Source organism: Bicyclus anynana, chromosome 15, assembly GCF_947172395.1.
Source record: "Bicyclus anynana chromosome 15, ilBicAnyn1.1, whole genome shotgun sequence".
NCBI lineage: Eukaryota > Metazoa > Arthropoda > Insecta > Lepidoptera > Nymphalidae > Bicyclus > Bicyclus anynana.
In genome coordinates, this window is record NC_069097.1 from 6,596,364 (window position 1) to 6,698,280 (window position 101,917).

Below are 101,917 nucleotides of genomic sequence, written 5' to 3' on the forward strand. Positions count from 1 at the left end.
TAGTTTTGATTCGAGAAGTTTTGTTTGGTGTTTTCACCAAATTCAAAATTCATTTATTTCAAGTAGGCTCAGTTTACAAGCACTTTTGATACGTCAGTTGACTATTTGTAAAGATTCTGCCACAGGTTCGGAAGGCAGATTCTGCTGAGAAGAAACCGGCAAGAAACTCAACAATTGCTTTTTTAAAATCATACAATAATATTTTAGTTTACAATTGATGACAACATTACAATTTCTTATAATTTTACTTCCGGTGTGAAGGTGGAAGCTGATCCAACGGTCTCCAAGCATCTTTATCATTAAGGAACTCATCAATGGTATAGTAACCTCGGCTAAGCAAATGTTTTTTAACACATTGCTTAAAGCTATGCATTAGCAGGTACATCACATCGTATTAATATCATCATCATCCTCGTCATCCTATCGTCAGCAGGTCTATGCTCTGTCGTTTCTCTTATAGGAGAGAGCAAACCTTTAGTAGAAGACAGTAAAAATAGGTTCATTGTGAAAATTTCGTCAAAAACAAAGAGATATTTTTCTGACCTAACTTTAAAGTAAGTTTACAACATTTATATTCTACCTTAAAAACTTTGGACAACTTGAATTGTTACTATAATGGGTGAAGAGCACAAAACAAAGCTACCCAACCAATGTTTTAATAATTCATGACTCTTGACCCCGATACTGTAAGTTCCCCGAAATTTCGAACGAATTTTATTATGTATGAAGTAAAACAGTTTAGTTTGAGAATTTCCATTTCGGTACGCAAGGAAAACATTGAAGTTTCCAAATTGCTCTCTCTTAGTTACGAGAAGTAGTGAAGCTCTTTAAGAAAACACAGGGATTGTATTTATATTGATATTAATTAACTTATTAAAATAGTTATCTAATTAATAATCCGTTCATGAATTTTACTTTACTGGGGTCTGAAACAATTGACAAAGTTTCATTTTGTAGAGTTTTTAGACGACTTTACTTATCGATGCTTTGAATATCGCACTTTATATATGCTTCAATATATGTATACAATCTTATAGTACATAATACTATGTACCTAATTATTAGATCTGTCTTTGTAAAAATACATTAAACACTATATACTTACTTTAAAAGCCCTAATATTGGTGGGATATTAGTATGATTGTGGCATTTAAGATAAAGAACCTCAAAGCAAAAAATTCTGACTCTTTTCAGGAATGCGTAGGCGTATGAACTATAGAAATAAATACTCAGGCTAACTTTTTTTACTGCTACTCGTAACAAAGTCGTGATCATCACGCTTCATCTTCTACGCTGCGTCATTTGGTATTCTACAAGATATATATTTCGAAGAGTGTATTTACTTTGTCTTACTATAAGGTACTCAAGAAGTGATTCAGCTCATTGAAATATTTGAGCTCATTTCTCCTTCACCGTTTTATAATAGAACTGCCAGGAATGGCTGTAATCTTCTACGTTGTAGATATTCCTTGGAGGCGTACTAAGCGGTTTGGTTTCACATTACTTAGATTGCAAAGCCGGAATGCATACCATAAAGTCAAAGTCAAAGTTCATTTATTTCAATAAGACTTAGTTTACAAGCACTTTCAAATCGTCTGGTAATAATATTATTAGTTAATGGTGATAATAATTTCCAAATTTAAGAGCCGTGATAGCACTGTGGATTCCTCTGCCTCTGCCTCCGATTCCGGAGGGTATGGGTTCGAATTCAGTCCGGGGCATGCACCTCCAACTTTTCAGTTGTGTGCATTTTAAGAAATTAAATATCACGTGTCTCAAACGGTGAAACCTGCATACCAGAGAATTTTCTTATTATCTGCGTGTGTAAAGTCTGCCAATCTGCATTGACTTAACGTTCATTCCCAAGCAAGGAGGTGTATCTCTAACAATTGCCCAAATCCAAGGTTGAGAACTTTAACTGATAATTTCTAACAAAGAAAACTCAGCCCGACCCAGGATTCGAACCCAGGATCTCATGATCCGAAACCACAAAGGCTAACCGCAGGACCAACTAGGTAGTTCAGAAATTTATGTAATTTATGTTTAATTTGACTTTAAAAAATGTACTAAAGACCATTTATGGGCACAAAGCAAGATAATTGCTTGTGAAGTAGGTAATAAAACAACACATTAAAAAACCATTTTATTTAAAAAAAAACAAACGTACTTATTAAGTACAATAGAATTTTTCAACGTAATATTTGAATAAAAGTAACAAAACAACACATCGTTAGGCAAACATTCTCAATAATATTATGAAAACACTAAATTTGATATGAGTAACATACTAGAAGAGACATTGGAATGCACGTTCAATAAATAAAATTTAAAAAAAATACGCTGTGTATGTACACATAAATATCTTAAGGAGTACACAAAAGATATTCCCCAAATACTTCTTTAATATTTCTGCCTCCTTAGCCCATTGTAGATGCTATATATAGCCCTATAAATTAACAAAGATTAATAAATAACTTTCTCTCCGTTTTACAGCCTGGTAGGACAAAAACTTCTTCTTGAAGGCAAAAACTAGTTAATCCAATATCTTGATACACTTTTTATTTGTACAGCTTTAAAAACTTAAATGTGGGTTGATGTTTTAACTTAGTATACATTTTGGAATTTAGAAAAGTGTAGTAAAATATAAAAAAAAAATACAGCGCTAAAGTTTACCCAATGTCTATTCTTGTATACAACAGAATTTCCATTCGTCCATAAAAAGCATTCACAATACACTCATAATATATTATAATTAATTGAACAGTAAAACCTCTTATTAACATTCAATCACCGTATTTTGTATGCTTTCAACCTTATCACAGTAATTAATATTTATAAAACATTTTATTTATAAAATTAAATTAAAATTAATAAATAACATTTGTCGGCATAGATATATTATAATTTTCCTGAAACCTCTAACAACTAGGCCGTATGCGTTGTTCAGATTAATAGTTAACAAAAAGATAGAGATATCTGCAATCTGCATTCTATAAAACCATACTCAACATCGTTTCGAAAATCCATCTGAATTGGGGTACTTCTTTCTATTTAAAAAAAAAATTATCTCATCAAACCTGAAAAAAAAATATATATATATATGTGTAATCATACATGATATTGATATACTATTACGTAATAGATAATCGAATAGAGTATATTATACTCGTAGATATGTTAATATATTCATCCTCCTCCTCACCTCTTCACCTGTTCTCACAGTAAATATAAAAAAAAACATCAATATCATCCAGCCCTTAAGTGGGCTATAGATTTTTGTACTTGATTTTGTTGTTTTATCTTTGTGTTTCAATGTTTTAGGAAAAGATCTTTAAATTCCTGTATGAAATATATTATATTGCGGTCCACTGCCGTATTTTGGATTGTTTTATACAATTGCAATTCATTGTAGGTGATAAAGACACACTCAAATAAATACAGATGGATTTCCAGTCGATGTCGATGCGTACACATTAAAATCCGTAACTTTTAAAATTCTTTAAAAATATTGTGAAATGATAATAAATATTTTATATCCAGCAATATCCAGGTTGCGATTTTTCGGAAAAATAAATTTAATTATTAAAATTTATGTAAATGAAGAAGTCACAAAACAATAATAAGAATACAAACCGATAACAGCTCTGTAGACAAATATTATTGATCAAGCACATTCCTACCTAGGAAGGTAATAAAATGTTCAACAGTGGTATTTTTTTTATTCTTTACAAGTTAGCCCTTGACTACAATCTCACCTAATGGTAAGTGATGATGCAATCTAAGACGGAAGCGGGCTAACTTGTTAGGAGGAGGATGAAAATCCACACCCCTAAAGGTAGAAATAACAGAACACTACCTTTCAGGTTAAGTAAACTAGAACCAGTAATAATAGACGTTCAAATCGAACTTGAAGTTCAAGCAACTTCAGATCATAATTGTGACGTTTATTTATACGAATAGGAGCTCACCACTACAATGTGTTTTTGAGTAAAGTCCATTAAGGCACCAGGAACAATAATCTCTTACAATGCATTGATCTTTCTACCTCAGATATAGGTGTTAAGCCTTTAAATTATATTAATACTAGCGGACGCCCGCTACTTCGTCCGCGTGGAATTTAGTTTTTCACAAATCCCTCGGGAACCATGGATTTTTCCGGGATATAAAGTAACCTATGTGTTAATCCAGGTCATAATATATCTTAATACTAAATTTCAGCTAATTTGATTTAGTAGTCGAGGCGTGAAAGAGTAACAAACATTATTGTCATCAAAATCATCAGTTTTCGCAAATCTCGGGAAACCATGGATTTTTTCGGGATAAAAAGAAACCTATGTGTTAATCCAGAGTAAAATCTATTTCCATTCCAAATTTTAGCCAAATCGTTTCAGTAGTAGCGACGCTAAAGAGTAACAAACATCCAAATATCCAAACATCCATACAAACTTTCGCGTTTATAATATTAGTAGTAAGTAGGATTTAAACCAGCAAATTGTGTTATTATATTATGTTCTACTATACTCAGAAAGAAAGAAAAATGGTTCAATAAATCTTTAACATTTTTACACATTCAAATTCTCAGCTTAACTCTTCAAATAATTTAGACCTTTGCCAAATATTTTCGTTTTTAAATTTACTTTGGAATGGCTGCATAACTGCCGTGTTCCGTATGCTATGTCTGCCTTTAATCTGTGTGTAAAACTTAATTTTATAATCTTTTACCAGATAAACAGTAACATGACTGCAAAAGGTTACAGATTATGTAAGATTTTTAGGGTATTTTTATATCATTTTCCACGACGTATTTTAGGGAAATTATACATTAAGGAGTTTGTATTTTAAATAACCGGCAATTCCAAATAATCTCAACCTGAATTATACTTGGAAAATATAAACAGTTATATCAAAGTTTAAATACTAAAAACAAATGAACTACTGAAAATGGCAGTAGTCTTTAAAACATTATAATAATTATTATTTAAATTTATTTAACAGGAATATATTTACATCCACGTACGAGTTACATTTCACTATCTATACAGCAGTTGTTGTTTCTTTATAATAATATTTTTTAATACTTTAGAAAATTTTTAAAAGCCATCTATATTTACAAAACGACTATAATTCGAAAAATGGCTGACTTAAATAGGACACGGTTTCCAACCAACCGATTAAAATGTCTTATAATGTAACGACTATGCAAAATAATACTATAAACTTTTCAACTACGAATCGTTAAAATTAAAAAAGAAATTGAAAGTGTTAAAAATTAGAAAAAACTATACACACAGAGAACGGAAAAAAGTCTGTTATTCATCGTAGATTAGTTAAATTTAAAGATAACAACATAAAATCTGTAAATTTATTCTGTGCAAGTGTAATTTACATAACTTCGCATTACAGTCCTCCTTGGAGATAAAATTACGAGTAAGTTCTAACCCTTGTTCTAAGCCGTAAGTTTAAACAAAGTTTTAGGGTCTAACTTAATACGGGTTACTTGGAATTAAACCACTTTACTTATATATTATTCTGATTTACGACATAAGTAGATTTTAAACTTTTGCAATTTGTTCTCATTATTAAGAACTCAGAACGGTTTTAAACAGAGTGAATTGTTTTTGTCACGTATCCATTGTGAGAAATCCTAATAAGAAACAACCTTTACCCGTCCCTATATTGGGTGAAAAATGTTTTATATCGAATTATGTATGTTGAAAAAATATATTGCCCAGTAGGTTACCTAAAACTCCTGACTAAATTACTTACCATTAGCAGTAGACGGTTAATAATAGTTCGGCCAGAAGTTTTTAGGTAACCTACTCGCAGCAGGTATACTGTTAAGTTATGACAGACCAAGTAACATAATTAATATCGTACGCCGTCTATTTTTGATAGACTGATTTTTATAATATTGCGTCTTAGTTAAGTTTTTGAGACGATGATAAACACAGATTTTTTTAACGAAATTTTTCAATTCAATTTTGAAATTCTGAAATTATTTATTAATTCATACTCTGGGATATTAAACAAATAATATTAGGTAATTGTGACCAAACTCAAATTTATTAAAAAAAATTGGTATCAAAATTAACCAAAAAATTTCCTACATGTAGTCGGAGGATTAATTCTAAAAATGACAAGTGCAACTGTCACTGAAATGTTATTTTACTAACAGTCAGCAAAATGACAAGTGCATCTGTCACTGAAATGTTTTTTCACTACCAGACAGCAAAATGACAAGTGCAACTGTCACTGCAATGTTATTTTACTACCAGTCAGCAAATTGACAAGTGCAACTGTCACTGAAATGATATTTTACTAACAGTCAGCAAAATAACAAGTGCAACTGTCACTGAAATGTTATTTTACTACCAGACAGCAAAATGACAAGTGCAACTATCACTGAAATGTTATTTTACTACCAGTCAGCAAAATGACAAGTGCATCTGTCACTGAAATGTTATTTTACTATTAGTCAGCAAAATGACAAGTGCACCTGTCACTGAAATGTTATTTTACTACCAGTCAGCAAAAAGACAAGTGCAACTTACACTGAAATGTTATTTTACTACCAGTCAGCAAAATGAGAAGTGCAACTGTCACTGAAATGTTATTTTACTACCAGTCAGCAAAATGACAAGTGCATCTGTCACTGAAATGTTATTTTACTACCAGTCAGCAAAATTTCATTAACTAATAATCGTAGGTTCTAGGTGGTTGGAAACCGCACATATAAACATTTTTTTTTTTGTAAATGAAATCATACAATATAGTAATCTTTGCATATCTGATAAGGTGAAACATTGTACTACCAACTTATGTAATAACCTACTGCAAAAATGTTTCTGTAATAACAAAAAAGTGAATTTTTTTAATGATTTTATATTGTCGTTATGCTCCACCAGGATTTGTTTTAGAAACTTCATTACCTACATACAAATTATTATATTTACAGTCTTCACAATATGCTTATTACTAACCCTTGAATGCTATGATGGGCATAGGAACGACCATCCATAGTTAATATTTCAATATGCAGTTTATAACAGGCAAAAAGACTTTTTAATTTAACTTGTCTCAAACTCTTGTTTACATTTTAAGTTACATAGAGTAGTAGCTTTAAAAAAGTCATTATTTTTAAATTTAAATAAAACGCACATTAAGTGAAAAATCCACAAAATGTACATTTGGATGTCATTTTTGATATTGTGCTTCTGTTGCGCTGCCAGCAAAACCTCAATTATAAATTGTAATTTATTTCGATGTGCATTGATACTCAAAAACATGTATTTTACTGAAGAGGGATTTATTGTAATTAAACTTGTTCCAGTTTTGTATTTATGAATAATGTTTCATTTTGAATTAATTGGGGACATTTTAAATGGTAAGAGTTACAAATAACAAAGTAATAATTCGTTTAATGAAAACTTTTTGGTGGTAATATAAATAAATTATTGTTTTTTTTTCCTTTTCATTTGTGTTTAATCGTTCTTGATTTTTTGGTAAACTTTATGTACAATACCCACAATAGCACTAAATGGTTATTAATTTGATTTAATTGTCTATAAATTATGTGTTGTTTCGTTTCGTTCTTCGATGTCTTCCAGAAAGTGTTTTTTGTCTGATTTAGGATACCTGCTAAAGAACACATGTATGTTAGTCATATTTTGTCGTTGTTTTTTTTTTAATTTAGAATTTTCCTATTTAGTAAATTGAAACGCGAATATTGGCGTCCTTACGTGGTTGATTTCCAGTTGATCTGTATCAAATGTATCTACTGACACGTGCTAATGAGTACCGTTTATGCAGAATTTGTGACAAACAAACCAAATACCCGGCCAGTTTCAATGGGTCCTAAATGCAAAAGGCGCATTGATGATTCAATGGTCGTTTTTTGCTCGAGGACTTAAACTCAAATGATGTTTCAGCTATGTCTTAGAATGTCTGACTGTTCTGACATCAATATTCTCTCCCAATTATTATTAGTTATCTTTCAAAGCAAGAGTGAATAGGCATTGTCTAGGTAATCTAGCTTCCCAAGTAAGAATTCATTGCTGTTAATTATATCAGCAATGACCTCTAACTTGAGAATTCGTCAGGCATGATTTTAATCAAGCACAAATTTATCCAGCATAAGACAAGTGACAAACGTCTTGTATTTAATTGATGTTGAACAAAAATTAAAAATCATTGTCAATGTCAATGCATTTTTAGCTTAAAGTTAGGTATTTAAATTCATTTTACGTATGTAAAAGTAAGACATAGGCCAGCAGTAGCGAAAAATGGAATTCAGATGAAGGTAAGCCGTCCCAAAGAAAAGGAAATTCATACAGTGTGAACAAACTCCGTTTTCTCAATTACAACAATGAATATGCATGGATTTTTAAAGGTAACCCGGCGGGAATCGGCTTGCATGAACTCTTCGCCGCTGTAGACCAAAAAATTGTTTACTTACTGCAGTGGTGCTTTTATTTTCAAAGTGATCACTGAAGTGGCTTCAAAACATAGCACCACCAGCCGAGTACTGCATGGGTACCTGAGCAGTAAAGCACCATTTAATACAATTATGTACATTGTACAATGTGCAGGTATTAATTAAGATTACTAATACGTGATAGCATACACACTTGACTGCAATATCAATGTTATCATATCTTATTATGACGAAGCTCCAACAACAATGCAATGATAATACAATTGATTTAAATTGAGAGCTACTCACGATAGTGATTTAGAAAGGATAGATTTTTGAGATCACAATCAAAGTGTATATGTCAAAAATTGTAAATACCGTTAGATTATAATCTACCTCGTTAGATTGTAAACTGTCGGAAGATTGTAAACCACAACATACTTCTTACAATTTAACGTCTACAATTCGGTAGATTGTAGCGTACAAATAAAACAATACCTAACCTTATACTAACCATTGGTTTCTGAACCACTCAAGTACCAGTTCTTAAAAGTATGTATGAACTTCACAATCTTTCGACAATTCACAATCTCGCGATATAGATTATAATCTAACAGTATTTATAACTTTATGTGTCACATATACTAGAAAATAACAACGTTGTAAATGTAACGTGATTTGAATCCTGTTGAATTGGAGGTATTATTTCATATCTATCCAAATTCAAAAGACACAGCGACAAGTATGACTTTACTTGAGCCATTCAAAGGCGCTTTTGTCTCCTTAATAACTTAAAATCAATAGGTATACGAGTAACATAAAATGCACTCGTATAACTCATGCGCATTAACTTGAGATCTGGCTACCAAACACAACCAAACGAACACAATACAAAAATCATTCGAGCCCAGTGTCAAGGAAATCCGCACGAGCTGTAAGTGCATGGACGGGACGGTAATGTGGTGTGCGTTGCTGGTTGATGGCAGTACTAACTATGACTTTACATACTTACATGCCGATCTTAGTAATAGATATCCTCTAACAGTGAAATTCATAGATGTTGTGGGGGTGCCCCCAGGGGATCGTTCACCCGCTGAGGGTCGAATTTAAACTCCATGCGTTTGAGAATTCGACACTCAGCGGGTAATTGGTGTCCCTGCAACGTCTATGAAATCTACTGTAATACTACTCGCTGAATATCAAAATACTTAATACAGAAAACTTAGTAAAAAAGAAATAAGAAAAAATGTTCAGATCAAAAATTTGCGAATATCAGACGACCCAAATACGCTTGGGGTCGCAGAAGCGTCGCTGGGTATTTTTCTGTTACATAAGTCTAGTTAATAAAGCCTTATGGCTGATCGCTGGAGTACATTTCAAAGATGAGTGCGGCACTGTCCCAATTGCAATCGAAGTTATAACTTTTATAGATATTTCCAAAGGAACTTCAGCAACTTGGCTCGCATCCAATTCTCAATTACGTGTATAAAGCCAACAGGTTCATTCAATTTTCGTAGGTAGGATTTTTTTTTCTTTTATTATGCGAGTTGAATATAATTAGCAAACTTACATTGTGATATTACTTATAGTACAGGAAATCTAGACCGGTTTCTAATTCTTAAGATTTAATTGCTTTTTTCAGTTTGTCGATCTTTGGAATGTGAAGGCGTCTAATTTTCACCACCTACCTTCCGTATTTAAAGTCGTATAATAGTACCTCAATGATATGACTTGTAGATGAGAATGTCTTCTACATTTTTTGTCAAATAAACTTGATTGTAAAATTCATAGTTTAGGAGAAAAACGCAATCCAAAAACTTATTGAGTTCTTTTCGATGTACTCAAATTAAGCTTGTTGGGTTGCTCCCTACCGATGGTTAAACATCTCGAGTCATGTAATTCTTTTACAATTTTTTTCTGGATTTCTGGATTTCCTGTACAATAGATGAAAAGCGCATGAAAAACAATTTTCTAAAAAATCTGACCCATTTTGTAAACAAAAGTTATACGAAAAATTGAATTCCACGCGGCCAAAGTTGCGGACGTCCGGTAGATGAAAAAAAAGTAACGTTTGACTCATGTCATATTCTGGGAATAGGTCAGTCTAACAGTCTTTTTAACAAACTGTTGTATCAATTTATTTTCATGTTTTGTCAGAGTTTTGTGTCAATGTGTACAGATCGTGCAGATTAACTTGACACCTGACTCGAATGATGTTTGTACTGTGTTTGTTTGTGTTTAGTAGACAGGTGTCAACTTAATACGCACGAGTTATACATCAATATCATAGTCACCAATACATATAAAAAAATTGGAGTGTATGCCTGTGATTTCAAGATGTGTTTTCTCAAGTGCTTAAAGTTATTTACACGATACTAAAAACACAATCGACCTATTTTAAAACTTGGTCGCTAACTGTGGCTCTCATAAGAAGGCTCAAAGTCACTCAGCGGGCGATGGAGCGAGCTATGCTTGGAGTTTCTCTGCGAGATCGATTCAGATATTAGGAGATCCGCAGAAGAACCAAAGTCACTGATATAACTCAGCGAGTCGCGAAGATGGAGTGACAATGAGAAGAGCACATGGTTCGAAGAGCCGATGGGATCCCAAGGAGCTGGAATGGCAACCCCGTACCGGAAAGCGCAATATTAGTCAACCCCCCACTAAATGGACTGAGGACAACAAGCGGGTTGCAGGGAGCCACTGGATGCTGGGGGCTCGCGACCGTTCTGTTTCGAAGTCCATGCAAGAGGCCTATGTCCAGCAGAGGACGTCCATCGGCTGCTAATGATGATGAAGATAAGATATTCGCTAAAAACGACCGACAGGGCCGGATTAAGGAGGTCTAAAAGCGGACGAAGTCACGGGCTATTTATAGTCCGCTAGTTATATATATAAAAAGTAACTTACGTCTCCTGATCGAGCAGTTTGTTCGATCTCAGCGAGGAAGCGAGCCCGAACATGGTGTGACTGTTGCTATGCCACGAGTCGCAGTACACGTCTTGAGATGGTTCGTAGCTCTGACTTGTTCCGTGCCATACCGCCTTTGTAGGCCTTTATATTTAATAAGTCAAGGTTTAGTAATACATAGAAAACCAAAATAATGAACCTACTAGGACTTACGTTAAAAATGCTAAGAATATGTGTGTCTTGAAGTCTTTATAATTTTATGTTTTGTTTTATTCTTTACAAGTTAGCCTTTGAGTACAATCTTACCTGGTAAGTGATGATGCAATCTAAGATGGAAGCGGGCTAACTTGTAAGGAGGAGGATGAAAATCCACATCCCTTTCGGTTTCTACACGACCTCGTGCCGTGCTTGGCGGTACGTTTTAGTCGGTATTGTGGTAATTAGCCATGGCCGAAGCCTCCCACCAGCCAGACCTGAACCAATTAAGAAAACCTCAATTTGCCCAGCCGGAGATCGAACAGAGGACCTCCAGGTATAATAAATTTTCTTGAAAAAGATAGAGAATACTATTTTTAATCATCGAAAAGGGAATTTGCAATCTTAACAATCTGAGGTACATTAATCATTATCATATTATCATCGTAAACTAGATGCCTTATTTTGACCTTTAAGTATGGACGTTATTTTTTGTTAACACTACTGTGCAGTCTCACAGGCTCCTATATGCAGACACCTTTTTTGAGAAAATTGATATAAGATCGCTTTAAAACTGATTGAATATTAAAGTAACGTGCTTAAAAATTAAGTATAGAAAAATAATCAAAAATAATGGTACTTTTCAGACTAAAAATCTACTTTTTCAGGTGTTATAAACAGTCAAACTTATTCCTGTAACAAAATGAGTCTTTTTTTCTCAAAATATATTATTTATGTATCCATAAACGTAAAATACCTATTTCTGGTAACAAAATATATAAATTTTGACAATAGTTTAATAACATAAATTTACTGGCAGTCAGTCCACAAAGGTTTAGTTTATAGTTTTTACTTACTGGATATTCACTCTTCCCTTTTCCCTGTTGGTAGTTTTACAACTAAAACAAAAGCTACTGAGCCGCTCAATCACGGGAAGTAGGGAGAATTAGGTAAAAAAAAGTAAACGAAAACATCGAGTAGCCTGTGACTCCGCGTCAAAACTAAAAAGTCCACTTTGTTTATATTTCAACTGTCTATAGTCGGGACAAATAATCAACTACGCACTACATATAGTAAAAATGGAGGTGTGCTAGGAAGATTTTGTTTTCAATAAACGAATTTGAACATTTTGTTAGTTTTTTTGATTATTAGACCTCTTAATATACCTCAATAATTAAATCTTCTAACATCGAAAATGTTGATTAGCCCTGGCACGTTTGGTATAGTTTTCATACTGTTGTGGTGTCCTTTACTGTCAACTTACCACGTCAGATCCATCATAACATTCTTGCCGTCGAAGCTGTATATTTCGGGCGAGTTTGTGAACAAAGCGCCTGAACCGTCGAACATCTCGTCCCACGAGTTGAACAGGATATCGCCGCGAGTGTTCACAACTATCATCTCTCGGTTGCCCCATCTCACAAAGTTGTCAATGTATTGTTCGCTATAACAACAAAGTTTAGTTGGTATATAATATTTTGCTACTTTCCTAGTCTCCGACCTATGATTTTTACGTTCCTCCCTCGGTGAACGACACTGACAGACTGCCCGATTGACTGACTCAACCCGGGTGTAGTGTTTGTAGGGATGCCTGTTTGTACATGGGCAATTTAGCCGCAAAAACTTTTGATCTAATTTTGAAGGAGCTTTTGTTATATAAATGCAGCTTTTAGTAATTAACTGAAAAACAATTAGCTTAACTTCAATAAAAAAATGTCTAACAGTGTTACTAGTAACTACCTGAATCTGGATTTGATAGGTCTATAACATCAGTTTACATGACAATTGTTACGTTCATTTTAAAGTATAACTTATCTTCCTGTCTTTTCTCTGTAGATTTTTCAGTCCGGACAAATAAGTAACTACGCACTACAAATAGTAAAAGTGGAAGATGTTGTTATAAACAAAAAAAATTAGAACATTTTGTTATTTTTTTTTTAAATTATTATACCTATTAATATACATTAATATACCTCAATAATTAAATCTTCAAACATCGAAAATGTTGATTAGCCCTGGCACGTTTCAATTTCCAATACCACCTCAAAAACACCTTTGAAACTTGATAATGAGGCGCAATAAGTTTACGCTTTGATGTGAGATAATGTTTGAAGATTTTAACAATATTATAATCTCAGCTTTGGCGCAGTAATATCTTAGTTATAAGATTAAGCTCTTTCAAAAGTAACTGAAGCATTTAAGTTTATGTTAAAATACATTTTGCCTATTATATTTAGGGGTGGTTATGGGGTTTATAAATTCAAATGGTAAATCTTGAAAAATACACACAAAATTACCACATTCAGTCGCAGATTCTGTGCACAGAATCTAGAGCACCAAAGTTGTCCTGACAAATGCTGTGAATCATAACCTTAGTTCGACATTGGTTTTCTTATTTTTATAATCCACTTCTGAGTCCGCTAAAAGTACATAATACATATTTTATCTAAAAAGAATATAAAATGTCAAAACCTTTTTTTACGTACCTTGACGATATAAACGCTCTAAAATTCGAGCCATAGCCTGATTTGACTGCATCCTTGTAACAGTTATAGTTGGCACCGTTCACTCCGTGTAGATCCCCATTGTAAGGAACATTCAGAGCCGCCAAGCGTAACTGTTGAAACAAATGAATACAACAGAACCGAACAAAAGAAATATTTTTTTTATAAGCCCTTGGATTATCATAATAATATGTAAATTATTTTACCTGGTTTCACAACTGTGCTGTAAATGCACGACGGATGTGAAGCAAAAAAGTTGTCATATGGAAATGGAATGGAAAGCTAGTCTTTTAAATGCGTCCATACGATGCAATAGTGATATTACTTAAAAGAACGTATTGATATGAAACACAAAAAAAATAATTTATATACAATATAAAGGTATACCTACGGTTGAATTGAGAAACCTCTTCTTCTTTTTGAAGTCTGTTAGTGTACAGCTCGTGCGGATTGACTTGACACCTGGCTCGAATGATGTTTGTACTGTGTTTGTAGCCGGGTGTCAAGTTATTGCGCACGGGTAACAAGGGGGAAGGAGCTTATTTGCTGACATTTCAAAAGTGCTCGTAAATTAAACGTAATCGAATTAAATGAATTTTGACGTTGATTTTAATAATACAAAGTCAATTAAAACTCAGATGAAATAAATTAACACGTTCGCTGCGCTACGAGGTCAATTGACCTCGTATGTTTAACGTGTTCAAGAGTTACGAGGTTGATAAACCTCGTACCGCACTAGAGGAAAGTACAGAAAAATCAGTGGGGTAGCGAAAGTATTAATTTTACCTTCTAATTTAAAAACGAGGGATTAATGAGGTGTATCCATATATTTCTATTTATTCACATTTCTTTTATAATATAATTACACGTTTAATCAAAGTTATACATGATGTATGTACTTACAACGGGCTTATTTTCAGATAGGTCTGCTTGATTTCCTGAACTGGACGTCTCCACCATACTCTGCGGTGTCAAAGTTGGACCACCTGGTGTGAACTGAACCTTCAGAAATGATCCCAGCTGCACAAGAAATGGAAAATATTACCTATAAATAGGCTCTGTGCATTTAGATATTCTTATACCATACTCTGCTAACTTAATAAATATGGCGGCCTCTCCAATTACTTGTAACTATGTAAGAAAATACTTCCCACCCTTACCCACTTTCCGGCCTTCAATTAGGATGAAATTTTGCACACGCTCTAAGTTCTGATAACAATACATGACTAGCTAAGAAACGTCATTCCAATATGGCGGCCTCCCCAAGATGGCGGACTGGCTGTTTGAAATCCACCCCTATGATATGGATTACACGACACGGACACGTTAATTAAATCCAATATTTGTAATTTTTTGTGCATGCTAAAAGCGTGTTTTTTAGTTTCTAAAACTATTTAAAGTTATTATTTAACAATAATAACTTTAAATATCCCATCTATATGCATCTAAGAAATACGCACCACTTATAGTGGGGCGCATTTCTTAGATGACACAAATTGAAAATAGAAACAAAATACAGGTTCGTAATGAGTCCTCAGTAGGTAGACTGAGGACTCATTACGAACCTGTATTTTGTTTCTATTTTCAATTTGTGTGTAAAGTGCCTAGGCTAGTTAAAAATGATAACTTCTCAAGGGAGGGTAAACGGCTACGTCTGTAACGCGTTACGTGGAAGCGTCAAGTTTAAGTTGTTACTTGTCTCTGCTTGTGTCGAGAGTGTCGAGACGCACACTTTTCTTTTTTTTTCTCTTCAGTTGATTTATATTTTATTGGGTATACCAAAGTTTCTTGTATTAATGATAGAGAAAACTTTGATGAATTTTATATTTGTACGGAACCCTCTTAATGCGAGACCGAATACGTTCCGTCCGTTTTTAGAAAAGAAAACGCTGAGTAATACGTTCAAATTAAAAATTTATGGCGACCAAATCAGTGTCTTTGAGAAAAATCAAGCAACCTCAGGACCGCCAAAGGAAAATTCTTCAGAAGATAAGCAATATTTTCCTGACAACCTAAAGTCGCGTCGGAGCTATCACATTTTCGTTGATATCGTATCCTTGGAGGCGAAAGCGGAATTTTAAATTTAAGATTTCCTTTCTGCGTCACACTCGGATCCCCAAGATGAATTTTCTGAAACCGAAAGCCGTAAAATAAAGAATAAAAAGCTTTGCGGCGGAAGAATGACAAAGTAAACGAATGTTTAATTATGAAAATCAAATTGTTTTCCCCGACGTATACATTTAATTTACCGCCGTTGCCATTATGAACCGGTATTCCAATTATCCGTCCACAAATGCGTATTAATTACATATTAAAAGCTGTGTAGCTTTCGCGGAAGATATTATATTATGAAATATATTATATATGAACTAAAATATCGACCAAACGGCAAACCGCAGGTTGGCAATTAAATGTAGTTTCACGCAGCTGCCGGTTTATGAAACTTCTTATTAATCTTCGATTAAATTAATTTCGTTCTCGAATTAATTTGCTAAAAGGAAAACTATTTAAGATTTATCTTTTAGCTTTTAAGTGTTATAGCTATACAATTTCATAATAAAACGATTATAATATTTCTATAGAAAAAATATTAAATCATCGATCCATGACAGTAACTATAATTATGACAATTTGCGTAGTTGCATGTAAGAAAAACTAATCATTTGTACATTTGTAGGTACTACGCTTTCGGAAACTGGATATGCTTACAAATCTTGACCTAAACTTTGCTTTATTTTGTTGATTGTAAAAAAATGTGCTTTTAACAAAATTACATAAAATATTTTTTACAAAAAAAAATATGTTTATCGAACTTTATAAATATATCAGTTTGCATCACACATTCAGAAACTGAGCACTAATATAAAAATTGACTTTTTAAAATTTGATTAATTATAAAATATAATTGTGCTTTTAACAAAATAATACAACATTCTTTAATGAATTTCGTTAATTTAGCAATTTTTGTAAGTTCTAGCAATGTATGATCTCTAAGGAACTTATTTTGTTCGTGTCTTTCTTAACTAACTTAATTAATTTAACTTACTAAAACATACTGCCAGCCAGTGTTGATTCTGATCAACAATATCTGCTCTTCTAGAACATATGCCAGTGTTCCACGAGGGATATTTGTTCCAAGCTGTACAAAAATAAAAGGCTTAAGTTTCAATTGGGATTAAGATGGCGTAATCACATAATTATAAATTGGCACTTATCATAAATCTCAATTTTTTTGCTCATAAATATAGTTTACCACAACATATGGTCACAGTACCACAATATATGGTCTCCCTATCACTTATTGGATAACTAAGGCTACGCCCAAACTGGGTTTCCATAACTTGCATCATTATAATAAAATGTAACTATAGCTTTTTTTTTTATTCTTTACAAGTTAGCCCTTGACTACAGTCTCACCTGATGGTAAGTGATGATGCAGTCTAAGATGGAAGCGGGCTAACTTGTTAGGAGGAGGATGAAAATCCACACCCCTTTCGGTTTCTACACGGCATCGTACCGGAACGCTAAATCGCTTGGCGGTACGTCTTTGCCGATAGCTTGGCAAGTTCGTTGATGATACTCCCATGATTTGCGGGCGACGGGAGGGGAAGAACTGCGTGGGTATGAAGTCGTGCGCGCGGAGCATCGGTACCCCCTCCCGGCCCCCGCGGACCATCGGGAGTGTTACGAATGAATTCGCCAAGCTATAGTAAGTATAATTGTTATATTGTTTAATGTTAGATGTATGGTATTGCTTGAATTTGAAATAATTAAATACACTCGATTGGTTTATTTTTAGTTTTAAGAGCCACTATTATTGTATTGTTTCATAATAATCAGTAGAGACTTACCCGCATTAATGAATCCGTTGATTTGAATAAAACCGTTCCGACCATAGTTCTGCCGTCTTCGTCGTCTAAGCCTACGTTCCCGTTGAGTGAATCTTGAGGATTTCGGAAACCTGAGTCTTTCCAATTACAAAAGAAAATACACAATATTATTATATATTTGAAATAATTGGGAAATACAGAACATCTTCGTTTGTGTTGTCTTTAATCTTGAGTTAAATTTTCATGCTGAATCAATTATGCATTTTATATGGGTCATAGCCTCAGACCAATTATTGTATAGGACCTGCCTCGCGAGACATTACATTTCTGTCAAAGTATATGATCAACGATCTAAAGCGTTTTTAAAAACTGTCTCTATAGAATCGATGTTAATTAGTTGTAATCGTGTTCGTCGGTTAAAGAGCTCCGTACAAATACCTTTTTGTGTAATTGAATTGTGTGAAAAACGGGCAAAAACTTCTAGTTTAGTATAAGATATATACCAAATCTAAGCTCGTTTTCCAGAAAATGACAGACAATTTTGTTCGTGACTATGAGTGCGATACAGGTCCTTCTATAATTGGTCTGAGGTCATAGCACAATGCTCGTTACTGAGGAATACAGAAAGCTATTCATTATTAAGAGTACCTACCATGTTGGAGTGTAAAATCAACATTATGAAATAAAAAAAAAATCGATTACCCCTAAGGAATAGACAACCCAAGTATTGTTATTTTATAATGAGCACATAGAAACTAAGTAATATATGAGCTCACCAAACTGTTCTTGTTTATACTGCATCAAGTTAAAGTTCCTCAGGATTTGCAGCGGATCTTGAGGTTTGTCTGTTAGAAGAGAGATGAAGTCTTAGAAGTTTCAAATATTTTAAAATAATAGTCTATACTAATATTATAAAGCTGAAGGTTTTTTGTTTGTTTGATTGAACCCGCTAATTTCAGGAACTGGTCCTATTTGAATTTTTTTTTCTGTGTTAGACAGCTCAATTATTGAGGAAGGCTATAGGATATATATTATTTTCGTATTCCTACGGAAACAAGAACCACGCGGGTAAAACCGCGCGGCGTCAGCTAGTTATCTATATTAATATTAAAAAGCTGAAGAGTTTCTTTGTTTAAACACGCTAATCTCAGGAACTGCTGGTCCGATTTGAAAAATTCTTTCAGAGTTAGATAGCCCATTTATCGAGAAAGGCTATAGATTATATATTATCTCCGTGCTCCAACGGGAACAGGAACCACGCGAGTGAAACCGCGCGGCGTCAGCTAGTATTATTATGAAATATTAATCTAAATCTAAGAAATCATACCTTCTAATATATTATTTACGTAAATGTAGGTAATGATATTAAAATACAATTAAATAGTAACGAATATATGTATTGTTTATATACTTATTACTCTTTATACTAATGAAGATTGTAGTAAGTTTTCACGATTTGGTAAGTATATTAAAATCTATTATAATATTTATTATATAAATAATAATATTTATTCATATAATAATAATAAACACCAGCAAAACAAATTTTCTAAAAATATACATTAAGAAACTATAGTACTATCACGGAGATAAAAATAAATAATGAAAATCGTAAAACAGAAGTCCTCGAAGTAATTCCAAATTGTACGAAGTAAGATTAAAAATTTAATTTAAATTTGGTTACCTGTGCCAGGTACGCGTCGATTAATCCCAGGATTATCAGTCAATGTGTCGATTGTGGCTTCGGTAACAACGCCGGGTGGGCCGGGTTTCCCCGGGGGGCCTGGCGGTCCTGGGACGGGGACATACTGCACGCTAGCAGACGGCGGGCCGGATGGACCCGGGGGTCCCCTGGCCCCGTCTTTCCCCGGTGAGCCCGGTGTTCCGTCGTACCCCCGGTCACCCTTCTCACCTTTTAGCTTCAATAAAATTAATGTGGTTTTACATATTTGATACCGTGTAAAGGTGTTTTCAAAAGTAAATTGGAATAATTAGGTGTGAGATAATTCTTAGACTTATTTTTATAAACATTTTGTTGCATAAAAACAACACGCCATTAACTTGCAAGGGATAGCCATATTTTAGTTAAATAAATAAGGTAAGTTTTTCTAGATAAGTACATACATATACCAAGCTAATTCACTATCTTTGACGTATGCTAGTTAGTAGTAGTAACTTAAACGAAATTGAGATTTTATGTAACAAATGTTATTCGGTGCCTACCAGTGGATATCATACAGTAGGTTCGTTTTAATAGGTTGATAATAAAGACCAAACGAAAAGGCAACTGATGATAATTTTTCTATTAGGCATGATTGTTGTCATCAGCAACATTTACTAAATTATAATCACAAAAATACAAAATAACCGACTTTTCTGAAACTATACCTAAGCTCTCATTCGCACGAGAATTTTTTTAACGGACTTTAAAAAACGTTAGATATAGTATGAATTTAAGTTAAGTTTTTTTACGTCCGTTAAAAAAGCTCTAGTGCGAATGAGGGCTTAAGATCGGTGCATACGAGTATGTGACTTGTTTCGACTTGGACGAGATGGGACGTGGAATTCAGGAAAATCCAGGAAATCACATAAAATACACACGAAAGTGTATATACACATCCATCCCCTTCTATCCATGCTCCCGTTATACACAGACGAAACTTAGACATGGTGTTTAGATATGTATAACACATAGCGAGTTTTAGTTTCTAAATGAGTATTTGTTTGGGGTTTTACAAAAAAAAAACTAAGTGTCAAATTTTTGTCGTAAGCCGCGTCGTTAGTGAGCTACTTACCTTTTCAAGAGTCGCTGGCAGGATGCCAGAATCTCCTTTTTCGCCTTTAGAACCAGGTGGGCCGGGTTGACCCGGTGCGCCCGGCGGACCCTATTAAAGGCGAATATTGAACGCTTTAGGAATTTACAAATAATGCATCAATATTATATCTGGCAGCCAAGATAGCTCAGTGGATATGACCTCTGCCTCCGATTCTGGAAAGGAGTTGTTTCGAATCCGGCCCGGGTATGCACAACGTTTCACTTGTGTGCATTTTAAGAAATTAAATATCACGTGTCTTAAACGGTGAAAGAAAAACATCGTGAGAAAAGGTTTCCTCACGATTTCTCTAGTATGCAGGTGCATACTAGAGAATTTTCTTAATTCTCTGCGTGTGTGAAGTCTGGCAATCCGCATTGGGCCAGCGTGGCTTAAACCCCTCTCATTCTGAGAGGAGACTCGAGCTCAGCAGTGAGCCGAATATGGGTTGATAAAGATGATTATATCTGAGGCGACTACCATATTAGTTTGTAATATTACACTGAAACAACAAATTCATACCTACATAAAAGAACCAGTTTCAATAAGTAAGGTTTCTAGTTTCTGCTCTCGATATTTGGATGAGCGGCGTGCAGTGTCCTATCAATATGTTACATCATCATCATCATTATTATCAGCCGATGGACGTCCACTGCGGGTCTCTTGCATGGACAGCATCCAGCGCCAGGATCCACCTAGTGGGGGGTCGACCAACACTGAGCTTCCAGGTGCGCGGTCACCATTCCAGCACCTTGGGACCCCACGTGCATGATTCGATTACGCAGAGAAAATACAAAAATAACTCGCTGCATCGCCTGTTAGCAACCAAGTCTCAGGTTCGTAGGTAAACACTAGCAACTGGCACTGTTTGAACGCGAGGAATTTTAGACGAATTTGAATATGTAACATATTCTTAATATAAATAATAATGTATTATATTTGTTACAGACTAACTTACCGTCCAACCTGGCAACCCAATGTCGCCCGAAGGCCCGTTCGTGCCAGGAACGCCCGGAGGCCCTGGCAAGCCTGGTGGCCCTCTTGGACCCGGTGCTCCTGGATGACCGCGTTTTCCTCTTGGACCAGTATCTCCTGGATCACCCTTTATAGAAATAAATAGTCTATTAAAGTCGTTTGATTATAGAACTTTCTTATTGTCAAAGATGATTGAGTAGCTGAAGCGCTGATATAATAAAGACACTACAATTGTGTTATGGAATAGTTTTTACTTCTCTTTTTTTTTTAGAAGTCAAAGGCTATTGAGGGTTAGATAAAGAGCGTACGAATATTACATGTTATGTACGAAATAAGTTTAGTGAACAAGTGTCGAGAAATTCCTATAATACTCGTAGCTAGATTAACTTTGGCAGATTTGATTTTCTAAAACCCCTAATTCTCCTTGAAACTTGATAATAAGCCAGGCTAAGTTTACGCTTTGAAGTACGAGTTTGTTATGTATTATAATCTCAACACGAGATTATTAAGATTTTAGATGAGAGACGAAATTTTCCTTTGAGGTAAAAAAAATGTTCTAATTTGGATTATTCGAATATAAAAAGCTTACATAAATGAAATGCCTAAAAAAGAGTACCTACCTACGTTTCTCATAAATGGTTGTGTATTTTTATTTAGATTATTTATATAAATTAGATTATCATAGATAATAGAAATGCGTGCAAAAAAGTAATTAACTTTTCCTCTTGATTTGACCTGTCCCTCAATTCCTGAACTTGATATCAAAAGCTAAACTAGCTAAGTCAAAGACGAAATAAAATAATAATAAACTTTTTCCAACATTATTTACTATTTCAAGCTGTCCAAGGTAACTGTATTGAAAAGGAAAAGCTCCAGATGTTTCAAGATAAATTTATTGTACTACTCTATTAGAGATTGTTGGAGAAGCAATATTTTAGAATTTCTCGGGAGATACGAAGGTTCAGAGAAAAACGTGGGATGAATTCATAATACGAAACAATCCATTTTGGCGTGCCTTATTATGTAGGCTCAACAGAGAAAGTAGAATATTTGCTGTAGATTTGCGATTGGGATCACAGCAGGATAGAGGATTTAGACAAACTCTATGTCAAAGTCCAGTTTGACGGTAAGAATGTAGCTAACTCCGCGCGGTTTTACCCACGTGGTTCCCGTTCCCGTAGGAGTAACATGTATAGCGATAAATGGGCTGTGTAACACTGAAAGTATTTTTTAAATCGGAGCAGTAGTTCCTGAGATAAGTGCGTTCAAGCGAACAAAGAAATATACAAACTCGTCAAAATTCAAAATTCATTTATTTCAATTAGGCTTAGTTTACAAGCACTTTTGAAAGGTCAAGATTATGTCATAATTTAATTTAATCTAATGGTTGTATTAATAGTCGAAAACTTAAAACTAAAGTTACGAGGGTTCCAAACGCGCCTTGGTCTGTGAAGAGCCCACAACAAACTCAGCCAAGGTTTTTTTTGTTTACCACCATTTTACAAACTTATTTAACACAGTCGTATATTAGAATTTAACACCAAGCTTTTTATCATTACTATAATCATTAACACTATAATAAGCCTTTCCCAAAAGCTTGCGTTTAATAAACACTTTGAACTTTTTGAATTTTTTTTTTCAGTCAGCTTTATAACATTAGTAGGTATTGATTATGACAAAACACCTCTGTATTTCGATGGTTAAAAAGTAAACATTTGAATCTGGACAGGAAATCCATTACGTTGATACGGATGAATAGCTAACCTTAATTCGTACGTCATTACTCATTAGTAATCCTACTTTCACGACAGAATTAGTATTAAATATTCTTTTACTGTCGCCAGATTTGTGCCTGCTTGTTTTTTACTATACTAATTCTACAAAAAAAGAAATGAACAAGGAATTTTTATTAGTGAAGCTAATGAATATAAATACGAGTACTCAGGGAATCGAATCATGAAATCTCGAAAACCGATATACAAAGCTGAAATTTGGCAGGGAAGTAGTTTATAGTTATCCACTAAGAACGGATTTTGCGATAGGGCCGGATTAAAGAGGTCTAAGGGCGGACGAAGTGACGGGCGTCCGCTTGTATATTATAAGCTATTACAAAAACCTAAAACATACCTACATTTAACTTTGACTTCTTAAGCTCTACAAAAATCAACTTCTTCACCTTTCGGTTCGTTAGTCGCAAAAGAAATTACTTTTTATACAAAAAAAGGCTTTTACTTGTTCTCGGAAAAATTACGTAGCTGCTAAGATGTAAAAAGTGTGATATTTTTGTGACTCAGCTTAGCTCCAATTTATGATATAATTATATTTTTCAAGATCTTTCGTTTTCTTTCGAGATACGAGCAAGTATTTAAGGTTTGTTTCAATATTTTGTTTAATGGCAGGCGCGCCACAAAACACCCTTTTTGTATGAGTAATTAAACTAACTATATATATTATTATAGTGAACAGTTCGTTCTCGAACAAAATATAATAATTAATATCATTTTCTCATTAATATGAACGTTATTTACGAAACATCTTTACCTGAACAACTATTTTTGCTAAAATTAGTTACAGCTTACACTGTTTAATTAGACATAAAATTAAAAATTTTGAAAACCTCCGAATGTCATGAAATTATTAATTACTCTCTCGATCGAGTCATCAATATTCTCTTTCAGTGGATATTCATTTGAGACCACATTCGAGTATATTTGCAGACATTCGGTTGTTCTTCCCAACTTTCACCTCCCACAACTTTTAAACGGCTCAACCGATTTTCATCAAATATGTCTAAGCACACTCGCCCGTAAGTCAACTTTGATAGAAAAAAACTAAATTGAAATCGCTTCATCCGATCGGGAGATATGGTGCCATAGACAGACAGACAGACAGACACGTCAAACTTATAACACCCCTCTTTTTGCGTTAATAATAATTTATCAAAAATCTTGCTTAAACATATTAGAATATAAGTTACCTTGGTCATTACTATAGCTTCTTCTCGTGATATCGCGACTGGTCCCGGCGGCCCAGCTTCACCCTTATCCCCTTTAGGGCCAGTGATCCCTGGTTCTCCTTGAGTACCAGGTAGCCCTGATGGCCCAATGTCACCCCTTTCACCAGGCTTGCCGTCAGTGCCAGGAAAGCCTTGTGGACCTTCCATACCTCTGCTGCCTTTCTCACCCTGGTTAGAAAAAATGTTTTCAATGGTTATAATAATGAAAAAAATATTATCAAAGATTCTAGTTAAGGCTGTTAATCAAAATTCTAGATAGTATTTTTAGGTAAGTACATATTTTTTTCTTTGTTGATATATTATTGCATATCTGAGGTTCTAAGAACACTTTTGATGGTAGGTAGCAAAAGTCTACCAACCTGATTCATCTGTAATTTGGATTGTATTTCATAGATACTTGTCTATAAGGCTTGCCTTAACAATTTAAAAATAATAATATCAAATAACACGAATTTTAAATATCTCTAAACAAAATGTTCTTGATACCGAGTTCTAAATCTTTTACAATATTAAATAACGTTACCTTCTCTCATAGATTTGTTAGACGGAAGATGAAATTAAGCTGCTAATTCAAGTCGCCCGCCTCATTATTATGTATGAAAATTACTGTTTTGTTTCCATCTCGTCTCATAAAGCCGCCAGGGAATTGAGCAACTTGTTGACGGAAAAGAAACTTGCGGGGAAAAAATGTAGCCTGGCTTGGCACTGATATGAAAATTAAAGACACCTTATTTGCGAAGCGAATTTTCTATAGTCGGAAAAGGTTGATTAAACAAAAATTCTACTTTTATTATACGAGTATTTACGGTCGTATTTAATTACTTATCAGATATCACTTTACTTAACATTAAATATTTTTTGTAAATGTATTTAATTCTAAGCAGTAAGAACGTACTTAAAATGTGATTGAGTTTAGACAGACCGACTTAAAATACAACTAATATACATATCTAGAAACCTATTGTTTAAAATATATTCATTTTGATTATTTTTGTGTGACTATCCTGACCATCATCATCATCACCACTTTTACTATCGAAATTTTTAAAATGTACTGATTGTGCCTACAAGCCAAGTATAATTGGGCGTCTTTTCTGAAAGTGTAGCAGTCTGTTTACGAGTAGAAAACATTCAGTAGAAGAAGACAGAAAAAAGGCGAATGATCGTCGTGTAGTATCGAAATTGTGACATTCTTACAGTCAAAATTTGTTTGTTCTATGTCAACATCATCATCATTATCAGCTGGTGGACGTCCACAGCTGGACATAGGCCTCTTGCATGGACTTTCAAACAAAACGGTCTCGAGCCGCCAGCATCCAGCGGCACCCTGCAACACGTTTGGTGTCTTCGGTCCACCTAGTGGGGGGTCGACCAACACTGCGCTTTCCAGTGCGGGGTCGCCATTCCAGCACCTTGGGACCCCAACGTCCTTCGGCTTTTCGAACTTTGTGGCCTGCCCATTGCCACTTCAACTTCGCGATAAGTCACTGATATAGCTCAGCGAATCGCGAAGCTGAAATGTTCTATGTGTGTTGAAGAAATTATATCATTTTTGTTTTTTATACTGTATTTTATCTTTGTTTTGTATATCAATGGTCATCGGCTTTCTTATTTACGTCTCGGGTAGGTAATTACCTTTTCACCCCTTTCTCCTTTATCGCCTTTCAGCTTGACGACTTCACGTAGCTCTGAAAACACGCGTCATTTAATATCCATGGTATTACTTACATTATCTAAAATAAATGAACTAAACAGATGGCCTAGTGGCAGTTTGACACTGTGACGATCGCGTAAACGTAAACGCGTATTTTTAAGTAATTGAAACAGTGCCATCTAGTGGCGCTACTGCACAACTGTTTAAATTCCATATAAATTCGCGTTTACGTTAACGCGATAGTAACAGTATGAAAATATTGAAACTCTCAGTAGGCACACAGGTAAGTACTTTACTAATATTTGTTTATTATAAGAAAAAGTCTTTATATATAATGCTAAACAAGAATTTCCCCACAAACAACCATGTGTAAATACGGTATCTTTGGACGATTCAAAGGTCAATACAATGATCTTTAATTATACATGCAAATATAAAATCTTATTTTTTATATTTTCTATCATGAAAAAATCATGTTTCCAGTCGTCAGACGCTTAGCTTAGGAAGCCCTCGCTAGATACCCTTAAACTTAATTTAAAAAAATAACCATATGTCAAACTCCATGATTGGCTACAATAATTACTTATGGTAGGAGCATAGGTTGACAAATAGCTGTCCTAAGAAACTAAAGCCTTCGTATAAGGGACTTTTACAGGCTCTTCGTCCAACACTCGTAGCAATAAGCTCTTCTTAATAAATTTATTGGTACATAAATAAATCTATACTAATATTATAAGGTTGAAGAGTTTGTTTGTTTGATTGATTGAACGCGCTAATCTCAGGAACTAATAGTCCGATTTGAAAAATTCTTTCTGTGATAGATAGCCAATTTATCGAGGAAGGCTATAAGCTATATATTATCCCCGTATTCCTACGGGAACGGGAACCACGCGAGCGAAACCGCGCAGCGTCAGCTAGTAGTTAATATTTTATCTATTACATTATTACTACTAAAAATACGCTTCCTGATATTCATAAATAATAAACATATGCTTTGAATAGGTACATCGAAATTACTATTTGGAACTCGATGTCTGCCCTGAGGATGTTATACAAAATTATTCAGCTCATATCATTCATATTATTCAGTTCATATTATTCAGTTTTGATGGAAGAGTCATAAAACAATGTAATATTACAGTGAGCCGGGGCATACCGGCAATATGTGTATTACGTAAGTTATGAGTTCTTGCGGTGCTTAAATCGCTGCGGCTGAAGTTTGATGCTTATGAATAATTATTGAATGAATAATTGCTGGGGAAAGTTGAACCTTGTAATGAATAGGTATAGATCTGTCTGTGTACTGAATAAATTAATGGATTCAAGTTTATGTTATAACTAATATGTGTGCCTTTTAAAAACTAAAATTTCAATCAAATATATTATTTTAAATTTTGGAATTGTAACTCTTATATAGAATCAGAAATCTGAACCCTGTTTAACTTAGTTGTGGGAACATGTTACTAACTGACTTTAATTTTAGATTAGATTAGTTATTTATTTTGTCATTTCCACAGAGTAATATTTTTTTATTCCTCAGACTAGATGAAACGGAATTTCAATTAAAATGATCAAAATATAATATACTGATACTGATAATATTTATCGATGTGTTGTGAATTCATTGACACCACAGATAAAAGAAGTAACCATTAGTTGTCTGGTCTGTGATCGACACAAACGGCTTTTTTTTATTTTGTACAAGTTAGCCCTTGACTACAATCACACCTGATGGTAAGTTGATGATGCAATATAAGACAGAATCAGGCTAACTTACTATGAGGAGGATGAAAATCCACACCTCTTTCGGTTTGTACACGACATCGTACCGGAACGCTGAATTGCTTGGCGGTGTGTTTTTGACGAAAGGGTGGTAAGCCGAAGCCACCTACCAGCCAGATCTGGACCAACTTAGAAAACCTCAATCGGCCCAGCCGGGGTCGAACACAGGACCTCCGTCTCGTAAATCCACTGGACACCACTACGTCACGGAGGCCGTCAAAAATAGAGAAAAGGAGGCTTATACTGTAGTTTCTTACCTGATTGTGCGACGTAGCTTAATACCGAGTTGTTGGTGATTGCAGTCATTGGTGCTGGCAGACCAGGAGGTCCTCGTGAACCTTTTGAACAAATATTAAAAATACTAATTACCACACCACAGATTAAAGAATACTAGGCAGATAGAGCGCACGGAACGCGGCAGTGAAGCAGCCATTCCAAATACATTCTTGACTCAGTAGGTACGACACAAAGCGTCGTATAAGTAATTTTCAATATTATTCAAGAAAAATGGCGTCTTATGTTTTTAAATATTTTAAATACTGTTTACAAAAACTAAAAAATAAGATGGATTATTAGTATATTATGGTAATTATCAATTTAAGTGATAAATATTAAAATACAAATTATGAAAAAAGTTTGTATATACGGATGTCAACCAGATGCGTGACGTTTTTTTATGGGTTTCACCGACCTCACCACTGCACTGCTTGTAAAGACTCATTATTTTTCTTTTTTCATTCTGTATCATTCTTTATTCTGTGCCAATAACTATAAAATTATCAGATTTTGATACATCTTACATACATAAAAATAAATAACGTGTGTGTTTTACTAAAACTCGAAAAAAATCAGTGTAAATCAAATTTTTTGTATGTTCTATAGCAAGTTAAATTAAGCAAACTAAATTATGCAAAAACTAAAATTTATTTGACAATTGCTTTTCAAGTACTTTTGTTTGCTGTAAATTTAGCTTCAATTAATTGTCTTCATAAAACAAAACATTCTACATTGAAGATAGATATAAGATATTGATTACGTAGTGTGGCAATGCATAACAATAACTTGATAGTGAGAATTTCACGTTCGCTGCGGCCGTTCGCTGTGTGCTCTGGTACGAGGTTTTTTGACCTCATACTAGAACTTTATGTGGTCCGGTACGAGGTCCATCGACCTCCTAACTCTTGAAGACGCTAGACGTACGAGGTCAATTGACCTCGTACCGCAGCGAATGTATTAAATAAAATTATGGCACAGCAACGATCTATCCGATCAGGTAAGTAAAAGTATATTAAAAATAAAAATCACCATTTGTGAACTAGCCCTTAAATAATAACTGTTATTACAAGCAACCCTGAAGTACATGTGTTCGAAATTTAAAAAAGAATTGCACATAAATTTAAAAATGCAATAATATCGTCGTCTCGATGAAATAATTCGTTCCGGAATCCGTTAAAAGGCACCGGACGAACGATTTTTCCGAATCGTTTTTTCCGGACGACCCAAATACCTCCGTGTTCTTCGCAAATAAATTCAATAAAGGATACCGTTAAACATAAAATTTCGTGGCAGAGTTAGCCTGTTACGTTCGATCGACAAATGCGACGAAATGAAACGTGAAGTACCTACGAGGAATTAAATATGAAATATTTATTTAACACCCTAATAGGTACTATAAAAGATTCTTAACTTAAATTTTTCATTATTTGAGAGTGTTAGGGAATTACTTTCATGATAATAATTATATCAAATGGATGTATTAGTTAATTCAAAAATTTCTTACTTATGAAATCAAACGCAAACAGTACGGGTTGCATTCAGCAGTGAATTATTCGATTACAATTTTCGATAAATATAGTAGATAAGAAAAGACAGGAAGTAGGTATACGTGCTTAGCTGAAAACAACATTCATAGATAAGTAGAATGGCTGTATTTATTGATACAACCAGCCAGTTTTAAAAAATAACAAAGATACGAAATGATTTTTTTTTAATTTTATCATTGTCGCATTTTCTTCCCTGTAGTAGAAAATGTCCCAGTGGTGATTTTACAATTCGATGTAATGAAATGTTACTGGCTTAAGATGGTGGAGTCAGTCAATCATCAGGTTTGACGACATTTCAAAAATGCTTGTAAGCTAAGCTTGAATATATTGTTCGTGTAATGTATACCTTTTTCTCCTTTTTCAGCAGGACGTCCATGTGCGCCGGGAAGGCCGGGTGTACCATCTTTTCCTGGTTGTCCACGTTCCCCTTTTAAACCATGTGTCCCTCTCGGCCCAGCATACCCCTATTACAAGATAAAAATATAAGTAATATGAAAAGTTTCGATGAATGAAATGGAGCAGCCCCCCTAGCCAAGTGGCACGTCGATTCTCTTTCTATACGATCGCTAACACTTCGAAAACTGGAAAGATGTATGGGAATGACATTTGCTATCGACAGGTCACGTGATCAAGATCTGTCATTCCTATACATCTTTCTAGTTTTCGAAGCGCTAGCGATCGTAGAAAGAGATTCGACGTGCCACTTGGCTAGGGGGGCAGTTCTTTGCTCTGTGTTATTGAGACGGAATATCTTGAAAATTTTCATAATCTCAATTTATTTTTTTCTATCCTAACCTTCGGGCATTTTACATGAACACTGTTAAACTTACAAACCTGTGATGGTCAGACCTTTGTCATCTTCTATATAATTTATAAAAGTGAAAGATCACTCATTACGGAATATCGATTAGCGCTGTACACACAAAGATGAAATTTGGTAGGGAGATAGTTTATAATTGGTAAAGGTCTGCTAAAAAAGGATTTTGCAAGAAGAATTATGGAGGTTGTAGGCGTCAGCTTGTTTATATAAGCTGAAAGTTTGTTAATAGAGGTCGTTCACCTCATGATTATACGTATTTTCGAAGTATCCTAAGCCTAAAATTGCAGTCTCATCAGAAGTCATGTGTTAGACACAGAGCGTATTCTAAAAGCAACATTGTAACAGAACCTATAAAACAAGTGGGACGGCGTAGTTTTGAGGCTCGGTGCCCTTTTGCTAATGAGAGAGGCCTTCACAAGAGCCTCTGTAAAAAGCTGTTACGGTTTTTTTAATGACTTATCATTGAGACAGGCACTAGTAGACGAGTATAGATGTTTCTTTGTCTTTAAAATGCAAAAATTTTGAATGATTTCAAAATACTTTACTGTTGTTTTTCCAAGCATTTATTCCACGTATTCATTTATCACGGCTTTAAATTATTACCAACGATTATAATACGCGTATTTTAAACATATAAATTACACTCAGAGGCACAATTACCCGCCCACTTTAATATACTCGCGTCATATTAAAGTGGGCGGATAATTGTGCCTCTTAAGTTACACTTTTATACATATTTCAGTGTTTACACAACGATGGCAGAATGCGAAATTGTAGTCATTCACAAAAACGAAAGTGTTCACCAGAGCCAAAAAACGTTTTTAGTTTATTTCAAAAAATCATAACCAGCATATTTGTTAACTTACACTCATGATTTTTGGATATTAGTCTTGTTATTTTTTTTCTAAATATCATTCTAGCACTGAAATCTCATTCTAAAAATTATTTATCAAAATTTTGTTTTGCGACATTTTGAACTATTTGTACAGAATGTTAAAACGCTGTAATTAAACTATAGTTGTATGGAGCTGGTTCAAAGGCATTTTTTTTAAGGAAAACAAAAACGTTGTAAGCTGCAATATTTGAACTAGGGCTGTCCGACTATACGTTGTAAACAATTGGTTATATAATGAAACTTCTCTCCTACTTATATTTTTGTTGTTGTAATCGACATAGAAGTTATTTCTGTTTTTTTTTTGTAACTTACAGCATTTTTAAATGCAGGCAATACGGTTAAAACCTATTTTTTTAAATGTAAATTTTATCGCAGAGTTACGTGACCCAGACCACTTTGAAGCAGTTTTTTTTTCAGATTCGAACAGTTTTGTTTTTTTTTAATTTTATCATAGTTTGGGCTACAACGTTTTCGCTTTCCGCCATCGAACCATAGATAGTAGTTATAATTTTTTCATTTCCATGATTTATAATATTTTTTTTCTGTTTGATCCACCTAAAAAATAAAAAATAGTAAATTTTTAATTTTATAGCTACTAAAGTAACCAAGGTAAAGTTTCGTCAAATAGTCCAACCATACTAATTTTATGCAAAATGAAGCCTGTTTTTATAAAATTTAAATAATAGATAAATGTGATCATAGAACGATATAGGCTATTTTGTCACGAGAATTTTTAATTTAGATTTTTTTTTGTTTTTTATATTTGAAAATAATTGTAAAGCTTTAATATCAAAGCTTCTGAGAATAGGTAAAAGTATGTTTTTAAATAGGTATAATTTTATTTTTAAGTGATAGATAGTTCATGGGGTCAGCTCAACTTTGATATTAAACACCCTAACAATTAGCGCTTAAATATTGAATTTTAATTACTACTTTTCATAGTTTGATGGTTTATAATGACAAAGAAGTTTTCTTTTACTTATAATTATTCGTTCTACACTAATTTCAACTAATAATTATGTGATGTCTGGCATGGTTAATTAAAGGCTTTATTTTTCAGTTTTCCTATTAATAAATAGATCGTAAGCTTATTATTCAGGAATAGCTACAATATTTTCATGTTTTTTTTCACTAACACAGAATAATTTAGAATAACTTCGGCTTGGCTTTCGCTATTATTATTTTGCTCTTTATGTTCCAGTTATTGTAGTATATCAGTATGTCTGAGCTGCATTGTAGTAAATCAGTTTTCTAAAATTACGGACTTACCCGGTCACCTTTATCGCCTTTGGCTCCGTGTAATCCTCTGTCACCTTTAATTCCCTGGTAGCCTCTCTCTCCTTGGGGACCTGGGAGGCCCATCGGGCCCCTTTCACCTGGGGGCCCCTGAATTGCGCGATCGTTCCCATATAATCCTGATGATTCCTGTGACAATATTAATAATTAAATTCTTTGGAATATTTTGTTGACAGAGAACCAAAGGACAGATGAATATTTGCGAAGTTTATTATTATTAGGAATATCTTTAGGTTAGGTAGTCTTGTTGTCTGATAAAATTATACTGACTTACTATGCGCAAAAGTGGTATCTCAGTGACAGCAAGATTCGAGATAATAAATTACGTAAAAGTAGGTTTAACGTAAAAGTGAGACAGAAAAACTTTCCTTTGGAGTTTTCTATACTTTTAAAATAAAATACCGCTATAAGGTTTAGTTCATAAGATGCATATTTTTCTAAACTATCAAATAAATGTATTTTTTTGGACTTTTGCGCTTATCACGACAGTACTATTATTTATTTTTTTTGAGCTTTTGCGCTTATCACGACACTTGATTATTATTTTTTTATGTGATTACATCACATTTATTTAGATATGAGAAATAACGAATTTAGATATCATCAAACGCAAAATACGCAGGAAAAACAATTCTTGTCTTGAAATAAGCGTATTTAACCAAACAAACAAACTCATCACATTTATTACATTTATACATTATGTTCGTATAAAACATGTAAAAAAAAAACAACTTGCTTAGCAGAGTGTCTACTTTGCCAACACGGAAATGTATTAAAGTCTTACAAAATTTCTTCAATGGGAAGTGATTATTTAAAAAGCTGCGTAGCTTGAGACCGTTTTTCCTTGTAGAAAAAAAAATTAAGCACCTTTTTTATTCCAATACGGATGCTGTCGATGGGGCAAAAGGAATAAATTCGATTTAATCTCGTAAAATCTAAGAGAATCATTAATATGGAGTGGTGCTTAGTTTTGTATTTATCCGAGTTAAATATAACTACTATGCTCTTTATTTGTAACATTTAATTCAGTATGAGTATAGGGAAGAAGTTCATACATACACTGGTTAACATGTGCTCTTTAGTACAAATCTCCGTCTTCTATAAAAATAAATAAATAAATAAATAAATAAATATACTTTATTTGCACACCACAAAGACAAACACAAGTGAAATAAAAAACAAATTAGGAAGAGATCAGCATACAAAAGGCTGCCTTATCGCTAAGTAGTAAAAATGTAAATGTAAAAAAAAAAATGTCGGTGGGTATTAAAAAAATTGGTTGCCTGTAAAGTCGGTATACGGGCGAAAGTTTTACGTGACAACGACTTTGAGTGGTAAAATAATTTTAATGTGAATATTCATTCGTATAGTAGGAAGAAGGATGAAATAATAGTAACAATTTAAAACATTTATTTATACAAAGAATTATATTTAAAACATTAATTTATACAAAGAATCTCGCACTGAATTTCATATTAACAAAATTTTATTCACTCGCTCTCATTGTGAGCGCATAACGTGAGCGGAGCGTAACGCAGTTTCTTGAAGTGTCACCCGGCAAACCAATTTATAAGACGTTGTCACGTCAAAAAAAATAGTGTGCACATATTGGAACAACTCAGAATATTTTTTATACACAATATACGTTTTTTAACAAACATTATTAGCTTTTTTTTTAATTTGCCGTACGATTTCAGTATCTACTTTTATTAGCCAAACTCAAATCATAATACACAGGTTTTATCTGAACGAGAAATACTTGTTAATATACTCGTACTCCATGGGACTACGATTAATGTATTCGTATATATATATTTTTAATGGGGATGATGACTAGGTTTGAATATATCAATGTTAACAATGTTAACTAATTTATACATAAAAAGCAAAGGTTATCTGGATATTTGCAAAATAAATAAGATTATAAAAATCTTTTATCGTAATTAGATGAAAGTTCATACAGTTTTAGCTTCCTTACCTTAAATGTGACATTTTTTAATATATTATGAACTATAAACATAAACGCACAAATAACAATGATATTAGTAATTTTGTTTGAATGACCATACAAATCTAACGATCTTTATGTACCCACGACGTCATTAGTTTATGCCATTTTGTATGGGGCTTTTTCAAGAATCCGCGGCAGCGCCGCAAATCTGACCCTTTAAATCTCTATAGCTCCGAAAGTAATGATCGCAGATGAAGAAGAACGACGATGCTTTCCGAGGCACGAGGATGTAAACATCACCAATCTCCCATTTCCGAGTTGAAATGGAGATGGTCCAAAATTGTATGGAGCCCAGGATGGCGGAAATAAAAGAAAATATTTTTTTTAACAATTTTTGATTATTCAAATCTACGAATTTACTTTAATTCTTTCGAAATAATATTCATTATCTCCCATGAAATGCAGCACTACTAAGGGTAATAATGGCGGATTGATGACGTTTTCAATGCAGTAGTCGATTTGAAGTTTGCTGTAAATTGTCATGTCATAGTTGGTTGCTTTAAGTGCGTCATCTTGATTTTACTCAAAAACTTGGGTTTTAATTCTATTTATTTCTTTTTATTTACTTAGATTTATTCACTTTAATAAATTTTAATTAAACCCTTGTAGGTATTTTGTAAATTTTAATGATACGGGGTACACGAGTGGACCTAAAATGGGCCATCTCCTTTACACGGAATATTTCTAAAAAAAAAGAAAACCTCAGTATTTCACCATCCGTAGCTATATAAAGTAACTACTGGACCTGGACTTAAAAAAAATGAGGCATAAAAGCGAGTATTATTAAAAAGGTAGTAATTTAAAAGCTTAATCGAAATTGCCACCGACAAAGCTTTTATAGTGTGGTAGCGGGTTGCGGCGGCAAACCAAAATCATCCATCAAAATTTTCCGTCGCACTTTATCGCTCGTGAGATTGTTCTTTTAACATAACATCGCACTCTATGCAGTGTTGTTACACATAAAATAACGAATGTAAAAATAAAAATAAATAGTTCTGAGCCTTGACCGGCCTAAATAAGTTCGGTTGTCAAAATTCGCTCAACGGGAAACATTCGCTTATTCAGATTTTAAAATTCAATTATTAATAGTCCGGTCGTTTTAGACATTCAAAGTTACATAAATTTCCAACAAGCTGAAAATCAGTAAGATTGTTTAGAATATAATAAAAAATATTATATTTGAAAGTTCCCCATATTTCCCTTGTAAGGAAAATTTATTATTCAAGGTCAAAGGCCAAAAATATGAGTTTTTCGCGCTTTTCAGCAAAACAGTTATGGATTTAATCATAAATATACCAAAGGTTTTTTTTTCCGGTTCCGGTTTCACAGTGTAAACACAAGTTTTTCAGTGCTCCCGAATAATTAAAGTTAAATTACGTGTTAAACTCACTAAATCAACAAAAAAACAGTGACTTACAGTAATACGGAACAGTGCCACGCTTTTACAGTGATTTTACGTTGAATCTATAACAATCTTCTAGTTAAATTAGTGACGAAAACTTTGTGACTTTTTTCAACGCGAACCGTTAACTAAACAAACGTGTTTAAATAACTATAAATTGGTAATTATCGACTTAAACGCCGACCGACACAAACAATAACAAAACAGCTGATTGGTCCTGTCAACTGTCAAAAGTCAGAGGTCAGAACAAGAAAGTATTGCCAACTTACAAATATTATAACTAGTCCATAGACAATTTCGGACTTGGATTCCTGTCTTTTGGTATAAGGCTGGTTATACACACTGTATTTATACTTGACTTCATACTTACAAGTTATAAATAAAAATGGAAGAACAATTTCAATTATTATTTGATAAAATGAACGAAATGCAAAATCAAACGGTGGAATTAACTAACAAAATCATGGATAAAATTGATGAAAAATTAAAACCTGTCCTGGAAGAAAATAAAAATTTAAAACTTAAAATTGAGAACTTGGAAAAAAAAGTGGAGTATCTGGAGAGAGAAAAGAAAAGCAATAATATTATAATTCATGGGTTACGAGAAGAAGAGAAGTCTACATTGGATTTATTTCAAAGTGTGAAAAAGTGTTTTTTGACGAACTGCAAATAACCTTAGAGGAATTTGAAATAAATAAAATCCATCGCATTGGCAACAATATTAATGGTGAGAGACCAAGACCTACGCTTATTTCCCTAGTAAGCGGGTGGAAAAAGAGTGACATTATGAAAAATAAAAAAAAACTCAAAGAATTATATATAACCGAAGACTTCTCAAAGGAGACCTTAGAGAAGAGGAAGGCTCTACAACCTAAATTAATTGAAGAAAGGAAAAAAGGAAATTTTGCCTACATAAAATATGATAAGCTTGTTGTGAAGGAAAAAACAGTTGCGAAAGATAGGAGGAAGAGAGAAATATCTACATCCCCGCAAACAGATTTACATCCAAAAAAGCAACAGACATTTCACTCCTCTAAGAATAGCCGAACAAATGCATTTGATCTAATGAGAGTTCGATCAAACTCTCTCTCAACCAGCCCTCTAACAAAAAAACAATAGCAACGAAATACCGACGACCGGAATCAAAAAACAAATATAAAGAATAATAACAACCAAACAATAAAACATCCTCCCCCAAGCCGATTGGTCATCGTGGGGGAAAATGACCAAGACCCCCTAAGTATAAAAAAATGTACCACAGATATATTTATAGCTACCTTTAATGCAAGATCGTTACGAACTGCTGAAAAACTTCTAGAACTGGATCTAGCCATTGCTGAAATTAAATGGGACATAATAGGCATCAGTGAAATGAGAAAATTTGGAGAAGGTATAGAAGACCACGGTAACTACATATTGCAATATAAAGGCGAGACACCAGGTTTGTATGGTGTAGGATTTCTAGTCAAAAAGAGACTTGCACATAATATTGAAGAATTTAAAGGGATCTCCGAAAGAATAGCTGTTCTGAATATAACGTTACCCTTGAACAAAGCAGAAAAATGGACCATCATTCAAGCGTACTCACCAACTGAAGCAGAAAAGATAGATAATGTTGAGAAAATTGAAAAATTCTATGAAGACTTAAGAATAGCTGTACAATATTCACATAAGAATCTTATAGTAATGGGTGATTTTAATGGACAGATTGGGAAATGTAATAATAGTGGAGAAGAATATACAATTGGAAAATACGGACAAGGTAAAAGAACAAAAAACGGAGACAGATTGATAACATTTGCAATGGAAAACAAACTTAGAATTCTCAATAGTTTCTTCAAGAAAAAGAAATCAAGGAGGTGGACTTGGATTTCACCAAATGGATTACATAAAAACGAAATTGATTTTATTATGTCCAATAAATTTAAGACTTTTCAGGATATATCAATCATTCACAATTTAAATTTTTATTCTGACCATAGAATGGTACGTGCAAAATTAACAGGCACACCTATAAAGACAGCTAGAAGATTGCATAATGATAAATCTGCCATTGTTTGCACCGGAAACAACAATCAACTTAGTACTAACTTACAGAAACTAATTGACGAAAGTAACTTTACAACGATGCCTCTTCAAGCTAAGTACGAACATGTTATAAATTTATTAAAAACAGAAACAAAGAAAGTAAATGCAAAATGTAAAACGGAAATTTCTAACAAAACACTACAGCTGTTACAAGAACGAAAAGAACTTTTTAGTAAAAAAGATAAAAAATCAAATCGGTCTAAAATAACTGAAATCAGTAAAAAGATAAATGAAAGCATTAGGAAAGATAAGAAACTAAAGAGGCAAAACACATTGAAGAAACATATTGAACGAACTGGTGGTATCAAAAAGGCGATTAAAGAACTAAATCATAAAAAAGATTGGATGCTAAAGATGAAGACTAAAAATGGGAACCATACAAATAAAAGACCAGAAATACTTAAATTAGCTACAGACTTCTACCGGAAGCTATACCAAAGCAGAAACCAAACAGTTGAGATAAACGAAAGATCCTTGGAACCTGAGCCAATACCTAAAATTCTAACGGAAGAAACTATAAAAGCAATTAATACTCAGAAGAGAGATAAGGCAACTGGAACTGATCAAATAACAAATGAACTTCTAAAATCTACCATACAGGTAATTGCTCCTCTATTAACCAATATATTCAATGAAATTATTGAAACTGAAAATATTCCTACAGACTGGACTAAGTCGATAATTACATTGTTGCATAAGAAAGGCGATAAGGGAGAAATTGGAAACTACCGACCAATTAGTTTGATGTCGAATGTATATAAGGTTTTTTCAAAAATAATTTTGTCCCGAATTACACTTACACTTGACGAAAACCAGCCAAAAGAGCAGGCAGGTTTCCGTACCAAATATTCAACTATAGATCATATACATGTTCTGAGACAAACATTACAAAAATATAATGAATACAATAAAATTTATTACCTAGGATTTGTTGATTATAATAAAGCCTTTGATTCCTTGGAACATGAATATATATGGGAGGCAATGCGTAGCCAGGGTATTGAACAAAAATATATTCGACTATTAAAGAAGATATACTCGAAAAGTACAGCTCAAGTCAGGCTGGAAACAACGGGGGAAGCGTTTCCTATACAGAGAGGCGTTCGACAGGGAGACCCGATCTCACCCAAGTTGTTTTCAGCAGCCCTGGAAATGATATTCAGGAACCTGGACTGGGACAAAAATGGACTCAACATAAACGGAGAAAATCTAAACCATCTACGTTTCGCAGACGATCTAATTATATTTTCTGAATGTCCCATAAAGTTACAGCAAATGCTACAACAATTATCAATCCAGAGTGCGATAGCAGGGCTCTCAATGAACACAACTAAGACAAAAATTATGACTAATGGCCCAAAGACATATAATATAGAAGTAAACATGGAAAACATTGAATATGTAGAAGAGTACGTTTATCTTGGACAACTAATATCCATAAACGATACAATGAAAAAAGAAATTGACAGAAGAGTATCTAACACGTGGAAAAGATACTGGTCCCTTAGTGAAATAATGAAAAATATAGATATGCCAATTAAGGAGAAAAGGAAAATATACAACACATGCATTTTGCCATGTTTAACGTATGGCTGCCAAACATGGGCATTAACAGAAAAATTAATAAATAAAATAAATATATGTCAAAACGGAATAGAAAGAAGTGTAACTGGAGTTAGGAGAAAAGATAGAGTAAAGTTAACAAAAATTAAAAAGACTACTAAATTTAAGAATGTGGAAAAAGTATACAAAACACTAAAATGGCAGTGGACAGGACACATGATACGGGAAAAGGGCGAGAAATGGACAAAAACAATTTCAGAATGGTATCCAAGGGATGGTAAGAGGAATAAAGGAAGACAGGTGAAACGTTGGGAGGATGATTTTAAAAAGGTCGCCGGTCCTGAATGGATGAGAATGGCGAAGGACAGAGAAAAGTGGAGATCGTTAGGGGAGGCCTATGTCGAAGGACAAGCTGCTAATTAATAAGAATTATGTATATACTTTAAAATGTAAATCTTAAATACCGGCAGTAATAAAGGCTTATTTTATTTTATTTTATTTTATTTTATTTATACCAAAGGTAAAAGTATGGTATACCACATAACTATCTACAAATAAATTTTCAACACTTTTTTCCTACGACTTACAGTCGTTTTCCTCGTAGCGCTCCACGGTTAAGCGTGGTCACGTGATCATGGACTCACGCTTGACACACACGTGCGTGTTGGAAAAACGGATTGACATCAGAAGCCGATTTAAATCGAAATTTAATGACGTAATATACAAAAAATATGAGAACGTTGTGAAAATCTATTAGTAGCCAAGCATTCATTTACTTTATTAATGTATATAATTACAAGCATAGACTTAATGTATTAGCAGTTAAAAAAAGCCTCTTTAAAAAAAGAAAACACAATTATGGAATGGGATAGGTTCCCAGATCTAACGATCCCCAATAATGTTACCAATAAACCTTCGAGTGGCAGAGAATAACCTTGAGTTAAGTCCCGGACTTGTGACCGTTGTATGTAGGGTTAAATTGTGTTTTCTTTATTTATTTTTAAACTAGTTAACACTCCCCTTCTCTACTCAAGTCATTCTCCCCGCCTATGTCCATGAAGCATTATTAAACAAAATGTGTGAACATCACGACAAAAATGAGCTAGGCATATAAAGCCAGCACTCGGTCTCCCACTACTCCCTACCTAACTCACGGAACACTTCGTACTATCCCGGTTCATGATGACATGAGCCGCAGCGCTAGAGAGGCTAGGGCAATAGGGCATTCATTGAATCTGTAGCAAAGTTTAACTAAACAAAAATGAAGAGAAAATGTGAAGTATTATTCAATGTACTCTAAATAATATCATTCTTTTGTATCGTCACTTAACATCAAATGTCACAAACACGTTGTGAAGAACCCTAATTGGAATGTCTAGGTTTTTCTCTTTTTAAACAAAAGGGATGGTAAATTTTAGAATGTCAGCACTAAAAAGTACGGTAAATCAAAAGGCACGTTATGTATACGCTAATATAAAAGGGAATAAATTACTTTTAATATACTTAAATGTCGCAAAGCGAGCAAAGGCTCTTTCGTTTATTGCTTTTTTATATTTACCCACATTCGGTTGTAAAAGAAGCGGGGATGTTTTAAGTAAGAGGGTCAGGTTATATCTATAGATGTTTAAGTAAACGGATATATTTGTTACAAGTAAAACAAATCATTAGTAAGGGGAAATAGTCCTAAATTATTATTATGAAAGCGAAAGTTTGTGTGTGTATGTGTGTGTAAGTATGTTTGAAGTGATTTGGCTGAACTTTGGAATAAAGATAGATTTTACTCTGGATTAACATATCCCGGAAAAAATCATGGTTTCCGCGGTATATTATGTACTTAACTGAATTCAATGCGGTCGAAGTTGCGGGCGTCTACTAGTGATAATATATCTTCATGAATAGCTAGCACGTACAAACTATTACTTTATTATTATTAAATATTTATGTACTTTTTTAATATCATCTATACTAATATTATAAAGTTGAAAAGTTCGTTTGTTTGTTTGTTTGGTTGAACGCGCTAATCTCGGGAACTACTGGTCCGATTAGAAAAATTATTTCAGTGTTAGATACCTCGTATAACGAGGAAGGTTATAGGCTATATATTATCCCCGTATTTCTACGAGAACAAGAACCACGCGGGTGAAACGGCGCGGCGTCAGCTAGTTAATTATATAATACTGGTATATTAATACTTAAAAGAAAGCGGTTATATTATTTTTACCTTTGACGCAAAATATGACGACACACAGCATGATTTATTTTATGATAAAAAATGTCTTATGCACTTGTCGATGATATAATATTTAAATCTTTGAAAATATACTTCTTAAGGATACACACGCTGAAAGCTTGAGCTTGAAAGCGATTTTTCAAACGTTATGCAATGAAATTGCGTTTGCTTGAGTACTGTGCAGCTCTTGTTAACCGAACAAAATAAGGTTATTTATAATGCTCAGCTTTTACGAGCCGTGTAGCAAGATATGCCGTGCGCAGCCAATTTCTACGAGCTAACACAAACGAGGCGTTTTCATGACGCGATTTTATAATAATTACTAGCAGACCCGTTCAAGCTTCCATTTGACTTATATGCACTTACTTCTTCCCTACCCTACCCTGCAACTTCCCCTATCTTATCCCTACACTACCCTACCCATACCCTACCCCTACCCTAACTTGAAAGATAGGATAGGGACATGATAAATCTGCACACAAGTGTTCACATTTTATTAAAATTGGTAATAGCAGCCCATAGAGGACAAACGACGGGACACGTAATTTATTATATTACATGTGTTTTACAATATAAGATGGTACATACTTTTATAAATATATTTTTAAAAACTCAGTTCAAAACTATATTAGACACGAACATAAGAGCAGACGAATAAAAACAGTAATAAAAAAGTATTGCTATTAAATATAAATGTATTACATACTATTAAGGCTGATGCGGCTGGTCCAGGTGGTCCTGCGGGTCCAGGATGACCCTGTAGGCCCGGTACACCATCAGCACCTGGTTCTCCCTTAGGACCAGGTTGACCTTCAGCCCCTGGAGTGCCAGGTTCGCCTCTCTCTCCTTGATCACCTTTGGCACCTTGAGGCCCTGTTGCACCGGGTTCTCCCATTTGTCCCTGTGATGCAAAAAATAAAGTAAACTTCGATTTTGCTACGTTCATAACAACTTGGTTGCCAAGGTAGATAACAACTATCATGAATGTTGGTAGGTAACAACTATTGCAATCGAAGATTTGCGAGTGTTTGGTACAACAAGTCAATAATTAAAAAAATTAAAAAATCCGACTGCCTAACCTGCGTGCATCTAGTCATCCGCCTCGGATATTTTGTATAGCGATTAATAAATAACGTTTTTATTATTGTGGGTTTTTTAACCATGATATACCATTTTGTAATCCTCTTGATGAGCCTTTTACTTTGATACCCTGTATGTATGTATATCTAACAATATCTTAATTACGTAAATCTGTTCAGCGGTTTGGAAGATATGAGGTAACAAAGAATATTACATACATACATACAAGATACGTGCGTCGTATTCCTACTTATATAAAGCGTTATTTCGCTTGTATTCCTTCAGTCAGGATCTCTTCTTTCTTACATTAAGTAGAAAATTTACAATGGAATCTAGGTCTTTGTTCTATTTCACTGTTACGTTTATGTTTATATCACAAGCGTGAAAACAATGACTTAAGATTGTTAAACTTAAAATGTTTTTGGTAAATAATTGAAGGGCCAGAACAAACAATGTAAAAACACTTGACCCCTTCTTTCTGGCTATAATCATTAAACATAGAAAACGGTAAGTGATACAAAAAGAAACACAAGATATTTCCCGATCTTCAAGTTTAAAAATTTCCAAGATTTTTAAAACGCTTTGAAATCAGATCATTTGCAGAAAGGCTGTTTTCGTGACCTTTATTATCTAACGACGTGGGCAAGGAGTTCTATTAAAAGACTTTTGATCCAACCTTTAGAATGGCAAAACAAAGGCTTATGCAAAATTCAGCTTTTTATCTCTCTTTCAGCGTTTTGCCCTTTTTCTGTCTTATTGTGTTGATGAATTTTATGTAGTGAATTAGGAATTCAGAAAAAGCTGAAACTGTTAAGTGGCACAAGTAAGCCGCTCTGACCGAGAGTTACATATTTGATGCTTTTTCCGTGGAGACCATTGAAGATTGAAGTCCCAGACGAAAATCGGCGCTGCAAGCTGTATGCTCTTTGCTAATGGAGCGCTTAAAGCAACATGCTGAGCTGGGAACTTTTTCAAGGTTAAGCCACATATCGCAGGGTATTATTCTGAAATAATTGTGATTTGTGGCAAGGAAGAAATTTTCTTTTCTTTTTCTTTCAGTGCCAAAAAAAATCTCCAAATTATTACATCACAGCGGCTAGTTGCCTCGACTGGTGACTAGAGAACAGGCTAATTTCAAATAAGCCTGACTGTCCATCGCGAAAATGCAACCAGTATTCTTTGCACCACTCCACGTGGATGATTTGAAGTTGATATTTTCTTTGATTTTAAAAACTTACCGTTTTACCAGGTGCACCAGTAGTTCCGTCAGTACCAGTTGGACCCTGGGGTCCGGGAGGCCCCGTCAGCTCTGGCATTACTTCCAGCATTAGCGAGATGTCGTTGACACTGCACTGACATTGGCTTGACATGGTTACCTATTCAAAAGAAAGGAAAATAATTAACAGTGTGCTTAGTGCGAGTTTTCAATGTTTTCATACTGTTACTATCGCGATAACGTAAACGCGAATTTATATGGAATTGAAACAGTTGTGCAGTAGTGCCACTAGATGGCGCTGTTTCAATTCCATACAAATTTGCGTTTACGTTGACGCGATAGTAACAGTATTGAACTGCTACTGAACTAGGCCCTCTGATAACGGATTTTAGTGACCATTTTATTATGTTTGACCGGCGTCGGTGTGGTCTTGGTCTATCATCTTACTAATTAGATTATAGGAAACTTCTTGTTGAACTATATTAGTAGAAATTCTTATTAGTATTTTTAACAATTTAGCTAGCTCGAAATTTGACTGCTTTACTTTCGATGACTAGTTCTAAACTTTAAGTTTAGAACTAGTCATCGAAAGCTATCGTCCATAGCATCTTAATCAGCATTTGGCGTGAAAAGTAAAATTTACTATCGAAATAGAATTTTCTTAAGAATTAGGATAAACAATATTAGAAAAATAACTAAGAAGAGTATGTTTAATAATACAGTGCAAAGTCAGGCATAATCATAAAAATTTGTTTCATGACAGATTCTTATTTTGATAATATTTTATGAAAACGAAAATATATTTTTATTAGCATTAATACGAGTGTACTATACCTAGAAATGTAGAAACAACTTAAGCACTAGTATTCATAAAATAAAAAGAAAGCAAATTAAATTATAACTCCCAAGATGTTTTAATAAGATAATTGCTTGAAACCGCTTATTTAATTAGTTCGTTAAAAAGTTCCGAGACTGTTAAAGGCTGTAAAACTCAATTTTCCTTCAACGTACTAGAAAGTTTCAGGCTTTTATATGCATTTTCTGTTTACCAAAGCATTGAAATACTAGACATACATACTAGAACCGTAACAGCCCAGTGGATATATGCCTTCGATTCGGAAAGCATATATCCGGCTCCTTTTCAGCTATGTGTGATAATGTGGTCACATTATCTCGCAAATTTTCATTTAATTTCTTAAATTTAGTGTAATTTAAGACGAATCACTATCTCGAACGTTGATTGTATATATATATTAAAGTAATTTGATCTCCACAGACGTATTTCTGTTCTGATTGAATTGAATAACTTGGTAGTATTAATTGCCTATTATAGCTCGAATATTGTTTCAATTGACACAAGTGTATCTTCTGTCAAGTGTAATTGGAAAATCTTTTCAGCCAATATGACACAAATAATATTTTTTATACAAATATTTTATGTTCAACAGTAAAAATAAACTTAAATATATTAATTAAAATATCTTACAAATAAGAAAAAAACTGGTATGTACCAAAATATTCATAAACCGAAATATAAATAGGCACTCATCGTGAAATACCAGTCAGACGTTGGTGCTTTTCTCTTTATAGTTCCAGTATGTTTTGGCAAATAAATTTGAACACTCTAGCAGTGGCGTAGCGTGCCTTGGAGGCCGTGTATCAAAAATAGTGGGTGCCTAAATGAAGGGTCAAGATTTCTCAATCAGGGAACAAAAATGCTTAACCTATTATGCTCACTATTTCCAACTTTTGGCCGCCTTTGGATCTACATTTTACTAATTTTTGCTTTCACACGTAAAGGGCCCCTGTAGTGCGGAGACCCCGTATCATTGATACGGCTGATACGGCGGTATGCTTTAGTCTCTCTTTATAGATGAGCCACTTTATATTACCTACGCATAATAAAGTGGCTCATGTTTCAAGCATGTTTACGTAATCGATTACTTTTGTTTTTCCCATCACTAAATTATAAGGCAAAACCAAATGTGTATGTTTTGACGGCCTCCGTAGAGCAATAGTATGCGCGGTGTTTTTACATTATGGAGATCTGGGTTCTATCTCCAGCTGGGCCGATTGAGGTTTTATTAATTGGTCCAGATCTGGCTGGTTCAGTCAAGGCAAGTTACCACCCTACCGGTAAAGACGTACCGTCAAGCGATTTTGCGTTCCGGTACGATGTCGTGTAAAACCCCAAATGGGTGTGGATTTTCACCCTCCTCTTAACAAGTTTCATCTTAGATTGCATCATTACTTACCATCAAGTGAGATTGTAATTTGGCGGCCTCCGTAGCGCAATGGCATGCGCGGTGTTTTTACAAGACATAAGTCCTAGGTTCGATTAGATAGAGAGGCCCCAGCTGGGCCGATTGAGGTTTTCTTAAGTAGTCCAGGTCTGGCTGGTGGGAGGAATCAGCTGAGGCTAGTTACCACCCTACCGGTAAAGACGTACCGCAAAGTGATTTAGCGTTCCGGTACGATGTCGTGTAAAACCCCAAATGGGTGTAGATTTTCATCCTTCTCTTAACAAGTTAGCCCGCTTCCATCTTAGATTGCATCATTACTTACCAAGTGAGATTGTAGTCAAGGGCTAACTTGTAAATAATAAAAAAAACTGTTCACAAGCAAGTCCCCTTTCCAAGAGAAAGGTATTTTAAGGGAATGTTCTGATCTTATATATTATGTACAACCGTGTAAGTAAGCCGAGAGATTTAATGTGTTCTGTATCTCATACAATAATAAAACCATATCCAGCTCCTAGTGGGATAAATTTATAAGCCAAATGAGCAAATAAAATTATAAACAGACATTAAAACCGTTTTTGGTTACCGCTTATAAATAAAATGTTTATTATCTTACTTACTGAATTATCCTTTTCTCCTTTGTGTGTATCTGTAAAATAATTATGTTTATAGATAATATCTTCAGTCCAATGTACTATTAGCGTCATTAATGAGCATTTCACATTGGTATATACTCTTAAAGCCGTGATAGCCCAGTGGATATGACCTTTGCCTTCGATTCGGCAGGCGTAGGTTTGAATCCGGTCCGGGGCATGCACCTCCAAATTTTGCAGCTAAGTGCATTCTAAGAAATTAAATATCACGTGTCTCAAACGGTGAAGGAAAAACATCGTGAGGAAACTTATTAAGTGAATATTCTTGATTATTCTCTACGTGTGTGAAGTCTGCCCATTGGGCCAGCGTGGTAGACTAACCCGTCTTATTCTGAGAGGAGACTCGTGCTCAATAGTGAGCCCAATATGGGTTGTTAAAGAAGAAAAGATGTGTTTTCAGTTCACGAAGTTTCGAGTCCTCTGCCGGGCTCAAACCCTTTTCCCTTTTCTTCAAACCTAAGTTTTCTCCTATATGAGGGATGTTTTAAAGCTACATCTGCATTGAAATCCTATGTGGGCTATCAGTGTAGTTGCTGGTTTAGAGGAAACTAAAGCTGAAGAGTTTGTTTATTTGTTTATTTGTTTGTTTGATTTAACGCGCTAATCTCAGGAACTACTAGTCCGATTTGAAAAATTCTTTCAGTGTTAGATAGCCCATTTATCGATGAAGGAACCACGCGGCATCTACTAGTATAAACATAAAATTATGTTCTACTTACATGGTGATGAATGTGATACGACTGGTAGCCTGTTCTCATCCGGATTTACCTGGAAAAGATATAATTTGTTTGAACAAAGACAAAAAGCTGTATTTTTTGTATTCTAGATAATGCCCTTAGCTCATTCAGGTAAGTAAAGTTTCATAACTAACCCAAATGTGTTTTGCTTGAAGTTAACTTTAAGGTTCAGTCACACAAGGAGTATATGGCAAGGAGATTGTTGCCTGGAAACTGTTGCTCGCATTCGAGAAATTCTCCTTGTATAACTTCGCCTTAATCTACCAGTAACGAATCGTTTGATGTCTTCCTTCCACCTATAACAGAGAAATTTTGGACGAAACAATCTTACGAAGTTTCGACGTTGTTCGACTTAACTCAGTTGGTTCGCCTACTTTTCGAGGTTTAACCTACTTAAAAGGACAATATGTCGTACGTACTTATGTAGAATTAATATGATTGTATTGTTCTGCTTGTGGCGAACGAACTCTTTCGTTCGCCCACTTTAGGTTAGGCCATCTACATTCACTTTCCAGATTCATTTCATATTTAGAATTCCCTCGACCGCGCATGCGTGGATATATTGTTTCGCCCATCCATTACATCTTTACCACTTCATCATTCCACACTGCTTCATCTATTTGTTAACCTTTTATTTTATATCCTTTTACAATTGTTACAATCAGTGAAATAATAAATATACCTACTAATCAACATCGTCTTCTTCATATCTATATACTAACATTCAAACCTCCATGGCGATATGCTTTTCAAAAATGTAGAATTCTATATAGGTAAATGGCGAAAATTAAATTCAGATTTACATAACCATTGATAACATAATGAAACCTGAATTAAGTGTCTTTGTTCAAACACACCAGTTCGGCTTGGAGCACAACAAAACACTGCATCAATACACTTTCTTCTATCATCCCAGTTTCTTCTCTCATATTCTTTAGATATAATTTCCATAAGCCGAGAAAACACATACGTTTAAAGACTTGTAGTAGATACAAAGAATAGTCATCAATGACCGATATCTCCATTCAAAACGCTACGGAAACTCCACAATTTTTCAGAAGAGCCCCAGTACGATAGGAATGGCGAAGAATTGTTAGGCTCATCACCACTCATTGTTATTAGTAGCGGGGTACCCAGATCAAAGATCCAATGGACGTTGAGGTCTTAACGTATATTGAACCCTCATGCAGCGATCGCAAAAACTAGTTGGACTGAATTACTGAAAACATCAGGAAGACAATAGATACAGTTGGCTAAAGACCTAAGTGTTTGGAAGTCTTTACAATAGGTCATCCATTGTTGAACATTCCAATAGTGGACTTCTGTCGGCTGATAATGATGATCAAGAGTTCAAAATTTTACACAACGTATCACATCACACTAATATTATAAAGGCGAAATTTTGTGTGTAAGTGTGAAAGTGTGTAAGTATGTTTGTTCCTCTTTTACGCTGCGGCTATAAATGCGATTTGGCTAAAATTTGGAATGGAAATAGATTTTACTCTGGATTAATACATAGGCTAACTTTCATCCCGAGAAAATCTATGCTTCCCGCGGGATTTGTGAAAAAAGAAAAAAGTCGCAGGGGTCCGCTAGTTTAAAAATAAAAATACATGCACCTCATGCGGATTAAAATGACACCTGGCTCGAATGATGTTTCTTCTGTGTTTGGTAGCCAGGTGTCAAGAGAATGCGCACGAGTTATAACTATTATAAACACTAAATATTTTCTACATATCCACACTTTATGTCAGTGTATTTATCATCAATGGAACATTACGAACAAATTATTAAATAATAAATCATAATCGTGTGTCCGGCCATCATCGAATTATCATGGATAGTGACCTAATGACGGATTCTCGTGTCAAGGAACAGTAAATTTTACGTGAACAATTTGTTTTATGGACAAAGATAAGTTGGACGGAATTTGTCTTGCATTATTAATTAGTTTTTCGTAATCTATCGCCTTTGACAAAACAAACAAACGTAAAAGGATCTCAATATCACTTATAATTATATAGATATTTTTTTAATAACAATGATTATTAGCCGAAACCGAGAGTCTTATTTGTGCAATTATGGACGAAATTATAATGGACGAGAAACTAAAAAAAACATATTATTAAAGATCTAGACATCTGTCGAGCGTGTCTTCGTCCTAGGGGTCCCACAAGGCATATTATGTCCAGGTGTTCTCATCTTGCGAATACTTGCATTGATATAATCAAGATAGTTCACCAACAGCTTGCTCTTTAGTTTGGGCTTATCGATTCTGAGATGCCTGCTATAGGTATGACCCAGCGTCAGGTCTTGAAAATAGCAATGCATTGCTCTACTGGGACCGAACGATTATCACTGACAAGTATATTGTTGCCAATAGACCTGCTATAGTGCTAGTCGATCGGTCAGTGCACCGTGCAATAATTGTCGACAGTTCTGTTCAACATGACGATAATCTGGTTAAAACTGAAAAGAAAATCAAAGTACTTTTTTTTTTTTAATTTTTTTAATTTTACTCTAAGTGCGTTACTTCAGTGGTCAGCCTTTGTGACTTCGGATCACGTCGTTCTGCAGGGTTATTATGTATCTCAGTGTACTATTCAAATAATGAATCACTACATCGTAGAATGAATCAGTACTATCATCGGAGTGACACTAGATCACTCCGATGATAGATCGTTACAGAATGTTAATGACCGATATCTCTCTGTAGAACAGAGGTATATCACCACCAGCTTTCCAACTCCGAACTGAGGATATTTGCGCCTCTTTTCGTACAACGAGAAAGGTTGTAAATGATGATGTAAAAAGGTATCAAAATACTTGGGATTTGTTCACGAGAATACTTCAATGTAGAATGTTGAGTCAATTATCATTTTGTCAATGATCTTATAGCGACCAACACCTTAGGAATCTTTCGCGAAACTGATGGATTCGATTCAAAGGTCGGATATAGTCTAAGATGGAAGCGGGCTAACTCGTTAGGAGGAGGATGAAAATCCACATCCCTTTCGGTTTCTACACGGCATCGTATCGCTTGGCGGTACGTCTTTGCCGGTTGGGTGGTAACTAGCCACGGCCGAAGCCTCCCACCAACCGAAAAGCCTCACTCTAGAACCCTGACCACAGGTTTCTTGGCACTCAAATGTTCCGAAAAATTTAAATAAAATAAACGTTTTAAAAACCTCTGAAATTACGTTACCTACTGGGAATTTTCGGCTCCTTGAATCAAAATGTTGCTGACTCCTGCTCTGTGGTATTCTATCTCAGAAAAAAATGCAATCAATTTAATAAAATTAAAATATACGCCGACAATGTTAAAATCACCTTGAACGTTAATTGGTTACGCAATTCCAAATAACATTAAGCAATACAGCACTGGTTAATTTGTTAAATTAATACACTCCACATTGCCTACGTCACGATTAATCAAAACACGGTATTTGCATCTCGGATTAATGTCAAAGGAGATTTACATCCGGGTTATCATCGCGTTAAATTTTAATATCGCCCTGAAACGTTGACTACCTGTCAATTAACCGGGGTTTTGCGGTTTTGATGCGTCGGAACAACCCTTTATCTCACCATCCCTTTCTCTCAACCACACTTCCGTATTAGATAAACGAGACGGAGAACACGGTGCGAAGTCTTTTTGCGTATGAAATATTTATGCTCATTAACATTTTTATGAAACGTTTGGAACATTTTTCAGAGAGTTTCATCATGTATTACCATTATTTTTGTAAGGGAAATATTATTACTTATTCTCTGTTCACGAAATTTGTTTTCCTTTATAATGTCTTGTCCCTTTTTAGGGTTCAGTAGTCCACAAAGAACCCTTATAGTTTCGCCATGTCCGTCTGTCTGTCCGTCCGTCCGTCCGTCTGTCCGCGGTTTAGCGCAGAGACTATTACTACTAGAAAGCTGTAATTTAGCTTGAGTATGAACATTGAAAATGTCAATAAAGTCGTAAAATAAAATCTTGAAAAATATTTTTTAGGGTACCTTCACTACATATAAAATGGGGATGAATTTATTTTTAGTCGTCTATCCCATCGTGTGGGGTATTGTTATAGAGTAAATTTTGATGTGTTTCGGAAATGGCTTAACTGGTGGTTTAAAAAAAAAATAATAAAAAAAAAATAAAGGCCATTATAGTTAATATTAATACAACATTTCAAAATCGGTTGGTGGTGTTCTCTCTGGGCTTAATCTATACTAGTCTATACTAACATTATAAAGAGGAAAGATGTGATTGCTTGTTTACATTGAATAGGTTCCCAAACTACTGAAATGAAAATTTTCTTCACTATTGGGAAGCTACACTATCCATGAGTGCTATAGGCTATATTTTATCCCTGTATCCCTGCGGCAAAAGTAACTACACTGGTAAAACCGCGTGACGGCTGCTAGTATTATAATAAAGAGGTAAAGTTCTTGGTATTTTAGGGAGTAATCTTTGGAACTACTGAATCCATTTCGAATATTCTATTGCCACTAAAAAGTCACATTATTTGTGTATGTCATACGCTATTTTATCCCCGTATTCTCACGGGAACGAGAACTACGTGTGTAAAACCACGGAGTTTCGGCTAGTTATTAATAATGTACTTATGTTTCACCTTTTATTATATCTAAAGGCCTTTAAATATAGTCCAATATTCAATAAATATCAAATTCAGAGCAAATTCAGCCTCAAGTATTGAGTTTAAGGTTGAATTCGCAAATGCGACTACTTGAATTGAGTGCCAAGAAGTTGTGTTTGGCACTCATTGAGTGTGCATTTGAGTTTTTAATAGAAGATCGATGCTTTAAGGGCTTCAAAAATCAGTATTGATCTTTCGGACAGCTGTGAAAACGAACTATTACCTCGAACTAATACAAAAAATGGAACACTATGGAATGTTCTGTTAGCCTATTCTATAAAGAGGTCATTCACACCGACAATAAAAGATTGAATACCTTGATAGCCAGTTTGCGAAACAGAAATTATTTTAAGAACGTATACCCTGATATGTCCTTTTCCATTATTGGTGGCATCAGAATTCATGAAGAAGTATATTATGAAATAGGAAAGAAAGAAAAAGCACGATTATGTGACGTTACATTTACCTATACATATTAAGATAGTATGTTTTGCCATTGATACGACGCTTAATAAATTTAGTTTGTGTTTTAAGTATGGCCAATATTCCCCTATGGTCAGGAGTGGGTAGGTCAATATGTCATATACCCCTATTGTTTGGAGTGGGTATGTCAATAAGTCATATTCCCCTATTATAGGGAGTGGGTATGTTAATTGGTCATATTCCCCTATGGTCAAGAGTCGGTATGTCAATATGTCATATTCCCCTATTAATAGGAGTGGGTGTGTCAATATGTCATACTCCCCTATGGTTGAGAGTAGGTATGTCAATAAGTCATATTCCCCTATTGTTATGAGTGGATATGTTAATATGTCATATTCCCCTATGATTGAGAGTGGGTATGTCAATATGTCATATTCCCCTGTTGTTAAGAATTACTATGAAAATATGTCATTTGGTTCATTATGTCATATTCCTCTATGGTTAGGAGTGGGTATGTCGATATATCATATTCCCGTATTATTAATAGTGGGTATATCAATATGTCAACAGGCAGGAATCAAATCAATTCATCTTGGTTTTGAGTCCGACTCTGAACACTGGAGCTACTGTGGCTTGTATAATCCGTTAGAAACATCCGTACGGCGATCGGACAGATCCGGAAACTTTCAACGCCATTTTTTTTCTGGAATAAAAAGTTGTAACAACATCTGTGGGTTTCATGTCCTCCGGTTTTAGAGTGAAACGTAGGTACGTTGTAGAAATTTTTGTGAATTAAATTATAATCTGGTACCTAAACAATTTAAAAAAATCTGCATCGATTCTTAATTTTTCGCTGAAAATACCAATAATATTGTTAATGATTATATCAATGGCAATAGAAAATTTTCTCAATTTTTAAACTGGAGTATTTCTAAACTTAAGCTGAATTGTTTTCTAATTATTTTACTTTTTCAATATTTCTGTACCAGATAGAATTATAAATACATCAATCCGACTGCCTGTTACCTAATCACGCCTAAATCACTGAACCGATTTTGATGAATTTTGATACAGTTACAAATGGCTACTTCTTTCCAGAAAAATCAACGATTCTTGCGGGATATGTTAAAAACAAAATTTTATGCACTGGGTCACAGCCGTCTTCTAGTAGGTACTCATCTAACAATAATACTAAGTACAAAATATCAAATAACCCAAAATTACCGGTTCGTATCGCACTACAATTTTGACGAACAGGTAAATATTTCTACAATACGCCCATACTAGACTTATTTAATGTTTGACTATTATCAAAACGAGCTTAACGATTTCGGTCACGAATGTGTTTTCGAAACCATTTGTCAAACTGTCACTTAGTGATAAAATATTCATGAAATGAGATTTTCTGAGCACAAAAAATCGGTAATAGTTGTTAGCATAGCCTAACCATTGTTTTTCTATACTTATAGGTACACATTTTGTTAAACTCACCTTTCTGGGTGCACGGTAGTGGATCAGTCAAGTTCGGTATATTTTTCTGACCAGAGATAATCTTGCGATGAAATTGAAATTAGGATTAATGGTGTCTCTTTTAAAAAAATAAACTGATTTGAGTTTCTTGTTTGCTCTTCTCACTAGATTCAGCCTTCAGAACCTAGAGTGGAGTTACTACATAAAAATAAATTTGACTAATACTGTTACACATGTTCAAAATTAACAAAGTTGATTTTGTAAGTCTGTACCAGTATGTAACAAATATGCTAGAGGATGGCATCCACAATACTAAATAGGGTACATGTAGTAGATGACTATTATTACGTAAACTACAAGAAATCTTTCTATGGTGGGTAGGCAGATTACTCTAACGACTGGAAACCAATGCACACTACTTTGTATTATAGGATTCCCGGACGGAGAGTATTTCAGTTGAGCGACCTCGACGCTAGACGCTTTTCATACATTTCCATACAAAGCTGTTTGCGTCGGTCTCGGTGACGAAATCCCAATATGGTACAATATTCTAACACTGTAACCGCAGTACAAAATATGCTATGCGGTGAAATCAACACAGATTCTGATCATTTAAACATATGTTTGTACTAATACCGTGTTTGTCATTCCATTCCCAGTAAACTCGAATAGTTTAACTGTATCTAATAATTACAGAATATTTTCGCACAACGTGATATAATATTTACGAACTTTTCCTTTTTTTTCACTTTATCCAAATAGCAAAAATGAATGATCTTATTTTATTGTTAATAATAAATTGATCCAATTTTTTTTATAGGTATACTTACCAAAAATTATGTATAAAAAAATCTTAATTCTCTACGTGTGTGAAGTCTGCCAATTCGCATTTGGTAGACTAAAGCCTCTCATTGTGAGAGGAGACTCGTGCGTGTGATGATGATACAAAAAATATACCGCATCAAAGAAGCAAGGTGGGTCTAAACTCTTTATATCTTATCTTTTAAGGAGTCACGTATTGCTACTTCTGGTACTCAAAATAAAGGCTGAAACTTACTAATAACAACGATTTATTTTGTACTTACTTGCCTGATATTGATGATAATATATACGAAAATTTATCTCAGATTAATTAAACTTTACTTTAGCTGCTTTTTGTTTTAACATACAAGCACAAATTGAACTGTGAAGCTTTGAATATTTCAAGTCATATTCCCAGTGAACAATAAAAAGTTTCAATAAAGTTAATGTATGCGTCAAGGTCTGTGAGAAATAAAGTTAAAACTGGTACAAGTTTTATGTCACACTTTCAGGACTAAAGTGTCATAACCTAAAAAAATATGATTTGTTGTTTTATGGTGAGCGCACATAGCTGCCGCGTCGAGCCGCAGTGTGTCGCATTCTAAAATGTCATCCCATAGTTATTGTTGTTTGGCTTGCCCGCCCGTACTTAGTATTGACGTATTCTGATATGTTAACGTTTGCATGTGAACTTTTCCTTGTTTAAAAGTACCATTTTTAAATAATAATAAAAAAGCCTTTTATTTTAGTTATTTAAACGGGTACATACCACGATAAAAAGACGAGATTTTTAATGTCGATATTTCATTTTTGGCTGTTTAGGCAAACCACACTCACCACCGGGTGGTAGAATTGTGCAAACCAAGAAGGCGCCGCGATACGCATAATAACAAAAGCGATGTCGTGAGTGTTGTTTGCCTAAACAGTCAAAAACGCGAGGTTGTTGAAAAAAGAAAAAGAACAAGAATAGTAATAGGTAGATCGATTCTGCCCCTAACAGCTGACTTCACTTCTCATCTCGCAACCTCAGTCCCGTCGTGACCACGATCCATGCTGGTCGAAATATCGACATTAAAAATCTCATTTTTTTATCGTGGTATGTACCGTTTAAATAACATTCATATTAAACAAGCACGAAATAAGTTTAAAATCATTAATTCTTCAAATGTTTATTGTTATTCTTAGACCTTTTTATTTCTGTATTAACGACATAAAAAGCCAACAAAGCGGTTGTAAAGCTACTCCAATAACAATTTCAAAAAGGGCTAATATTTTATGCGTAGGTAATAAAGACTATTTATATATTTTTAAAACACTATTTTCATTAGTATAAAACGCTTTTATACAGCTGTTATTAAAAACTGTAATAAAACAAAGAAATAGGGTAAAAGCATGAATGAATAATTAAGTAAAGTATTAAGCTATTGTTTTCAGCAATGGATCAGTGCTCAAATATTTGGTCTTTTATGTTTTTATCCCATCTTTCTTAAAAGGTAGACTATTATTTAGTATTTTTTATTTATTTAAGAAATTAATAAAAAAAAATAAGGGTTATGTTTTATATAAAATTTTTGCTTCGCCATATTAAAAGTTTTAAAACAATGGGATAGTTTTTAAGTGAAAAAAAATACACTTACAGCTCTATGTGTGACGTACGACGTCCTTCCTTGTAGCCTCGCGCTGATCTTCGCTGGTGTATCTTCATCTTCCCTCTTAGGGTCAAACCACCCGAAGGCAGCCCCAACCACCAGCACAGCACCGAGTATCATCAACGCCAAGAGACCACCGATCGCTGCTTTTGTCGTCTGAGATATCACCATCGCCATTTTGCCGAGCACTTATCTTTTTCTGCACATCGTTTATCTTTTACACATCACTGACACCATTTTATCTTTTGGACCAAAGGTTTAAATGTCTCGTCAGAAAAACAGCCCTCAAAGGACAGTCTCGTTCGTATAAATAAAACATAAGGGACTGTTTACATAGTTCGTATATACCGATCACTATAAAAATTCGGTTTAAACAGTTTATTTGTTTTTTAATTGCACTCTAAATTTGTTTCTTGGTATCTCCTATTTGATTTATTAATTGTGATCACTAAATAATTCGTCATATACTGCCTTTTAAATAAAATAACAATTACAAGCTTTTTATTTCTGTATCAAATTAAAGTCCCTTCAACCTGGATAAAAGTAAGTATAATGTTGTCTATAAATAAACAAAATACACCGATTTCATAAATATTGACTGAATCTTGTGTAAGCTAAGAAAATCCGGTCAAACCGGACTTATCCGTTAACCGTGTTACGTAACATCCAGAGATTCAGAAGATAAGGGAAAACATAACGCAAATATATCTCTGAGGAATTTCACTACAAGAATGGAAACATACTTATAACCCTGGATGGGTGAAGAGAATGTTACGTCGTGTGTTTTAAATTCTGTAATTTCATTTTACTCATTGTGGATTAATTAGTGTTTTATAAATCTTGCCAGCCAGTACACATTATTATTTGGAGTAGGATAGGCGTCCACATTTCCGAATCGTAAGTATCGGACGCATTGCATTGAACGGATTTTTAATTTTAGGGTAGAATCGTGTGATCAGTGTGATCACCGATGCCGAGCCGATGTACTTTGGGGTCCCAAAGTGCTGGAATGGCGACCCCGCACTAGTAAGCGCAGTGTTGGCCGACCCCCCCACCAGGTGGACTGACGACATCAAGCGAGTCGCAGGGATTCGCTGGATGCAGGTGGCTCAGTATCGTGATGTTTGGAAGACCCTACAAAAGGCCTATGTCCTGCAGTGGACGTCCATCGGCTGATATGATAATGATGATGATTATGGTGAGTATGATCAGTTATATATGAATTTTCTATTTAGAGAATACTCCGATCCATTTGATGTGATGCCTCCGATACTTACGATGCGGATATGTGGACGCGTACCATTAGTATGATAATTTAGCGTCCGGAATGGACAACAACAAACGTTGGCGTGATAATACCGTCATCAATACTGACAAATGTATAGGATTCCGTGGTAGGTATAGGTAAATGCACAGAGAATTATGTCGTATGTTGAACTATTATGCCGTGATAGCCCAGTGGATATGACCTCTGCCTCCGATTCAGGAGGGGGTGGGGGTTCGAATCCGGTGTGCATTTTAAGAAATTAAATATCACGTGTCTTAAACGGTGAAGGAAAAACTCGCGAGGAAAGCTGCATACCTGAGAATTTACTTAATTATCTGCGTGTGTAAAGTCTGCCAATCCGCATTGGGACTAGTGGACTAAGGCCTAACCCCTCTTATTCTGAGAGGAGACTCGAGCTCAGCAGTGAGCCGAATATGGGTTGATAACAACGACGACGACAGAGAATTATGACCTACTATAGGGTTACCATGCATGGAAATCCTAATTCGAACGTAACTTTATGTTCCTCATCAAAACCTCTTAAAAAACCCATTTTTCTCATTTTTATTAAGCGACTTCAAAAAAAGGAGGAGTTTTTTCAATTCGACCGTATATCCCAGTAAAATTTGTCTCTTTCATACGACATACACCTTCACATTTTCAAAATATCCTGTTAAAATACTGAAGTATTTTCGCAAACACTTTTCGCATGTTAGAGAGGCGGGCTTAGTGATAGTCAAACATTCAATAGAATGTCGGGTTTAAAACCACATGCAGCGCAAAAGCCTGAAAATTTTGTGAAATGTTAAAAGTCTATCTAGAAAAAGCTGTTCGAAAACATATCAATTTAGTACGATAAAGTTTTTAGTTCACTGTTATCTATGTTGTGAAACTATTTAATTCCTAATCAATACAGATATTGTATACTTGATCTACAAATCATAATAATCATGAAAAATCAAATTTCTTTGATAAATGCTTTAAAATAAATAAAGAATATTCGCCATATCTTTTTTAATAAGACTAATATTCCCATTCCTCTCCAACTAGTCGGGAAAGACTGTATTAGGAGTGGGTACGACAATAGACCAACGGGGCGGGGATCGAACCACCACCCCTCGGTGAGGAGACCGACCGTTTAGCTATTGAGGTTATAATATATATTGTATATAGGCTTTACTTCTTTACGAATATTTTTCAGTTTTGAATTAGAAAATGATATTCCCCGTGCTTCGGAGAGCACGTTAAGCAGACCGACCAAAACTTTGTCATTATTAACTTCATCATTATCACCATTAACAACCGATGGACGTCCTCTACTGGACATTGGATTCTTGCATGGACTTCCAATCACAACGAAACCGCCAGCATCCAGCGGCTCTTTGCAACCCACTTGATGTCCTCGGTCCATCTATGGGTGGGTAGCCATTGGGACCTTGGGACCCCAACGTCCACCTAGTGGGGGGGTAGCGCTTCTAGCACCTTGGGACCCCAACGTCTATCGGGTTTTCGGAACGATATGGCCTGCTTATTGCCACTTCCTTCGCGAATCGCTGAGTTACATCAGTGATTTTGGTTATTCTGCGGATATCTTCTTTTGCAATTCGATAACGCAGATAAACTCCAAGCATAACTCTCTCCATTGTCCACTGTGACTTTGATCCTATTATTAGTTATTTATGACTAGCTGACGTCGCGCGATTTCAACCGCGTGGTTCCTGTTCCCGTAGGAATACGGGGTTAATATGTAGTCAATAGACTTCCTTGATAAATGGGCTATTTAACTGGAACAGTTTTTCAAATCGGACATGTAGTTCCTGAGATTAGCGCGTTCAATCAATCAAACAAACGAACAAACTCTTCAGCCTTATAAATTAGTATAGATTAGCAATAACAAAGGTCTAACCAACCACCACCACAAAACCAAGAAGACAGTTTAATGTCACAATTAACCCCAAGTTAATGTTCGAGTTCATTGAACTATTCTATAAAAAAAACTAAAGAATGAGAAACTTTCTGTATCACTAGTCTGCCTTACTAGGGTTAGAATATATTACGAAGATCCCGGAGAAGGGTCTATCCGGTCAACACTGAGCCAATAATTTAGTTTCCTATCGAAGCGACCGATCGCCTGAGTTAGATTTGATCGTACAAACTGTCTATCAAGTGGAATGCTATTTCTTAAGATGTATGCATCGAATGCTAAGTAAAGTTTGGAGATAAAGTATGGGACTTGTTTCTATCGGTTCAGGGTATATTACAAATTATAATAAATAAATATATATATATATATATATAGTTGAATAATACACACCTAGCTAATTTCATCATGTACATTTTATATACTACATAATAAACACTTATATAATGTAAAAACATACCCAAACACTGAAAAACACCCATGCTTATCACACCTAGGGTGGACCGATGATATCAATATTGTAGGAAACCATTGGACTTACATCCAAATCTCCCGGTCCAGCGTAGTGAGAACCCGGTCTAAGGAGGGATCGTGGCCAAATACATGAATCATCATCATCATTATTATCATATCAGCCGATGGACGTCCACTGCAGGACATATTCCTTTTGTAGGGACTTCCAAACATCACGATACTGAGCCACCTGCAGCCAGCGAATCCCTGCGACTCGCTTGATGTCGTCAGTCCACCGGGTGGTTGTTCGACCAACACTGCGCTTACTAGTGCGGGGTCGCCATTCCAGCACTTTGGGACCCCAACGTCTATCGGCTCTCATTGCCACTTCAGCTTCGCAACTCGTTGAGCTATGTCGGTGACTTTGGTACTTCTGCGGATCTCCTCATTTATGATTCGATCACGCAGAGATACTCCTAACATAGCTCGTTCCATCGCCCGCTGTGTGATTCTGAGCCTTCTTATGAGTTAGCGACCAAGTTTCGGAACTATAGGTCATCACTGGCAACACGCACTGTTCGAAGACTTTTGTCTTCAGGCACTGAGGAATTTCAGACGAAAAGATGACGCGAAGTTTCCCGAATGCAGCCCAGCCGAGCATGAATATATTATACTTATTAAAAATCTTGAAGCAGTTTTTTATAATATATATACATTTTAATTAGGAAGCTGAACAAGTTAACCTATCCGTCAAGTATAAAGCTTATTACCACACGTCTACTGTAAATATGCAGTCCGCAAACGTACGAGTGCTTGTAAGTACTGAACGGTGCACTTTTAGCTTTCGACTCAGTGGCTAAGTGGGAAACTGCATCACGCTCTGTTGTTCATGTGTTCTGGGGTAGAAGAAATTTTATAACTTCATATAAAACTATATTTAATAGAATTTATTTTAACTGCCTCGTACAGTGCGGCTTAGAACCACAGCATTCTGGCATGATATCTAGGTTGCAAGACTTCTTTGTCGCTGCGCACTTGATATAGTTACCGTAATAGCCCAGTGGAAACGACCTCTACCTCCGATTCCGGAGCGGGTCCGGGACATGCACCTCCAACTTTTCAGTTGTGTGCATTTTAAGAAATTAAATATCACGTGTCTCAAACGGTGAAGGAAACCTGCATACCTGAGAAGTCTGCCAATCCGCATTGGGCCAGCGTGGTGGACTATTGGCCTAACCCTTTTCATTCTGAGAGGAGACTCGAGCTCTGCAGTGAGCCGAATATGGGTTGACAATGATGACTTGATGTCATCATTATCATTATCGAAGTCGTGGTCTTTAGCACGTGTAATACTTCTCCCAATATAAGATTTCATAATATCCCAAAATAAGATGACCATCACTGGCTGTTTATTGGATGAAAGTGTTTGTATCTAATTAACTTTTAATACATAGAGCCGATGGACGTTGGGGGTGCTGGAATGGCGACCCTGCACCGGAAAGCGCAGTGCTGGTCTGAGGACATCAAGCGGGTTGCAGGGAGCTATTTGATGCTTGCTGCACGAGACCGTTGTTTTTGGAAATCGATGTAAGAGGCCTCGTCGTCATCAACCCATATTCGGCTGAGCCGAATGAGCTCGAGTCTCCTCTCAGAATGAGAGGGTTTAGGCCAATAGTCCACCACGCTGGCCCAATGCGGATTGGCAGACTTCACACACGCAGAGAATTGAGATAATTCTCTTGTATGCAGGTTTCCTCACGATGTTTTCCTTCACCGATTGAGACACGTGATATTTAATTTCTTAAAATGCACACAACTGAAAAGTTGGAGGTGCATGCCCCGGACCGGATTCGAACCCACACCCTCCGGAATCGGAAGCAGAGGTCATATCCACTGGGCTATCACAGCTCAGATGTAAGAGGCCTATAGGAGGTAAAAGTACATATTACATTTTACCTGTCATAGGTAACAGGTACTTATTAAAAGGTTTTTTTTTATTTATACATTTACCAAAATAAATAAATACTCTTTGTTGAATGTATCATCTTACGAGATAAAAAAAAAATGAAGGACGGCTCTCGGGTCTTGTAGGTACTATGTATGTAGTAAACGTGATTGTATGACAGAAGTGGAGCGGGTGGGAGGGGTCGCGGGACGGGTGACACGTAGCCTTTTCAATACGGAACTTGATAACCCAGATATTATTATGAAAAGCTGAATGAATGGAAATATCTAATGAAGATATTTCCAGATGACATTAATATTATTTATATTATATTAAATTAGCTAGTACGAGTATTTCATTGGGTTGGAAACTGAGATGATTTCAAAGACAAAATCAATGGGTTTATTTTGTTTAGTTTTGGGGTTCCTATGGCTGACCTCCCAATTCCATTTTTGGAACAGTTCCATGATAGGTACCCTAAATTGTTCCATTGTCAACGAAAATGCGTAATTACCACATTAGGGTAAATTTAACGAAATTTTATAATATATCTTTATATTTGAGTTGGTTGAAGGGTAATAACCAATTCAAATATAAAAATAAATTATATTACATCTTAGTGTACTAATACTTATTGGTACAAAAAAAGACAAGGAAATAAACAAGAAAAGGAAAATTCAAAAAACCTGCATTATTTTACTTAATCTAAATGAAACCTATTATCTTTGCCTACAGCATAATGACTGTAGCCTTGCATGGAAATTATTTTCAATAATATGCATAATATTATTGAAAATAATTTTTATATTATATTCATATTATTCAAAATATTTTCAATAATATTTTCATTTTATTGAAAACAATTTGCATGCAAGGACAGGAATTTTGCTGTAGGCAAAGATTAGTAGGTTTCATTTAGATTTAAGTCAAAAAATTAAGGTTTTTTGAATTTAATTCTAATAAAAATTCGATAAGGCAAGGCTGACTGAAACTTTTACATGATATTCTAGAGAAAATAAATCGTGTATGTTTAGTCTAAAATGTTATCCAACCTGTCTTTACAGCAAACAACCTACGTTGTTGAATAAACAAGAAAATGTTCGTAATTTTATATCTACCCGTATTTTCCTAGGTTGCTAAAAGTTGTTATGGTAATAAGATATTTTAATATATCCATTTGCGGACTCCTGCGACATATTATGACTTCCTCTATCTACATGTAAAATCATCGTTAAAATCGGTACAGAATAGCTAGGCAAAAATTTTGAAAACTCACTTTATAAAACGTACTTATTTTGATTTTTTTCATATGTAGATATAAAATTTATTGATTAAAACAAATACTTTATACCGCAGAACTAATATACGATTATATATAATAATATTATATAAATTAGTTCATAAGTTATTCAGTACTAAGTTAGAAATTGAATTATCTAGGTTTTGTTTTAGATATAGCAGCAGTTTAGAACAACTAAAGTAGTTCACAACAAGCAGTATACTAGTTATAAAACTTGAACTGTTGCTGTTATCAACACAAAATACAAATGAGGTAGTAGTAACTACTAACTATTAAAGATGAACAGACATTTTTTGTATCATACAACATCGTTAGCGGAACTGTGACTCAGCTTTTTCGAAATTAAGATAGTATGACAAAAATGAGTAAGTAGAAAGCGCAGTGTTTGTCAATCCCTCACCAGGTGGACTGACGACATCAAGCGAATCGCAGGGATTTGCTGGATGCAGGCGGCTTAGGATCGTGATGTTCGGAAGTCCCTACAAAAAGCCTATGTCATCATTATCAGCCAGTGGACGTCCACTGGCTGATAATGATGATGATGATGATTAATAATGGCTTTTGGTTGGTCTGCTTAACGTGCTCTCCGAGGCACGGGATGATGATGATGATGAATAAAACTTTTTCTAAGTAGTAGTCGATTGAGTTTTTTGACAAAGCTCATGTGAGAAAATACTGAACCTTACTTCTTTGTACTGGCAATAATTTATTACTTTAAAAATATCTTAAAAATGAGTATGGCTTCGGCCATAGCTAGTTACCACCCTACGGGCAAAGACGTACCGCCAAGCTATTTAGCGTTCCGTTACGATGTCGTGTAGAAACTGAAGGGAGTGTGGATTTTAATCCTCCTCCTAACAAGTTAGCCCACTTCCATCTTAGATTGCATCATGACTTACCTTAGGGTAAGATTGTAGTCAAGGGCTAACTTGTAAAGAATTTAAAAAAAAAATGCTCTATTTTCGAATATATGTTTTACAAACTCAAAAAACCTTGGATTATATAGGTACACAGTAGTAGCCTGTAGCGTCCGCAAACAATTGCCTGATTTCCCGCGGGAATGCGATGTTTCCGCTTTATTTTCTTTTATTTAGCCTAAATTTTTCCCGAATATTTAGGGTAATAATTTTATAGTTGTACAATATATTCTTTATTTATTTTATTTTTTCTTTAACATAGGCATGATATTCTTACATTCTATTTAATAAGCGCCACATAAAACTTATATAGACAAACTTTAAGTACAAAAAAGGCCTTTTGTAGTGACTTCCAAATATCACGATCCTGACCCGCCTGCACCTAGCGAGTCCCTGTGTCTCGCCTGATGTCGTCAATCCACCGTGTGGGGGGTCGACCAACACTGCGCTTTCTAGTGCGGGGTCGCCATTCAAGCACTGCTGGAATGGCAAATTCCATACCGCGTAATAATCTGTAATCTCGTCTGTATTTAGTTTGTAACTCCCGAGGTAAAAAAGAGGGTCGATAAAAGTCTGCATAATATGTAGTTGTTTATATCTGTGTGTGGCATCAGATCCTAACTAAACTTAATAGACCGATTGTGAAATAGTTTCTTTGTTGGAAAGCTGAATCTTTGACCTTTCGGATTTCAATCTAGCTTCTTAGAGTTATTGAGCTTCCATTGCTCTATTTGCTGCTCCTACCATATGCATTTCGTTTATCTGGATAGGAAAGGGAAATATCAATTACTGGGTGACCCGGCGACGTTCTTTGCCATACATAATTTCTTTCATAAAATTTCTGAAATCGAAATTTATATTTATATATTCAATACAAAGTTATTGTAGTCATCTCGGCCACATACGATTTTTATAATTTACTAGGAAAATCCCCGCGGTTTCACCCGTGTAGTTCCCGTTCCCATGAGAATCCTACTTCCTACTAATATTATAAACGTGATTTTACTCTGGATTAACACATAGGCTATTCTTTGTCTAGAAAAAATCTATGGTTTCCCGAGTTTTGCAAAAAACTGAATTTGAAAAAAAAAAAAAATTTTGATGGTATGAATGTTTGTTACTCTTTCACGCTGCAACTACTGAACCGAATCACCTAAACAAAACACATGGGCTACTTTTTATCCCGGAAAAATCTATGATTCCCGAGGGATTTTTGAAAACTAAATTCCACTTACTAGCGGATGCACGCGACGTAGTTGCTAACGTAGACGCTAGTAAGAAAATAAAATAGTCTATGACACTCACAAATAACTAGGCTTTCTAGTGGTAAGAAAATTTTCAAAATCAGTTTAGTAGATCTAGAACCCCCTGCATCACCTCAAACTTTAGGTACCTTTTTATAATATTAGTATGAAAGTATAGATATAGATTAGGCAGATGTAGCAAATCTATATCTATATATATTAATATTATAAAGCTGAAGAGTTTGTTTGTTTGTATGATTGAACACGCTAATCTCAGGAACTACTGGTCCGATTTGAAAAATTCTTTCAGTGTTAGATAGCCCATTTATTGAGAAAGTCTATATACTTAAATTATCCCCATATTTCTTCGGGAACAGGAACCACGCGGATGAAACCGCGCGGCGTCGGCTAGTTAATATTATAAAGATTAAGTGTTTGTTTGGACGCGCTAATTCCAGGAACTACTGGTCCGATTAAAAAAATTCTTACAGTGTTAGGTAGCCTATTTATCGAGGAAGGCTTTATGCTATTATATTATCTCCACATTCCTACGGAAACGGGAACCACGCGGGTGAAACCGCGCGGCGTTAGCTAGTGTACTTATAACCTTACTAATACTTACTACACATTATTTTACTCATATTGAGTGGGCTGTGCGGTAAAGTATGTATCTGAATACTCAAAGGCTGTGGCTGGCGTTATTAATTGCACATACAGTGATTAGGCGCTTTTTAAGTAGGCAGGCAACTTTATTAGTGAAGGTAGTGATGTAGCGATTTTGTATTTATTAGGACTTGAGCGAATTAATGAAACCGGGTCATAAGGAGACATAAATAAGTTCCGTTGTAGTATATTTATTTCGTTCTTTATTGACGTCATTCTTTGTTTTAAGTCATTTTTTGTTATTGTTTATTTTGAATAACTGTTGTTTGCCCCGTGATGTCACCCTTTTAAAAGGTTTCCCCTGAAAACCAGCGCTGCAGCTAGCTGCAGCATTACGCTGAGTGGGAGTCCTTTATTTGATCAGTGCGCTTCTCTTTTTCTATTTATTCAGAAATAATAAATAAATAAATAAATATACTTAAACAATACACATCACTATCTAGCCCCAAAGTAAGCATACACAGTAGCTTGTGTTATGGGTACTAAGATAGTTGATATTATAATATTCATATACATTTATATACTACATATAAATACTTATATAATGTATAAATACACACAGACACTGGAAAACACCCATGCTCATCACACAAATATTTTCCAGTTGTGGGAATCGAATCCACGACCGTGGATGCAGAAAGCAGGGTCACTACCCACTGCGCCACGCGGCCGTAGAAATAATATGAAAGCTTAGTTTTAAGTTTTTAATGACCAAATAAAAATATTTTTCTTTCTTTATATCCGACTAGCGAATGCCCATGACTTCGTCCGCCTTAGATTTCCTTAATCCGGCCCTGTCGCAAAATCCGTTCTTAGTGGACGTCTTCTACCTACGAACTACCTCCCTGCCAATTTTCAACTTTGTACGTCAAGCGGTTTTCGTGATATCGTAATGAATTGAAATCTTTCGCATTTATGTAACAACTAGCTGATGCCGCGCGGCTTCACCCGCGTGGTTCCCGTTCCCGTGGGAATACCAGGATAATACATAGCCTATAGCCTTCCTCGATAAATGGGCTATCTAACACTGAAAGAATTTTTCAAATCGGACCAGTAGTTCCTGAGATTAGCGCGTTCAATCAAACAAACAAACAAACAAACAAACAAACTCTTCAGCTTTATTATATTAATATAGATATAGATAGCTGTTTACAAAAGTAAATAACTATTAATAAAGCAATGTCTATTACAAGAACAATGTCAAAAATTACGTTTTTTTTACAATGTTGATAGATACAAAGCAGAAGCCAAACTTTACGAAAAGTAGGTTATGTGGGTCAAAGAGGAAAATGCTGCCAGTAACAAAAATGAAAATCGATTTACTTGCATTTCCAAGTGCAATCAAGCCAAATACCGATGTTATGGCGAGTTCCAAATGTTTTCTTTTTATTTGTGTTGTTTTATAGTAATTTATTGAGTAATCCAGACCAAAACTAGACCATTTTAGAGATTTGCATGACCGCAGAATATAAATAAAGTGCTTATGCTATTTGTATTCGTCGGCATAACTTAAGATTTATAATATTATCATGATCAGTAACTAAATTACACACACTTGATTTATTTACCCGACCGTCCGTGGTGTTTGGAGCCCATACACCAGGTTTTTTTTTTATTCTTTACAAGTTAGCCTGACTACAATCCCGCCTGGTGGTAAGTGATGATGCAATCTAAGATGGAAGCGGGTTAACTTGTTAGGAGTAGGATGACAATCCACACCTTCTTCGGTTTCTACACGACATCGTACCGGAACGCTAAATCGCTTGGTGGTACATCTTTGTTGGTAGAGTGGTAACTAGCCACGGCCATAGCCTGCCACCAGCCAGACCAGGACCAAATAAGAAAACCTCAATCGGTCCAGCCGGGGATCGCACCCAGGACCACCGTCTTGTAAGTAAAAATCCATTATGATTTATTTATTAACCAGCGGCAGTGCAGTTATTTAACACTTGAAGAAGTAACTGTTTGTAGTGCTGGGACTCACCAGGGAAGAATCAGATTTTCGTAATTACACTATTTAAAAAAAATATATACCTACTTAAACAATACACGCATCACTATCTAGCCCCAAAGTAAACGTATCTCTATGCTGTGTTTTGATTTATTAAAATTAAAATTAAGAAAAAATGCACAAAGATAGGTTATAGATAGTCTGAAAAGTACAAGTCATTTTTTAACCTCAACTCCCACAGGGTTCTATGAGGGTTTAACCACAGATTAGCTCGCAATAGTTAATACTAAAAGTGGAATATTGACGTAGCGTTTTGGTATTCGGGAATACAGGATCGAGCAAGTCTATTGGGAGCTGATAACTGGAGGTTGCTAGACAAATCCCATTAACTCGTGTATTGCCCGTGGCAGCCTCTGTGTGCTCTATAGATAGTATGGAGTCCCTTAATTGGAGCAAAATTGGATTAGCGAGACAGAGGCAAAGGTGTGGTTTTGTCTATATTTGTATACCGCTAAAATTATTAATTATTCATATTCTATTTGAGCTTGGTACATTAATAAGCTACTTTATGATATCTAAGCTATTTGAGCACACTTGGTAGATTTCAGGCTTTCTATAGACATGCTTATGTGTTATATAGATACCGTATTTTGAGCAACGCCAGGATATTTTTTTATTTATTAAGATGGATAAGTAAGTAATTTTTATCACCACCGTGGTTTGCTACGTTTATAATTTTGTTAAGATGAATAAGTAAGTAATGTTTTTTTACCACCACCATGGTTCGCTACGTTTATAATTATTTTGTATGAATATATAAGTTATAAGTAAATATTGCTCGACCCAGGAATTATCATGCACATGGTAATTAAAGCAATTATGGGTAAAAACATCGATCGTAGATCGTTAGATGGGCCTCAAAGCGTCGCGGAATTGTCATTGGTTTCGCACATTGAGTACGTCATCACTCGTAACACATTTCTCTTTATTCCTGTTGTGGCTTATGTTTTTACACTTCCTAAATGAACACGAAGGTATATTAAGGGAATAAAATGAGGAACAACAGTAAATATTTTTTTAAGTCCACGTCCGCTCACAGCATGCGCTTGTTACGCAGATAAGATAAGATGTGCGTGCACGTCTTTGGGTAATGACATAAAATTGTGCGTTCTTTAATAAGGAGGGGCTTATCTAACGATTTATATCGATGGGTAAACAGATATATAAATATACAGATCGAAAATTTAATAACCTCTTGGTCAAAAAAGTACTATTTCGTTTCAAAGTTTCAACTCTTGTTGTGCAGTTGGAAATGAAAAATATGTCTTGAGCTTTTAAATCAACATTTAATTTCAGTGTTCGCCAGCAAGATTTTTACTCATTGAAACAATGCAGCGCTTAAATCGCTGTTTTAAGAAAAAAAAAACAGATCGACTTCAACAATCAGAGCGGTAAAGTTGCTTAAAATGTTTTGAGTAGTTCTCGGAAATGTTTTTAATTCGTTATTGAAAACGTTAGTTGCAAGAATTCCGAGCTTTTATTAAACTGGGGCTACACAAAATCATTTTTTGTTAATGGGTATTAGTTGCCGAAACACATTATTATGGTCTTCCGTATTCGCCTAGTTCTAATTCGCTTCGCTACCTAACTATAATAGACTACAAGCCCTTGAACAAAAATTACGTGTGAAATGAACCAACATGAATTACGCTTAGAAGGCTGTTACTATATCAGAAAATAACTCTGAGCACTATGCCGTCATTTCTGAGCGGCACAGGTGAGTACGCAAGTAAAAAGTAAGGCTTGCGACTCTTAACTTTCATCTCCTGCGCTGGAAAAATGTACGGCGTTTACGGATAACGTATCTGTATCTATATGTGTACAAAACGAATTACACAAATGCCGTAGTAATAAATGATTTTTTGCTTCTGCAATTAAAAGTTTGTTCTGATTTCCGGTACCATTTTAGTACGGCACTAGGATTTTCGACATTTATTTTTAATCATCTTTAACACTATAACAAAGCTGTACAATTATAATTAGTCGTAATTCATCATTTGGACCTGAGAAATTCCATTCACTCGCGTACTCACCACTGCACCGCTCAGAAATGACGGCATTATAATATTTTTTTTTAACTGTGTATTTTCTTTAACCTTTAAGTACCGACTTGCATTATTTGTAACGTCAGTACCGATGTGCGGTCCGAGAGGTCGCGTATATAATAAATAATAAATAAAATGAAGAGTTAAATATTTGTTCTTGACTTACGATTAAAAGTAAAGGGTTTTGATAAAAAATACGTAAAGAAAAAAAATCAACTTTAATAATATTTTTAATAAAACATTATAATAACAATTGGCATGAATTTTGGAGTAAAATCAGACTATCAGAAAAGTTTAGACATCTAATAAAGTAAGTCTAAAACCGTGTAGTAATTAAAGATGAGCTTAATTTTTCATTTCTTTAACTCTTTTCTGGTCAATTTGTTTTACTTCCCAAATACTCGTAATATTGTTATCTAAGCGTATTCGGGCAGCTTAGAACAGTTTTTCCCAACCCTTGTCGGAGAGGGCTTAACATGTCTCGCGAACGTTGGCATGAGTTACTATCTAACAACGCCTGTTATGTAATCTGATTAACAGAGAGATAAATATAAGAATAGCCGTGATAGTCCAGTGACCTCTGCCTCCGATTTCGGAGGCTGTGGATTCGAATCCGGTCCGGGGCATGCACCTCCAACTTTTCAGTTGTGTGCATTTTAAGAAATTAAATATCACGTGTCTCAAACGGTGAAGGAAAACATCGTGAGGAAACCTGCGTACCAGAGAATTTTCTTAATTCTCTGCGTGTGTGAAGACTGCCAATCCGCGTTGGGCCAGCCTGGACTATTGGCCTAACCCCTCTCATTCTGAGAGGAGACTCGAGCTCAGCGGTGAGCTGAATATGGGTTAGTAATGATGATGATGATGATGATGATGAAATATAAGAAATATTTACAGACAAAAGTTGTTATTAATATGACTTAAATTGAAAAAATAAATTAACATAAAAGCCTCGTGCCAGTACTGGCGTAAGTACATTTCATATATGCAAACATGCAGAGCCTACTCTGAACCTTCATTACGAACCTGTATACATTGTATAAGGACTTTTTCGTTTCGCGCAATTTATACGTATGATGACGACCTCCGCAGTGGTATGCGCGGTGGATTTATAAGACGGAGGTCCTGGTTTCGATCCCCGGCTGGGCCGAATGAGGTTTTCTTAATTGGTCCAGATCTGGCTGGTGGGAGGGTTCGGCCGTGCCTAGTTATCACCCTACGATTTAGCGTTCCGGTACGATGTCGTGTAGAAACCGAAAGGGGTGTGAATTTTCATCCTCCTAACAAGTTAGTCCGCTTCCATCTTAGATTGCATCGTCACTTACAATCAGGTAAGATTGTAGTCAAGGGCTAACTTATGAATATGAGTTTCTATTGATGATGACGATTCCTAATGCTGGATGCCAACAAAACCGGGAAGCTCAGATTAGCTTATCATAACATTATAATTTATTATAAAAAAAAAGTTATCATGACATTCAAGATTATTTTATGGACATGGACATTTTCTATCTTATTAATTGTGACATTGTATTAATTTAGTTTTTATTTTCTTCGTTCAAATGTATTTAATTATAAAAGATAATGTATATGATATGTAATGTATGTGTATGATATGTACCATCATGTTAAACCTACATTTTCATGAATAAAATATCATTCATTATTCATTCATTCATATAGCAATTTCCATATCAATACAAAACAAAGTATCCTTACACTGCTTTTCTCGTTTCATTCACACCAGTTTATATCTATTCGGGCTTTGGATTAGCCGACAGACATCGTTAGAGATAGTAATTCCGAGCCGACGAACGAGTGACATGTTAACCCCGACACGACGAGGGTCGATGAAAATATTTTAAGCTGCAAATTTCATGAAAAAAACTAAATTTCCATCAAAATTTCATCGAGCTATCGGTTATTCGCCGTTGATATAACGACGTGTCATCGTTGACAGCTGACCAATTAGTCATCCAATCCTGGCCAAAATCCTCGGTGATATATTGCATATTTAACATCCTATAGGATTTTAAAAAATATGGAAAAAAATATTAAACTTAATTTAAAGTGAACAATCATGCTAGTTCATACACGTACTCGTACATGATAACATCCTTTTTAGGGTTCCGTAGTCTACAAAGAACCCATATACTGTCGCAATGTCTGCCTGTCCGCGGCTTAGCACAGAGACTATTGCTGCTAGAAAATGTCAACAAAGTCGTAAAATAAAATCTTGAAAAAAATTTTTTTTCGGTATCTCCTCTGTATGTAAAGTGGGGATGATTTTTTATTACTCGTTTATATCATCGACTTTGTCCGCGTAGAATTCAGTTTTTCACAAATCCCGGGGGAATTATGGATTTTTTCGGGATAAAAAGTAGAATATGTTTACCCAGAGTAAAATCTGAAAATTTCAGCCAAATCGCTTCAGTAGTAGCGGCGTTAAAAAACAAACATACGTGTACATCCATAGCGGGCTAACTTATTAGGAGTAGGATAAAAATCCACACTCCTTTCGTTTTCTACACGACATCTTTCTTGTGTTTCTGTTTTGCTTGTTTTCTTTTATTTTTGTGGTGTACAAATAAAGAGTATTAAATAAAATATTAAAATAAATCGTTGTGGAACGCTAAATCGCTTGGCGGTACGTCTTTGTAGTAACTAGCCACGGCTAAAGCCTCCTATCAGACACTTTTTTTTTTTTAAATGTTCCATTTTTAAAAAGTAATGCTTTTATCTAGTGATCCGTGATAGCCCAGTGGAAGAGCCGTGATAGCCCAGTAGATATGACCTCTGCCTCCGATACCGGAGGGTGTGGGTTCGAATCCGGTCCTGGGCGTACACCTCCAACTTTTCAGCTGAGTGCATCTTAAGAAATTAAATATCACGTGTCTCAAACGGTGAAGGAAAACATCGTGAGGAAACCGGCATACCAGAGAATTTTCTTAATTCTCTGCGTATGTGAAGTTTGCTAATCCGCATTGGGCCAGCGTGGTGGACTATTGGCCTAACCCCTAGAGTCGAGCTCGGCAGTGAGCCGAATATGGGTTGATAACGAATGCTTTTATCAAAATTGTTTATTTATTATTACAGACTAAGTTACTACACAAGAGGATTGCACAACAAGTTATTCCAAACAAACAAACTCCCGATAGCCAAGTAAATAAGGGGCAGCGAGATGCCGCCCCACAAAAAATGCGTACGGAATAAATTTAAATAATAACAGGCTAGCAAAATACGATCCACTTGACAAAGTTCCCGCGCCGCGAACTAAATTTAATAAAAAGATTAAAGAAGACGACAGCTTCGGATTTTTTGAAAAAGTAATCAAATTGACCTTCAATCAAAGATCAAGTAGTAACGTCGACCCAAATTGAATATCCTTTGAATATAAATATTAAACACTCCTGGATCGCTGACAGGGATTCATTCTGTTCTAATGGTTTTATTACACAACTTACTGACGCCGCGTGGTTTCACCCGCGTGGTTCCCGTTCCCGTAGGAATATGGGGATAATATATAGCCTATAGCCTTTCTCGATAAATGGGCTATCTAACACTGAAAGAATTTTTCAAATCGGACCAGTAGTTCCTGAGATTAGCGCGTTCAATAAACAAACAAACAAACAAACTCTTCAGCTTTATAATATTAGTATAGATAGATAACAGTAATAGTCGCACAAAACTGACCAAGCCAAATTCCACGTTATCATAACGCAACGTGTAAAGCACCTTTAACAAATAATTTTATTTACGAAGGGGTAATATTTTCCGTAAACATTTATAAGGCACATAAATTGAAATACAAACAAAGTGATGAGGAAAATCAAGGAATAATAACGAATTCATAGCTCGTCTCGAACATGTTGATTCGTGCGAAACATATTGGTGTGTTTATTTTACAAAATATAGGGACCTGAACATTGAGAGCGGTAATAAGAAATAATGAATAGGGGAATTCTCTTTTGTAAACAGAATATGAAATTTGAGGGAAACAATTTTCTTAGAACCTCATTACAAAGTGAGATAAGATATTTCGGAAATAGCACTAACTTAAACTATCTACATACATATAGAAAATATTCTACATTGATCTACGTATCATACTCACTTTTTTTTACAGGTCACCACAGACGGAAGGGTATTCAAATTTCTAATCCTTAATACCTATTTAAGAAATTAAATACCACGTGTCACAAACGGTGGAGGAAAACATCGTGAGGAAACCTGCATACCAGAGAATTTTCTTAGTTTTCTGCGTGTGTGAAGTCTGCCAATCCGCATTGGGCCAGCGTGGTGGACTATTGGCCTAACCCCTCTCATTCTGAGAGGAGACTCGAGCTCAGCAGTGAGCCGAATATGGGTTGATAACGAATACCTATTTATAAATACAAAAATGTGAGTTTGTTACGCTTTCACGCTTAAACAACTAAACCGATTACAAAATTTCTATCAAAATGAAAAGCTATAGCTTGGCAAATTCGTTGATGACTCCCATGATATGCGGGCGACGGGAGGGAAAGGACTGCGCGGGTCATCGCTAAAACCCTCCCAGCCCACGCGGACCACCGGGAGTTGTACGATCGAATTTTTTCACACAAACAATTAAAGTAAGTGATTAACTATTATCTTCAGTCTTAGACAATGGTTTGAAGAATTTTAATTTTTTTTCTTGCTTGACATTTTTTAAAAGATTTTAATTAAGCAGTGGCATTCTTAAACCATCCATTCGCAATTTTGGCAATAGGTATTTGCAAGTTAAAGTTTAAATTTGCAGATTTTACGTCAGTTTCGTCAGTTTTTTTATCCGCGAATTCAGCAATTTTTTTATCCGCGAATAGTAAAAACGTGAATAAAGGAAGGGTGAATATGGAGCTTTTACTGTATTAGGTATAAACATGAAAATTTGTATGGGTTAGTTTGTTGAGATGTTCGTTACTTTTTAACGCCGCATCTACTGAACCTGAGATTTTACTCTGGATTAGCACACCTATTTTTACATCCCGGAAAAAAATCCACGATTCCCGAGGGATTTGCGAAAACGTAAACGTAACGTAATTCGTAATTAAAAACAAAAATCAATTTTTGTTTTTAATTACGAATTTGTCAACAAATTATATTGTTATAAGTTTTTTTATACAAATGTATACACACTCAGACTTTTTTTCTCCCCCGATAGCTAGGACTTCATTACCCAACAAATAGAATGAAAGAAATAACTAAGAATAAAGAAAAAAGACTATTGTGTATGACCCTTTACAACGACTAGTCATTATATCGTTACTGTACTTCAGAACTGTGGCGAGCGTTTTAGTTCAGAAATTTTAAGCTAAAATAACATTCCGTGGGAAACTATGCAACGTGAAAAACTTTTCGCTTAAAGGCTTACAACATAGGGTGTAGTCCCGAACCAATTTAAAATTAGTTGAGGTGTTAAGTGACAGATAACAGAAGCGAATTTTAAGTTGTATTCGAATTTGTAGCGAATTGTAGGTACTTGAATTTATGTTTGAATCTCTGACAGCCATAAACCATTATACAACTTGGCAAGTTCGTTGATAACACTCCTATGATATGCGGGCGACGGGGGGAAAGGACTGTGCGGGTGTCAAGTCATGCGGACGGGGCAGAGGGAAGGACGGCGCGGGTATGAAGTCGAGCGCGCGGACAATCGGGAATGTTACGAACGAATATGCCAAGCTATTCGCCTTCGCCCAGCCTTCGGGTCACATCAGGCGATGCTTCTGCGCTCGCCCCACCCCCAGTGTCTTGAGCTATATTTTATCTCAGTATTTTCACGGGAACGTGAACTACGCGGGTTAAACCGCGGGATGTAGATAAATAATAAAGATAAATAGAAAAATAAACTATACTACAGCCTTTCTTGATGAGTACTGTTTACCAACAAACAAATTTAAAATGAGGGTCTAAATCACTAGTCATTTCACACATAATAATAATTATAATTAACTTGTTCTTATATTATTGAAAATAAATTTGACTAATAAGCTTAGAACAATTAGATATGGTTAATATATTTTATATAACATTTTATAAACAAACCATACAACATTTAAAATAAATAAGTTATGAAATGACATGCGTTTTCTACCCTCATTTCTAATTTCTTTGTTGTTAAACAGTACTCATCAAGAAAGGCTGTATCATACATCATTGTATATCATTGTAGAGTCTGCAGAAGTCCATATTATTAGCAATAATCGTCATTTATAGTGGCTTATCGAAATGCTGTGTTGTGTGACGTCCCGTGTATAGCGGCTGGTACACAGATCCGATAAGTGAGCAAATTTATTGCCTGCCTGGTTGTGACCGAACAATCCTTACTGAAATTTATTTCCCTTGTTTGTACCAACATGAAACGACACTAAAGAATTTTTAAATAATTAGTTTTCGTCCGCGCCTTCGCTCGTCATTGAATGGTTTGGTAATATAAAAAAGTATTTTCTAAACTTTTTTCTCAAAATTTTTTTTTGGGTCATAGGAACATTCTCACTTTGGAGTACAGAAGTCAATGGTTACATCTCCGTACCTTGGAAAGCTCGTTAAGCCGGATCTTGATTTAAAAGAAATTAACACTATCCCAAGACACGTGATAGCCCAGTGGATATGACCTCTGCCTCCGATTCCGGAGGATGTAGGTTCGAATCCGGTCCGGGGCATGCACCTCCAACTTTTCAGTTGTGTGCATGTTATAAAATTAAATATCACGTGTCTCAAACGGTGAAGGAAAACATCGTGAGGACACTGTGAAGTCTGCCAATCCGCATGGGCCAGCGTGGTGTACTATTGGCCTAACCCCTCTTATTCTGAGAGGACACTCGAGCTCAGCAGTGAGCCTAATATGGGTTGATAATGATGAAAGCGTCTGAATTGGAGCAGTGGTCGTAATGGTGGTAAAAGGAGGAAGGCCAGGCCCTTTATGGAGCCGTTAAAATAAGCTGATAAAGATAATAATTACGAAACTAAGGTATTCAACATACGGAACCCCGTTAAAGCGGGTGTAACTCGCATTTGACCAGTTTTGTTTCATATCGTGACCGTGATTTGAATACCGACTTAATTATGCTATTGTGACATATTTTTTTAACATAATAAAGAATGTTGTTAGGAAAACGTTATCATTGAGTGTAATAAATAAAAATTTTAAATACTGGTCACAATTTTCTAATACTTAACGGCCTAGGGGACTCGCTAAACAAGCGTTTAGCACGCACAAAGCACTGTCTGAAAGAGTGGTTAAGAGTAACTTATGTATAGTTAACACGATTTAAGTGGTTATATGAAAAATTCACGATTTATTTTTGGCTTATACTTACTTGAGTGTTGTATTTTATTAATGTTTGGAATAAATTTGTGAATGAAAATAAATATATGGCTGGCTTTTTTATGTTCTTATGCGGTAGAGGGGGGTGAATTTTTGGGGATTTATAGCGTTCCTAGAACCCGATTACAATGGCATCTGAAAGGTTTGAAGAAACTCAAACAAACAATAGTCTGAATTTAATCAACACTAGCGAACGACGGTGACTTCGTTTGAGTTTAGTTCTGTTCTTCATAAATTCTGGGACAACCAAGGAACTTTCTAGTAATGTTATTTAAACGGGTACATACCACGATAAAACGACGAGATTTTTATTGTCGATATTTCGACCCAGTTGCATGGATCGTGGTCACGACGGGACTGAAGTTGCGAGATGAGAAGTGAAGTCAGCTGTTAGGGGCAAAATCGATCTACCCTCTTTCTTGTTCTTTTTCTTTTTTCAACGACCTCGCGTTTTTGGCTGTTTAGGCAAACCACACTCACGACATCGCTTTTGTTATTATGCGTGTCGCGGCCCGCAAAACAACGACCCGCAAAAGTCTGCGATAGCTGATCACATTCTACAACCGGGAACTAAACATTGGATTGAGATCCATAATCCACACATTATTTCCACGGACCGCCACTATATACCCCGAGTAGTTCGAGAAGCCATTGAAATTCGAAAATACAAAAAATTTCAATCGGGAAGATGGCTTCAAACTAGCCAGCGAGTGGAACCCGGTGGTAGAATTGTGCAAACCAAGAGGGCGCCGCGACACGCATAATAACAAAAGCGATGTCGTGAGTGTGGTTTGCCTAAACAGCCAAAAACGCGAGGTCGTTGAAAAAAGAAAAAGAACAAGAAAGAGGGTAGATCGATTTTGCCCCTAACAGCTGACTTCACTTCTCATCTCGCAACTTCAGTCCCGTCGTGACCACGATCCATGCAACTGGGTCGAAATATCGACAATAAAAATCTCGTCGTTTTATCGTGGTATGTACCCGTTTAAATAACATTCATAATGAACAACCACGAAATAAGTTTAAAATCATTAACTTTCTAGTAAGTTATGTGCTTATTATATTTAAAGATCATGTGTTACGAGTTACTTATTTCATTCGGTAGTTGCGGCGTGAAATAGTAACAAACATGTCTGTCACTAAGGGTTCCGTAGGAAAAAATATGGGGGTTCACCCCGAAATCATCGGGATCTATCTATCATCCTATATAGATTCATTTTTTTCTTTTTAAGGTACGGAATCCTAAGTAGTTACTATTCAGTCAGCATTATGTTCACACACACAAAATTTGGATTTATAGTGTGACTAGCTGACACCGCGCGGTTTTACCCACATTGTTTCCGTTCCCGTAAAAATACGGGGATAATATACAGCCTATAGCCTTTCTCGGGAAATGGGCTATCTAACACAAAAAGAATTTATCAAATTGGAACAGTAGTTTCTAAGATTAGCGCGTTTAAACAAACAAACTCTTCAGCTTTATAATATTAATATAGATTCAACACGCACGTTTTGCTATTCCTACAGAAATTATCTTTATTTGTAAAAAAGAAGATTATTATTACAATATTTTTATATCTCGCTAGGTTAGTAAGGTTCTGCGTATCTGAAAATCCACGCGTAACGGCGTAGCGTAAAAAGTAATTCGAATTTAGAACGTGGGGAATTTTTGAATTGTTTTTCTTGCTTATAGATTTTCCCGCTGTAGTGAGATAAAAGTTGTGAGTTGCGCAATGCAGCATAATTATTTGCATCCCATGCCGTTATGTAAGAATCTTATTGAATCCTTCGCTAAGTTTAGAATTTTATTTTTGAATCTTGGATTCGTATTTGTGGCAAACAATAACTTTGCAACATATTTAATTAATTGTTTACTGCGTAATACCATAGACATCTGCAAAGAAATATTAACTTAATTAATTTATTGTGAGGCAACATTACAGTTATATGTCTCTTTTTTTTTATGTTCCAGATACTAATATTATAAATCTACTAATCCTGCTAATAATATAAACGCGAAAGTTTGTATAGATGTTCGAATGTTTGTTACTCTTTCACGCCTCGACTACTGAACCGAATTGGCTGAAATTTGGTATTAAGATATATTATAGTCTGAATTAACACATAGGCTACTTTTTATCCCGAAAAATTCAAGGTTCCCGAGGGATTTGTAAATTCCACGCGGACGAAGTCGCAGGCGTCCGCTTGTGAGTATATAAGGCTTTAATCGACACTGCATTTTATTTGAAATAATAAATAAAGCAGAAGGCTTATTATATAAAGCTTAAATAAATGAAAATATTATCCCGTAAATTAAATAATGCTATACAGCGACTGAATAAAGAGCCGAACTAGTTTGTATAGAGAATCGTGATTCAGTTCCGCACAGGGAGTATAAAAGACTTTATTCGCTGAATACGGTCTATTATGCTGCGAGGGTTATTCTCAATTCGCATGTGAATTTGGGCATTCGTTAAAACCAATTCTGCCTATTCAGTTTATATTAGGCCTACACATCCCAGTTCTACCCTTTTATTTGCTCCGCGCAAATGTGTGGGAGCCTTTTTCATAAAATGCTGATAAGAATACAAACTGTAGTAACAAGGGTCGGATTTGGTATAATTAATTTTGTATCGTATTATCTTTGGTGTGAATTTTAATTGGTCAATGTGTACAGAGTGAGGAGGGTGGGGCATAATGTTACGTTATGTTGAACGCTTTTAGTATATAGCAGACCACCCGCAGTTTAACCCATGTAGTTCCCATTACCATGAGAATACGGGGATAAAATACAACCTTTTTACTGAATTGTAATGTACCTTTCCATTGGGGTAGGAATTTTTAAAGTAGGTCAATATCAAATGTAACCATTTTAAAATATTAGTTTAGATTTAGATAACTTATACGAATTATAAAACAAAGTCTTCAGCCTTGTCTGTCTGTCCGTTTGCCATACACTTGATAACTACTGGGGTTTTATGCAGTTTCCGCCAATACATAAATAGTGACTCATCATGTATCTAAATGTATAATAAATGAAGGTTATGTGTAAATAGGTTGAAATTTGACGATAATTGCTGAAAATGTCGGAAAAGGTCAAGCATGATTTCATTAAAAACACTGCCACATTCCCTTGAGTCATAACCAAACGATACATGAATTGATAATTCTGCTTTTATAAAAGTGTTTTACCGGTTAATGTTGCGGTCATTTGTTACTGATAAAAAAACATTGTAGTTTTAACATAATTTTTAGATTCACTGGTTTGTTTATAAAATATTAAGATTTAAAATGCTCGTTTTTGTGAGAGTCGTGTTTATGTATCCCCTACCTCCTCTGCCAGATAAACGGTTGTTTTTGAATACATAAAAAAATTGACAGAATCATAGTTATGATGATGACATTAAAGGCAAACTATCACTGCTAAGTAATTAATACGGCTAAAATTTTCCTTTTCAAACCTGCATCTTGTTTATCCGAAGCGTATTTTAAAGTGAAATTTCACCTGCCTCGTGCATAATACCATGCATGCAGAGCGGGTACGGTAAACGACAGTGCACGTCGAATGGAAAAGTCGACAATGCAACTTTGACATGGAGGCAAGACTTTTTGTTAAACACAGCTTTTACAATATAAAGAGAGCTTGCAATAGTTAGACTTACGTTTTTTATGAAAAAGAAAGTCTATCAGCACATTTTCTTAATTTTTTTTTAATTCTTTACAAGTTAATCCTTTACTACAATCTCATCTGATAGTAGGTGATTGTGCAATCTCAGAACAGTTTCAGTTTCCGTAGGAATAACGGGATAAAAATTATAACCTTAATTATAGTGTAGCAATCGATCAGTAACATAATTTTTCAAATCGGTTCTGTAGTTTCATAGCCTGTTCAATGCAAACAAACAAACAATCAAATATAATATCAGTATAGACGACCGAGGAATTAGTCGCCATTTACTTCGCAGTGCCATTAGAGTCCATGATTGGCTAATGTATTTTTCTATGTTACGTATACCATGGACTGCCAAACGTACAATTGTATCAATTCTTTCACAAATTCAAATTAAAACACGTCTCTCAACTATCTGTTAACAGCGCATCCTCAGTAATTTAGGACATATCACACGTCGTGGTAACAACTAGGAAACAAATATTGTGGTGGGAAATGTTGAAGGCAAACGGCCACGAGGTAGATCTCCAACCCCGATGGTCGGATCTTCTCAAGGAAACAGGAGCCCGCACCTTTTACAGTGCCGTTCAAATGACCAGCGTACTCGATGGAGGAACATTGTATACCAACAGATGACTCGCCAAGGTAGTCACGATCCTCAGTCGTGAGGGACCGATTGGAGAGAGAGAAAATTTTCTATGGTTGGAGAATGAGCTAAGCCTTCATTAAATGAGGTATGTCTAACTGTAGCACGCTTTCTTTCTATTACCTATATACTTTTTGTTTGTGTTAACTACTGAGTTACTGACTAATGTTCGAGTATTTGTTTGACAGGGAAATGAAAATATCCTACTCTTACAATGGATGACGAAATGGGGAAGTGGCCTAGTTTTATTTAAAACATCTCTAATATTCCTGTTTGCTAGAAATAAGTTTAAAAGTTTGTTCTCGCCGTAGGTTACTATCATTGACATCATGTCTCGAGCCGCCAGCATCCAGCGGCTACCTGCAAGCCGCTTAATGTCCTAAGTTCACGTATACCTACAGTATACAGTACTCATCAAGACCTACGTACCTATACAGTACTCATCAATAAAGGCTGTAGTGCCTTTCTTGATGAGTACTGTTTACCAACAAACAAATTAAGAAAAAACAAAAAAAGATTCCGACGAATTGATAACATCCTTCTTTTTAAGAAAGGCTGTAGTATAGTGGGGGGTCGACCAGCTTTTTGAAACTCCACAACTTCCAACGGTTCTTCGATTTTTGTGATCCGCCCATTGCACAGCTTTGCATGTCTAACTTTGATTCTTCTGCGGATCTATTCTATTATTTACGAGTTAGCCCTTGACTACAACAATCTCATTTGATGGTAAGTGATAATGCAATCTAAAATGGAGGCTGAGGAGGCTTACGGGTATGATGAAAATTCACACCACTTTCGGCTTAGACACGACATAGTACTGGAACGCTTAATCGCTTGGCGGTCTTAGTAGGCACGCGACATATCTATAGTATAAAATATCATTGATTTTCAAACACTTTTCATCTCAAGCTTAATTAAGGTTCATTAGGAAGATGCGGGTAGAAACACTTTATAATTAAACCGTTAACCGTTGCGTGACAGGCAGCACGCAAGTAAAATCCGATGGGCTGATGTAATTAACGACCTAGAAAATCTAGGAATTCAATTCTGTACTTAGGCTAAAACACGAGAGGTTACGTAATCATGTTATATTTTTAAAAATATATTTTTAGCTCTGGCGTGAATAGGAGTTTACATGTTTTTAATAAATAGTGTTGGCTTCAGTGTGCTCGTGGCGTTCGAGCCGTCCACATCTCTTGTTGTGTAATTCTTTATGGGTTACTTGGGATAGGCGGGGAGAGTGACTTGAGTGGAAAAGGGGAGTGTTTGATATTAGTCAAAGGATCCTTTAATGCGTGACTCCACTCAAGGTCATTCTCTGCCAATCTAGGGTCTTATTTTGGTTACAGTGTGATTTGTTAATTAAATTGTCCTGACAAGTGTTGTGAAAACCTTTGTTCGACATTACTTTTCTTATATTTGTAATCACTTTTGAGTCCTACAATAAAAGTAAGCTCGTTTCCATCTTAGACTACAATGTCACTGCCTAATTAACATAACCTGAGATCGTAAGGATTTTCAAAATGTATTTTATTCGAATAATGATGTAATATATTCAAATGGATTTCAAATCGCCTATCAAATTATCATTACTGATCGGTTAACGATTAATATTCGTGCATAATTTAATATCACAGATTTATAGGCAGCCCCATATCTTCGATTCTAGGTCAAACCACGCACGAGCCGGACTAATTTGTCAAAGGAAATTGAACGCGAGAAACGTGTCTCACGTCGATGAAATTCATAAATCACATGATAATATTACGCCATTTTATATTCACGCCGGTTAAAGACTTTGTACCTATGGTACGAATTGATCATACATGAGAAAAAGTCACACAAAATATAAATTACGAACCACTATAATTCGTTCATTCGTTATCAACTCATATTCGGCTCACTGTTGAGCTCGACTCACCTCTCAGAATGAGAAGGGTTAGGTCAATAGTCCACCACGCAGGCCCAATGCGGATTGGCAGACTTCACACACGCAGAGAATTAAGAAAATTCTCTGGTATGCAGGTTTTCTCACGATGTTTTCCTTCACCGTTTAAGACACGTAATATTTAATTTCTTAAAATGCACACAACTGAAGAGTTGGAGGTGCATGCCCCGGACCGGATTCGAACCCACACCCTCCGGAATCGGAAGCAGAGGTCATATCCACTCACGGCTCACTATAAATATCACTTAGTAATTGTCTATGTATAAGAAAGTTCTTCGAATAGGACATATTACTTCCATACGAAAAAAGGTACTAAGCCAGATCATAGAAATAAATATTTGAAACGCGATAGAAGTTGCGTTAAACGGCAGAAGATCTTTAAATCGGGAAAGATGATCTTTAAATCGGGAAAGATGCTGCAGTCAATTGAAAGTTTTTTTTTTTTATATTTGCCATATCTTTTATATATATGACCAATATTCCAATACCATTCCCCTCCACTAATCGGGAAAAACTGTATTAGGTGTGGTACGACCAAATTCAAATTTAGTCAATTAGGTACATATACGAGTGTCTAACTTATTTCAGCATTTAAGGCGCGTTGTATATAATGGCTTGCATGTCTGAAGTGATAAGTCATGACAGCTTATGCTTTATTATGTTTATGCAGTCTTTAATGTTATTATACCATTTAATTATTGCATTAAACACTATTATACTATTAAACGGGCTAAACCGTACATTTAGGTATTATAAAATAAGGTTTGATGTTGTTAATAATTTTTCAGTAGATATTTGTAAATAGAGCCGTGATAGCCTAGCCTAGATAGATAGATATATTTCAGAGGGCGTGGGTTCGAATCCGGTCCGGGGCATGCACCTCCAACTTATCAGTTGTTTGAGGCGCTGGTGTTTAATTACACATAAATAAAAAGTTGGGGGTGCATGCCCCAGACCGGATTTGGACCTACGAACTAATCAATGAGGTTATATCCATTGGGCCATTGACAGATAATGATGATACGTAAATAATCAAATTACCTAGTTACAATAAAATAATCCTGTAAACAAATCTCTCTAGGTATTACACGAGTATTAAAGATAAGCGGATTATAGAAGAGGATCCCTTAAGATAATCTGTATTACCATTTCAACCCTTGTCTCAAAAGGCAAGCCTCCATTGCGAGGTCGCCGTGCTCGTTAGTCTGGGAAAAGTACCGACAAACATTGTTTACGTATATATATGTAAGTGATGTATTAAAGTTCAAAGCAATACTAGTATTTGCCCGTGACATCTTCCCCGCATGCGAGACAACGCTTGTGCTTTTATCGTGATCGGTGGAGTAGTTAAGGCGTGAAAGTGTAAGTAACAAATATGAAATTTACATTTATAATATTTGTTCAGATCTTTTCTGGTCCAGAGGTTAGCCGATTCCGTTTCGTATCACAATGATGTTTTGGTTCAAATACACAGCCAATCTATATATAAAAAAAGTCGAGTTTGTTACAACACTTATAACTCGAGATCTGCTGGACCAATTTTCATGGTAAAAACAATGAAAACTTGACAAAAAATTAATTATGAAAGATGAATAATTTTGCATAAATGTTACTTTGTTTAGTACATATCAAACAATTGTAGGTACAGGTATTGTGTTGTAGGGGTAGGAGTAGAGTAGTGTAGGGTAGGAAGGGGGAAGAAGTGCACATAAGTCAAAGCGAAGCTTGACGGGGTCCGCTAGTTTATAAAATATAAAAAGAATTTTGAGTTCGTTATATCCAAAATAAATCTAAAATTAATAAAATTACTACAATGTATAACTACTTTATTTCATAGAAAGTTTTGTATGTAACGTGTTTAGTGATAAGTTTAAAGTAGTTATAATCGATTCTATACTTTTACTATGGTATAAAATTTTCGTAAACTCAAAAGTAGCCGTTGGTATATATAGCCAATAAGAACATCATTAAAATTGTAATGTAAATTAATACTCTTAGGTGAGGTTTCAGTAATAATCGTGAATAAACGAATATAATGCAGAATTTCTCAGCTCCAGGATTACTAAGAAATTCTTGGAAGAAGCTTGAAATTAACAAATGCTCTAAGTAAATAATAATTTTATCGTATAAAATGTACTATCGCAGAATTTACAGGAGTTTATGAGTCTTTTTAATTGATAATAATTATTGGTACAATCTACGAGCTAGTAAAATAATATGCGGTTTTGAGTATGAGCTTATTAATATAAAATATAATTTAATGAATACATATAAATAAGTGTCCGTCTGTGACTTCAAGATAAGTGTGTTTTCTGAAGTGCTCATAGCTCACACGATAGCCTTCCACAAACAATGTTTTTTAAAAAGTTTATTTGTCTGTTTATCTGTCTGGGCTTATCTTAGGAACGGCTGAACCGATTTTAACAGGTTTTCACTGAAAGATAGAGGATTCAAGCCGAAATAAGTAATTATACTCACGGGATTTGTGCACAACTGATTTTATGTGGACTCGTTCGTTCGCTAGTATTATCTAAAATTAATGTTTCTTCATATTAGAATTTGGTATTTCAAACATATTTTCATACATACATACCTACCTACTTCCATGTTTTTAAATGTATATGTTTGTAGACTAGAAAACGGGAGATGGACCAAAAGAGCTACGGAGCGGGTGGAGCTGAAAAAAGAAAAAGGAGACGCCAGAAATCCTTTTCTGGCGTATCCTTATTCTTTTGAAAAGATAGAGACGACTTTTTACGTAATGAGTATAGATATAGCCCGAAACGGAAAGCTATGGAAAGATTTGGGGGAGGACTACGCCGTAGACGTGTCATAGACATAATAATTAAAATAAATTTGCAAAAATTTTAATTGCAGTAACTATACATTAAAAATCAACTGTTAACACTTATTTGATGAAAGGCTTTTTGTTCATTATTCAATTTCTTTAATATACTTATATTATACTTTCATGGAGAGATTTGAATCACTATCAATAAAATAAATCCAATTAATTGTACATTTAATGTATCGTAATCAATTTATTGTTTATTTTATTTAATTAAGCAAAATAAGTTAAATTTAAGACTACAAATCTCGCTGTCACAAGCCAACATAAAGTTGTTAAATATAATCGCAATGAAGATTGTGTAATTGCATAAGAGCAATATGTGGATTGCAGAAAAAATTAAAGATATTTACTGTGTATGTGTGTACATCCCTATATATATTTGAAATTGCATGATTTTTGAGAACTAACGACAGATTATTTCAAAGGCATAATTGTGAGCGTTGCAGAGATAGGTTTCGGTTTCCTCCCCACCACATTGCTTTTCTAAATAAGAGCATCTGCATAATGATTATTCGAATATATAATAAGTTACCAAAGCGTATAAGACAGGAGAACAATTTAACTAGTTTTAAATATAATCTGCGTAGGTTTCTCTTGGACAATGCGTTTTAAGACATAAATGATTTTTTAACTTTGACATTATAATATAAATTTATTCTTTTGACAATATGAGATAATTTGTTTTTTGATTCATTTATTTTTTTTCAAAAAATTAATATTGTTCTTCTATTCATTATTTAACTCTTTAAAATTGTGTTAAAAGTCATTTCTGGAGTGATTTAAATGTAGGTAACTTAATATTTTGCATGCCGATCGGGCGAGACACAATACAGAATTGTATCAGCAAATAAAGAATTTGATATTTGCAATATTTATTAAATATTAATAAATGAAGAATTCTTAACACCTTTAACATCAATTATTCTCTCACTGACTACCCAGTACACGTAAACCATTACGTAGCGACGTTTTAATGTTAACAGCTAACTAGAACCGCTCGAAGTAAAATAGCCTGACGTTATCTTAACGGACCATTAGACTCAAACGCTTACCGTCTACCGCTTGTCGAATAAAACGAAATAAAACTGTGAGTACTGTTTCCTAACCATTTGCGGAGCATTTTTTGCTTTCACATTTTTTTAATTTATTTACAAATAAAAATACAATTATTTATTACACTTATTGCGTTTTACACAGCACACTTCACTATGTTTTTTATAACACTACCCGGCCGCGTGTTCTCACGAAGCGTACAATTTATTTGTGTTTCGTAGCACACGTCCGGCTGGCTACGGAGTCGCGTCGGCACTGTCTACGCCAAGGTGCCGCTCAAGCGCTACGCTTTCATATCGTTCGTAGCACTGATTTTACACAAATTTTCTGTAATTTGCAATAAAATTTAACGGAAATTACAAACTATTTATTGTTATTTACATAAATGTAATATATTGTAATTAATGTCGAATGAAATTTAATATTTTGTTTCCGCACGCGCTATGATTTATGTGTAAATTGTTCGTTTTAATATGTTTTGCCATTAATATCGTTTCGCAGAATTTGACTGCCTATTCAATTATTATTCCAATTTTGGATTATGATATTGATCAAAAGCAAATAATATTCAGGGTGTTATCGTTAATTAAACAATTTTGTTTGCCTTTATTTATTGTTATTAAATATATTATAAACATAAGATTAGTCTATAATAACTTTACATTGCTTTTTATATATCATATACATTCAAATGTTCTCACCAAACATATTAATAAAATTTAAGTGTCTGTCTGTGATTTCAAAATACAAAGTGACTATTATAGTTATTTACACAATACATAAAACACAGACATTTTTTTTGAAATTTTTGGGCCTTTTTGTCTCTTTGACTGTTGGCCCGATTATAATGGGACACTGGAAAAAAGAGGAGGTTATTTCATGGTTAAATCATTATTCCCTCGGCATTTCTGATATGTTGAATTTTACGCGGACGAATTCGTGGGCATCTCCTAGTTTTAGGATTAGATTAGATTAAAGAAAGCTAAATTTCAAATTGTGCACAATATACATAATGCTACGGTTAAAACTCGCAGATGCTGCATGTTTAGGTTCGCTTTAAACTTTTAGTTGTAGCTTATTATGTAAACATAATTTTGTTATTATCCAACCTTTGCATATTACCACATAACACTGCAAATTTTAGTCGATATTGATAATCATTATGTAAATATTTCTATAAAGGCCCCATGAGTAAAATAGTAAAAACAGCATTTATTTTTCTTGGGACAGATAAAGTCGCTTCCCTCTTTCAAACTACGCGACGGGTTTTAACGGGCAAAGTCGCAGGCATCTGTTAGTAATATATATGAGTATAGATAAACTCATAACGATTCCCGTAGTCGATACAAAAAAGTTATAATAAGCGTCGAATTGAGAAATATTTCTTTTGAAATTTTGATTCGTATCTCTTTGATATTTGTTTTGATAAACATTTTTTTGGTAAGGAAAAACAATCAAAGAAGAAAAATTTATCCGAAGAGTATCGTTAAAAAAGTTACCAAAAAACGCCAGTTACAGTTATCAAGTCATCTAATCTATCCTAATATATAAATCTGAAGAGTGTGTTTGATTGAACGCGCTAATCTCAGGAACTACTAGTCCGATTTGAAAAATTCTTTCAGTGTTAGATAAGCCATTTATTGAGGAAGGCTATAGTCCATATATTATCCCCATTTTCCTACGGAAACGGAAACCACGCGGGTAAATCTGCGCGGCGTCAGCTACTAAATTATAACGTAATTCGAAACGCAAACACGGTCCAATATAAAACATAAAATTTGCCATGATTAAATTTGTTTCCCATTCGTCATTTACTAATGGTTCCGCTATACAATACTCAAATAGCCGCCCGTTTCGAAAACAATTAGCAGACTAACAAATGAGAATTGCTAGTGTATCAAACGTGGAACGCAGTATCGAATTTCTGCCGTAGCGAACGAATGTTTCCGTTTTATTCGAGCAACAAAAGTTGATACGTCTATATTATTATTAGAATTCAGTTTACTACATGTGCATGTCCACGCCCCTAGTGATGAATAAATCACTTCCGCTCCAACCGTGAACCGATCAAGAACCATGAACCTAAGAGTGTGAAGTCCCCAACATCTGTGAAGCACGAATCTCTGAAGATTAAGGACCAAGAACCACGAACCTTTGAAACCACAAGAACCTAGAATCCTGACCCTATGTGAACCATTGTAAATTGTAAGTGATCTTCGACTAAGAAATACAGTCTACGATAAATCGATGTAGGGTTTTTAATTTACCTACGATTAAACCTTGCCCTACAGTAACTTTAGTTAAGTTTTCTTTAAGGTTACAAATCGTGGAGCACGTCAACTTCCCCGCTAAGTTAAGCAAAAAAGCGGCACAGCTGTACCATACTTTTTCTCGAAGCAAATCAAGCCATTTTCGACCCTCTATAACTTCATTGTAGATGATGCCGATGGACGTAGGGGTCCCAAGGTGCTGGAATGGCGGACCGGAAAGCGCAGTGTTCGCCGACCCCCCACTAGGTGGACCGAGGATATCAAGCGGGCTGCAGGGAGCCGCTAGATGCTCGCGGCGGCTTGGAGGTCCATGCAAGAGGCCTATGTCCAGCAGTGGACGTCTATGGGCTGATAAGGTAAGGTAAGGGTAAGGATGATACCAGAAGCCTAAGTTTTTAGTACCAATGCAGGCATTGAAGGTATATCAATATTAAAAATCTTTTAAATTTTTAAATAAAATGGACTGACTTGGCAATCGGTCTAAACAATCTTAATATGTATTACTTGTCAGATACATTGTGTTTTCATGCGATGGCAAAGTCATTCTATGTTAATAAAAATATAAATCACTATAAGATGATGTTAGGTTAGCTAGTTACGTAATGACTTAAGACAGAAGATACCTTAACGGCGGGCTGAATGAAGAAACTGAATTGGTATTACATGGATCTCACAACTTTTTACGGTAGAAGAACTGAGCTACGATAATGAGTATATTAAAAAAACAAGTATTCTTATTATATCATAAACGACAGTACTTGCGTGTAAGACAGTATCTCCAGAAACGGGCGATAATACTGTAATACAGTGTTTCACTAAAGCAGTAGGTATTATCGAATTTATGTTAATGATTCACAATTGTTTTATGTGTTGTAGGAAATAGTAGTCTGAGACGGATATGACGTCGCTCGATCACGTATTGGCTCCGTACTTGTTTCCGTAATGAGTAGGGAGTTAGAGAGGGGTAGCGATCGGTTGGCGGTAACGACTCGCGGCATAAGTTGCTCGTCGTACGGTCATTTGGGTATGCTCGTGGCGTTCGAGCCATCCACATTTCTTGTTGTGTAATTCTTTTATAGGTTTCTTGGGATAGGTGGGGAAAGTGACTTGAGTGGAAAAGGGGAGTGTTAGATATATGTCAAGGGCGCCCTTAACCCTACACACAACGTTTACAAGTGCGTGACTCCACTCAAGGTCATTCTCTGTCATTCTAGGGTCTTTTTTTGGTTACAGTTTGATTTGTTAATTATGTTGCCCAGACAAATGTCGGGAATCACACACGCTTTGTTCGACATTGGTTTTCATATTTTTTAAATACACTTTTGAAGTTTCTGCTAAAAGCATGTATTTCTTGTGTTGTAATCAAATAAACTTATTTCATAATTCTATTCATTTTGCAAAGTAATGCCAGCTTCTATTCAATTAATCAATAAACACAAAAAGTAACTCACTTTCGAATTATAATTTTAGTTATCTTAAAGTGAAGATGGCGAACCAAGTTTTTTTTGTAAGCAATTTCTTAACACTTAGGTCAAGAAAAAAATTCTGTCAGCAAAAGTCCTGTCTGTGACCTGTAGTAGATTAAAATGTTCCTTTTGTTTTACACTTTAAACAAAACAATATGCTCCGTGCTCTCTGGAACATTCGTGTAGAAAAGGAGGTCAGTTTATTCTGAGAAAAAAATACCTATTAAGATTTCTTAATACAAGAAAAACATGAAAATAATTTTTATTAAGTACTCTTAAGATATTTTTGTATGCAAAATCTGAATAATGATGAAATTTTAAATAAATTAAAATTTTGAATTCGAACTATAATAAAGTTGTCTTTATCTATCTATATATATAAAAATGAATTGCTGTTCGTTAGTCTCGCTAAAACTCGAAAACGGCTGAACGGATTTATCTTATCTTGGTCTTCAAATGTTCGTGGAGGTATAGGGAAGGTTTAAAAGGTGAGAAAAATTAGAATAATTGCCGGGAAAACCATAGAAACAACCCTTTTCTATTTCCCATACAAACGTCAAGGGGTAGGGTATGGTAGGGGTAGAGTAGTGTAGAGTAGGGATAGGGAAAAAGTGCACATAAGTCAAAGCGAAGCTTGAACGGGTCCACTAGTATTATTATAAAAATAATATTAAATATATCCGTAAGAGGTTTTCCTAGCTTCTTGTTAATACAAAGTCAAATATCTATATTTTGCTTCAAAATTAGATTACAAAAAGGGATAGTGTATCTATCCGAAGTATAATATATTTTTTTTTAATTGTTTGTTTTCAGCCGTTCTCATAGCCTCAAGCATATTTTAAAAATGTTATTGAAACTACATTACACTTAATTTGTTTTATCTTTTTATAATAGTCTGCTCTTAATATTTAAGCACCAGCTGACGCCGCGCAGTTTCACTCGTGTGGTTTCCGTTCCCGTAAGAATACGGATAATAACCTTCCTCGATAAATGGGCTATCTAACACAGAATTTTTGTTTTTAAATCAGACCAGTAGTTCCTGAGATTAGCGCGTTCAATCAAACAAACAAACAAACTCTTCAGCTTTATAATATTAGTAAGATTAATACCGAGATAATAATTTTAAAGGTGAATTCCTACAGGCCATAACTGCGTCAGCCCCGGGAACGCAGATATACCCTCGTACAAAAGTATATGGAGATGATAATAATATGATGTATTAATATGGAGTTGCTTAAATAATAATTGGCTTAATAAAAGTATCTCTCTTGAAGCAAAAACATTTTTTTATCACTCTTGTTGCTCAAAAAGTTCGCCGCTGTAGGTACAAAAGAGGTGAAGTAACACTCAAAGTTTTATAGTTCTTTATATGATACTTTTTTCTGTTTAATTTTTGTATTTTTTATTTCTCTTAACAGACCAATCTTAAAAGTAAGTTTAAAAAAAAATGTCGTAAAACTGAGGCTGTATGATCAAAGATCTTAGCTTGTCCCTATTGGGGACAAACTGAGGATAAATTTAAAATGTCGTAAAACATTGTGGCAAACATTTTTGATAAAGTAATGATTTCACTATAAAAGTAGAATTATCATTATCAAGATATGGCCGTGGATGGATGGATTTTCATAATAATACCAACCAATAAGACTGGGCAAGAGTCGTGATCGCCTAGTGGATATGACCTCTGCCTCCGATTCCGAAGGGTGTTGGTTCAAATCCTCCATGGTGCAAGCACCTCCAACTTTTCAGTTGTGTGCATTTTAAGCAATTAAATATCACGTGTCCCAAACGGTGAAGAAAAACGTCGTGAGGAAACCTGCATACCAGACAATTTTCTTAATTCTCTGCGTGTGTACAGTCTGCCAATCCGCATTGGGCCACCGTGGTGGACTAACCCCTCTCATGCTGAGCGGAGACTCGGGTTTAGAAGTGAGCCGAATATGGATTGATATTGATGAAGAGTGGGCAAAAGGTTAAAAAGTTTAAATTAGTAAAAGAAGCAGGCGATTTGCGCCAGTTAGAATTGCGCAAAATTTAACATTCAAGGTAAGTTCAGTCTACATTTTACAATTCTTACATGTATTTTAAAGTTTATGTAACAAATGTTGCTGATTTATTCTTTGCGTGCTCTCTTTATACAAAGAGAACATCAATTTTATTCAAGCACTCGTTTTGCTTTCTGAGAATTTCACCTACATAGCGCATATTGAATTTCGCCTCGTTAGAAACTATACATAGCTTACGATAAGAATCATGAGGTAAGGCTTTTTATACCAGAAAAACCACCAGTACCTTTTATTTTACTGAGACTTCGATATAAACATCACCGAATTTATTATTTGTATACCCTTAAAACTGCTTTACGTAAAATGACGATAGTTAGTTAATTTTGTTGAAACCACAATATTACATTATTACAAAAACAAGAGCCGTGATAGCCTAGTGGATATAACCTCTGCCTCTGATTCCGGAGGGCGAAGGTTCGAATCCGGTCCGGGACATGCACCTACAACTTTTCAGTTGTGTGCATTTTAAGAAATTAAATACCACGTGTCTCAAACGGTGAAGCAAAACATCAAGAGGAAATCGGCACACCAGAGAATTTTGTGTATTCTCTGCGTGTGTGAAGTCAGCCAATCCGCATTAGGCTCATTATTTTAATCGGACACCGAGATACATCTCACCTGGAGGTAAGATTCCAGTCAAGGGTTAAATTGTCTATTCTAATATTTTAAAGATTTGATTGTTCGTTTATTTTCATCGAATAGGCTCTGAAACTACTGAACCGATTCAAAAAAACTCTTTCACTGTTTGGAAGATACACTATCACCGAGTATGATAATCTATATTTTATCCCCGTATTCCTACGGGAAGGAAACCACGCGAGTGAAACCGCGCGGCGTCTGCTAGTTTTAGAATAAAAAATGAGTTGAACAATAGGTGGGTAGTAACAAACCCGCTTTTTTTGGTTTGCACTGGCCTATTCAGTTTTTATACTAGCGAACGTGTCAGCAGTTTTAGTGTTACATCTGTCATCTTGATGGATGACATAACCTTTCACATTTATAATATTTAGGAGTTATATGTTGGAATACGAACAGCCTAACAATGCAAGAGCTTTTACAGCTTTTTTTGACCCACTACCATCTGAATGTACACCTGAATATAAATAAAATTTTAATTGATTTAGCTAAATCTTTAAACCAAAACTAAAGTTGATTAAATTAGGTTCAGGCTTTTGTTTTTTTTTTATTCTCTACAAGTTAGCCCTTGACAACAATCTCACCTGATGGTAAGTGATGATGCAATCTAAGCTGAAAGCGGGTTGACTTGTTAGGAGTAGGATGAAATCCACACCCCTTTCGGTTTCTACACGACATCGTACCGGAATGCTAAATCGCTTGGCGGTACGTCTTTGTCGGTAGGGTGGTAACTAGCCACGGCTGAAGCCTCCCACCAGCTAGACCTGGACCAATTAAAAAAACCAATCATTCGGCCCAGCCGGGGATCGAACCCAAGACCTCCGTCTTATAAATCCACCGCGCATACCACTGCGCCACGGAGGCCGTCAAAAATTTTTGTATGGCTAGTCGCCCCACATGGTTCCTGTTTCCGTAAGAATAGGGGTATAAAATTCAGCGTATGATACTCACAAATAACGTGGTTTTCTAGTTGTAAAAGAATTTTCAAAATCGGTTGTGTAGATCCAGAGGCCCTACAATAAATTCCACCTCTTGATATTAGTATAGAAAATCAAACGAACTTACAATTTGAATTACTAAGTGTATGTAAATAAATGTAAAATACCTAATAAGATTATAATGAAATTTTCAATAAATATCCTCCCCTTATTGAAAGTTGGTGGGAAATTTTTTTATAGGCACTGGATATTTATCCAGTGCCTGTAAAAAAATTAATAACTCAGATTTATGAGTTCTTTATAAAAATCCGCCAAATATGCAAATTTGTTACAAGTTTTAATCTTTTTTAGCATAATGAAATTTCAATTAATTCCTTTCAATAAATGAGGAAAAAGTTAATCAATTTAAATTACTGTATTTGAAAAGCAGTCTTTTCTCGTTTTAAATGATTATGAACTAATGAAATTTATTATTTCCAGGAACAAAGATGGCTTCTTCAATAAGTAAGAGATTTTTTCGTATTCATTCGTTTCGAATTGTGTAAGGGGAATAAATGTGTAATTACGATCAGTGACCATTTATGTATGCATAGACTGTTATGTTATTTGTGTTATGATCAAGAAAATGTTGGAAAAGTAGTAGAAGCGAGTGTGAGATTGTTTTAGTCTCTAAACGTCTAAACTATAAATAAATATAACTATGAAAAGAAAAAGGACGAGTTAAATCCAAAATTCACTAATAATGATTTATTAGAAATAATAACATTGGAACATAATTGCTAAGTTTTTAAGTGAAATTTTCTACATGATTGTGCCTCCTTTTTAACCGACTTCAAAAAAGGATGTTCTCAATTCGACTGTATGTTTTTTTTATATAATAAGAGGTCAATGCCCTTATGCCCAATGATAAATGATGAACATAGTAAACACATACTTGTTTACTATGTTTTCTTCTATTTTCATTACAATATTTGCTCGGTCAGCTAGTAGAATTATAAAGTGTAGTTCAACTGTTTGAGAGTTAAATCCAATCCAATTCTGAGATTAAATATCTGGTACGGATTTGAGAAGTTATTAAACTATCGAATGCAATTCAGAAGGCTGCAGGTATTATTGAATCTGAAGTGAAATCTAACCTTAGTTATTGGCAAGTTACTTGTAAACAACGTAAACAAAATTACCTTGTTATCAATGATGTTAAATACTGCTAGATGTGTTACTAGGTCATGAAAAATGAGGTGCTCAAAAGAGGAAATTTCTACATCTCAATGTGAGTTAGTTTGACGGCCGCGTGACGCAGTGGGTAGTGACCCTGCTTTCTGCATCCACGGCCGTGGGTTCGATTCCCACAACTGGAAAATATTTGTGTGATGAGCATGAGTGTATTCCAGTGTCTGTGTGTATTTTTACATTATATAAGTATTTATATGTAGTGTATAATTGTATACTATTATTATAATATCAACTATCTTAGCACCCATAACACAAGCTACTCTGTATGCTTACTTTGGGGCTAGATAGTGATGTGTATTGTTTAAGTATATTTATTTATTTATTTATTTATTTAATGTTAGTTGTGGTCAACAACGAACGTTATTTAAACAAATAATAACTAAATATCATCTACAATGTCGAGATGTGTGTTGTGTAAAAACTATATATACATAAATAAATAATGGAATTAAAAACAAAATTGTGCATGTGTGCGCTCAGTTTTGTAGCCTATTTTTTGGAAATAATGATTCGGACCAATTATTTACGGTGATTTTGTAAGGACGTCACCGATCTATAGTATAAAATTATCATTGCATGTTATGATATAAACAAAAAACTATACAGCTACTCATATAAGCTACTCATGTAAGGAGTACTTTGTATTTCACAACAGTAGTAACTGTTATTGAATTTCTTTTTATTAAAAAACTTGCGCTGAAATATGACGGAAATTTTAGTTGAGATACTTTTACAATTTATTTATATTATGATACGAGGAATTATGGAAATACTATGGTATATAACCATACAATATTAATATAAAATAATAGTAACAAAAGCCTTACCTACGTATTTAGTAGAAATTGAAGATATCAGTATTTATAGGCCATAAAGAGTTTAGATATTTTTAATTTTACCTGAAAAGACCTAAAATATTTACGGATTTTTACAACCATACATAATAATATAACGATTTTGACCTTATTGATCACAAATTTCATACTATAACCGATGACATAAACAAGAAAAAGCACTTACACCACACTCTCGCAATACGCTTATGAAATCGAGTACAATAAAGGAATCCCGCGCGTGAATACAGGTCTAATTAGCCAAGTTATCTAGGTCGGGCCGGACAAAGAGAATGGAAAATTTTAAAGGAGGAACTTTATTTTTTCAAGCATCTACAGAGTTGCATACAGGTCGTGTGTTTTTTAGCTAACAAGTTCACATCGGATGTAACGTATATTTTAATTAGTTACACTTTATTGGCGAAATAAGCAACTAGGTTTCTAGGAAGATTTTTGTACTTTTTTTTGGGATTTTATCGTGCTATCGGACAGTAGGATAATAACAAATCTGGCAGGGCAGGGAGAATTAGATGAGCAGCAAAGATACGTGCTGACGCGCGTCTCAAAGCTTTAAGCTTACGCCTAATGGTAGGCGTCCACAGATCTGTACGCACCGGACGTATCGCATCGGACTTTAATATTCATTGTATAGAAAGTCAAACAGCCCCTACGTTATCGCGGACACTTTAAATCTCATTTCGGGCAGCTTAAGGGCTCCTACGCATGGCCCACCGGTCATAACCACAAAACGCCGCTACCGGCATATTTTTCGAAGTTTTTAAGCATTTTGTATGGACTCGCCGCACACCGGTGGTCGCCACACGCTACAATCGTCGCTGGTCGCTTTTTGTGGCCCGTACCTGCCACTAAATGCCATCACAAAACGCCGCAACACGTCACTCGCACGATTCCGCGCCCCTCTCTGTTAAAATTGGTCCAATAACAACGGATTCGTCTTCTACGACGACGTTTTTTTATCAAAAGCAGCGCAATTAAACCTTCTTCGTTCGAGTCCATTATGATACTGTATGCTTGGGTTTAAAAAAGTTGCAGGTGACTGACCTGACCACAAGTGTCGACCACTGGCCACAAGTGTCTGTCGCGCGCTTCAGCTACTTTTGTGGTCCCTTCTTGCTTCTTGTGGCGACGTTTGTGGCTGCAGCGATGTTCGACAACGATATATTATAATTGATTGCTTCCGACTATACCTTACTGCATGGTTTGTCGAAAATATTTATACTACAGTCAATATACAGTCAATAAAAAATATACGAGTTATTTTATCAATCAAAAAACCTTTTCCCAACATTCACGTATAAAAAACAAATCAAAGTGAAGAAATATTTGGGATTTTCAAGGGTTTTTCTTGTAATTGTAATTGGTTGGTGAATGTAGCCTGTGTGTGTAACAATATTGGACGTGTAATGTGATAAAAGGAAATTAGGTTTGTAGTAAAATGATTAACGCTTGGAGAATGAAAAGGGTCGACGACCTTTGTATGAAGGGAGTTACCAAGAAAAACCATTTTCTATTCAGTACTTTTATGTATTGTAACTACGTTTTACATTTTGTCTTCGTTCGCGTAGAATTGCTCATTAAAACGTACAAATAACAAAACAATATTATTATTTTTTTTAATATTTTTAAAATTGTTATAAGTATTACATAATCTATACTTATATTATAAAGAGGTACAGTTTGTGGTATTGTAGGGGGTAATCTACTAAACTGATTTGGAAAATTCTTTTACCATAATATTTTGTTGGCATTGTTATTTAAAATGCAATTATTTCTACTTGTAAAATTGTTTTCGTTATTAAATATGCTATATTTATATAATAAACAGGTAAAGTTTGTGGTATTATAGGGGGTAATTTACTAAACCGATTTAGAAAATTCTTTTACCATATTTTGTTGGCATTGTTATTTAAAATGCAATTATTTCTACTTGTAAAATTGTTTTAATTATTAAATATGCTATATTTATATAAAAAAGAGGTAAAGTTTGTGGTATTATAGGGGGTAATTTACTAAACCGATTTAGAAAATTCTTTTACCATATTTTGTTGGCATTGTTATTTAAAATGCAATTATTTCATGTCTTACACACAAATGAAATTATATAAAGTTTCAGATTTCGCATTGTAGTTTGCATCGTATCTACGCGAACTTGATTAAAAGGATAAACTTTGTGAAACGAAAAACTAGTTTCCATTGTTGTGTACGGAGTAATGTTGAAAGTTTTTCTCTCATATTTTCTTTGTTGTTCCTATACTTTCAATTCTAACACCGCGTTGATGGTACGAAGTTATAACTCAGTTTTCCACGTATGTGTAAAAAAAATATCAAACGTATGAATTTTCCATACAAACGCTCTATTGTTATTTTTGTTTTATATTTTTGTAGCGTTGAATATTCTCAAGGGCAGGTGGTATTTGATTTGGAGATAAAAATATTATCTCAACTCACCACAAAGACTTTTATATTAAAAAATACTCCAATATGTTTTATAATATATCTGCAGTGACCTGGACTGAGAACCTGTATGTTCAGACCTTCATCATGTTATAAAAGCTGAAAGTTCGTCAACTCATGCTTCTACCTTATGTAAGTATTGTAGGCAAATAGGTAAATAATAAGTATAGGCAAGTATTGTAGATGTTTGACCCATGGTAGCTTTGGATGAAAACAGGTTTCAAAGGTCCAAATATAGAAAAGGTCCAAAAAGACTTTCATACGTCCATATAAGAATAGTCATTTCTAGTTTTCTGGGCATGATATGAACGATTTACGATTACGCCTCATGCTAGTGTAGTGTAGTTATTATACGCTTTAGACTCACTGTTGAGTACGAGTCTCCTCTTATAATAAGAGGGGTTAGGTTCCACCACGCTGACTTAATGTGGATTGGCAGACTTCACGCACGTAGATAATTAAGAAAATTCTCAGGTATGCAAGTTTCCTCACAATGTTCTCCATCACCGTTTGAGACACTGAGATTTAATTTCTAAATTGCACATAACTGAAATGTGCATTTGTGCACGGATTCAAATCTACACCCACCAAATCGAAGTCAGATATCATATCCACTGGGCTATACCGATCACAAGGACGATTAAGAGGATCTAAACCCCTAAACCCTAAAAACCTACTCTATCTATCTATCTTACTCTATAGTTAGCTACTGAACTTATCTATAGTATATAGACTAACATAGACCAACTAACTTTCAGACATCATAAAATGAGGATAAAAATTCATATTAGGTACGCTATTCTAGATATAGCATTGTTTGAAAGTTAAAATTTACATATTGGTACTAAAAGGGTCAGATTAAGGTATGCCTAATATAAAGCTAGTGTATAACAAAGGACTGAGTTATTTTTAATCTTTGTTATTTACGTTTACGACTTTCAGCATAGCGTGTCTTGGCCACGTTATTAATTAAAATACCGTGGTAAGGCCTTTCAACTATTTCCCACCAATTATGTTATTAAGTATGCAAACAAAAGCTCTTGAGGCTTCAATTATTTCAGTGAAACGAAATACGAATATATTTTCTTCGTACAAAATCCTACCAGCTTAATCCAAGATAAGATGGGCAAGTTATTTTAAACTTCCAAATATACGCTGGAAAATATAAAAGTTTGCTCTCCGCTGTCCGCTCTTTTTGTTCGGCTTGTGTTCTCTACTTGTGTATGTACGTACAAGTTTGTTAATTAGACATTAGTTTGTATATTGTTAACAAGATTCATGAGTTTAAAGTGAACTTTCGAGTAGTGTTGGTGTTCACCTGTCGAGCTACTATGATGCGGTGTTTTATTACGTGACAGTAATAATTATGTCAAAGTAATAGTAATGTCAATATTACTATTTTTAATGAAGTTTTTTTTTTAATTCTGTAATCTTTTTTTGGGCCAAAATGGCCGCCTTATAATATTTGCTGCTCTAAGCTTTAGCCTATTTAGCTGGTAAATCCGTCACTGATTACTGCACAAAATCACACAAATAATTTTGAAAGAATTTTGTAAGAATTTTTAACAATTTGTTTTTTT

The 101,917-nt window shown here is 35.0% G+C and overlaps 1 protein-coding gene and 1 pseudogene across 3 annotated transcripts; one reads left to right on the forward strand and one right to left on the reverse strand.

The window, feature by feature from the left end:
* Positions 1 to 2,130: 2,130 nt before the first annotated feature.
* Positions 2,131 to 88,663, reverse strand: LOC112052439 (collagen alpha-1(XVII) chain-like). Of its 3 annotated transcripts, none has more exons than XM_024091516.2 (23): positions 88,420 to 88,663; positions 57,127 to 57,609; positions 48,129 to 48,177; positions 47,377 to 47,405; positions 44,539 to 44,676; positions 42,927 to 43,121; positions 32,900 to 33,055; positions 30,262 to 30,379; positions 28,350 to 28,430; positions 26,292 to 26,344; positions 24,618 to 24,824; positions 21,624 to 21,767; positions 20,648 to 20,737; positions 19,537 to 19,771; positions 18,629 to 18,697; positions 17,874 to 17,989; positions 17,069 to 17,161; positions 14,926 to 15,042; positions 14,005 to 14,135; positions 12,783 to 12,962; positions 11,324 to 11,467; positions 8,456 to 8,536; positions 2,131 to 7,638 (listed from the first exon to the last, which is right to left on the reverse strand). In XM_024091516.2, the coding sequence occupies exons 2-23, from the start codon at positions 57,313 to 57,315 to the stop codon at positions 7,563 to 7,565; spliced, it is 2,691 nt and encodes an 896-aa protein (XP_023947284.2). In that variant the 5' UTR covers positions 57,316 to 57,609; positions 88,420 to 88,663; the 3' UTR covers positions 2,131 to 7,562. The 3 variants fall into 3 exon arrangements, with proteins under 3 accessions (XP_023947284.2, XP_052741691.1, XP_052741690.1); XM_052885731.1 differs by having other exon boundaries at positions 2,131 to 7,635; positions 57,127 to 57,671; XM_052885730.1 differs by having other exon boundaries at positions 57,127 to 57,671.
* Positions 36,260 to 38,594, forward strand: LOC112057828 (uncharacterized; annotated as a pseudogene).
* Positions 88,664 to 101,917: the final 13,254 nt, after the last annotated feature.

Excerpts from the sequence above, each read along its gene's own strand:
- LOC112052439 (XM_024091516.2), bottom strand. The coding sequence starts at position 57,315 with ATGGCGATGGTGATATCTCAGACGACAAAAGCAGCGATCGGTGGTCTC. Across the intron at positions 28,431-30,261 it reads TGCTGAAAAAGGAGAAAAAG|GTTCACGAGGACCTCCTGGT; the intron begins GTATACATTACA and ends TTTGTTCAAAAG. Across the intron at positions 7,639-8,455 it reads AAAATAAAAGCACCACTGCA|CAGGTATCCTAAATCAGACA; the intron begins GTAAGTAAACAA and ends TGTGTTCTTTAG.